Below are 121896 nucleotides of genomic sequence, written 5' to 3'. Positions count from 1 at the left end.
TAGAAAGCCTTGCCTACTCTCTAACCTAATAGGTCAGGACCAGGTTTCTAAACCTTTTATTATTTTGGTTGCTCTCTGCTGGACCCTCTTCAAACATTCACATCTTTCTCAAAGTGTGGCCCCCCAAAACTTCATGCAATGCTGCAGCTGAGGCCTCAACAGTGCTGAGCAGTGCAGGACAATTACCTGCTGTGTCTTAGATACAACACTCCCATTAGCCTTTTATTCCCATGACATCATATTGTTGGCTCATATTCAATCTGTGATCCACTAGAACCCCCAGATCCTTTTTGGCAGTACTACCTCCCAGCCAGTTATTCCCCATTTGTTATTTGTGCATTTGATTTATCCTTCCTAGGTATAGTACTTTGCACTTGTCTATTGAATTTCATCTTGTTGATTTCAGACCAATTATCCAATTTGCCACAGTTATTTTGAATTCTAATCCTGTCCTCCAAAGTTCTTGCAATGCCTCCCAGCTTGGTGCTATCTGTATGTTTTATAAGCGTACTCTCCAACCCCTTATCCAAGTCATTAGCAAAAATATTGAATAGTACCACAGGACAGACCCTTGTGAGACCCCCACTAGATACATCTCACAGTTTGACAGCAAACCATTGGCAACTTCTTCTTTCCCAATCAGCAAACTGACCAGCTCAGTCTGGGTTTTTTAATGTTTTCCTCTACTTACCATCTCCCTTTACCTCTCCTAGAGTTGGGGGAGAGGAGGGGAGATGAATGGGTAGTCAGTAATCCAGGTGTTGGCTTTAGGACTAAGTATTATGGAAGTGGAACTGATGAGGCATTTACTCTGAGAAAGTTAAAAAGGACCAGCTGGAAGCTACCCCTTGAAACATTTGTTGGCTCAGACAACAGGCTACTGTGAGGAAATGATATGAAAACCTTAGAGGTGAAATATTGACTTATTCTTGTCTTTTCTTTAGTTCTTTTGCATGAAGGAATTGTGCTCTCTAGGAGAGGATTTCTGTCCTGGGGTAGTATGATGTTGGGAGAGATTTAATAAGCAACAGGAAAGCCATAAAGAAAAGGCTTTGTAAGGGGAAAAGCTACTGCTGTAATATTTTTTTTGCTACCAAAGGGGGCAGGCATAGCATCCTTCTGTAAACTCTGACTTGGGAGATGGCTGTCTCTCTCTAGCATGAGTTTATGCTCTTAGCATGGGTCTGCTGGGTCAGATAGAACTGCACTTTGACACTAGTGACTCAGTATAGGTGTAGTCTATGTAATGGTGAGTATGTATGGTGGCTGGAGAGATTGCACCATGCTCTTGCTAACGGAACAGCTACCTTGAACTGAGTCTGCATTTCAGACTTATGCTCTTGTGTTGAGTGCCTAAATAAGTGGCCTGGCTCCTTCCTTCCTTCCTTCCTTTTTCACCTTCCGTTAACTCTCTTTGGACTCAGTGAGCTCTATGCATGCAATGCTTCTAATAGTCTGTAATTCTGGGTGCTTCTTATGATTGCTCAGAGTGAGCTGCTAAATCTATACAAATCTGAAATTTTCACCTTGGTTCATAGTGGGCATGCTCCATGGCTTAATATAGGCCTTCACAGAGTCTGTCCCTGCCCCCCCACAATTGTTTCCCACCTTTATTCTATAACTAGTTCTCTATGTACTAGGGGTCTCCATGTTGCTACAACAGATGTCATATCAAGAAGGCCCTGGGGGCTTTCAAATTCCAAGGTGTAGGGTGAGACCATGGTTTTTAATATTCAGTCTTATGGTGCCCCCTCAACCGGTGTTATGCTGATTAGTAGCTCCTAATGTCGCGCTCTCTGGCAAAGTGAGAGCCCCAAACAGGTCTGGAGCTCTGCTTCAAAGCAGTGTAATGAGTGGCACCCCCAGGTGTCACAAATAAGCCTTGGTGTGGTTCCACCTTGGTCATTGCTGGGTGCAGGACCTGAACCCCCTGAAGTATCTGCCTCTTTCCCATGGCAAAAATAGCTACTGGAAAAAGAAAGACCAAAGGGGCAGGGGAACCTCTTCTCAGTCCATCTGCTGTAATAGAAAAGCTCTCCTTTCACAGATGGGTCAGCAAAAAGCACTGGAAGGCCCAGTCTACAACTATCCAAGAGCTATGTGTGTGTCTGAACGAGACTTAAATATGGCGTGTCTAGCTAGTATGGATATGGGATGGAGAGGAATGTAGGTTCTTGGTTTGTGGGGGAGGGAGGAAAAACAGAGAAAATCTACAGGAAGAGCTTAACTCCTCAGCTTTCCGAGCAGACTTTTCCACCCCTGTGGCTTTGTTGTCCCTACTGATAGTCTGTTTGTTCAGCCATGTGGGAAACTGTCTCCAGCAAACCCCTTCAAGGTATGAACTTCACAACCTAGCTGGGCTCCTCTACAGGATAGTGGTGCAGTAGGTGTTCAGAGAAGCTATGAAAAAGTAGGGTTGGGGCAGATAAACTAGTTTTCCCCTGTAAAGGACACAGACCAGAAGAGCAATACCTGTTCCTTCACATACTGGACACTAGCTGGCATCCAGACTTGGACACCAGAACTTCTCTAATGAAAGCTACTGCCCAGGACCCTTACCCTTTAACTTCCTGTGCCACTGACCTAGGCTCTCACTTATTGCACAGGCTATGAGTTGTGACTAACAAGTCCTATGGTTTACAACATCCTGCCTGCTTCCAAGGTGAAGAGTAATAGTAATTGTGCTGCTACATTGTCCTCTGCTAACCATTTCACCATGTTTAGAGTGTTGGAATGTTGATTTGTTCCTACTGGGGCTTCTATCTAGTTTAACACGTGCTCCCAAGTTTCCTGTCTCCTGTGCCAATGCAGCACTGGGTGACAGTTCACTCTTTCTTCTAGCCTATTGACAGAATGTCTGGGCATGGCAAGAGGAAGGCAAAGCCCTGGTCTTCAAGATCCCAGTCAAAGAGGGCTGGTTTGCAATTCCCCGTGAGCCGTATCCACCGATACCTGAAGAAGGGGCACTATGCCGTGAGAATAAGCCCCAGTGCTGCAGTCTACCTGGCCTCTGTGCTACAGTACCTGAGTGCCGAAGTGCTGGAGGCAGCAGGTTACGTGACCCAAGCAAAGGGGTACCACCGCATCATGCCAAGGCACATCCTGTTGGGCATTAAGTGTGATGACGAACTGCATAAACTGTTCAACCATGTGACTATTCCACAAGGAGGTGTCCCACCCAGAATTGAGAAGCCACTTCTGACCAAGAAAACCAACAAAAAGTCTGTGCATAGAAAGAGAGCTGCCCCCTGCTAGCTCCTCTCCAACTGCAGCTGAGCCTTGAAATGAGGGGTGGGATTTCTGTGCCACAGGCTTCATTTAGTGCACTTGGTTTGTGTGTTTGCTGCTAAAGAATATTTATTCAGATGGGTGATTTGTATAATCTTTGATGTATGAAATACAGGTTTATTAGACTATCTGGCTCTTGTGATTCCTATTTATGCAGTAGATTGTAACAAAGAATCCAGCTCTGGTCTGTATGATTTAGAGAAAAATGGCAGTGTGTCCTGGTCTAGTACCTTAGCCACAGGAGAGCTGGTTTCAGTCCTGATTCTGAGACAGGCAGAGCTCTCCCTTGGGTACAGCAAACTGGGGCAACTGCTCTGTGCTCTGGAGGGGCCCTGCAGCCCACCAGTGTGATTGGCTGGTGCCGAGTGCAGGTGGTCCCAGATGTGACAGATTGTCACTTCCACACTGGGCCCCATACCCTCCACAGGGATGGCCCTGGATACAGGCTTTATTGTGCTCTCTTGAATGAGTTATTTAGGCCCAGATCCTCAAAGGTATTTAGGCACCTCCCTCCTTTGAGGATCTGAGCCTTAATCTCTGTCTTGGTTCCTCCCCTATAAAATAGGGATAATTCTTTCTTGTCTACTTAGAGAAGTGCCTTGTACAATGGGACCCTAATCTCAATTGGGGCCTTCAGATGTTCCCATAATACAACCAGTACTAGGATCTGGAGGAAGGGAGGTAGGGTGACCAGATGTCCTGATTTTTATAGGGACAGTCCTGACTTTTGGGTCTTTTTCTTATATAAGCTCCTATTTTCCCCCCCCCCCCACCCCCTGTCCTGATTTTTCACACTTGCTGTCTGGTCACCCTAAAGGGAGGCCCTTGCAGAAAACCGGCATTTTCACAATCCTACACAGGGGAGTGGGGAGAAGGGCCATCCTGATACAAGGCCTCTCTGCCTGCCTTGTAAGAGGCATTGTGGTGGTCTTGCCCCCTCAGCTAATGACACTAATGTGCTGTGAGCAAGTCTACCCCAAACCTAGGTGAGAATGTTCAATTGTCCCAGAACGAGGCACAACTCTTCAGTCACCAGTGTAGAGACTGAACCACATGGTTACTGCCAGAGGGGAGTCTGGTGTGAGACTAGGTTGACTCCTCCCTTGGTCTTGTCCTAAGCATGTACAGAGGGTGTATTATCACTACCTGCTCAATCTGCTGTGTCCAAGTATCATGGTTACCTTCAAACAGGACAGTATCTGACCTTACCCAGGCACTGAAATATCTGTGTGCTCCTCTTTTTCCAGTTGGATCTAGTGTAGCCATTTTTTATTTCCCCCATTCTTCCCTTTCTTCATTTCATCACTTCTGCTCTGGCTCCAGACTCGAACCTCCTCCCACAGTGCTGTCTGCTTGATCTCCACACTCTTTTCCCTGCCCTCCTGTTCCTCCTCCTTCTCTTTCCTCCTTCCATCTAGCACTGATCTGAAAGAAGTCGAGGACGGTTCTTTTCCTCCTGCTACATACACAGTGATTTAAATAGGTTGGACAGGAAGGGGACTCTCCCTAAATCAGGAAAGGAGGTGGAGGAACCTGGCTCTCCCAAGCTCTGCACCCCTCCACAATCTCATTACAGTGTGTGGTCCACCCCCTTACTTTGACACATGCATGCACTTAAAATCTGCCTCTTCCTTCCTAGTCATCACTTCTTCCTTACATTTTACTACCCCTTTGATCTGTGGATGGAGAAGGCTCCCTCTTCTTTCTCTCCTGTGGACCAATAAGACCCTACTGTGCAAGGCTCCCACCAAGGGCTGGTCTAGTGTCTGGCTGGAAGCTAGTCCTCCAGATAAATATCATCCCATGGAGATACTATGTTGAAGAATGAATAGTGATGAAGCAAACTAACTGGATTTATTATTTTACAAATCTAGGTAGGCCTTGATAAGCTAGCTCACTTGACCTGAGTATGTTCAACATTCTTCACTGAGTATGTTGTCAAGGCTGATTCCCCACTCTGGTACTTCAAGCGCTGAAGGTGGGGGAGCCACAAGGATTTTAAAAATTAATACTGGCCACTCCAGGCTTGTATTAAACTCCCAAGGTTACAGCTTCTCTCTGACCTTGGTTTGGTAAATACTGCCACCACCCAAATGCAAAACCCCTTTCAGATCCCAGGAAGGCGCACTTGGGAATTCCTGTGGGGTACCCTCAAGCCCTTTTATACACACCCACACCCCAAGGAAGAGCTGAGAAAGAAAACAAAGGAAATTAGCTGTTGCCACCAGCTAATTTAGCAACATGCACAAACCAATTAGGACACCTAAAATCCAATCCTGTTCTTAAAGGTAAATTGTATTAAAAACAAAACGAAAGAAAATACATCTGGAATTTAGGCTTCTGCTAGATTTTAAAAGAGCAATTCCAAAAATTAAGCACCCAAAATAGCTTGCTTGGGAGTTCATCTTAAAGGTTACAAGCATACAAAAACATCTGGGATTAGCACAGAGGAGTCCGCAAGCCTTACAGAAAATAAAAGAAATAAACCTAATCGCGTCTGTCTAAACATTCCCTGTCCCAATGAATCCTTCTAGGTATGGACAATGAATGTTCATACCTGGTCCAAACTTTGCCCAGCATTCCAGCTGCCCCTGTCTCTTCAGCCCAGAGAGACAAAGGGGAAAGCTTTCTTCCCATTTTAAAAGCTTTCTTCCCATTTTAAATAGCCTTCCCATTGGCTCTTTTGCTCAGGTGCCCACTCCCTTTTCTTTATCTGGGGGACTTTTTAACCCTTTACAGGTAAAGCAAGCAGCCACCAAGAGGGACTTTATAGCTGGCTGGCTGGGTGTCCATAAAAGGGAACTACCCCCACCCCTTCATTTATCACATATGAATTTTATTATTCTGCTCCTTGCTAGAAGGAGGGATAACTCTATTCTGACCCAGAGGTGAAGATCCAGTTCTGAGGTGACCATCCAATAGATATAGCTGCAAATGAATTTCCCTCTTCTCTCCCCCCGAAGTTTGCAAATAAAAGAATATCAGACTTCACACTGTGGTGTACCTAGGCCCCTCGCTTACCAGGGTATCCTAAGGAAGGAAAGAAGATTGGACAAGGGTCTCTCTTTGTTCCAGTTCCTTGTATGGAGGCATGTCCTAACGCTGAGGTATTTAGGCTAAAAGCTTATGGGAAATAATGGAAGGATAAGGCAATCTGCCAGTCTGACATGATTTCTAGGCTTCACTGTAGAAACCTCCTTAGCAAGTGTCTTTTAAACAAGTATACTTGCAGCTGGAACCTCTAGAAGGGCACAGCCTTTGTCTAGACCCTATTAATTTTGCTGATATGACGCAAAGGGGGACGGTGCTGTAACTTGTATGTATGAAAGCAATGCCTGTACAGTATTGGCAACCCCAAGCATTCCAAAATCATGCCTTAGGCCCCCCAAAAATCATGCATGCCTTTTAAAAAATTATGAAACTGTGTTTTGCTTGCTTGATTGTTCTGATTTTTAGCCTGTAGGGGGTACTTGAGTAACCCCTTCAATCTTTTGTGTGTAACTGAGAGGGCTAGAATCTTACCTTTGTTTTAAATGAAAGATGAGATTCTCATGGAATCCCATGAGTCCAGGACCTGGGGCTTTAAGAAAAGCACCAAATAGCATGAGACTCACAATAAAATACAGGAAGTTGGTAGCCACTAGCCTGGGAAGGGAGAGAATGGGGGCAATTACAGTGGGGGGTTGGTGAAGATCCCTTGGAGAAGCAGAGCTACACTGAAGGATGGGGATAGCCAGCATTGATGTGGGGGTTGGTGGGGTGAATAAGTCTTGGGGTGAGGGGGACAGGCAGAGGTGGGGTGCAGAATTAACTGGAATCTTGGGACTTGGGTAGAAGTGAGGAGTCCTACAGGCACACAGGGAGAGCTCCTGTAGGGTGAGTGGGTGTGCAAAAATTGTTACTCTGTAAACTTTGAGTTGGCAATGCTGTTCTTGCCATGCCCACTGTGTGTGTGTGTGTGTGTGTGTGTGATCATTGAACAGACCCAAAACCACAATCTCTCTCTTTAAAAACAACAAAAACACCCCTCAATTTTGGGGGCTTGACTCATGACATATGAGTTTCTGCAGTTGAGTATGTTGCACAGGGGACCGTGTAGGTTATCAGGTTCTTACAGGGTTCAGAAACTTTTCTGAAGTGCTGAATGCTGGTGGCTCCCAATGGGCACCCACAACTGCCATCAATGTGTGTCAAAAATCACAGGCTAAGCATTTTCCTCCCTCTCTTCTTTATCTTCTCCTGCCACCTCCCTGCTCCAGTTGTTTGGAGGGTTAAGTCTGATCCTCAAAGTGCACTGGCCACTTAGGAATGTAGCAGAAAAGTGTGTGTGGGTACACATATGTACCCACACACACACACAAAACCCAGAACAAATGTTTTGTTGTACAGCTGACTTTTCTTGAGGTTTAAGTATCTGGTAACTTTCAATGACCAGTTTGCCTGTGCCTTTTGAATAATTATAAAGTTTAAATTAGAACAGAAAGAGGGGTGTGTCTTATTCTCTGACTAGGGATTCACTGTCTCCTGCTGAGTGCAGTGTTGTTGTAGCTATATGAGTCCCAGGCTATTAGAGGGACAAGGTGGGTGAGGTTATCGCTTTTATTGGCTCAAATTCCGTGGGTGAGAGAGAGAAGTTCTCAACCTGATACAGGCCTGCTCTGCCTCCAGAGCACACTAGGCAATTCTAGTCCCGCTGCCCACTAGAGGTCTCTGGGTTGTGGGAGAGAAGGATCAGAGTTTATTCAAACAGTTAAGCATTGGAGCAGCTGCGGGGACTGGGAGGGGTTTGCAGCAGCGGCTGCAAAGCAGGGCTCGCGCTGCCTGTTTTCACTGCCGCAGCGGCTGCGCCGGAGAGAAGGTGGGACTCGCTCTCCTGTCCCCGTGGGTCGGGACTCCGCTCGCCAGGAAAAGGTAAAGGGGGGGCTCGCCTGAGCCCCTTTGTCTGCAGGGGAGAAGCGCACAATGGCCAAAGCAAGAAGCTGCTGGCGGGGGGAGCGCACCTGAAACAACAGCAGCAGCAACAAAGGAAGCCCTATTTCCCCCCCCCCCCCGCGCTTTCCAGGGCTAGCAGGGGAGGATCGGAGCCCGGGTTTGTTGGGCTTAGTCCGAGATAGGCACGTGAAAGGCTCTCCGGGGATTTCCCCAAGGGAGGGGGCCGTGGTACAGCACCTTCCCGGGTGCGTTTCCTTGCCACCCAGGGCGCGTTTTGTTTACACGGGGGCGGCCGAACTCTTCCCCGGCCCCTCGCCTCGCAGGGGGGCTCTCGCCTCCCGCGCTGGAAAAGGCTGTTTGGGAAGAGCCGAGCTCTCCCTGCTGCACGGCACTTTGCACTGGCGCTTCCAACTGGAACAAACTCGGCGAGGTGCAGAAATTACAAGTTTGTGGGTTTTCCCGCCCCTTTAACCACGTCGTGAACCAAGGGGCTGGCTCAGGCAGTGACTCGAGAGCGTTCCCGGCGCCCTGCTGGGGCAGTGCCCCGCTGGTCCCTTGGAGGCCGCGCATTTCCATGCAGCCTCGGAGCTGCCTCATGAGAAATCCGGGCTTTTCCCTCTTAATTTCTCCAGAGCCCCAGGGCGCACGTCGGTGATCTCCTGTGGCCGGCTCTAGGGCTTTAACCACCAGACCATTTTCCTCCCTATTGAGAGGCGAGTTGCTATGTTGTGGTTGCCTCTCTTCGTTGTTTGTTTGTTTGTTTTAACATGACTTCCTCTATCGCTAGCAAATCCTTTTGGGTTCTCTTGCTACAGGGGTTCGGTGTAGTCTCTTGACTTGGTTGCATAGAGCTTCTCTCTCTTCACTTCTGGTTTGTTTAAGGCTCCCCTTCTGTATAAATAAGATTTGGCCTTCAGGTTGAAATCCTGGTGAAATCCGGGGAAGGGGGGGATATTTACCAGGGAATCCAATCAATTGTTATGCTCCACATGCTGCTTATGTGTTCTCCCTGTCTCCCATTTTGAAACTGGCAGGAGCTGTGCTGGCTGTGTGTCACTTTAGCACCATCCTGTTGCTTGACATGCAGAGCATTCCCCAGCAGGCTTTGCTTCATGGCATCTGGTGGAAAAGATAGACAGCAGTCAGGATGTCTTGATCATAGAAGCCCTTGATAATGAATCCATCCCATTGCAGCAGCTTGTTGGGATTGGGGAGGAGTATAGTTAACTGAGAAACCTCTGGATGCCCCATTAAAAACGCTGTAACTTATTTCTGTCCTCTTCTCTCCTCCTCTCCCCCCCCCCCCTTGCTCTGGGGTTTCACAAGATGCTAAAGATCAGCCCTTCCCACGGATCAAGGGTTTAATTAAAGGTTACAGAGGTGATGCATAGTGGCAGCCATTTTGCTAAAGTTATGCTATACAAGATAACAATTGGGATCCCAGTGTCAGAAAACTGGCTTCTACAGTCAATGATGTTTTAACAGTGGCTTAGGTTCTGAGGGAAGCTTCTAGTGTGACAGATATAATCTAGTTAACATGCAGACCAAAGGTGCTCTCAATTGTTTAAATCAACATGAAGACCGAGCAGAAAGGTCTGCCCCATCCCTGCCCCTGGACTTTGGCAGTCTCTAAAAATGGTTGCTGCCAATGGAGGAGACTCAGAAAAGCCCTTTCTGAGTTAAAACCTCCGCCTCAGGGTATTAGTTTGCAGTGAAGGTAGGAAGACAACCCCTTATAGCATCTAGCACATAGTTTGCCTTTAGGCCTGTGGGTTATCATAATGCTCCTGTTAACGTGCCTCTTGCCATAGGCTAGGGAAAGTGGAGTTCAGGGCAAATTGGGTGCAGCCTTTGTATGCTGTGACTGATCTGCAACTCTATTTGATCTAACAAACTGGATAAGATTTCATAGACTTTGATCACAGTGGTGCCTTTTTTACTTTAATCTATGCTGACCTCTTTGTATAACATAGGCTGTCAAATGTCACATCTACTACTGTGTTTTTACGTTGCTAACCCAATGGGTCTGCATTCTTGGGTGGCACTTTTAGGCACTATTGTAAATCAACATGATTAACAAACCCAGTGCCTCCAGCAGTAAAGAGAATTGTTCTTTTCTGTTAGAGAAGTGAAGGCTACTGAGCTCAGCAGCTCCCTGTGGTAACAGACTACCACGCTGTGACCAGAAGAGCTAAGTTGTTTTTTGAGATCTGTAGCTTCTGACCCACAAAGCCCCCCTCATACCATGGCCTTTTCCCTCCATAGTTTCAATATTCTTCACTGCCTGACCTGAAATTGTTGTGTATCATTTGCAGAAGCTTGCAAAACAGCTTCTGAGTGTGTTCTAGCTGGCTGCTTTACCGTGCCAGATCAATTAGTCCATGTCTCCCTGTGTTTGGTGTCTTGAAAGGCAATAGAGAAGTCCAAAAGAGCCTATTTAGTTCAGTCTCCCAGAGTCACCACAAGACTTTCCACTCCCACAGCTTGGTACAAAGGCCTTGCAGCCCTGCTGTAGTTTTGAGATAAGTTACTAGGCTCCTCCTTTGATTTCTTCTTGCCATTCTGCATTCACTCATTCCTGCTCTGCTCAGTTCAGCTGCACCCCTCATGCTCTCAATTCCTACCCCACGCCCTCTTTGCCAGAGTGGGTGAGCAGCAAAGTCTCCCTTCCCCTTGGTGTTGAGCTTCCTCAGAGGCCAGGTGTGTTTCAGAAATATTTGTTCTAATGGTTTCATCTCTGTGCAGCCAGTATAGAGGGAACAGAGCACTGATTAGCATGAACGAATAGCAAAATTGGCCAGATTGCACCCTGCTCTGGGGGCTGTTAGGGTTAAAGGAACCACTTTGTGGGCATCCTGTACTGAGCATTTGTATGGCACTTGCCATCTTCAAAACACTTAAGCCTGCTGACGTGCCTGCAAGGTAGGTAAGTATTGTTGCAATTTTCTGGGTAAGGAAACTCAGGCAGACAAATTAAGTAACTTGCCTAAAGCTGCTGCTGCAAAGTCAGCGTTGCAGCTAAGATGAGAACAACCGAGTTCCTGGCTTCTAGAGTTGTGCTCAGAGCACATCTCTGAGATGACATTATCCTGTAAAATGTGTGGCAACAGCACTCATGGTCACATGCATCCTTGCAGTGCGGTGGCCGGGGGAGGGTGATATTGTATTGCTCTCATGAAACCAGTGGTTTTTGTAATCAAAGTGCAGTGTGAGACTGTGGGTGTCTCACCTTTGGCAGGCCCAGATCTCCCTGCACAGCACTGTCTGCTCTTGCTGATCAAATACAGTAACTGTGGTGATGACCTTTGCTAGCACAGACTGTCTCTCTCTCTCTCTCCCCCTTGCCTAGATGCAGCCTGGGCTGTTTCTCTGAGTTTATTTCTTCCCCACCCGGCCCCATCTCCTCAGGCTGGAAATGATTTACAGACCCTGCCTGAGTGCAGGCATGCTCCCACTCAGCCTTGTGCTATGCCGACACACTTAACGTCGCCTCTCCTGAAGCATAATAAAGTGCTTACTGTCTGAATCCTGGCTCCACAAGGAACATTTCCAGTGTGGCCTCCCTAGGCTTAAACAAGAGATTCTTTAGGAGGGGATGGAGAGAAGCTGCCACCTTTCTTTGTAGAGGAAAACAGTATTTCTGACTTGGGTGGCTGATGCCGGGCTAATATGGTCCTCTTGTGGGGCTTTCAAGATGCAGATTGGATTATACAAAGCTAATAATAATTGTAGCTCAATTGCTGTAGCTGCTCACTCTGTGAGAACGTTACACAGTCTGCAACTACGTATTTGCTCGCCCTCAGAAAACTCATCCCCTTTATGTGGTTCCAAGCTAGGTGGCCAAAAATCAGGGTACCTAAAAATCTCTAATTAGTTCTGAAAATTTTGGCCCTTTCTTCCCTGAATTCTCCTCCACTTGATGCAGTGAGCTACTTCCTTCTGCCTCTGGCTAAATATGCATGTGTTATATTAAATGTGAGTGTTACTTTAAAACTCCCCTCAGCGAGAGTTTTTTGGGAAGAAAAACAGCTGGCTGGATATCTCCACCCTCCGTGCGCCCCACTGCTCTTTTACCAATATTAGTGGGACGCAAACTGTCCTGTCAGATCTCTCCATGCATCTCATTGTAGCTTCCTCACCTGGCTTCCAGCTGTGGTGCTGTCCCCACTGCTCTTTCACCCCTATGGCATGTTAGTTTATAGCAGGTAGAGTCCAGCGCATGTAATACAGTGCGGCACTTCCCATAGGTAGCACACACAAGCTGAAGAAAGAGTGGGATCAGAAAGGAAAAAAAGCTGCATTTACATATTTCCTTTCTTGCTCCATGCCCTGCAAGCCCCTGTCGGCATTCCTGCCATTCTCTCTCCGTTTTTTCTCCTCCTATCTCACCCTCAGAAACTCCCAGTTCAAGAGCCTTCTGCTGTCTACCTACTTCTAGTCTCAATGGCCAGTTACCTCCAGGGGCTGCTGCTGCATCTGGGCTGTGTGTCCCAAACAAGTTTAGGTTAGAGGACTGGTGTCAGCCAGAATGAAGCAGGATGGCTCCACCAATATGTCAGGCCCCTCCCTACCATAGCAGTCCCAGTGGGCTCCCACCAAGACCAAGAAATTGTTAGTCTTGACAGTTTCAAAACTTCAGGAGCCTGAGGGTTGAGGTTAGATCTCCCTGCATCTCTCACATTCCCCTTTTCCCCCCTATGTCCTCTCAGCTGTTGCGACCCACCTATACTTCTTAATTTCTTACACCCCATGTGTTCCTTTCCCTGCTGCACCTTCTGACTGCAGCCAAACCTAATAAATGAAGCAAATCCTACTTTGCAACATGGCCATGGTGTCCCTTCCTCCCCCATATGGGCCCTTTTGGGAGCCTGGTGACTGTGTGTACGTAGCCATCCTGGGTGGGGGTTTGCAAACTTCTCTATTTGGGGAAACGCTTCCACCCATCATGGTGCCCTGAGTTGGGGTTCACTCACATACTGGGTGGGACGAGGCCTGGAGGGGATGGGGAACTGCAGATTGAGAATGAGGTTCCTTGGCAGAAGTGCAGGTAGAGTCTTAGCTTCATATGGAATGAAGACCTAAGGGAATTTGCACCCAGCCCCTGTTTAGAAGTGTCAGAGCTCTGTTATGCGTGTAAGTGACCGTATGTTCTCATTTCCTGCTCCATCCTGGTGCCTAAGCCTGTGCCAGTAACCTGCTCATACCAGCATGTTGGATTGTTCTGTTCATGATCTCAGCAGCTTGACATGCAGAGAAAGCTACTTCAGTCAGTCATGTTAACCCTGTGCCCCGGCTACTGTGTAATAAACTACTGCACAGCAAAGGAAAGGCAGCAGGACTATGTTTATTAAAGACCCTGTGGTACTTTATGCAAGAATCAAGGCCTTCACTTTGGTGTCAAAGCCACATTGCAACTTGATTAGCTCCATCCTCGTTTCCACCTTAAATTCCCCTTGCAGGTCTAGGTGATGGGATTCTTCTCTTTCTGTAAACTGTTGTGATGTTGCTGCTCTGTTCTACTCTAGCAATGGCTACATTTCAGCGATTGGTGAAATAATCCCTGTGGGTGACTGAAAGTACTTTTTGAGTCTCCGAGGCATATAATAAAATGTAGCTGTCATCTTCTGCTTCAGGGCTCATGCCAACCGCTACCCACACGAGTTAAGGTTATTCCATTCTTGCATCTTCCTCAGATACAGCTGGTACCATCCAGCATAGGCTCCAACTCCGGGGGTGCTCTGGGGCACCCATGGGGGAAAAAAATAGTGCGTGAGCAGGGGTGGGAAGGGGCGGGGCCAGGACCTTGGGGTAAGACTGGGGTGGAGCATCCCCGGAAAAGTAAAAAGTCAGCACCTACGCTGTCCAGCATTGGAGACAGGATACTGGACAGGATGGGCCATCAATCTGATCTGGCAGGGCAATTCTGGCATAGGATAGTACGTACTATGGAGTCTAATAACAAAGTTGCCCCTTTTGCCCAGTAGAGTTGAGTCACCCACTCGTGCTACTGTCAGTTGTGTGTTGCACCTAGGCCACTGGGGAAAAAGGAATGAGAAATACAGTAAGTACAGGACCAGAGGGAGTGTCAGCCAGACTTGTGGGTTGGTCTTGGCAACAGTATCTGATCTGTAGGAACAAATAGAGCTGAAAGCTGTGAACAAAGTAGTTTCTTGGCATTAGATGCTGAGGGGGAGGATAATCTGGTGCTGGAGCCTAATATTAAAGGTGCAAAGTCTGCTCCCTGCCCCCCGATGCATATGATATTCAGTGCACTTTTCTCATGTCCTCTCAGGGGGCAGATAAACTGTATAAGCCTGAGCGTACAGAGCGTGTATTGAAGGGAGGAAGGGCATTGGAAGAGATGTTAGCCTGTGTGTGTCCGTTTGTGCACTGACGCTGCTCCTAGCATGCAGCGTGAAAGACTCGTGTTCTCAGAAAAGGTGCCAGTGTATGCAGTTGAAATTTCAACTGCAGCGCGTGCGCGCGCATACACCCAGCCACCCACCCACCCACCCAGGTGAGTGGGGGAGCAGAGTGGGCAGGGAAGAAGAGAAGAACTTTGAGAGACTTTGTTGCTAATGTATTTGAAATCTGAATCTGACAAATGAGCAAGGTGAATGTGGCTTATGTCAGCCAACTGTGTTACAGAGCTCTGCCACATCACAGTGCCACGTTCCTTGTCTGTATCTGAAGCCCGGTTTGGGCTGCAGTGAATGATACTGAGCCATAGAAAGCTGGGAGGAGTGGGGGTCCTTATGTGTGAGATGAGGAGCGTTCTCCCTGGCAGAATTTCAGAGCCATTAACAGACTGATCAGCATCTTCTCTGAAAATAATTAGCTGCTGTTAAAGGTTTTTAATAAAAGTGGGAATCTGTAAGCTGTGGAGTAAATGTAAGGACTTAAGCTGCTGTGAGATGCAATCAGAACAGTTTCCTGGGCCTCTTTGCTCCTCAGTTACCAAAGCACTATCGCTGTACTAAATCCCCTTCAATGTACAACGTATAAACCTGCTGAAGAGGATGTGGTTAGATGTTTGGCTGTGTGTGTGTGTGTGTGTGTGTGTCTCCTCTCTGTGTGCTGTCCCAGCTCTGTGAGACAACTGTCACAGCAGACCTCGAGCGAACTGATCAATGACCACAAGATCCATTAAGGTACGAAGGCATACAACCCAGGTTTATTGCCAACAAAGCATGGTCCTAGCTCTGGGTTCAATTTCTGTCTCTGCCACAGACTTCTTGTGTCACCTTGGGTGAATCACTTAATCACTCTGTGCTTCAGTTCCCTGTCTGGAAAATGAGGATAACAACACTTCCTTTGTCTGTCTTGTCTATTCGTATCAAAAGCTCTCCAGGGCAGGGACCGTCTCTTGCTCTGCGTACACACAGTGCCAAGCACAATGGCACTGTGAGCTCAGATACCATATACAAATGATAATAGACTACTTATGTCAGTTTAGCACATTTCATCCACATAGAATGCAGTGAAAATAGTGGGACAGGACGAACTGGAGGCAGGAATTTCTGGTGACATTTTAAAATGTGTGTGCTGTGGATCTTTCTTTTTTAAAGTGGCTGATTAGTGACCCCTAAACTCTAAAAGCAGATGTAGCCTTTGGTGTGTGCAGAGCTGTGTTTCAAAGGTGCTTTGGTCTCCAATGAAGGTAACACAAGAGCGGAAGAAATACAGTGGAAGAAAGACTTCAGCAGAATCTCCATGCTGCGTAGAACCAAGCATTTTGGACATGCTGTCCGGCCAGCAGCATAGTTGAGGTGCCAGGAGCAGTGGGAGTGAGTCATGGGTTGTGAATCACTCTTGGTATCTTGCATTGGCCTCCGTGGAATCTGTAAGGGAAGAATTAACATCCATCTCCCCTGACAACTGCGCCTTGCTTTTTAATTGTTCACTTTCTTTCTTGAGGGCTGCACCCTGAACTCCCCTGGATGTCCTGGGGAGCTGTGCATGCAGTCGCAGAGCAGCGTCTGGGGCTCTTAGGACACAAGCACAAACTAAGTGCCACCTCTGAGCAGGAGGTGCTTTAGATCAGGGGTCTCAAACATGCGGCCTGTGGGCCACATGTGGCCCGCCATGCTCTCCTGCCCCCCCCCCATTCCCCCTGGAGTTATTTTCTGTGGCCTGCCAAGCTCCCCTCCAGCATGCTGGGTCCTTGCTCCTCCGCCTGACTCCCAGTGCTTTCCCACCACCAAACAGCTGTTTGGCGGTGCTTAGGACTTTCCGGGGTGCAGGGGGAGCAGGGACACAGCGTGCTCAGGGGAGGAGGTGGAAAAGAGGCAGGGCTGGGGCAGGGATTTGGTGAAGGGGTTGGAATAGGGGCAGGGAGGGGGTAGAGTTGGGGCAGGGACTTTGGGGAAGGGGTTGGAATGGGGGCGGGAAAGGGGTGGGAAGAGGTGGGGCAGGGACGGGGCCTGTCCACATGTGGCCCTTGTGGTGATGTGAGTTTGAGATCCCTGCTTTAGATAGAACTGATCACATAGTGGGTTGAGGTGCCACAAACACTCTGAGCAGTGTTGTCTTTATTAAAAAAAACAAACCCAAGACCCTGTTTGGATTCCCACTCTCTTCTCCCTGTTTGGTTCTCTGTCTTTTAATTAAATAACTGCATAACTACAGGAAAACATTTGGCTTTGTGTTTGCAGATTCCTCTGCAGTGGCAGTAAATCAAGCACTGGAGTGGGAAGGGATGAACTCAAAGGTGTATTGAAATGCAGCCCAATAAGAGGCAGAGCTGCCCTCTAGACTTAAGCTGCATTTTGGGTTTGTAGCCCCACTGACACCAGTCACCTTGTAATCCCAGGAAGCCCACACAGTGGTATGCAAGGGAGTTTAGGAACTTCTCCTCCTTAAGTGGGGCACATCACTTTGAGTCGTCTCCCACCCTTGGCCTTGTCTATGCCGGGGACTTGCCACTGAGCCAACTCAGTGCCAACCACTGAGCCAGCTGCACCAGTGCAAACCACCAGCTTCCCATGTCTACTGTAGCTGCTCTGATGCTGAAATAAGGACAAATCCACACCGTAGACAAGATCTTTCTCTGTGTTTGGGGAGGAGAAACCATTAGGCTGCTTTCCCTTGAGCCTGTGGCTGCTGTGTGAGCCAGGAGGTTGGGTTATCAGTATTGTAGGAAACCTGCTGCTGTAGTGGCTGGAGAAGGGTGCGGTGCTCCCTGGGCCTGGGCCTCAGATGCAAGCCGTGGGATGTGTAGCAAACACTGCCCCTCTTCACCATCCACTCCCGAGGGATTGTCCGCACCAGGAGTTACGCTAGTGTAACTCTATCAGTGTAACTATACTGGTATAATTATTCCTGTATAACGGGTGAAACTGTCCCATAGACAAGCCTTGAGAGTGTTAAATATCTGTCGTCAAGGGGAGGGGAGCCAGCACACAGCCCATGGCCATTAATATCACAGCAAGGTTGTATTTCATCCCCTACCCTGCTTGGGCCAGCCTGTACTTGTGTTCCTTGTATCTCCCTGTTCAGATTCTTTCCTTCTCTGTGTCTGTGCTGAGATAATTAGAGTCCAGGTTAATTGTAGGGGCCTTCTAGACAGATGGTGTTTTGTAACTTGTGTGAGGCTGATGTGAGGAGTTGGTTCAGTTGCACTAGTATGGCTCTGATCCTGCTGCCATTGCAATCAGTAGCAACACACCCATCCACTCATTTCAGCAGGAATAGGATTAGATCCTATGTGAGGTTGTCATGGCTATTTCCAGCATGAAGTTTTAGATTTAAATTTACCTTTGCAGAAGTGACTAGTGGTTTGGGGTTGTTTTTTTTGTTTTTGTTTTATGAGCCTCATTTTTCAGTTGCTCAATTTGAGAGGTTTTAAAAGGGCCTGACTTTCAGAAAGTGCTGAGCTCCTGCCCTCTTTAAAAAATAGGCCCCTTCAGATTATCACCATGTTGGGCACCCAAAAATGGAGGGGCCTAAAAATCACTGGTCACGTCTGAACACTTTGGCTGTAGCTTTCCTGAAAATTCTCACTATTTTTGTCAAAAACTGAGGACTGGAAAGATCCCATTCTTAATGCTGAGATCTTAAAGGCCGAATTTAAACACTGCAGCTCTGGTTGTTCCCCCAGCCCCACTGATGCCATGGGGACATGCTGGGAAGTGGACAGTGAGCCTGCGTTACCTTGGACAGTTGTCACATTGGCAGAGTTCCCTTTGAACTCTGCTAGTATTTAATGAGCTTAAAGAATCAGGCAGAGCCATCTGCAAGAGCAGAACCATTGGAACAAACTACCAGGCATGTGGTGGATTCTCCATCTCTTCATGCCTTCAGAAAGGCATCCAGTCTTGACTTGGAAGATTATGCTTTAGTCAAATCAGTTATTGGGCTCAATAGAGGGTTTCTAGGTGAGATCATCTGGCCTGTGTTATGCAAGAGATCAGACTAGATCAGTGGTTTTCAACCCATGGTCCACGGACCCATGCGGGTCCACAGACTGTCTAAGATTTTCAAAGGGATCTGCACCTCCATTTGAAATTTGTTTTAGGGGTCTGCAAATGAAAAATGGTTGAAAACCACTGGACTAGATGGTCTAAAACTGTATGGGGAGAAAATAGAGGGAGTGAACCCAAAACTGCTTTTATACTTCATCTATGATGAAGCTACCTCCTTCCTGGGCCGGCTCCAGACCCCAGCGCGCCAAGCGCGCGCTTGGGGTGGCATGCCGTGGGGGGCGCTCTGCCTGTCGCTGGGAGGGTGGCAGGCGGCTCCGGTGGACCTCCCTGCAGGCACGCCTGCGGAGGGTCCGCTGGTCCCGGGGCTCCGGTGGACCTCCCTGCAGGCACGCCTGCGGAGGGTCCGCTGGTCCCGGGGCTCCGGTGGACCTCCCTGCAGGCACGCCTGCGGAGGGTCCGCTGGTCCCGGGGCTCCGGTGGACCTCCCTGCAGGCACGCCTGCGGAGGGTCCGCTGGTCCCGGGGCTCCGGTGGACCTCCTGCAGGCACGCCTGCAAGAGGTCCACCGGAGCCGCGGGACCAGCGACCGCCAGAGCGCTCCCTGCGGCGTGCCGCCGTTCTTGGGGCGGCGAAATTCCTAGAGCCGCCCCTGCCTCCTTCCTTCTGGGGCAGGGGCGGCTCTAGGAATTTCGCCGCCCCAAGCACGCCAGTCCCGCGGCTCCGGGGGACCTCTTGCAGACTTGCCTGCGGAGGGTCCACTGCTGCCACGGCTCTGGTGGAGCAGAGGTCCACCGGAGCCGCGGCAGCAGCGGACCCTCCGCAGGCACGTCTGCGGGAGATCCACCGGAGCTGCGGGACGAGCGGACCCTCCGCAGTCATGCCTGCGGCAGGTCCACCTGTCCCGTGGCTCCGGTGGACCTCCCGCAGGCATGACTGCGGAAGGTCCACCGGAGCCGCCTGCCGGCAAAATGCCGCCCCAAGCGCGCGCTTGGCGTGCTGGGGTCTGGAGCCGGCCCTGTTCTGGGGTAACCAGAGAGATGGAAGGATGGAGCATGTCGGCTAGCTGCAGAAATCCAGTCCAGGATTTCCCAGCCATAAGCAGAGTGCTAACAGACTGCACTGGAATGCAGTGGATCTCTTTTCTCAACTACAGATCAGTGGGGAAAAAAACAAAAACAAAACAGGAGTACTTGTGGCACCTTAAAGACTAACAAATTTATTTAAGCTCACGAAAGCTCATGCTTAAATAAATTTGTTAGTCTTTAAGGTGCCACAAGTACTCCTGTTTTTTTTTTTTTTTGCGGATACAGACTAACACGGCTGCTACTCTGAAACCTGTCATTATACAGATCAGTGGTGTGTTAATTCTCAATAAGGACAGTGATTCGCTGAGATGAATTCAGAGTCTACTTTGCACCAAAGTATACTTCTTAAAACTGCATCCGCTCTGCGAGGCGTGGCACCGCCTTAACTGTACCGGTATAGTTAAAGCAGCACAAAGTTGTGTGTTGACAGTTCCTTGGTGACAGAGCATTCACTGGCTCCTGTAGGGATAGTGGAATACGGATGGGGGCAGAGAGGGAGTATGGCATCTTTCAGAGGACCTTGAGTTACAGCTTGTTTGAGCGTGCTGTTTGTTTCCCCACCCTCCTAACATTGGCACTCAGCCAGCCTGTAATTGCCTTTAAACAGCCCATGCCTTCTCCTTGTTTATTCACATGCTGATGCTTCCCTGTGATGTTTGCAGGCTGCTTTACAAACAGCTGAGTAAATGGTTTTGTGGAGCCATTGAAGTTTGCTGCAAAAGAGAGGGGGAGGGAGGGATGGAAGGGACTTTTATTTCTAGCAATGGGGTGTTAATTTTGGTTCTAATGAGGATTATTTTAGAGGCAGCTCAGTACTGAGTTTGCTGTACATAACAGGTTGCTGTTGCTACAGCAGCAGAGAGAGAGGCTCCTACTGCTTCAGGAAATGAACTATCATTTAATTTGCCTTTGAACAGGCTCAGTATTTGATCTGTCTTTTTAGTAAATGATCTCAACTGTGGAAAAGAGGGAGAGAGCTACTCAAAGCCTTAATAATAGCCAGAGATACTCAGGCTTCAAAAAACTGAACCCTCAGGTATCAGAGGGGTAGCCGTGTTAGTCTGGTTCTGTAGAAGCAGCAAAGAATCTCTGCTTCTCTGAACCCTCAGAGAAATGGAAACCAGAGAAATATAGAAATGATAGACGGAGAAGACCTCCTAGCCCATGAAGGTTCTAGCTACGCTATCATTTTTAGAAGAGCTTGTCACCAGTTAGGGACATAGTTGATTCTAAACATGTCCGGGCTCCCATGCCACGTGGCTAAATACTGAAATAGTAACCATGTGCCATCCTTGTCGGTAGCTGTGGCTGTCAATGGCTGTCATCCTGTAATCCCAATCATGGCACTGTTAACTCTGTAAAGGTGATTGTGACGGGTTCGGTCACAGAGACCCCCTTGGGACTGTCACCTGATGTGCTGATACTACCTCTGAGCCCATTTTCCCTGCCAGCTTGGGACTTCAGAACCTTCTCTTGATGAGCCAGATACGCTAATGTGCAACACAGACCCAGGGTCTGAACCACGCCCCCGCAAAGCTGCAGACTTAACTGAAAACAGCTTAGCAAGTACTCCTGTCTCCAGCACCCAGACACACCCAGTTCCCAATGGGATCCAAACCCCAAATAAATCAGTTTTACTCTCTATAAAGCTTATACAGGGTAAACTCATAAATTGTCCGCCCTCTATAACACCAATAGAGAGAGATGCACAGCTGTTCGCTCCCCCAGGTATTAATCACTTACTTTGGGTCAATTAATAAACAAAGTGAGTTTATTAAGTATAAAAAGTAGGATTTAAGTGGTTTCAAGTAATTTACCAAGCAAAATAAAACAAAACATGCAAGTCTAAACCTAATACATTAAGAAACTGATTACAGATGAAATCTCACCCTCAGAGATGTTCCAATAAGTTTCTTTCACAGACTGGACTTCTTCCTAGTCTGGGCCGAATCCTTTCCCTGGTACAATCCTTGTTAGTTCCAGCTCGGGTGGTAACTAGGGGATTTCTTCATGACTGGCAGCCCCCTTTGTTCTGTTCCACCTCCTTTTATATCTTTGGCACAAGGTGGGAATCCTTTGTCTCTCTCTGGGTTCCCACCCCCTCCTAAATGGAAAAGCACCAGATTAAGATGGATTCCAGTTCAAGTGACATGATCATATGTCACTGTAAGACCCCAGCCTTCATTCTTCCAGCGCTGGTCTGCATTTACCCACAAAGTTTTGCAAGTAAACAGCCATTCACAACCAATTGTCCTAGTTAATGGGAGCCATCAAGATTCCAAGCCACCATTAATGGCCCACGCTTTGCATAATTACAATAGGACTTCAGAGTAATACTTCATATTTCTAGTTTTAGATACAAGAATGATACATTCATACAAATAGGATGACCACGCTCAGTAGATTATAAGCTTTGTAATGATATCGTACAGAGACCTTTTGCATAAAGCATATTCCAGTTTAAATCATATTCACACTCATAAACATATTTTTATAAAGCATTATGGAGAGTAACGTCACAGTGATCTCCAAATTATCTGTGTAACCAGGTTGGCTGATCCTCCGTACCCCACTGCACTGACAGCAGGGAAAATCCCAGAGTGCATTGTCCTATGCGTGGGTGTTTTGCATGCAGAGTTTCCTGCTGATGTGCTATGAGCTAACGGCCCTGCTTTTTCCAGGGATGTATGCAGTGTTGTTGTAGCCAGGTCGGTCCAAAGATATTAGTGAGCAGTGGAACTGCAGGTTTTTGCCTAGAGCTGGAGCACAGCTCCAAAGCCCTGATCTTTATTTTATTTTTTATTTTTTTGACCAACTTCTGTTGGTGAGAGAGACAGGCTTTTGAGCCACACAGAGCTCTACAGGTCTGGGCTCTGTATGGCTTTAAAGCTTCTCTCTCTCACCAACAGAAGATGGTCCAATAAAATATATTCCCTCACCCACCTTTTCAAATGATGCACACTCAGTGGAGTTAATTGGCACCAGGACTGGATTACTTGGCACCAGGTGTTTGAAGTTATGAAATTTGACACCCTAGTATCATTTATCAAATCTCTTCTCCATTGCTTCATAAACACTGCCCCACTGTGCAGAACTGAATACTGGGGCTGGCAGCAAGTGGAGGGATCCATGCTATGCATTCAGAGGTGTGAGCCAAGATTTTCACGTCACACATTCTTGCTGCAGAGAGAGTGAAATAATAGTAAGGACTCTGCCATGGCAGAAGAAACTTAAAAGTAAACTCAGAATCAACGGGCTGGCTGCATTCTAAGCAGCTGTGTGCTCCCTACTGCGTTGCCTGTAATCACGTGTGCTCACATGGTCACTGTATAGGAGAAGTCTACATGAGGGAGCTTGACTTAATTAGTTCTCCCTTCCTTTAAAGAGGAAGGACCGTCTAGCGATTGAGGAATTAGCTTGTGACTCCAGGTTGAATTCCCTGCTTTCCCATTGTCCTGTGTAATATTGGACAAGTCACTTAGGCTTTGTCTATACTACCAAGCTTTGTCGACAAAGGTGATGTCGACACTCAGAAATTGGCATAATAAAAATTGGAATCACATGTTCACACTCACTCCCTCTGTCAGCAGAGCACATCCACAGTTGGGGCACTGTCATTGACAGTGTGAGCAATGCACCTTCTATCACTAGGTGTTGAGGGAAGGCGAAGCAGGTCATGGTACATCTTGGGACTGGGCTCTATGTCCCATGATGCATTGCTTTCTGTCCCAGCACTCCATGGACTTCCAGCTTTCTTTCATGGCATTTTTCAATGGCCCTTCTTTGCTATGCACCCCAGCATCTTTGTGAGAAGGAATGGATCTCGCAGTGCTCTCCTATGCTCTGTTAACTGTCATGAAGACATCGCAGATGGCAGTGCAGTTCATTGTGAAGTTTCTAACTAAAGAAGACTCCCAGGCGCCTGACATGCTGTGTGATATGGATAGGAGCAATTTAGATTGCTTTTGGCATTCACAGAACAGCTGCATAGGGTAGACTGTCGCTTTTGGGCTTGGGAAACAAGCACTGAATGGTGGGATCGTATCGTCATGCAGGTGTGAGATGATGAGTAGTGGCTACAGAACTATCGGATGCGGAAAGCCACCTTCCTGGAACTGTGTGCAGAGCTCGCCCCTGCATTGTGGCGCAAGGACAACAAAATGAGAGCCGGCCTATCAGTAGAGAAGCGTGTGGCAATTGCTGTGTGAAAGCTGGCGACTCTAGACTGCTACTGGTTGGTTGCGAACCAATCTGGAGTGGGGAAGTTGACTGCTGGTGCTGCGTTAATGCAAGTGTGCAGGGCAATAAATCACATCCTGTGACGAAGGACCTTGACTCTGGGAAATGTACATGAAATAGTGAATGGGTTTGCATAAATGGGTTTCCCTAACTGAGGAGGAGCGATAGATAGCGCACACATCCCAATTTTGCCACCAGACCACCTTGCGACTGAGTACATCAATAGGAAGGGGTACTTCTCCATGGTGTTACAGGCGTTTGTGGATCACCATGGGCATTTCACTGACATCAATGCAGTGTGGTCTGGGAAGGTGCATGACATATGCATCTTCAGGAACACCAACCTGTACAGAAAACTGCAAGTGGGGACTTTCTTTCCAAACCAGAAAGAAATGGTTAAATGTTGAAATGCCCATAGTGGGAAATGTTGAAATGCCCATAGTGATCCTGGGAGACTTGGCGTACCCCTTACAGCCATGGCTCATGAAACCTTACACGGGACACCTGGACAGCAGTAAGGAGTGGTTCAGCAACAGGCTGAGTAGTACCGGATGACAGTTGAATGTGCCTTTGGCAGATTAAAGGCATGCTGGTGATGCCTTTATGGCAGTTTAGACCGTAATGAGGACAATATTCCCATGGTCATAGCTGCCTGCTGTACGTTGCATACTTTTTGTGAAGCTAAGGGTGAAAGATTTGCTCAGGGGTGGAGTGCTGAGGCAGACCTCTTGGCTGCTGATTTTAAGCAGCCAGATACCAGGGCTATCAGAGGAGCCCAGATGGGGCAATTTGAATCAGGGAGGCTTTGAGGCAACACTTTGAAAATGAGAACCGGTAATGTATATATCTGTGAGTGGTGCTTCAATGTTACACTACATGTAGTTTTCCTAGGAAGCAAAGGTGATATTTGAGGCCTTACATTCCAATAAGCCAATGATTAAACTGTCTGTATGTGTATTGGTAGTGCCTGCTATCTCAATTTCTAGGAAACAAATAAAGACAAGTTACCATTTGAAAACTTTGCTTTTATTGCAAAAGAAACAGCGCGCGCACGCACACACACACGCCTGCTGGGAAAGGAGGAACCAGGAAAGGGCAGATTTTCACAGCTGTGCGTAGGTGCAGCCATCATTGTGAAAGTTATCTGAGGGGGTGGAGTGAAGGGGAAACTGAGAAGTCCGGGGCAGTGGAAAGGAAAGTGTGGGTGGAGTTGGGGGGGGGGGCATAGAAAAGAGTTCTGAATGTGCTGCGGGGAGGGGGAGCACCAATCTGCTGAGTCTGCAGCATTATTAAGGACTTTAGCATCTGTGTTTGCTCCTCCATTACTTTTAATCATCTGCTCAGTTGCATCTTTAACAAACTCCTGATTCTCTTTTCTGTCCTGCCGTTCAGTTTCCCAGCACTCCTTGTGTTCCCTTTTCTCTGCATTGGAGCAGAGCAGTTCCTCCCGGAACATGTCGTCTTTGCTCTGTCTTGGGTGCTTTTTTATCTGGCAGGGACGTTCGGCCAGGGTCCATGGGTTGTTCCTGAAGGCCGCATCTGCCGAAGCACAAGGGACAATGCAGAGAAGTGGGATTGTTAAATTCACACACAGCATTGAAATATTTCAGTTAAATACACCTTTTGCAACATTCACACTGACCCTTGGCAAGCACACATCTCTGCGGGGTGGGGGGGGGGGGAATGGTGCTGCACATGGGGGGGGAAAAAGCACACACACTGCAAGGGTCATGGTGCAGCCAACTAGGGAAAAAATTCTAAAATTCCCCACGCTTTTCCACAGGCGGGGGTCCTTCTATCAGACATCTCACTGCTAAAGGTAAACAGGGAAACGAGGGCACATCTACTCCATGCTTGTGGCTTCCGCCATGCTCCCTAGGCTGTTCACCTGTGTGCCACTTTGGTCCCCGCACAAGTGATTGCCAAATGGCGTGGGAAAGTGTTCTACAATGGGGGAAGGAACAAAGCTGCTCTCCCATGGGACCTTCAGCAGAGGATTGCCAATTACCTCCAGAGAACTTTCCTGGAGATCTCTCTGGAGGATTCCCGTGAGAGCTCGGCATGCATCAACACCCCGTTCCGCTGTACCAATTAGCTGCACAGGGAAATGTCCAACTCACAGAAACACAGCCAGCCTTCCACATTTCTATACCCTGAACTCACCTCCACACCACGCAAACCACAGCCACTTCCCGAGCATCGCCTCTCCTGCTTCTTGCTCGCCAGAGAGCAACTGCTGAGACTAGCTAGACACCTCTGGAGTGGAGAACAGTTCCTGGCTGCCTGCCCTGCTGGGAGCTCCATATTGTCGTCTAACTCCACCTCTTCATCAATAACTTCATCCTCCAGGTTAGGTCCTCTTTCCACCGCCGCCAGGCCTACTGAAGTATCCATGGGGCTCTTGGTGGTGAAGGTGGGGTCACCACTGAGGATAGCGTCCAGCTCCTTACAGAACCGGCAGTTCTTAGGTGAAGCACCGAAGCAACGGTTTGCCTCCTTTACCTTATGGTACGCCTGCCTCAGCTCCTTTATCTTCACTCTGCACTGCAGCATGTCCCAATCATAGCCCTTTTCACACAAGCCTCGAGAAATGTGCTCCTAGGTATTCCAATTCCTACGGCTCAAGCACAGCTGTGACTGCACAGCCTCCTCTGTCCATATACTGATCAGATCATCCCATAGCTGCACAGTGGTCCAAGCAGGAGAGCATTTGCTGCGATAACCTGCTATGGTCACCTGGGAAGATGCGATGAGACCTCTCGGAATTTCAAAAATTCCTGGGGCTTCTAATGGGGAGGAGTAGATGGTTGTTTACATGGCTGCAGGGCAGTGGAGTTCAAACTGCTGACCATGATGGACATTGTGGGACACCTCAGGGAGGCCAATTAAAGCAATGAAATCAAGCGTGGTGTCTACACTGGCACTTTGACAAAAATGTAGAGGAAAAAGATTTATGTCTCTCATCGGGGTGGATGTATTTTGTTGCATCACTTTGTGTACAATTGACCGTTTTGGTAGTGTAGACAAGGCCTTAGTCTGCCTGCACCTTAGGCCTGGTCTACACTAAGAAGGGGGTTCGAATTAGGGTACGCAAATTCAGCTACGTGAATAGCGTAGCTGAATTCGAAGTACCCTAATTTGAACAACTCACCCGTCCACACGCGGCGGGGTCGAACTCCGCGGCTCCCCCGTCGACTCCGCCAACTCCTTCTGCCGAGGTGGAGTACCGGAGTCGACCGCGGCGCTTCCGGAGTTCGAACTATCGCGTCTAGATCAGACGCGATAGTTCGAACTCCAAAAAGTCGAACTCTCCGCGTCGAACCGGCAGGTAAGTGTAGACGTACCCTCAGTTCCCTATCTGTTAAATGGGGACAGTGCTGCTCTACCTCACAGGATTGTTGTGAGGATAAATACACTAATGGCGCTGAGGTGCCCTGCCCAGTTGCTATGACGACTCTGGGGGCTATAGAAGCACCTTAGCAGCTATCTCCTCTTCCAGTGGTTCCTGAAAATATTTTGTATTGCTGTGGTTCAAAGTCCAGTAACTGACTGTGTGAATATTGCTGTGTGATAGCTAACTGCCGGCACTGGGGCACACCTAACACTGCATGTAGCTTCAAAATTTGCTGATAACTGGCGTGGGGAGTGGGATGATGTTGAGAGATCTGTGAATAATAAATAGAAAGCACCTTCTATAAGAGCTCTGTGGACTCAGTTCAGCTAATGGTGTTTACCTGCTGAGCTTAAAAGTTACAACACAGTTTGGCTAGCTAGTGTGCATGAGGTGAAACTGGCTTGTAAAAAGAGCTTGATGTACACTAGAGAAATTCAACTGGTTAAGGCCCTTAGAATATTTGTTAAGCATTGCACCCACACAGAAATTCCCCTCACTGTCTACAGGTGGGTTACAAACGGTCTAACCAGTTGAATCTGAACTAATTTAGTGACATCATGGACTCAGAAGCTGAAAGGATTCAACTAGTCCTACCACAGTGCACTGGGGACCTTGGAGAATCGCCCAGATGCACCAACTGTGGGAATTGAGTGGGAATGATTAGGGAATTGATCAAGACATTAGTCTGTATGAAGAGGGGCGTAACTTACATGGATTTAGCATGGTGAATGCAGATGCACTAAATAGCTTGTGATTAAACTGGCATAATGCACTGGATTCGGTTCTCTAGTGTAGGCGAGAGCCCTGCTTTTTACATAAGGGCTTTGAGTAGAGTTGGATAGCATGGCGTTAAAAACACCAGAGGCTGGCCTACCTGAGCGCTCCCTGTCCAGGCTACCACTGCCACCATGGCCGAGCTACACCAGTAGTAACAATGGGGAACTTTAGAGGGAAAAGGTAGTGTAGTCACAGCACGTTTGTTTTGTCTGTTAGCTGAGACTGACCTAACTCATCCGCTGTTCCTCAGATCGCAAGGAGCTCTTTGCAAACACACAGTCGACCCTGAGCTCTGGCACTTCTAGTGAAGAGTGAAAAGCCTTTTATTATCCCTCTTTTCAGCTCAGTGGCTGGTGAAGTGGTTCCTGTGTATAAATAGTATAAAGTGCTCTGGGATCCTTCGGGATGAAAGGAGCTTTATTTCAGACACAATGATGAGGTTTGCACAGAAGAGCTTTCATTAATCCACGCATGGAGCGCCCATCTCCAAACCTGCTCTGTCTGCAGCCCTGTATTTTGCATGGTGTACCACCTTCAGCTGTTTTGGAATCTGTTTTGAGGGACCTGTTGCTTTCCAGAGGATCAGGTTCTGGGGGCTGTGGCCTGTAGCCTCCTGGCCTAGGGTTGCCAATCCTCCAGGATTGCCCTGGAGTCTTCACAAATTAAAGATGAATCTTTAACTAAAGGTTATGTCATGTGATGAAATATCCAGGAATACGTCCTGCCACAGCAGCCCCCGAGCTGGGGCTGGGAAGGAGGGGAGTCTCTCCCTGGCAGCTGCAGCCAGGGAAAGTCACCTCTTTCTCTGGCCACCGCAGCCCTGCATGTCCCAAATTCCCCTCATTCCCTCTCCTTACCCCACTGCCCCCACTCACCTACCCTCTATTCTCACCAAGACCACCACCTCACCTTACATGTGCGTCTTCTCAGGGTCCAGGAACCTAATTAGTGGAGCCACACCTGTGTGGCTCCACTAATTAGGTGGGTGGCCCTTCATTCTGTCATGTGCGGCCGCGCAGGTGCGCACCTTAGAGGGAACTATCCGCGGACCAGCTGAATGGAGCTTGTGGACCAGTGGTGGTCCATGGACCACAGTTTGAGAACCTCTGCACTAGATCATACTTCCATTTAAAAAAAACAAAGGGGAATCAGAAGGGAGGAGTGGGGAGGAATTCAGTCCATGTCCATTCCATATGTCTGCCCCTTGAGTAGCTTCCTTGTCTCATATAGTTTAAGGATTTGATCACACTCATGCTTTTCACAGCCCTAGAGGCATTGGTGGCTGGACTTTCAAGCGTGTTCTAACTGGTTGAAATGAAAAATGCATTTTTGCATCCTGGAGACGATTGTCCTCTTGCGGGGAAAGGGCACGGGGGCAGCCTCATACTGAGCTTCAACAAAGGGTAGAACACAGCTGAAGTTCCTGAAGATATCAGGCCCAGCATGTCATGAGGGGGCAGGACTGGACATTTGGCTCATGAGTTGCTGCACTGTCTGAGCCTTAGTAAGAGTCCGTGAGCTATTGGAGCTAGTGAGTGCAGACAGCCAGGGGGAAGATCTGGTGGAGACCTGTATATACATGTAATGACTCTGAATCTAGCTGAGCTAGACTGAAAGGCTGGTCCTAGCAAATCAGAGCCCTTGTCTGGAGTGCTGTGCATTGAGGACTGCAGCTTTACATCAGGGAGGAGGAGAAAGCTGGCAGTGGTGCTATGTCACTCAGTGTCAGGGCTTGGCTACACTTGCAAGTTGCAGCGCTGGAAAGCCTCTACCAGCGCTGCAATTAGTAACCGTCCACACCTGCAAGGCACATCCAGCGCTGCAACTCCCTGGCTGCAGCGCTGGCTGTACACCTGGCCAGGTTGGGGTGTAGCGATTGCAGCGCTGGTGATCCAGCGCTGCTCATCAAGTGTGGACACACACCAGCGCTTTTATTGGCCTCCAGGGAATAAGGAGATATCCCAGAATGCTTTTAACTAAATTACTCTCTTTGTTTTGTTATGCAGCCTCTTTGTTTTGTTGTGAACTCCGATCGGAGCTCCGTTGAACTGCTTATCTAAAAAACAAACGCTGATCACAGCAAACAGGAGCTATCTGTACCTGACTGTGAACGATCAAATGAGAGGCAAGCAGTTTGCTTGACAGAGAAACAGCGTTGGACGCAGGCTGTTTGCAATTAAGACTAAGGGCTCGCGAACATTTTGTGATTTTTCAATCCAGGAAGCAACACACAGTGTTGGCTCCAAAAATCCACTCTCTCTATCTTCCCCGCTCCCTGTCACAGTACACCACCCTCCACCCCCCTCTTTTGAAAAGCACGTTGTTGCCACTTGAATGCTGGGATAGCTGCCCATAATGCAGCACTCCCAACAGCGCTGCAAATGCTGCAAATGTGGCCACACACCAGCGCTGGTAGCTGTGAGTGTGGCCACACACCAGCGCTGGCCCTGCACAGCTGCACGACCAGCGCTGTAACTCCCAGCGCTGCAACTTTCAAGTGTAGCCAAGCCCTCAGTCTGCTGGTGTAGAGAGCGTCTGGAGAAGAGTTTGGCAACCTTTCATTGTTATTTTTTAACATTGGTAACGTTGCCCATTTGTTTTTAAATGGCTCTCCTAGGAATACAGACAGAAGAGTTAGGAAGGTCCCTCCTAGCTCACCCAGCCCAGTCCCTGACAATGCAGGATTATTTTCTAGCTTCGTTTATATTCCAGTACTTTTTCCAGGTGACTTGCGAGTGTCTCAAATGTTGGGGCTGCTCCCACTTCTCTTGGGAGACTGTTCCATGATCTAAGACTTTGTCTATATTACCGATTACTTGGGTAGAACTCATGTTGCTCTTCACACCCCCTGAGCAACACAAGTTATACCGACCTAAGCACTGGTGTGGATAGTGCCAGGTTGGTGGGAAAGCTTCTCCCGCCGATATAGCTACCACCTCTTGCAGAGGCAGCAGTTACTAAGCCGACGGGTCTCCCATCAGCTTAGGTTGCCCTGCTGTAGCGCTTGTGGTAGAGACAGCTGGGCCGCTGTACATGCTGTAATGTAGATGTGGTCTAATAGACTCTTCGCTGCCAGGAACTTAGCTCTGCCCTTCCAGGGTTTGGGTTGTTTTTTTTTTTTTTGGCGGGGAGTGGGAGGAAGAAGAAGGGATGTTGGAGGTACATGAGATTTTTATCCCTTGTATTTCCTGCGGACCAGTTTATCCCTTGTACTTCCTGTGGGTCCTATTCAAACTCCTAATAACTTCAAGGGGCATCTGCCTGAGTAAAAACTGGGTGAGAACCTGGGGTTTTGGCCTTTTGGTCATACTTAACCCTTTTCTTCCAGGTGTGTAGCAAACACCAATCCTTATAACATCTGAGCAAGGCAGGTTAGTCAGTATTAGTGAAAACCAAGAGGTGAAGTGACTTCCTACAAAGTGAGTTAATGTCACAGCTGGGAGTAGAATGTTGGGGGTCCTGATCCTGTGCTCAAACTGCTGGCTCACACCACCTTTGCAGGGGATAAATCAGTGCCAAAGCCCCATCCTCACCCCCAGCAGCATTGCCAGCAGGGGCAGAGATTTCAGGAGAGAGTGAAAAACTCCTGTGTGTGGAATCCTCAGTGTTTCTGCGTTGCCCAGCATTTTGAGAAAAATCTGACTCACTTGTCTCCTGTTGTTCTGAAGCTAGGAGAGTGACTTTAAAGACAACAGAAGTAAAAGGTGTTCTATTCTGGGGTGGGGAAGGAAAGCAGTGGGAGTAGAGACAAGTCAGCTCAGCCGTTAACACTATACTTCTGCTCTCCTTTAACTCCCTGAACCCCAGGCAGTATTTTTGTTTGAGGGGGATTTGTGCCAACTGCTTACAAGTAGGAATTCCAGTTCCCCAACTGTATCTCCATAAGCAGCTAAAGGGCAAAGCAGGGCATGGGGTGGGGTGGAGTGGGGGGGAAGAAACTCTCACTGGGAGGATACATTAATATTAGCTTTTGAGAGAGGGAGACTGATGGTGGGAGGATGGGGATTTTTTTATTCTGTTTTGTACGGTGTCTAGCACGGTGGGGTCCTGGTCTGCAATATAAATAAGTGGCTTTAGGTGAATTCCTGCCTCCTGCTCGCCTTTCATGGCCTGCGGTTTGTGACTCAGGATTCCCAAGCCTTGCCAAACGCAGCTTATCGAGAGCCTCGGGGCTGCACCTGATTTGGGCTGTAATTAACTGTAGCCATTCTTAGTCTTTCTGTAAAGATGCAGCCCATGGAGACTTCAAGTCCCCACATGCAGTGCTCTTTCTGGAGAACAGGCAAGTTGTTAAACTCCTCCTCATTTTCTCCCCTTCCAAAGAAAAAAAAGAAAGAGAAAGAAAAGTTGGAGCTGGCTGCCCATTTGACTTCACAGCAAAAGTTCTGTAGGGTTTCATAGCGAAGACTCCAGGAGAGGTCTACAGAAATGTAATAGCGTTGTAGAGAAATTTATTCTCAAAAGCCTGTAATATTTAATGGAGAATGAGATCCTTTCTGGAGAGCCGGTCAGTTCACAACTGGGGGAAGAGGCCTTAGGCAGGGTGGGGAGGCAGTGGCTGGTAAATCACAGTGGTGAGCTATGTCCAGGCAGTACAGCTTGGGCTTATGTCAGGAATGAGAGCAGGGACGGCTCTAGGATTTGCGCCGCCCCAAGCAGGGCGGCGCGCCGCGAGGGGCGCTCTGGTGGTCGCCGGTCCCGCGGCTCCGGTGGACCTCCCGCAGACGTGCCTGCGGAGGGTCCGCCGGTCCCACGGCTCCGGTGGACCTCCCGTGGCACGCCGCCCCAAGCGCGCGCTGGGGTCTGGAGCCGGCCCTGATTGAGAGGCCTTTTCAGCTGAGAGAGACACCGTGGTGCTGAGCCTGATATAAAAACCTAGACAGGCAGGGGAAGTCCGACCAGAGCCAGACCTGGATCAGCAGTTCTACTGGGCTGCCATTAGCCTGCTAATAAGATCACTCATTGATAACTAGCGCTTGGACAGAGACTTGCTTGGCACATAGGCCCCAATTCTTGGTCCCTCAACTCCTGTGCTTGGGACAGAGCTGGGGCTGAGAAAAGGTGACTTTAAACCATTGTTGTGCTCCGCATGTTTTGGAGCAGCCAGGGGCCCTTCCTGGCTCCAGGTGTCCGCCTCAGAACTGTTCTATCTGTGTTGCTTTCTGGAGCTCCTTATGAGCTCTGGCAATTGGTGAATAACTGTAGAGCTGTGTGCTCTGGCCATGTGCCCCATTCCCACCCCTGCTTGCCCACTTCCGCCCACTCCATACCCCTGGCCCAATCCTGATGTGCCCTCTATGCCAGGGGCTGGGAGCAGAGTCCTTATGCCAGCTCTACACTGGCTGGGGTGTCTTCCTGTGCAGGGCATATTCTCCATGGGCTTTCTCAGGGAGCCATTTCCACCCCCTTTTAGGCTCCTTTGTGTTGCCAGAGTGCACCTGTGTTATGGTTTAGGCAGCCTTGGCCAAAACAATAGCTAGGTTTACGTAATGTTACAGACATGTGAATATAAACCCAATGACTGGCTGCCCCTTTCTGGCAGCTTCCAGCAGTAGAGGCCTACCATCATATCTCCCAGAGCTGCAACAGGGGCCTCCCTCTTTTCCTTCTCCCAACACACACGCGTGTAGCATGCTTTGTGAGCAGACGCTCTGATGTTACAGAATGAAGGTCTGCTGGACAGACAAGCTATTAGCTTTTTAATATAGGGAAAGGGAATAATTTTTTGCTGAAGTCTGTCTTCCTTCTTTTTCAGTTGTTCTCTTTCCTGTATCCCATTGAAGACCAGAGCAGGAGAAAGAGGAAGCCGTGTCTGTGGAAAACTAAAAGGTCTCATTTGTGCTCCAACTTTTACTCACCCTGAGAGGTCAGTGGTAGCCATGTTTGTTCCCCCTTGAACGTCTGCTTTAGACAGATCATAGCATTTATGCATTGCAGAGCACTTCACAAGCAGCTGGCGGGAAGGCTGTATTTAATGGTTCAGAGCTGTTTTCTGTGCCATAAGACACCCAAGGGCAGAGGTGATAAGCAGCAGGATGCATTTTTAAAAATAAATCCTAGCTGGTAGATCAGGAAGTGCTAGTGAGATTTTCATTTGGCACAGAGAGGTTAAGGGCTGGATTTTCAGAAGTGCTGAACACCTGTAATTGCCCTTCAGCCTCTCGGAAAATTAGGCCTTAAGTGATTTATCCAAGCACAGCAAGTGGCTGGCAAAACCAGAACTAGAACTTAGTCTCACCTGAGGACTAGACACTCCTATCTTGTGCATTATGTATGTGGGTGAAGATGGGCTATGAAGTCCACTATGGACCTTACAGTACAGCTGCACTGCATCTGTCCAGCACTTAGCTACTGTGGCCATCGGTGCCACCAAAAGGTTAAACAGCTACATACTCTTATTTTCTGTCTGACTTGTATAAACTGGGGAGACAATAAAGACACATCATTGGGCACACCCTGGACACTAATATCCCCCAGTTGCTATTCATTAAGTGTTGCCTTTTATGGCCTGGGAGTTACTTAATTTACTTAGGTTAAGAAACAGTGCCTTAACTTCCCATCCATTAGACATAGCTTCAGGGCAGGTTATGCAGAAATGTCTTCAGAACTGGCTTGCTTTCTTTGCTGTCTAATTGACTCCTGTTACTGGGCAAGTAGAGGCAGATGCATGGAGCCACTTTGTGTGTGTGACTAAACAAGTGCCTATAACCTACTTGAATGTGGGTGCATGTGTTTTCATAGCCTTGGCCTGTGCACATATATAGATCAGCCAACAAAATCCAGTGGGCTGAGGTGGGACCCCATAACCAGACCTTGAGATGCAGATGCCTCAGCGTAGGGTAATGGATGCTACAGTACTATGTTTAGGGCTGGATTTTCAAGTGCCACAGTTGGGGTTATTTTCAAAAGTGCTCCGCTCCCACTCTGTTACTTACGGGCATATTGTTGGAGGAGCTCAGCACCCAGCATGCCGAGCTCTATTGAAAACCAGGCCCCAAAGGATCATTTTAATGCTCCACATTGCTCCAGGGCTTTCCCAGCGGTGATGCACTTAAACATCATGGAAAGCATGGATGCTCACCGCTGCTCAGGATCAGCTTCTTAACTGCTTGGGCAAGAGGTTCAATTCAGATCTATCTTTCCTTTATCTATTCCCCTGAAGATGGGTATTGCTCCCTACAGGGCAGCCTGGAATAGCCTCTTGCAGAGAGCTAGTCTACTCTGTGGGATACAAGGAAAATAAAATGCATTACACACGAAAGGGAGGGTCCAGAAACAACCACGTGTTTCCATGAATAGTTTCCTTGACTAGTCACTAAGCATGCAGGAGCAGCCTGTACTGGCTAGGAGGGATAGATCAAAGGAAAGACAGCAGTGATTGCTCTGTGATTCATTGGCTACCACCCTTCCATGAATCATTGTGCTGCATAAACCTGCAGCTGTTCTCTGCCTGTGCTTTGAAAATAAACAGAGAGGAGGACCTTTTGTGTGCTTTTACTGCTCCTCTTGTCAGAACAGTTGAGATTAGTTCTGCGAGATCCTCTGAAAAGTCCTTAGCTGAGGCTTGATAAAAACGTGTGAGAGAGAGAGGGAAATTCACAGTTTTTGGTGTAGAGAGTATGTAGTGACTCTGCCTCACCCAGGGTTGATTTAGAGCCTTAAGTTGAATGTCCACTTCCCCCTGCCCCCCCTCAAACACACAACAAGATTCTGGCAAGTCTGACATCTCCCACTTTAAATACATGGGACCCCTTGGGAGGTGTCAATCAGCAGGGGATCTGCCCCAGGGCAGGGAGAGTGAAATACTAAAAAGGCAACCCAGCAATAGTAACAGGCTGTACCTTTTGCGGTTTGGCAGTGAAGATGCCATCAAAGAGCCCCTATTTTTTTTATTATTATTATTTTTTTGATGGAAAAGTGTGGTCATCTAGTTAGATTAGGTGAAGTGAAAATCTGATCCCATGGAGCTCAGGGGACGTGGGCACATTTTTCGAGATACACGGCAGATCCTCAGCAGGTGCCAATCAGCCAAGGGAGCTATACTGATTTACACCTGCTGAGGACCTGGCTCACAGTGATAACTTGCCAGAATTCAATAATGACAAAAATCAAAGTCTCCTATTCAGATCTCCTTATTAATTATTGGTGTTAGAGTAACACCTAGAGGCCCCAGTGAAACTCAGGGCCCCATTGTGTGTATGAGTGTATACTAAGCCTAGCACAGAGTAAGAGTTTACAATCTCAATAGACAAGACAGGCAAACGCTGAGAGGGGAAACGGAGATATTGAGCATGACTTGCCCAAGGTGTCACAGCAGGACCGTGGCAAAACCAGGAATAGAACCATGGTCTCCTGATTCCCAGTCCAGTGCAATAGCTACTAAACCTCAACACCCCTCTTCAAATGATGCCCTCCACCAGGCAGCCCAGAACCATAATTCACTGTGTTACTCCTCTGCCTTAGCCAGGGTGTGCTTTGTGGGGGATTAGACTGTCAGCTCCCTGCCACACCAGTCTGTCCTCTTCACCCGCAAGCTCCTTGAGACTCTGCCAGTCTTAACCTCGCTTTGCAGATAACAGTCAGTGCACCCCAGTAACTGAGTTCCTCAGAGACTTCTCTCTGTAATTTCCAGTCCCTCTCACTAGATACTCAGAAATTATTACATTTGCTGCCCTGAAAGAGACGATGTACACACCAGTCTGCTAGGTTAGCTAAGGAGTCTCTCTATATTTAATATAACAGCACTAAGATATCTTAGAGTAAAACTAAGAATAAGTTTATTAATAAAGAACAGAGATTTAATTGATAGCATAAAAGAGAGGAAAAAAGGGTTACAAAAATAACCTCTTTTCTAGAGCCTAAAATGTAATTCCTTAAAAGTTATACCTTTGCTTAAAATGGTTTGTCACTTACAGCAAGTTATCAGCAGTTCCTGCTCTTCAGGCCAAGAAGATCCACCATTCACAGGCTCAGAGGTTGCTGTTCCCCTAGTGATGGATAACTAGAATGTCTTTTTGTTCCCTTTACATTTTCTGTTGTTCATTGTCTTTGTCTCAAGAGCCAGGAAGACTTCCTGGACATGCAGACTTTGCTCACTAAACTGTTTCCTCCTCCTCTACTTGATTGCTTTGTTTACCTTCTATGTAAATGTACGTTCATTGTTCTCTGACTGTAATCAAGCCAGTCAGTGAAATCCCCATTCCTTTGGCTAGGGCAGACTTGCTGTATACACTGCCTCCAAAACACATTTGAAAATGTTGTGTTTCTAACACACCCACACCTAATTCTTTATATACAACCTCTGCGTACATCACACAGTGATTTTTGGGACCAGTGTGTTACCGGTTTATATGTGATACCTTACACAGACACCTTTTAATATTATATCATCACAGGGTATTGGGGGTAATGTGTCAGGCCTGAGATGATTTATGTTATAGTGGGGCCTTTGCCAGTGAGCATTGAGGGGCTCTTAGGGTCACACCCAGTCTCCTACTCAAGCTTATCTCTTCCAGTGATACCCCATCCTGGGGCATCAGATTGATTCTTGGGAAGGGAGGGGAAAGGCTTGCCTCCCCCCCTTCTCTTTATTAGTTGCTGTACGTACGTTATAAGGATACACCGTAAAATGCTGTATGGGGTGAGGACACCCTCCTGCGCCTCTCAGGAATCTCTTGCTCCCGATATGTGGCAAGCAGAAGAGCAATTCCCTGGTACCGTTTCCATTGAGTGTTCAGCATAGGCCTTGGCTTCAGAGGGAATTGAGAGAGAGAGACACCCCCCCCCCGCCACCCCCCCACGCACACATACCTTCCTGGAGGCACCTCACTGGGGGTAGGATGCTGATGAGGCCAAAGAAACAAAAGGCTCCTCCTCGCTACATGTTGTTGTCATAGCAGCGTGGATTTTGGGGGGAGTGTAGGGGAAATGTAGTGCTGGTGGAAGTAAATCACTGGTAGCTTGATCCAAGAATAGCTGGGATAATTGCTCAGCAAGCTTCTCTCTCTCTCTCTCTCTCTCTCGCGCGTGCGCACTATTTCATTCCCCTTACGCAGCTCGGTCAGTTCACCTCAGCTTTGATTCCTCTTCATCTCTTACTTTTACTATTTCTAGTTTCTCGTCCTCTCCTCCCCCCCGGCTATTACATTTCAATCCCAAAGCCTGCTGCTGCTCCTCCTGTTTTTGGTTTGGATCTTCTCCTGGGGGAAAATAGCCACTTGTGTTGCCTCATCCAACTGTTGGGTGGATTCACGATGTGAATAAATATCTACTAGGGACTAAGATGTATTTCCATCACTGATTTTAATGTACACTTACATCCAGGTTGCTGTATGTGAAAGACCAATACACCAACTTACCGTGGTTGCTCTTTCTAACTAAAGCTGATGCAGTGTCAGGTGACTGCATCGCGTGGTTCTTTGTGGGGGAAAGAAAATGTTGTGGGGGGCATCTGTATCCTGGGATCCTATGAGGGAAGGAACGGGCTCCAGAGTTGGGTGCTGGATGGCTCAGGGGATTAGCAATGGTCTATTGTAGACCTTTCACATCTAGGTTGCTAGTTCAAATGTTACACACCTTGGCATCAACTGTTACAATTTCCTGGCTATTCAGTGAAATGCGTTTGTTGATCTCAGGAGGGTTCACATCTCCATGGCCCCCTTCCTGGCAGTCTTGGGGAATAGGCCAAGGACAGCATGGGCCCTAGAGACTGAATTACCTAGAGATTATCTAGGTAGGTGTAGGCTGAGGCACACGGATAGCACAGTGTGTGAAACTAGCCTTGCTGCTGCTGCTGTAAGTGTTCTGTGGCTAAACAAAGATTTTGGGACTTAAAATCTTTCACCTTCCAGGAATCTGAAATTCATAGGAACAGTGTTTAAAAGGAGGGGAAAAACCCTCTGATATTACAAGGCTATTCAGAGCGGATGATGGCACTACCATCCACTCCCCTGTGCTTTCGTTCAGCCATGTGGTAATTAATCTTCTCTAAGGGCATGTCTACACTGGCCGAGTTACAGCACCGGGAGTTACAGCGCCACTCAGAGAGCGCTGAAGGGAAACTGCTGTTGTGTGATCACACTGTCAGCTGCCTGTGAAATAGCGTGTTCACATTTGCGGCACTTGCAGCGGTATTCCGAGCGGTGCATTCTGGGCAGCTATCCCTCTTTCTCTTCTGCCGCTAAGAATTGTGGGAAGGTGGAGGGGGCTCACAGGGCATCCTGGATCCTGTCCCAGTGCCCCCGATGCATTGCTTCACATCCCAGCAAACTCTGTGCTTCCGTCTGCATTTGGCGCCATCTTTCACCGGTGTCTGTATTGCGTGCCCTACCTCTTCGGGCTGCAGGAATGGATCCCAAACTGTTGACCCGTATGCTGCTTGCTCTAACCAACACATCATGAGTGGCAGTGAAGTTATTCTTTAAACTACAAAGGCAAGAGGAGTGCAACATTGATCTCATCACATGTAGTAGCTAGAACACAAGATTGTTTGTGGCATTCACGGAGGTGCTGACCATAGTGGAACGCCACTTTTGGGCTTGGGAAACAAGCACTCTGTGATGGGATCACATCATCATGCACATTTGGGATGATGAGCAGTGGCTGCAGAACTTTCGGATGAGGAAAGCCACATTAATGGGACTGTGATGAGCTTGCCCCAGCCCTGCAGTGCAAGGACACGAGAATGAGAGCTGCCCTGTCACTGGAGAAGGGTGTGGTGATTGCACTGTGGAAGCTGGCTACTCCAGACTGCTACTGATCGGTCGCTAATCAGTTCAGAGTGGAAAAGTCTATCGTTGGACTCATGTTGACAGAAGTCTGCAAGGCCTTTAATCGCATCCTGCTCTGAAAGACCGTGACTCTGGGCACCGTGCGTGACATTGTAGATGGTTTTGCACAAATGGACTTCCCTAACTGTGGAGGGGCAATAGATGGCAGGCATATTCCAATTTTGGCACCAGGCCACCAAGTACATTAATCGGAATAGGTATTTCTCCATGGTTCTCCAGGTGCTTGTGGATCACCGTGGGCATTTCACAGACATTAATGCAGCCTGGTCTGGAAAGGTGCATGATGCACACATCTTTCAGAACACTGGCCTGTTCAGGAAGCTGCAAGCAGGGACTTTCTTCCCGGACCAGAAGATCACCATAGGGGAAGTCGAAATGCCCATTGCGATCCTGGGAGACCCCACCTATCCCTTAATGCCGTGACTTATGAAGCCATATGGGGAGCAACTTGACAGCGGCAAGGAGCGGTTCAACAACAGGCTGAGCAAGTGCAGAATGACTGTGGAGTGTGCTTTTGGCCGTTTAAAAGCCTGCTGGCGCTGCCTGTATGGGAATCTGGACCTGGCTGATGACAGTATTCCTATGCTTAATAGCCATGTGCTGTACGCTCCATAATTGTGAAGGGAAGGGTGAAAGCTTCACTCAGGGCTGGACCACAGAGGCTCAGCGCCTGGAGGCTGAGTTTGAACAGCCAGAGACCAGGGCTATTAGAGGGGCACAGCACGGGGCCATAAGGATCAGGGATGCCTTAAGGCAGCAATTTGAAGCTGAAAGCCACTAATATTTGTTGCTATGCTCGGGCTTGCAGTGCTTGTAATGTTAGGAGGTGATTGGAGCACATGATGCAATAAGGGGGTTTAACATAATTGTATGTTGCTTTGCAGGGCTCTTTATTCTATTAATTGAAAGCAAAAAGATTGTTTTCAAACCAACACAATTCTTTTATTAAAAAACAACAACCGGAGGAGAGAGTCAAACCAAAAAAAAAATGAGCAGTGAGGGACATGGGGGAAGGGAAGGTCCCAAGTGGAGGTGGGGCCCCGGGATGGCTAAAGGTGTGTGTGTGTCCAGGGGTCATATCCAGCCTTCTCCTTTGGAGTACAATGCAGCAGGTACTGTGCTTCAGCAGGGCCAAACTGCAGAGGGATGGGTGTTGAGTGCAGTGGATAGTGGGAGTCCGCAGTGTTGTCCTGTGACGGGGGAGGAGTGGAATGCTGCGGGTATAGACTGGAGCCAGAAGGTTGATAAGAGTGTGTTAGTGGTATCTGGGGAGGCGCATGGGAAAGAGATTTGCTCTAGCGGCTGCAGGAGAGGGAGGGCGTGGAGCTGCTTGGTTTGCAGTGCTAGTAGCACCTGGAGCGTGTCTGCTTGACGCTCCATAACCTTTAAGAGCCCCTCCGTGGCTTCATTCTGGCATGCCGCGTTCTCCTTTTGGTCCCTTTTCTCGCTGTCCCACCGCTCCTTCAATTCCTGTTTCTTGGTGGCGGAGTGCATCATAACATCATGCAGAAAGTCCTCCTTAGTTCTTGGCCACGTTCTAATTCTTCACAGCCGTTCGGCCGCCAATAACAAAGAGGGAGGCTGGGCTCCCAAGGTCATCTCTGTGAAGTTTAAACACAACATTTTACAGAAGCAGTATTGTTCACAACACTGAGAACACTGATTCAGGGATTTAAAACACAGTCAGTTCTCACACCCCTGTCACTAACTGGCTGACCCCAGGCAAGCACACATGAGCCACAAGCCCCCCAAAATGGTGAGTAGCTGCAGGGGCAGGGGAAATCTTCCTGGACTCTGCTGTACACTGGGCACGTGGCTCTTGGGGAGAACCAGCCCTGTATGGGGGGGCCTGATAATCATTCCTGTCCCCGCACTTTCCACAGGATGTGATCATTATGGAAGATATCTCACTGCTGAGGGTGAGCAGGGAATCAAGGGAGGGTCTTCTCCAAGATTGTGGCGTCTACCCTGGCCCTTATGTGGTTTGCCTGTGTGCAGCAATTGTTCCCACCCCCTTGTGACGGCACAGTGGTGCGGGAAAGTTACCGTTAATGGGGCAAGAAACAAAGCAGCTCTGCTGGAGAACCTGCGGCAGTGGATTGCCCAGTATCTCTATGAGAGTTTCCTGGAGATCTCTGAGGCAGATTCCTGTGCAGGGAGGGAGTCAATCAACAGCCTGTTCTGCTGCTCAGACTAGGCGTGTGATGGGAGACAAGCCTGCTTTCTGCAACCCTCCTTCTCCCAACAAATCGCTTCAGCAATTCCCAAAATCAAATCCCTTACCAGGGGCCTCCTCTCCTGTTTGTGCTTCGCCAACATCTGACAGCTGTGACTGGCTAGCCTCTGGGGTAGAGAAGAGCTCCTGACTGCATGCATCTCTGACCTCTGAGTCATCCTCTGCCTCTGGGTCCCCTCTCCTTCCCCACATCCTTGTCCAAGATTTCCTCCTCCTGGCTTGGTCCACTTTCGACTGGCACGCGAGCCACCGAAGTATCCACAGTGGTCTTCACAGTGGAGGTGGGGTCGCCACCGAGTATCGCCTCCAGCTCTTTGTAGAACTGGCAGCTCGTGAGCACAGCACCGGAGTGGCAGTTTGCCTCCCGCACCTTGTGGTAGGCATTCTGCAGCTCCTTCATTTTGACCCTGCACTGCAGTGTGTCCCGGTCATGGCCCCTTTCTGTCATGCATTGTGAAATCTGTCCATAGGTATCAATTCCTATGGCTGGAGCACAGCTGGGACTCCACAGCCTCCTGTCCCCAAATGCTCATGAGGTCTAGCAGCTCGGCATTGCTCCAAGCGGGGAATTGCCTGGTGCATGGAACAGACATGGCCACCTGGAAAGATGCGCTGAGACCACTGCACGCATCACCGAGCAAACAGGAAGGGGACTTTCAAAATTCCAAAGGAATTTACAGGATGGGGATGATGGTTGGTCACCTGAGAGGAAGGCAGTAGAGTTCAAACCGATGACCAGAGAGGTGAGATCAGGCATTGTGGGACACCTCCCGGGGGCCAGTCGCAGTGCTATAATTGACCAGGGTGTCTACACTGGCACTGCAGCGCTGTAGCCCTGGTGCAGACAGCTCTACGCCTTTCGTCGGGGTGGTTTTTTTACAGCACTACAACTGTGTCGTTTCTGCACACTAAATGGCTTGGCAGTGTGTACACCTCGGGAGTTACAGCGCAGAAAGCTGCTTTACTGCGCAGAAACTTGCCAGTGTAGACAGTGGAGATGGCCAGAGGCCAGGAGAAAAGAACCTGGTGGTTATTCTCCCTGATAAATACCTTAAACTCAGAGCCACTCCCCTCCCATATGAAGTGACTTTCTCTTGCCAACTATGGTGTCAGATCCTCTTCTAGGGGAAAATGTTTTCTTGTGAAATCAGGACAGGCAGGTGCAGATCAGCTTTGGGGATGGGCGCATTCCCATTACTGCATTCCTATGGGTCTGATTTGCTGGCTCCTAAAGCATTGGCCTATCCTGGATGTTTGCTGACCAGAGAAAAACAAAGGGAAATTTCTCCCTGCAGTGGGCTGGCCTGCCTTTCCTAAGGGCTTGTCTACATGTACAGCACAAGAGCTGTAGCGCTTTAGTGAACACACAATTGTGCTGATCGGAGAGCTTCTTCCATTAGCATAGTCAATCCACCGCCATGAGAGGCAGGAGAAACCCTCCTGTCGACACAGCACTGTCTACACCAAGGGTTAGGTCAATATAACTGTGTTGCTCGGGACGGGGGTGCAATGACCAGCAGAGCATATGAAACCAATTTGCATGTGCTTGTCCCTCCTAGTACTTGTTAAAATTGACCTTGGGAGCCAGAGCTAGCTTTTGGAAAGGGCTTAGGGCCTTCATCATCTGTAGGAGAAGTAGGCTGGCCCAGAGATGGAAAGGGATAACATAGCCTTATTAATTGTATGGTTTTAGTCATGGGTATTTTTAGTAAAACTCATGGACAGGACACGGGCAGTTTAAAAAATAAATAAAATTCATGGTCCATGACTTGTACTATACCCCTGACTAAATCTTGTGCCCTCTCGGGGGCGGGGAGGCAGCCCAGAAGCACCATGGGCACTCATGCGGGCAGGGCAACCCGTGACACCTGCTGGTGCTGGGGGGTGGCAGTTGGCAGGGCTCACAGGCTCCCTACCTGGCTCTGCGCAGCTCTCCGGAAGCAGGGACATGTCCCTCGTCTCCTAAGCACGGGCAGTCAGGGGGTTCCATGCACTACCCCTGCCCTGAGCGCCGGCTCTGCAGCTCCCATTGGCTGCGGTTGTGGGTGGAAGCAGTGCACAGAGCCCTCGGTCCCTCCACCTAGGAGTCCAGGGACATGTCGCCGCTTCCGGCAGCCCCCCGAGGTAAGCACCACCCGGAGCCCTCACCCCCTCCTGTGCCCCAACCCCCTGCCCCAGCCCTGAGCCCTCTCCCGCACCCAAACTCTTGCTGCTGTTGGGGAGGAAGGGCAAGACTGCCCCGAGCTGCTCAGGCGGCCCCTGGCCAGCTGCACCGGCCACTGCAGAAGTGTCAGAGGTTTGGGAAAGTCACAGAATCGGTGACCTCCATGACAGGCTCACAGCCTTAACAGTTAGCCATTGGAACCCATTGCAACAGGATATCTCTTGGGCCAAATGCTTCGCAGGATTCCAAAAAAGGATTCGATATTTGTTTGGCTAACAAGTCCAGAGTTATAATAGGCAGGAGTTCAGAAGGGTTATACATTTTCCTGCTTAAAGGTTTACGGCAACCTGTATTAAATTACAGAGTTTAGGAGGGAACTTTTTCTAGGGGGCAGATATCCCATAATTGCGAACTACAGGATTTCTTGCTCCTTCCTCTGAAGCAGCTGGTGCTGCCTACTGTTGGAGAAAGGATACTGGACTGTATCGGCCAGGGGTCTGATCCAGTCTGGTGATCCCTAAGAGAAGTGTTGACATAAAGGATTTAGGCTCAGGCAAGGGGAAGTGGTTGGTACAATAGTTCCTGCTGGAGATGGTTGTTAAATGTAAGGAAGAATTCCCAGGAAGGGACTGAGTCATCTGGCCACTGTCTAGGATGAGAGGATTCTTATCCTGAGGGTGAATCACACTTGTATAGCGCTTACTCCTTCATGTCCACGAAACTCCTCTCCGTTCCCTGACATTCTTATGGAGTGATTCCTGTTCCATCTGGCTAGAGGGTGTGGTTTTGAACAGGCATGGGACTTACATTTCCTTTGTTCAAATAGGGAAAAAAATGAAAAGTGGGGAGGAGCATGTGTCCATTTTCTTCCTGAGATGTTTCCTTAGTGATGTTTGGGGTTGCTATTACAGTAGGCAATACAGTGCCCCAGTCAGGATTGGAGTCCCATTGTGCTAGGCGCTGTCAAACGTGGGTTGCCTGGTCCCTACCCCAAAGACCGTGCGGTCCAATTGCAGATGAGCCATAAGAAATGTGCCTAACAAGCATAAAGAGGAGTGGATGGGGGATAACACAATAAGATGAGAGGATTACACAGCCTCTCTCCGATTCTGTCAGGAGGGATCGAATGCAATCAGGATGCAGGAGTTTTCATTTTACAGCTCTTTCTGGAGTCTTATCGGTCACCATGCTGGGGTTCCTCGGTTGGGCACCTCAGCACAGGCTTTGAGGAGCGGTTGCTGCTTGCAAGAGGAGAGCAGTGATGCCTCCTTGGGGGAGACGGGAAAACTAACAGGCTTTTCTTCTTGTATCACGTTTCAGAGATCTGCTGAGCCGGGAAGATGCGTGAGTACACGGAGAAGAAGGAGACGTGCGGCACTATCTGCCTCAAATACCTGCTCTTCATCTTTAACTTCTTCTTCTGGGTAATGTGCCAGCTCCCCCACCGCATTTGTGTGCTTCACCGCATCCCTCGTTGAGGGCTACACCTGTTTCAGTGGCCAGGGGGGTGGGATGGATAGCATGGGTGAAATCCTGGCCCCACTGAAGACAATGGCAAAAATGTTCCTTGACTTCAGTGAGTCCCGGATTTCACCCCAGGTATCTAACTAGACCCAAGCTTCCAGCACTGGGCGGAAGGACTATAACCTGACTGACCAGGAGTAGGCCCTGAAATGATCATGTATCGACAGCAGTGGGTAGCCTGGAAAGGTGCTGTTTTGCCCATTTCAGAGGAGGGTGACCCAGGGCACAATTAAGGCATCAGATACTCCAGGGCAGCCCATAGTCAAAGGACATCCTTCAGTTCCTCTCTCGTTCTGCCCCGTGGCATAGCACAGGCTGGCAGTGGAATGAAGATGGCTAGGCTGGGATTATGAGGGTAGTCGCTGCGGTTATGTCTACACCAGAGTTTTTTACCTCAAGTTAATTGCTGGCCAAGGGACCAGCCTATTGTCAGCCACAGACATCCGTGGGCTAGGAGAAATGATTGGGGAGGGTCCAGACTAGCCTTTACAGAGGAATGAATTATGAACTGCCTCAGTGAATTGGCAACCAGGTAAAAACCTCTAGGGAACACAAGGCCCATAAAGAGGAAGGGGAGCCTGAAGGAGAGAAGTTAGCTCATCCAACGTGCCCCGACTGCGAAGGTATTCCTGTGCTAATGTTCATTCTCACTGGAGTTTAGCTAACCAGGGTTCCCACCTTTTATAGCCTTGCCCCCCAGTGGTTCTGTCCCGGAGGCAGGTAGACACGGCTGTTGTTTCGAAGCAGTCAGTATCACTCCTGGATCAGCCAGCAAGGGTGTAAAGCAAAGCATCCCCTCCCTCTCCTCTTCTCCATTCCCTGGCATCTAGGCAGAACTCGAGCAATCATGAGAGCCAAAGAGCCCGATTAAGATTGGAAACTTAGAACTCCAGTTACAAAGTTCCCCGCCTGGCATGGGCAAACCCCCAGCCAGCTGTCATCCCCTTCCAGCTGGAATACTGTGCCTTGACTCCCTGGAACCTCCCAGGGCCCTTGAGAGACTGGGGAGAGAAGAAGAATCGGCTTCATTTAAAGCCTGATCAGAGCCCACTGAAATCAGTGGGAATCTTTCCCTTGAATAGGTTTTGGATCAGGCCCTCTGTCAGCGAGCTGAAAACTGATCCCTGTGGCCGAGCAGGGGATGCCACTCCTGAAAAGGAGGAAGTGCCCACCTCAGATGCATCTGACTTGCTTGCTTCTCTCTTTATTAAGCTGGCAGGTGGGGCGGTGATGGCGGTGGGTATCTGGACTCTGGCCGAGAAGAGCGACTATATCAGTCTCCTGTCCTCCAACACATACATGGCGACTGCATACATCCTGGTGGTGGCGGGGATCGTCGTCATGATTACTGGCATCCTCGGGTGCTGCGCCACTTTCAAAGAGCGGCGGAATCTGCTGAGAGTGGTAGGTTTCCTGTTTGCCTTAGGACCGCGCTGGGCACCAAACGTCTTGTGTGTATGGGGAGAGAGCTGCATCTCTGTTCCTCTGGACCTGGAGAGACGTACCGGTGACTCCCTGACTGGCCCACTCTCCCTGTTTTGGGATGGATGGTCTCTGTTACAGAGGAGACTTTCCTTTCTTTCTGTCCCACCCAGAGAATGTATTGGTTTCTGTGTGTTTCAGAAGGTGCTAAATAATAAATATACAGTACTTTTCATCTGAGCATGTCAAAACATTTCCAAGCAAAGGAAATGTTCAGGCTGGTAGGAAAAAAAATTAGAATAAGTTTGGAGGAGAAGGCAGAGTGGGACATTTAAAACCAAAAAATAAGTAGTTATGATTCCACTTGATTCAAAGCAAAACAGTTGTTTTGATTGGTTTGTTGAGCATTGCAAAATTTCAAACAGTACAAAAATTTTCACACACACACACACTTTATTTATTTATTTTTGGTCAGACAAACAAAAAAATCACTTGACATTTTTGACCAGCCATAATAAATCTCAGGTCTGGGCTACACTGCAGACCTATATTTGTGTAACTACGTTGCTCAAGGGTGTGAAAAATCCACACCCCAGTGACATAGTTATACTGACCAAACCCTCCATGTAGACAGCGCTACGTTGCCAGGAGAGCTTCTCCTGTCGACATAGCTACTGCCTATAATGGGAGGTGGATTAGACGGGAAAGCGCTCTCTCCCATTGGTGTAGAGCAGAGGTGGGCAAACTACAGCCGGCCCGCAGGGCTGTCCTGCCTGGCCCCATAGCTCCTGGGCGGGGAGGCTAGCCCCTGGCTCCTCCCCTGCTGTCTCCCCTCCCCCGCAGCTACGGCACACTGCGCCACCCCGCCGCTCCTGCTGGGCGGGGTGGCTGCGAGCTCCTGCTGCTCTGAGCAGCATGATAAGGGGGCCAGGGCCAGGGTCGGGGGTTGGATAAGGGGCAGGAGGTCCCAGGGGGCAGTCAGGGAGCAGGGGGCGGTTGGATGGGGCGGAGGTTCTTGGCAGGGGGCGGTGAGGGGATGGGGAATGGGGGGGGGTTGGATAGGTGTGGGAATCCGGGGAGGGACTGTCGGGGGGCAGGGGTGTGGATAGGGTAGGGTGACCAGAGGGCAAGTGTGAAAAATCGGGATGGGGATGGGAGGTAATAGGTGCCTATATAAGAAAAAGCCCCCAAAATCAGGACTGTCCCTATAAAATCAGGACATCCGGTCACACTAGGATAGGGGTTGGGGCAGTCAGGGAACAGGGAGCAGGGGGAGTTGGATAGGGGGTGTGGTCCCAGGGGGCAGTTTGGGGCGGGGGTGTGGATAGGGTCAGGGCAGTCAGGGAACAAGGAGCAGGGGGAGTTGGATAGGGGGTGTGGTCCCAGGGGGCAGTTTGGGGCGGGGGTGTGGATAGGGTCAGGGAACAAGGAGCAGGGGGAGTTTGATAGGGGGTGTGGTCTCAGGGGGCAGTTTGGGGCGGGGGTGTGGATAGGGGTCGGGGCAGTCAGGAAACAGGGAGCAGGGGGCGTTGGATAGGGGGTGGGGTCCCGGGGGGGGGCCGTTAGGGGCAGGGGGTTCCGGAAGGGGCGATCAGGGGACAAGGAGCAGGGGAAGGGTTGGATGGGGCGGGAGTTCTGAGGGGGGCAGTCAGGGGGCAGGAAGTGGGAGGAGGCGGATAAGGGGTGGTGGCCAGGCTGTTTGTGGGGCACAGCCTTCCCTACCCTTTAGTTAGACAAAAGTTAAAAGGTACAGTGACTAAAGTGAAATCCCTGCAAGTTGCGTGGGCCCTTTTTAAAGACACCATAATAGAGGCCCAACTTCAATGTATACCCCAAATTAAGAAAAACAGTAAGAGAACTAAAAAAGAGCCACCGTGGCTTAACAACCATGTAAAAGAAGCAATGAGAGATAAAAAGACTTCCTTTAAAAAGTGGAAGTCAAATCCTAGTGAGGCAAATAGAAAGGAGCACAAACACTGCCAACTTAAGTGCAAGAGTGTAATAAGAAAAGCCAAAGAGGAGTTTGAAGAACGGCTAGCCAAAAACTCCAAAGGTAATAACAAAATGTTTTTTAAGTACATCAGAAGCAGGAAGCCTGCTAAACAACCAGTGGGGCCCCTTGATGATCAAAATTCAAAAGGAGCGCTTAAAGATGATAAAGTCATTGCGGAGAAACTAAATGGATTCTTTGTTTCAGTCTTCACGGCTGAGGATGTTAGGGAGATTCCCAAACCTGAGCTGGCTTTTGTAGGTGACAAATCTGAGGAACTGTCACAGATTGAAGTGTCACTAGAGGAGATTTTGGAATTAATTGATAAACTCAACATTAACAAGTCACCGGGACCAGATGGCATTCACCCAAGAGTTCTGAAAGAACTCAAATGTGAAGTTGCGGAACTATTAACTAAGGTTTGTAACCTGTCCTTTAAATCGGCTTCGGTACCCAATGACTGGAAGTTAGCTAATGTAACGCCAATATTTAAAAAGGGCTCTAGGGGTGATCCCGGCAATTACAGACCGGTAAGTCTAACGTCGGTACCGGGCAAATTAGTTGAAACAATAGTAAAGAATAAAATTGTCAGACACATAGAAAAACATAAACTCTTGAGCAATAGTCAACATGGTTTCTGTAAAGGGAAATCGTGTCTTACTAATCTATTAGAGTTCTTTGAAGGGGTCAACAAACATGTGGACAAGGGGGATCCGGTGGACATAGTGTACTTAGATTTCCAGAAAGCCTTTGACAAGGTCCCTCACCAAAGGCTCTTACGTAAATTAAGCTGTCATGGGATAAAAGGAAAGGTCCTTTCATGGATTGAGAACTGGTTAATGGACAGGGAACAAAGGATAGGAATTAATGGTAAATTCTCAGAATGGAGACGGGTAACTAGTGGTGTTCCCCAAGGGTCAGTCCTAGGACCAATCCTATTCAATTTATTCATAAATGATCTGGAGAAAGGGGTAAACAGTGAGGTGGCAAAGTTTGCAGATGATACTAAACTACTCAAGATAGTTAAGACCAAAGCAGATTGTGAAGAACTTCAAAAAGATCTCACAAAACTAAGTGATTGGGCAACAAAATGGCAAATGAAATTTAATGTGGATAAATGTAAAGTAATGCACATTGGAAAAAATAACCCCAACTATACATACAACATGATGGGGGCTAATTTAGCTACAACGAGTCAGGAAAAAGATCTTGGAGTTATCGTGGATAGTTCTCTGAAGATGTCCACGCAGTGTGCAGAGGCGGTCAAAAAAGCAAACAGGATGTTAGGAATCATTAAAAAGGGGATAGAGAATAAGACTGAGAATATATTATTGCCCTTATATAAATCCATGGTACGCCCACATCTCGAATACTGTGTACAGATGTGGTCTCCTCACCTCAAAAAAGATATTCTAGCACTAGAAAAGGTTCAGAAAAGAGCAACTAAAATGATTAGGGGTTTAGAGAGGGTCCCATATGAGGAAAGATTAAAGAGGCTAGGACTCTTCAGTTTGGAAAAGAGAAGACTAAGGGGGGACATGATAGAGGTATATAAAATCATGAGTGATGTTGAGAAAGTGGATAAGGAAAAGTTATTTACTTATTCCCATAATACAAGAACTAGGGGTCACCAAATGAAATTAATAGGCAGCAGGTTTAAAACAAATAAAAGGAAGTTCTTCTTCACGCAGTGCACAGTCAACTTGTGGAACTCCTTACCTGAGGAGGTTGTGAAGGCTAGGACTATAACAATGTTTAAAAGGGGACTGGATAAATTCATGGTGGCTAAGTCCATAAATGGCTATTAGCCAGGATGGGTAAAAATGGTGTCCCTAGCCTCTGTTCGTCAGAGGATGGAGATGGATGGCAGGAGAGAGATCACTTGATCGTTGCCTTTTAGGTTCACTCCCTCAGGGGCACCTGGCATTGGCCACTGTCGGTAGACAGATACTGGGCTAGATGGACCTTTGGTCTGACCCGGTACGGCCTTTCTTATGTTCTTATGTTACCCGGCCCTCCATACAGTTTCGCAACACGGATGTGGCCCTTAGGCCAAAAAGTTTGCCCACTCCCAGCGTAGAGCGTCTTCAGTAAAGCACTACAGCAGCCCAGCTGGGCCAATGCAGTGTTTTAAGTAGACGTACCCTAATTCTCACCCGCTCTCTCTCAAATCTCCTTTACGGTCCAGAGGGTGGCAGTGGTTCATCAAGCAGCCCATCTGCAGTGGTGAGTGTAGTGACTGAAAGCAAAGGGCCATTAATTGTCATTTCATAGTAACAAAAGGGGACACTTCCACTCAGGCCTTAACCGTTCCTTCAGTTTTGCAAACTGCTGCTGGCCTGAATGTCCCATCCCCTTTGTCCGAGTGGAGTGGAGACTGGGGTGGGGATAGGGAAAGGAGCCACGATGAACAATACCGACCAGACGTACCCTCTGTGATCCCACTTTGTGGGGTGGGGGTGTAAACTGAAAATACAAGATGGTGGAAAATGCCCCTAAAAGGCCTATGACGAGCTCTCAGGGTCTCTTGTTAGTGGCTCATTCATTTGGTTCTTGAGGGGTGGCATTTGGCCCCTGGCCCTCAGCAGTTCGTTTTGGCCCTAGCACAATTATTCACTGTCCTAAAGAGCTCTATTCATTTCCCTTTGTGTGTGTGTCCTTCCCCGCCCCAAAGTTACAGATGAAAATCTGGTGGGTTTTCTTTGTTGTTCTGACACAGAAAACTAATAATTGTCTCATGGAAACAAAAGGTTGTTCTCTGTCTTTTCTTTCCCGCTCTGAGTGGCTGCCTGTGACAGATCTATTGTCTCTCCTCTCCGCTGGCTTAGTTGATACTAAGTAAACCACAAAAGAAATATTTTGTGCTGGGCAGGGCTGGGTTGGTCTGGCTGGAGGTTCCTGCCAGCTCTGAGCTCAGCCAGTAATCCCAACATCTTCACAACAAAGACAAAGGCATCTGTGCCAGTCTGTCCCAATTTCTGTCTGTACCAAAGGGCCATGTATATAGCGAGGAACGCTGCGATGGGGAGTGTCCTGTAATTTTCCGAATCCAGTGGCTCTTTAAAGCAAGTTGCAAGAATAATTTCAGATGGGGGGTGGGGATATATGTGGGTGGGGGGATTGATCCCGGAAGCTATATTCTAGCTGCTTTTATAGCCACTGGTGAGTTTTCACTCCCAGTTCAAGGCTTTCCTCTGTGTTTTGTTTCTCATTGCTGATTACCAGGATATTTGTGTCTAGAGCATTTTTCTCTTTCGCAGACAGCCAGATTCACTCAGGGATGCCACAGTGATCCAAGCACTTGTGACGCCACAGTTCCTTCTGTGGGTTCCAGGCCTGCAGCCTGTTGCCATCAGTGAGAGACGCTCCCGTGAGCAAGAGCTGCAGGATCAGGCCCACAGTGATGAGCTGTGACGTCACAAAATCTGGCTTGTTATAGTTCACCCTGACTCTGAGTTTCAGGTCCTCTTCTCCCTCCCCTCCCACCCCCCAATGGTGCAGCAGGCCAAGGAATCATCTGGTCCCTAGCATAGGCTAGAGCAATCCCGAGGCCTGCTCTAACTGGAGCTCAGATTCTGTAGCCATTCTAACAGTCAGTCAGGGCACAGGGATGTTCAGGTTACACACCCTGAGATGTCCCTATCGTATAGACTGCAAAGGTGTAGGGTTGCCACCTAGGATTCCCCCTTTACCAAGGAAATGGCCGTTGAGCCAACTTTCATTATGTTTTACACTGCTGGGATAGCATAAAGCAGGGAGAAACGTAACTGAGAATCAGGAACATAATGTATGTGTCACTATTGGTGTACACAGCTCATTACAAGCAGGTTGGGTGATCATGGGTCTTAACAATCATGTGGAGACAAACATAGTGCACATGATAAAAGCAGGAGCCCATCAGGGGTCACCAAATGAAATTAAGAGGCAGCAGGTTTAAAACAAACAGAAATATTTCTTCACACAATGCACAGTCAATCTGTGGAACTCTTTGCCAGAGGATGTTGTGAAGGCCAAGACTATAACAGGGTTCAAAAAAACTAGATAAATTCATGGACGATAGGTCCATCAATGGCTATTAGCCAGGATGGGCAGGGACAGTGTCACTAGCTTCTATTTGCCAGAAGCTGGGAATGGGTGACAGGGGATGGATCACTTGATGATTACCTGTTCTGTTCATTCCCTCTGGGGCACCTGGCATTGGCCACTGTCAGAAGACAGGATACTGGGCTAGATGGACCTCTGGTCTGACCCAATATGGCCGCTCTTATGTAGGATAGAAGAACTGAATATGAAAGATATATAGCCCTTGTTTTTCCCACATATATATGCCTCTCTAGAATATTTACATACATTGGAAAAGAAAATTGGTGGAAAGCATTTTGCTATTATTATTTAGATTACAGCTGTGTCCAGAGGCTACAGCTAGGCTGGTGCCTCGTTGTACAAGGTGCTGTACGTAGAGTAAGAGACAGTTCCTGCCCCAGAGAACATAATCTAAATAGATAAGATGTAACAGGTAAATGAAACAACCAGGCAGGGCTAACAATAACAACAAGATGTTTTAGCGCCGGCTAGCTGAGTGCACAGGTGGTAGCTGTAGTAACCTTCACTCTATATAGGCTTTGATAAAACCTGTTTGCTAAAAAGTGGGAGGGCTCTTTAAGATAATATGGTGAGCTGAGGGCTTGTGATACATACCAGCTGCACTGGAATGCCTTTGACATCAGTGCAGAAAATACCCCGTATGAAGGAAAGAGAAACTTTCCAGTTAATTGGTTGTTTTCTTTCCCCTAATGCAGCAGCCTGACAGCACCATGATGTCAGAGGTATTACATAACCGGGCTCCCACAAAAGAAAGAAACCTTTTGTTTAGGAGTGTTCCTCTCCTTTTCTGTCCCTTTCAGCCTCCCATTAGTGTGGCGCCCAGCCTTTGGTTATCCAGCACTCCATCGGGTGACTCATTCCCATGGTATGAATGGGTACCTTGTACAAGCATGTGCAGACACTTGCAATGTTCAGCTGAGAGCCAGTGGGGGAGTTTAGGGCTGGGAGTGAATGCCTGAGATTGTACACTCCTATTAAAGCCCAGCCTGCGGATAAAACCCAGTTGTCCCTCCCATGCAGCTGCTGAATCCCAGCAGAGGGTGAAAGAGGAAATCTGACCCAATGGACAAGGATTCTGAGTTGGCATAATCTCACTGGGGCAAGGCGTTTTGATTACCTGTGTCTTCTGACAAAGGGGGGGGGGGAGCGCAGTGAGAAACGGAGGGGTCACTCAGCAAAGACAAGCTGTGATGCAAAGGCAAATGTGTTGCCTCCAGTTCTTTGCTTTTCCTAGCAGGGTTTTGTGGTGGTCTGCTTTTTGTAACATATAGATGCATTTATTTGATGCTAACCAGGGATTTTTGGGGCCAAGGGTGTAATAATGCATGGTGTGCTGTAATTCAGGACTGAGGGACAGCTGGGGCCCAAAGACTGGAATTCCAGGGAATCCCACAAAACAGAGATAAGATGCATTGGCAGAGGGGGCTGGCTGTTTGGGGGGTTGCAGGTGCTTGATGGGACTTCGCTGGTACAGCTAGATATCAAATCCGATAGTGAGTGTGTTCCCCATGCAGAACCACATGAGGCTGCAAGGAGAACAGCCATCGGGGTGGGGCAAACATGAGACTTTCCAGCATGAGTTCTTTCTGTGAAATAAGCTAGTGCGCACGGGGCAGTGTCTCTGTCTGGTTCCTAGTGGAGTAAATCACCATCAGAACTGACACTACCTGACAATGGTAGCAAAGGGCTGCAGTTAGAATGAGTATGTGACAGTCCCTAGAAGAGTCTCTCCAGCTCTGGGCAAAGTTCTCTGGTGGGGCCGTGTGTGTGTCTGTTGCTGGGCAGTCCACACTGCTTCAGAGAATGATGAAAGAGCCCCTAGAGAATAGACAATTATGAATTAACTTGCTCACACTGATAGTTTCCTCCTAACACCTTTGAGATATGCCCTGAAATATGAAAATGTAGTTCTCTTATACATTTTTTTTTTAATCCCACCTAATGTGACTGGGGATGTTCTTATCCAGTCAGTGTCCTGTCTCTTTTGGAATCATGCTGAACTCTTGCCTTCATGATACATTGTAGCAGAGAGTTCCTCACCCTAAGCCTGCATCATGTAAAAAGAGAACTCCTTATATCAATAGATGTTACTTTTCAATTTCATTGGATACCCCCATGTTCTTGAAGTAGGAAAAAGGGTAAATAGGAGCCTGTCTCCTCCAGTTCAGCTGTAATTTCTGTCTTGCCCTTTATTAGATACACTTATATCACTACTACCCTCATCTTTCCTTCCTCCTTTACTTCCTACTCTTTGATAAACCCTCTTGTTGCTGCCTGTCTTAAATTACATTATAACCTTTTCCATGCCCAGCACCCAATACAACAAGCCCCTAACACAGATCAAGTCCTTTGGGAGCTGCTGTAATACAAAGAATAATACTGATAGATTTAACCCTTTTTCCTGATCATCTAAATTTAACTTCCAGGACTTCTCTCCCACCCTTCCTGATGACTCTCTTTTAACATATACAATTTTACCATTGTTTTGCAGTACTTCATATTGCTACTGTGTATTTTCCTGCTTGAGATCATTGCTGGAATCCTGGCCTATATCTACTACCAACAGGTAAGTGGATGTCGAACTAAGAGGATCAATCCAGAGAGAGCAGGAGCAGCTACTTATCACCCAATTTCTGTTTAGAGATTGGGCCTAAACCAACATTTCAAGGGCTTTGAATCCGTGGTTTGGTTTGGCCCCATCTATTCCTCACCCCAGCTTGATTCCCTCCTTACTCACGTCCCCCAATATACAAAATGCATCAGGTTATAAACCATATTTGACAAGGCCTTAGTCTGTTACGTGTGTATTTGGGAGTCAGATGAAGTTCAGCTCCTTCCTACACATCATCTTTTCTCCCCCCTCCCTCTGTGAAGAGAGCTGTCGGAGTGAATTGTCTTGTTTCTAGTACAGAGGATCAGCCTGAGGATTTTTCTGATGTCCAGAAAGGTAACACAGGCAATTGTAATTACAGTTGTGCCATCTAGTATGTCCATGAAGCAGAACACAAGAATGGCCCATCTAGCCTAGTATCCTGTCTTCTGACAGCAGTCGTCAATGGCAGATGCTTCAAAGGGAATGAACAGAACAGAGCAATCATCAAATGATCCACCCCTGTTGATCAGTTCCAGCATCTGGTAGTCAGAGGCTTAGGGATGCCCAGAATATGGGGTTGCGTCCCTGAACGTCTTTGCTAATAGCCAAGCAGAAACGCTCCCTGCTAAACCCAGGAAGCTCATGGATGGGAAATGGTCCAGCTGGGGATAGAGCAACACCGCCACAACTCAAAATATCCCCGAGGGTCTGCTGCAGTCGTAGACAACTGAGCTTGAGATCCCCACGAGGGAGCGATGGCTTCAGGTTATCATGCTGGATATGGCCGACGAGAGGCATACCGCTTGGGAGGCTCCCTCAGACGAGGCTTCTCTTCCCCCCCACCCTTTGAGGGAGGCTGGGTGTCTGAAGAGGGCAGACTGTTGGAGATGTCTGAGGAGGCGTCTTGCAGGGAAGTGTACATTGCAGAGCGTTACAGGCATTTTCAGTGTGCTCACATACTGTAGGCTTCCCTGGATTACACCCTTAAGCTGGGAACTTTCATCCTGCTTCAGGGCCCCCAGACTTTGCCCCCCACCTCCTACAAAGGTGGCATTAGCAGGTTGCCTGTAGCCAAAGAGCTACGCCTCATTTGTATCAAGTGGAATACATTCCAGCTGCCTGTCTTTAATATGAAGGATCGGCCCCATGGAGGCTATTGGACCCAGAAAGCCATGCTCCATCTGGGACTGAGCAAAGACTAAAGTAACACATGGCATGGATGAAATGGAGGAAACTTCTTGGATCAAGGTGAAGCGTGGCATACTGGGATTGTAGTCTCTCTGGCAGAGCCGCAGGCTGCTTTGTAGATCACCCACTGGCATTTGGCTTACTAGCTGCACTCATCTCTTCCCCCCCCCTCCCCTCCCCCCCCCACCTTTTATGTAAAAGTCCTTCATTCCCTGGGCTCCATCTGTTTTCTCTCTGTGCAGCTGGTTTTCTTTCTCCCCTTCCCTTGCTGTTGTGTCCAGTGCGTGCGTATAAACTGTGTGTTTCTTTTGCTGTCTTTGTTCCATGCTGCAGTTCTTCCCCGTGAGCCTGCAGGTAACTGCTTTTATCTTGAGTAATATTTCCGCTAGTGAACTCTGTCTCTTTGTTTGCCGTTGGTGCTCATGAGCTGCCAAACTTTTCTTCTTGTCTTTGCTGCTCTAAATATTTTGCACTTCTAAAGAGCCCAAGATCTCAAAGCAGTTTGCAAACGTTAATGAACGAAGTCTCGCATCACCTCTGGGAGGTAGGTGTTACCCCCATTTGACAGAAGAGGGATGAAGAACCACTACTACATTCAGCTGATTTGAAGTAGGAGGGAAAAGCTCAGGCCATATTCCCCCAACTCGGTGTAACCGAAACATTTTTTTCCTGCATTCCACCCCACAATGATTGCTTGTTACTAAGAAATACATGTACATAGAGAAGCTTTTTCCCTATCTGGCCATCTGGCCTTTCCTCCTGTTTGGTTTATTCAGCGATGCCATCTACACGCGTGATGACATTGTTCAGGAGCATGGGAGAATTGTGATTTCACAGCCACTGGATTATGGCATTGTTACTGAATGGACCAGGCAGGAGGAGGCTGATTAGAAAGGAGGCAGATTTTAGCTATATTTTGTCTATCCGCAAGGATGGGCATGAAAATACCAGAAAAGGACATGGAAGTCTGGTGGAGCATCAGCCAGCTAGACAGAGAGAAGTTTGTGGATACATTAGTGTGTGTGTGTCTGTCTGTCTGTCTCACTGCAAAGGACACTTTCATGCCTGGCATGCTCCAAATATCAGACCCTCTTTCTGAGCAATGTCATTCTGGCTTTCTGAACCTATCTCTAGTATCACAAGGGCTGCTGCAGTCTGAGAGGCAGGAGTCTTAAGATCCTTCCTCAATCTCCTTGTGCGACATCCCTTTCAATCCCTGATATAAAAGGTATTTAGACTGCACAACTTCAGCCCAGCAGGCCCAGGGCTCTGAATTCCTAATACTCCTAGCCAGATCCTTTTGGATTTAGTTCTCTGGCAGCCCTGTTTCCAGCCCTTTTGATCCTAGATCCCTTTCAATGTAGAGGCAGGCCCACGCTGGGCTTGCGGGGGAGAATGATGTTTAAAGAGTCAGGAGAGGCAGAAATAAGTGCTTGTGCTTTCTTGGAACCGATAGGGTCTACACTGGAGGTGGGGTTATAGCTTCCACAAAGTTCTCTGCTGTTCTCCAGGAGTGAAGATGATAAAAAAATATAAAGGGGTGATGATAAGGAAGGTGTCTGCCTCATGATTTCACCTCCACTACCCCTTTTGTTTAGCTGAGTATGGAGCTGAAGCAAAACCTGAAGGAGACTATGACCCAGAAGTATCGGAAGGAGGGAGAGGAGGGCGTGACCAGCGCGGTGGACAAATTGCAGCAGGAGGTAGGTCTCAAAGACACAGGGAGAATTAAACCTATGATAGAGCTAAAAATTATACCATCCTTAGATCATTGGCTCCTTATCATTTAAAGAGATAATGGTGTTCCCCATGTCATGCTGTCTGGAGTGGTCAATGACCGTGAGCGCCAGCCTCAGGGCAGACTGTCAAAAAGCAGGGCAGAGACCCCAAACTTGTGGTATGTTCTATAATTGGATTTCACCAAAGCAGTAACAGATGTGAACTCCCGGATCACTGTACTAGTCTTACCATGAAGTGACAGATAGTCGCCTTGGGCATTCCGGTCTATCTTGCCACCCAGGCAAGCCAGACTTAGTGACAAAAGGTCACTTACACCAAAAATCACTAAATATTAGGTTGCTTCCAGTCCCAAGAGAATGCTTTTGTTTCCTAGGTCCAGCCCTTGCGAGAATCCAAACCGCAAAGATATAACCATTTTTTCTTGTGAGCATCTTTATATGCCCTTCCCCCAGAGTTCAAACTGATAGGATGAGTGTTCCTCACGTAACTTCTTCATGGGTGGATGGGGTGACCAACAAAGTTTTTGTCCTATGTTGGCCCATTTAGTCTTGATAGTCCTTCCTGATGGGTGGGGGAACCACGTTTATTGCCTAGGTTCACCAGATCAGAGCAGGCAATTTTACAATTATAAAGCAAAACTTTCATATTACCTTATAGCATGGGATACGGGCATTACAAATAAGATTAATGCATGCAGCAACTTACAAGCATTCCATTGAGTCCAAACATTAAACACATCTGTACAAATCTAGAGCCTACCTTGAACAATATTCACATACAAGGTGCTTGGGTCTGGTTTCCACTGTGAATTTGTCAGTGCTCAGCTGACACCTCCGGCCTTGGCAAGAGTGGCACCTGGCTTACCAGCATCACACCCCACTGTCCCCCAACTCAGACAGGATGGATATGATGTTGTGTCTGCTGTCACAGAGACTGGGACTCCTGCTCTCTGAGTAGTGTGATTGCTTGAAAGGGGATGATATTCACATCACTTGCTGAATGAACTAGGGCTGGCCAGTTCAGTATTGATAGCTGCTTCCAACAGGTTGTCTACAGGATGGAAGTGGAGGAGTTTGGAGGGAATTGCTAATGTTAATTAAGCTTCCCAATACCCCGAAGAGTGAAGTATAATGACTGAAGTGCCCTGTTGCTCCTGGCACTGCCAGAAAGTTGGGGGACTGAGTGATCGGAATGGCTGAATAGTCTTGATAACTTCATAATCCAGTACCTCTCAACCCCTCCCCAGGAGACATGCCCCTTGCTATAGACTTGAATTTACCTCCAACCCACACCAGCCTGACTCTCACTTCTGTTATGATACACGTCCATGAGACATGCAGGCTCACTGACTTGAGGTTCTCGGGAGGGTTGTACAGGCTTCAGAACAGACTCCCACGTCGCCGGGGTGGCCTGCCGTAGCGCTTTCTCACATTCCCCATTCTGGTCTGTTTTCTCATGCCTCATGTTAAGGTGTTGAGCGGCTCGGTGTGTATTCTAGTGCTTGGTGTCTCCTGATTCCATTCTCGAGGTATGGAATCCATGGAGCTGAGGGCTTGGGGCCCGTTCAGGTCACAAGTAGAGAGAGGTCCAGTCTTCAGCAGTCAAAGCACTGCTGTTTGTCAATGAATAATACTACCCGGCAGTGCTGTAGTGCCTCCTGTCTGAGGACCCCAGAGCAATGCACAAACGTTAATCCAGGCCTTGCTGCTGTCGGGTGAGTATTTTACAGGTGAGGAAGCAGAGGCAAAGTGGGACTAAGTAACTCACTCAGTGCCCTCTGTGATGGACGTAGGAATTGAGCTGTCCTCTCCTGATTCTCAGTCCTTGGCCACAAGCCTGCCTTCCCCCTCATCATTGCCATCAGGGTGTGAGTGCACTGAGGGGCACATGGATGCAGCCCTTTATGGTCTGAGGACATGAGTTGTTCCCATAAGTGGGATGAGAGACAGACAGCTGTGTGGGGACCCACACAGGGAACAAGCTCATTCTGCTGACTACAGCTACCCCCTAGGCTGTGGGTGTGCCGAACAGCAGAGTTGCCTGCAGTCACCTGTCATTTGATTCAACGCAAGCATGATTGGTGCTGTTCACTGTCAAGACCAGAAGGAGCTGCAGACGAGGCCCATTTCTGTACAGAGAAGTAAGTGGCTAAAAGACAGTCATTGCGGATATTTAAGGGACATTTTTAGGAACCTTAGACACAAAGGTCATTCATAATTATAGCAGCTCATAAAAACACAGGCAGACATAAGCAGCTGGACTGGCCGATTGACGATGTAACTAGGAGCTTGGTGAGGATGGATGTAGGGGATGGTGCTGTGCTTTCTGGTGACAAACTGCAGACTCATCCTGTGCTTTTGTGCGCATACAGTTCAAGTGCTGCGGCAGCAATAATGCTACAGACTGGAGTGAGAGCATCTGGATCAAATCCGCGGAGGCCGGAGGGCGGAAATTCCCAGACAGCTGTTGTAAGACGATAACAGAAGGGTGTGGCCGGAGAGACCATCCTTCCAACATCTACAAGGAGGTAAAGAACAGGCTGACATCAACATTCCCAGGATCACACTGTGGGGGACCGGCTGGGCAGACTGGTTTGGTGCTTGCTTAGGGCTGAATGCAAAGTCTACTGAAGTCAGGGGGTGGGCAGGGACTTTCCATTGAAGACTTTAGTTTGCTAACTTTGTTCCCCACCCCCAATCCCAAATGCACCCATCCGGGGAGGAGAGGGAAAGGATACTATTCACCTTTAAGCACCAGGAATCAGGGTGTCTTCTCTCTAGCCACAAGAGCATTATGACAAGTGCTGTACTAATCACAGATGTCATGGGTGTGGGATCAGAGCTGACGTCCCGAGTAAGCGTGGTACAAGTTACCTAGGTAGCACTTTGCCGATGGGAGTGTGGATTGGGCAAGTAGTTCATTTAAAATCAGTGCAGAAATTGCCTTCAGGCATTAAAAAGCTCAAGGAGCATGTTAAAGAATCCTGTGCAGCAGACAGCGCTAGCAACTCACAGCACAACTAGCAGGGAACTTGGTTATGGGTGGGGAACATGATGCTGACAAGAACTGCACCCCAGGAAATGGGGAACGGAAGAGTAGAAAGCATGTTGCTGATGGGGAAAAGTCAGGCTGGCCTAGTGCTTCTCCTCTTCAGTTCCGGGCAGGAAACCTGGGTTTGGGGTCCCACGATGCATGTGGCATCTCAGCAGCTTTGGCTTTGGTAGGCTTTGAATGGAGTCCCATCCAGTCCTCATCTGGAAGGGTGCTTGGTGCTAGGATGATAGGGTGGATGGATTGGCCTCCAGCATGAAGGAAAGAGGTCAGAAGAGGAGGGAAAGGGGGTGTCGTAGGGTCAAATTAGTAGAGTTCCTGTTGGCTAGAGCTGAGCTAGGCTGGGCTAGGGAAACTCCTCTTTACTCTGCTCGCTTGTTGATTATTTTGTTTGTCAGAGCACACAAATGGGTAGCTAAGGACTCATACCTCACTCGTGGAGGGGTGAGGTCTTGCAGGGGGAATTGATTCGGGCACCCACAGTATTGTTGCCCCTTTTTGACCTGAGTGGCTAGTCAAATTTTGGGGCCCTGAGGATGTTCCAGTTAGAAGTGGGAAGTGATGGAGTCCGGTATTCTCTTTAATGCAATCATGTTTATTTACAAGGAGCGCACCAAGTCCTGCTTCTCTTAACACAGGAGGAACTGGGAACAAAAGGAGCCGTTTTTTAGTTAACCACCCCAAGAGAGACCCCAAAGCTCTCTCTAGCTTTCCCCGAGGTCACACAGGCTACTCCTTGCTTTTGGCTTCTGCCTCCCTCTCCATTCTTGTCTGTTCTCAGTACCGAGTGGAACCCTGCTCCCACATGGGGCAAGCTTCTGGGCCGGCTCTAATAGGCCTTGTTTTAGATGTGTCCCCGTAGCTGTCTCTTGCAGCTATTGTTCACACATAGGTTGAACGAGGTTTTAACTAAGCCTATAGCAAAGTTTCACCTGGCTCATAACAGTATAAATACATTTGCCTCAACCTAGGGACTGTTCACTGGCTTTCTAGCCTGATTTTCCCAGCAGCATAGCCAGCGTCCTAACCTGTGGAGTCAGCACCGTGGCTGGCTGCCTTGAGACAGGAAATTAGAGGTCCAACCATGGACCAAGCAAGGCCTGTGCCTCTCCATCCCCACCCCCTCTGCCTGTATGTTACACTCCTGGCCCCTCCTTCCATCTCTCTCTGTAGGTTGTAAGCTCTCTGGGGCAGGAGCCTTGTTACCTTCTGTTTGGAAGCTGCCCTGCCCCGCCCCACAGAAGATCTGCCTCACTAGATTAACCCACTTAATCATTTAAAGACCTTTGGATCAATATTCAGCCAACCCTGTTGCTGCTTCTGTGTCAGCAATGACTTGGCAGGGCTGGGAGGGGAGCAGGCTGCCAGCCAAGGACACAATGACAAGATGGAGGTTTCAGAGCAGCAGCCGTATTAGTCTGTATCCACAAAAAGAACAGGAGTACTTGTGGCACCTTAGAGACTAACACATGTATTTGAGCATAAGCTTTCGTGGGCTAAAACCCACTTCATCGGATGCATAGACTGGCACATACAGCAAGAAGATATTTATACATACAGAGAACATGAAAAGGTGGAAGTAGCCATATCAACTGTAAGAGGCCAGTCAATTGAGATGAGCTTTTTGGGCCCACGCTGCCCCATCTCATCACTCTTAGAAACAATCCTACGTGGAATTCTCCTTTAAAGGGCGGCTGCTGTTTCAGGAGACCTTGTGACTGGTACCAACTGCAGTTCCTGGAGACCTGGCAAGGGCTTCTTTGCCCTTTGTCAGGTCAAAGCCATTACAGTCGTAGGGTGGCGCCTTTGGGGTCACTGGGTATTGATGCAGTATCCCCTGCAGGCAGGCTCTGGCAAGGATGAGGCCTTCCAAATAGCTTGGGGAAAGATTTCCCCTCTGCCACCAGAACTTAACTCAGCCCCAGGCGTATGGGAGGTCACGGCCTCACCCACCTCTGGCTGCAGGGCTGATATTGGTCTCTGTGATGTTGGTCTCTTGCCTCCCCATCGCCTGTGCCCTGCTGGGCTGCTCTCTCAGCCTAAACTCTGCAGTCACTGCCTTGCTCACTTACCATTTGTAAGGCTGTTGCCTGGACCTATTGAAGCCTGCTAGCCATTTCTGCCAGGCTCCCTGCTGTAACAGTGGTTACTGTCCATGCTGCACTGTTACATTCTGTATCTGTAACAAGGGTGGAAGTGTAGATTATGAAGTCTCTGTATGCTGCCTGTACAGCACCTAACACGACGGGACATTGATGCCTGACTGGGGTTCCTGGATGCCACCATAACACAGATAAGAATAAATTGAATTAAGGAATCCATCCTGTTAGTTTTCACTCCCATTCATTCACCCACCTTCCAGGGTTGCAAACGTTGTAATGCATGAGGGGGCAAGGGATTAAACCAAAACTAACTCCTGTCTATTCTTCCTGTCCCCCCCCACAGGGTGGCTGCATCACTAAGTTGGAAAACTTCATCCAGGAACACCTGAAAATTATTGGAGCGGTGGGGATTGGCATTGCTTGTGTTCAGGTAAAGGGACTGACTGCTTGACCCATGTTAGAAGGACCCTAGGACAGTGAAGCAGCATCTGCTGAGCCCAGAGCATGGCTAGGAAGTTATAGCACTGATTCATTGGAAGTTTGGTGTGTGGGTCTCCACAAACTGCTAATCTAAACTTGTGGGATCCAAGGTACAGATGCCCTGAGCTAGTTTCCTTTCATTGTGTCTATAGAAACAGATGATTTAACTATGCTTCCGAGAGAGAAATTCCGAGGCTAAAACCCAGTGCAGTGGGCTGGGGAGAGCTGAGCTCCGGGTTTGCTCCGAAATGCGGACACGACCTGGGTCCTGCTGTTATCTATTGCAGAGTGAGGGAGACCTCTAGTGGGGACCCCCCACAATTACCAGCATAGATGTTGCCGAACCAGAGTAGTTTTGTGCCTTTTTTTTTTTTTTCCTTTGCTTTGTCACCAGAGGTGAATGGTGCTGTTGTCTTGATACCACTGTGAGGATAATGTGAAAAGGGGACACACATTCCAGGGCCGGTACATTATCCTTTTAGCCTGCCTGTGTCTTAGAGGAAAGGTGCAGGGTATTCTCTCTGGTTAAAGATTCAGGCTTTCCCAGGGGAGCAACAGTGGGATATGATCTCAGTTCCCCTTTTTCTGGCTAGTAACCGAACTGCACCAGTTGCATGTCTGTGGCTGGTTGTAGGGAGAGATGCCCTGCTTTGCTCATTGTCTCCTGCTGTTTTATTGAAACACTGAGCTTGGGTTTCCCAAATGCTCATCTCATCCACTGAGCACCCATTGCAATCAAGGTCCAATAGGAACGTTATGAGCTGCTTTCTCCTCATCCTATCTACATTCAGAATGACCCTTCCCTTGCAGGGTTCCTGGAAGTACAGTCAATTCTCAGATGCTTTAAATCCTATGGAGCCTGATTTTCCAGAGGTGCTGAATACATGCAGTTCCCAGTGACTTCAGCTGGAGTTGTGGGTGCTCAGCACTTCTGAAGATCAAGTCCTGTGTCAGACAGAGGAGTTAAACTGGCCTCTGTGAGAAGACCCAACTGGCTGATAGCTATTAACCCGTTAGGGTACATAGACCCATCTTTACACAGCTGCCCCTAAGCACACATCATGTTTCTCCATCTCTTATCTCCTCACCCTTTAGATCTTTGGAATGATCTTCACCTGCTGCTTGTACAAGAGTTTAAAGTCAGAACCATACTAGGAGCACCAGGAAATCCATCAGCTCCCCTTCTACCACCACCCTCAATGTCTGTCAACTCCACCAGCTTCTACCCAGCAGCAAAGAAACATCAGTAACTCGAGGACTTGCCTTCCTTATGAGGTGACTCTTGGATCATCCAGCACCTACCCTGCCTCTGCCAGAGAAGGCCACCCTCCTTGAGGTGGCACAGGACGGCCAGGAGTGCAGGAGTTCCCTGTGTGTTCTAGAGCAATTGAACTGCAGATTCCATTCTGCTAGAAGCTTTAACAAACCAGGCCCATGTTGCAACCTCAAAGAGAAATCATCCAAGCCCATTGGGGCCCAGCCGTTGAGGAATTGGGATTCCACACAAGAACAATGGTTTGCTCTGGCTGATAGACCACTCAGCAGTCTGTGCACCGACCATGAGGACGGATGATGTCTCTGTGCTGGGTGGGAGCCTACATCAATTCTCACATCCAGGAAGTTCCCCTTGGGCTATGCCCATGCCCTAACAGAGCTATATTCCATCTGTACCTGCTGTTGTCAGTTGCTGCCGTCACCTCTCTCCATCTCCCCAGCAGGAGGATGACCTGCCAGAACTCTCATCTTGCCTGAGGCGTAGCCGGCGGGGATTACCTTGCCCCTTCTTCCTCAAAGCCTCCATCCCACGTAGAGTCCATTGGGGTAACAGGGGCTCTTTGCCTTCAGTGACTGGAGAGGGAGTGTTCCATCATTTTCTGATTCTCTGCGATTTATATTTTATTTAGTGGCTTCCAGTGTAAATAGGAAAAATTAACTTGTCCCCTCTTGTGCTCCCTGTCTGACAGGCCTTACAGTGGGCCATGGGGGGAATGTGTTGTACCTTGCCGCATATGGGTGTTTAAATCCTTTGCCCTTTCAGTTGCCGGAATGGCCTACTGAAACACCACTCCCCAGAGAAACCCTCTTCTGTGACGAGATACTCCCCAGCCGTATGGATTAATTTCTGCCCAAGAGAGACGGGTGTGGACGCTGCGAAGGAAATGCACTAAGGGTTTTGTACAGGCCTCTCTGGATCTCATTAATCAGTTAGGCTCTAATTAAATCTGTAACCCTGCTTTCTCATTCCTCTCACTCAATAGCCTGCAGGATCAGCTTCATCTGACTGCAAAACAGACTTGGTAAATTGGTAGCACCAGGGGATGCTAGTTAACTGTCTGATTAGTGTAAATGTATCATGACTTCACTAGAATCCATGGCACTTTTCAGGGGAAAAGATGTCTGTTGCCAACATAGTCTCTCCCTATGGCTGTGAACCATGATGCCAGCTGGGTGCTAGCTTGAATTCCTGGCAGCTGCTGTGCTGCCCAGGGATATTACTTTGAATCGCCGGTGTTCCATCGGTGCTTTCAAAGGATAGACCCGGCACCCGGGCACCTGGCAGGCTTTGCACACACAAGTCAGTGCAGCTGTGAAATTTACATAGCGCCTTTAGAGACGCATGGGTGAAAATTGGGTCCTCGAATGCCCAAACTGGTAATTAGCTCTGAAGTGAAACTAAATCAGGATTGGATGCCTTTCTAAAAAAAAAAATGCGCTCAAGCTCAACCATCAGCGATAGGTTTGATGCAGGAGTGCTTCCCATCATAAGCACGCTCAGTAACCCCCTTCCATCCCAGGAATTCACTATATGAACCCAGCACAGCATCCTGTGCATGGTGACCCCTGCTCTAAAGGATTTACTATGCCCCCCCAGCACAGCAACAGATTCACTGCATTCCCTGGAGCTGGATCCTAGATGCTCTGAATAAGTTTTGTTTCACAGAGATCTCTGTGGTCCTGGTGCTAGAGGGGAGAAATCACAAGCTACTGAGGCATGTAATTTATCCCTGATGATCAGCAACTGCAAATCCCATCCCCCAAACTGGTTATTCCCCTCTCAGTCCCTTCAGAAGTTGGCCAGGAACAGCAGGTCCAGGGTGAAGTGAAGAAAGGGTGAAGTGATGAAGTGAAGTGAAAGCACATGTGGGGTTGTGCAGAAAAGTGAATAACAGGGCTGTGTGGGTTGGCCTGCTTGAAAGTCCCAGCCTAAGAGTGTCCGTGGATCCTTGGAGCCCCTTCCTCTGTCAGTAAGAGTGAACAAAGGTGGAGCGTGGGTTGGGAAAGTGCATTCACTGCAGGAGACAGTATAAACTGAGTGTCTTATTCCCTTCCTTGGCCTTTTGTTATGGAGTTTGTTGTGACTCTAGGCACATACTGAGCCCCGCAGCCAGACAGTTAACAGTTGTGGAATCCCCTACAGGGCCTGCTTTGCTCCATATACAAGAAGCCTCCTGGTAAGAGGTTTAAAAGGTGTGGGGGAAAAAAAAAATCAGGGCAGGTGCAACTGGGAATCCCCAATGCAGCAGCAACATGAAATAATTCTAGATGCTAACAGAGAGCACGGGGGAGGGGTATTTTTGCCCCCTGGGGTGGTGGAAGGGGGAAAGAGAACCTAAATTATTACAAACACTCTAAATGATAAAACTCTAAATTATTGCTCGTTTTACATTTCGGTTCCTGAGAAGTTGACTATTAACAAAAAGGAAAATACTGAGCACATTGCTTGAAGCAATAGTTCTAGTTACTTAAGTGTGTATTGCTAGTTGTCTATACCCACTCCCTGGAAGGCATACTGTCCAGAGGGAGGGAGTGACCAGGCCTTTGTCCGCTGAGCTGTTTTATATTCCCCTATGTAATATTAATGGGTTTTTTTTTAACTCAGTTTAAGTTGCTGGTCACTAGACAATAAAGCTAAAGCCTCTCTACTTATCCTTTGTAACAATACCAAAGAGATAACATGCAGTAGTGGTTATCCCAGCAGGGCTGCAGGGTCTACAGTGACAGGAAGTGTCTCGGAGAAAACAGGCCAAAGCTGGAAGCAGAGGTTCTAAGTCTGGGGGTTCACGCTCCTCAAAGGGGTTGCAAACAAATGTGAGGAAATCACAACAACCCCCCTCCTTCCCATATTGTTGAGTGGGGGTCTCCATCTGGAAAAGCGCTGATCTACAGGAGCTGGTTTTCAGAGTGCTGAGCACCCGCGGGTCCTGGGAGCTGTTGATGCTCAGCGCTCCTGGATATCTGATCCTGCACGGTGCGGAGAGCCACTAACCCCCATTGAAGCCAATACAAGTTTAGGGCACTTGGCACCTCCTGTTTCCCAACAAGAGGCCTGATCAGAGCTCATAGAAGTCTATGGGAAAACTCCCATTGGCTTCACTGGGCTTTGGCTCAGGCCCACGCTGAAGCATGTGTCTCGGGGTACGAGTGCGCATAGTATACAGTACACTCTGTAAATAACAAGGGCTGAATAAATAGTGAGCATGGGACAGGATAAAAAAAACCTGCTGGACCCAGCTGGTCCTTCAACCTGACCAAGTTGATCTGGGAGAATAGAGTGGGAAGCAGGAGACAAATTAGTTCCATGACGCTGTTTAGCCAGCTTGATAGGGGTCCAGTCCTGCAAGGTGCAGAGCAACCACAGCTCCTAAGGTAGCTGAGGACCCAGCAGCTCATGGAGTCAGGCCCTGAGTGAGCGCACACAGTGTGCCGCATGCTCCGCTTCACAGTCATTGCCCTCATGGGAACGGCCCTGCTGTCCATGACACATGCAAAGACTGACAGCTGAGGCAGCTCCTATCCAGCCCAGCGGCTAGTGCTGCTGGCTCTGGCCTGCCAGGGGCTGTGTTCAAGTCCTGGCAGCAGTAACAGGCACGATGTGCATGAGCAGTGAGTCCAACCCCTGCCAGAGAGCCCTGTTCCATGGTTAATTCTGCTCGACCGTCTGACCACCATTGCACCCACCCATGCACACTACACTTAACTGAAGTCCTCCACGTCTGGTACAGGGGCTTGCACTGGCTACTGCAGGTCAGTGGAATGCAGCACCATTGTGGTGCCATACAATGAGCTCTGCTTCTGCCTTGGGGCCTGTGCCACAGGGATGCATTCCTGTGTCTGTGGCCTGGGCACATCCGTGCCCTTGGCGTAGGTCACAGCTGTCTAGCCTCAGCCCTGGATGTGTGCACGGAGAGTGCAGGAGCAGACAAGTCTGGCAGCCTCTTTGCAGCCTAGCTTTGAGCTCACCCTGCATTTGCCTTAGGAATTGAAAATGACAACCATAAACCACAAGTGTCCCCCTTATTAGCCCTGTGCCAATGTGATAGGAGCAAAAGCCTGGAGAAATGTCCTCCTGCCATTAACATGTCTGACCACAGAGTGGCACTGTGCATCCCACATAGAGTGTCTCGCATGAAGCATTGCTGCATCCCAGCTAACTGAGCTGGGCCTAATGCAAATGGTGTAGCTTTTAGGGGGTGCACCTGCCAGGCGCCTCGCCAGACCTGAAGAGAGCATATTGCACGTAACTCCAGAAGAGTGGAAGTGGAGAGGCCTCTGCTTCTCTCCTCTGATGGAAGGAAGTTAGTCGCAGCTCTAGAAAAATGTGCATTTTCACATCACATGGTAGATTCTGTTATCGCAGACTGCGCTGAGGTTGGCCTGGGGCTTGGGGAAATGTTGCAACGTACTCAGGCCTAAAAGGGGGGACGTGAGAGCAAAAGCTTGTTCAAACCACCTTATGTAATAAATACAGCTCTTGGTTCACCCTCTGCCTGTCCTTCCCTCATGTTCCTAACTTTGTTTCCTCCCTGGGCAGTTCACATGCATTGGAACTGGCCCAGCCAGAAGTATCACACAGCACTTCCTCCACTGAGCCCCATCGGCTTGGGGTGAGCTCATTCACTTGCGCTTCCTGAGCTCAGGGTGGGCCAGTTACACTTTATTGTTACGCCTATCATGGTTCTAATTGGCTTAGCTCTTGGAGCCCAATGGGCACACAACAAAATCTCTGGTCCTTTTGGGAGTGTTGGAAAACACACCACTCTTCCTGGGATAGTCCTCATCTTCACACCTCAGGATAACCCCGCTGTCCTTCCCCATTGCCGTATGCTTCACGCTGACCCAACTGCCCCTTCCCCAGCCCCATTGTCCTCTCCTCAGTGCCATCTGCCCATACTAACCCAACTACCCCCTCCGCATTGCTATAGGCCTCACGCTAACCCAACTGCCCCCTCCGCATTGCCGTCTGCCTCACACTAACCCAGCTGCCCCCTCCGCATTGCCGTAGGCCTCACGCTAACCCAGCTGCCCCCTCCGCATTGCCGTAGGCCTCACGCTAACCCAGCTACCCCCTCCGCATTGCTGTAGGCCTCACGCTAACCCAATTGCCTTCTCACCATCTCCCAGGAGACGCCAGGCCAGGAACATGTATTGGGATCTCTGCAGAGACCCCCACTCCTCCCATGTCTCCTACTTAATCTGGAGGGTTTCCCAAGAGACCTTGTAAAGCTTGTTTCTTTTGCAGCCTATGAATTCCCTCCTTGGCATGGTTCTTGGCTGCTGCTTTCCTTGGCGCCTGTGCACAGACACTAGACCCCCCCTCCCATCTCCATCCCCACTTACTCCCTCTCTTTGACCATGGAGCTGCCCATAATATCGTTCATCCCCTCAATCAAACAGGAATTATTTTGTGGCAGTTCAAGGGCCCGTGTTATACAGGTCCGATGAGATGATCACAGTGCTCCCTTCTGGCCTTCGAATCTATGAATCTGCCTCATGCTGCTCTGTGCTTCTCTGAGTGCTCTGAGTGGGTTCAGCAAGGCACACTGCTTCATGGAGAACATGATATTGCAAGCTCTTTAGGGTATGGCTACACTTACAAATCTGCAGCGCTGGTAGTTGCAGCGCTGGTCGTCCAGCTAGTTGTAGAACGGTGCTTTTAGCCATGCCTGATGTTTTGTATAACTGTTTTTGTACTAATGTGGATGGCGGCTGACCCTGACATCGGGATTTGCGAGATATTAGCCCCTTACCAGGGCACCTGTTAGCGTTTCACGGCCAGCCGCCTGTCTTTGGTTCGCGGTGCACTGGTTAGCACAGCTGGCGCAGGGACCGAGGCGCTGCATTGGTTAGCATTGGCCAGGTGTGTGCCTGTGAGGTGCATGTGTTGCTCACTGCACCGCTGGCTAACATTGCTCACACGCGGCCCTGGGAGCTGCTATAAGATGCTAATATGGCAATTGGGCTTTTACTGTTCTGCTATTTGTAACCTGGCCTATTTCCGTGCTATTAAAGTGCAGCTGTTATAACCTCCAACTGTGTCACTTTCCTCTTTGGAGAGAGGTTACTGCAGGAAAAACTAGCTAATAAAGCTGCTCTGTTTAAAAGCCGCATCATGACTAGGGGCTGTGGCTGTGTTGGTGATATCTCCTGGCTTGCTGGGAGGCGAAGAGGAATAGACAACAGAAGATCTATGCAGAGTCCCTAGAAAAAGTACATTTTGGGGAGGTTTTATTCACTCAAACAAGCTATAGTCATATGAACAGCAGGGATGGCTGGTGCCCAACGAATGTATTCAATGAATCATTGTTCAACCATTAGGCATACAGGGGTTTTAAAATCTTCTTACTCACTGTAAAAGAAGCCTGTTCCCTGGCATCGTAACTACTGCCTACATTAAGGGAAAGAAATTCACTCACTGAGCACATTAATATCAGTTGCTTTCTCTCTTTCTAATCACTACTCCGTGGTACAGACAATAGCTTGTCAGTGCTGGGCATTTCCAGCACTCCTTGCTAGCAGCAGGCGCTATTATTCGCACTGAAGGAGAGATTCCTGCATGGCCCGGAGAGTGAGCTATGTTCCCGCATGAAATCCTGGTTCTTCTCAAGTGCTAACACTCTTGCAAACATACCCCGGGGCAGGATTTCCCAAAGCTGAGCCACCATCAGGAAAACAAATCCACTAGCATCCCCTTTCAGTTCAGCCATGTGCTGCAAAAGGCCTACCCAAAATAAGGGCTCACTCAGATTGTGTAGGTCTTCACAATATATGTCCTCTCTATTGTCACACGTTTTGGAGAGCAGAGATATAGTTAACAATGGTGGTATGTATAGTACCATCATTAGCTTCTGAATTAGCACGCATAAGAACATAAGAACAGCTGTACTGGGTCAGACCAAAGGTCCATCTAGCCCAGTATCCTGTCTACCGACAATGGCCAATGCCAGGTGCCCCAGAGGGAGTAAACCTAACAGGTAATGATCAAGTGATCTCTCTCCTGCCATCCATCTCCACCCTCTGACAAACAGAGGCTAGGGACACCATTCCTTACCCATCCTGGCTAATAGCCATTAATGGACTTAACTGGATAAATTCATGGAGGTTCTCTTTTAAACGATGTTATAGTCCTAGCCTTCACAACCTCCTCAGGCAAGGAGTTCCACAAGTTGACTGTGCGCTGTGTGAAGAAGAACTTTTATTTGTTTTAAACCTGCTGCCTATTAATTTAATTTGGTGACCCCCTAGTTCTTGTATTATGGGAATAAGTAAATAACTTTTCCTTATCTACTTTCTCCACATCACTCATGATTTTATATACCTCTATCATATCCCCCCTTAGTCTCCTCTTCCAAGCTGAAAAGTCCTAGCCTCTTTAATCTCTCCTCATATGGGACTTGTTCCAAACCCCTAATCATTTTAGTTGCCCTTCTCTGAACCTTTTCTAGTGCCAGTATAGTCACTCAATGAGGTGAAGAGAACAGCTTGGGCTTCAGCACTATTGTTTCAGGCTCTCTGCAGATTCAGGCAGACATTGCGGCATTAAGAACAGGAGTACTTGTGGCACCTTAAAGACTAACAAATTTATTGAAGCATGAGCTTTCGTGAGCTACAGCTCACTTCTTCGGATGCATAGAATGGAACACACAGACAGGAGATATTTATACATACAGAGAACATGAAAAGGTGGAAGTATGCATAACAACAGGCAGAGTCTAATCAATTGAGATGAGCTATCGTCAGCAGGAGGAAAAAAACTGTTTGAAGTGATAATTAAGATGGCCCATAGAAGGTGTGAGGAGAACTTAACATAGGGAAATAGATTCAATTAATGTAATGACCCAACCATTCCCAGTCTTTGTTTAGACCACAGGTAATTGTGTCTAGTTTGCATATTAATTCGAGTTCAGCAGTTTCTCTTTGGAGTCTGTTTTTGAAGTTTTTTTGTTGCAAAATTGCCACCTTCAAGTCTGTCACTGAGTGGTTAGAGAGGTTGAAGTGTTCTCCCACTGGTTTTTGAATGTTATGATTCCTGATGTCAGATTTGTGTCCATTTATTCTTTTGCGTAGAGACTGTCCAGTTTGGCCAATGTACATGGCAGAGGGGCATTGCTGGCACATGATGGCATATATCACGTTGGTAGATGTGCAGGTGTACGAGCCCCTGATGGCGTGCCTGATGTGATTAGGTCCTATGATGGTGTCACTGGAATGGATATGTGGACAGAGCTGGCATCGGGCTTTGTTGCAAGGATAGGTTCCTGGGTTAGTGTTTATGTTGTATGGTGTGCGGTTGCTGGTGAGTATTTGCTTCAGGTTGGGAGGCTGTCTATAAGCGAGGACTGGCCTGTCTCCCAAGATCTGTGAGAGTGAGGGATCATCTTTAAGGATAGGTTGTAAATCCTTGATGATGCGCTGGAGAGGTTTTAGTTGGGGGCTGTAGGTGATGGCTAGTGGCGTTCTGTTATTTTCTTTTTTAGGCCTTTTGCGGCATTAGTTACACTTAGGTTACGTGTTGAAGGTTTTCTTTGCAATTGTAACAGCTCGAGATGAACTCGCTAAAATGCAAGCTGAGACTCTGGAGAACACTTGGGAAGCCTGGCTCACCTGTTGGCTCACCCTATGTGCCCTCCAGGGCGGGAGTGCCCTTAATGCCATGCTGGGGCATTTACTCAGTACTGACTAAGAGGGAAGACTGCCCTGGACTGATTCGCAAGCATTATTTCTTACAGCACATGGGTGTTCTTGAAGGTCTCCATCCAAGCACTGACCTCCCTTGACCCTGCTTAGACAAGGAGCTGCACAAATAAGATATGCAATGTGCAGCCTATTTCCTTCAAACTGTTCCCCCAAAATGCTTTACAGAGTTAACTACTGTAATGAATTGGCTGGCCTATGCTGTCCTCATTCAGAACTGCTCAGCTGTGTGTCCTAGGCTATATACTGCTAGCAGCTGTGACAGATTAGATCACAGAAACCCCCTTGGGAGCTGCCACCTGATGTGCCAAGACTACTTGTTCCCTGCCAGCTCAGGACTGCAGCACCCTGTCTTGCTGAGCCAGACACTCCCGTCTGCTCCAGCACAGACCCAGGGTCTGAATTACTTGCCCCAAAGCTGCAGGTTTACTTTAAAGCAGCTCACAGAAGCGTGCTTGTCTTTAACACTCAGATGCCCAACTCCCAATGGGGTCTAAACCTAAATAAATCCGCTTTACCCTGTATAAAGCTTATGCAGGGTAAACACATAAATTGTTTGCCCTCTATAACACTGATAGAGAGACATGCATGGCTGTTTGCTCCCCCAGGTATTAACACATACTCTGAGTCAATTAATAAGTAAAAAGTGATTTTATTAAATACAGGCAGTAGGATTTAAGTGGTTCCAAGTAGTAACAGACAGAACAAAGTAAGTCACCAAGCAAAATAAAATGAAATGCGCAAATCTGTCTAATCAAACTGAATACAGATAATCTCACCCTCAGAGATGCTTCAGTAAGTTTTTACCTCAGCCTGGACACCTTCCAGGCCTGGGCACTATTCTTTCCCCTGGTACAGCTCTTGTTAGGGATTCTTCATGATGGCTCCTACCCTCCCTTTGTTCTGTTCCACCCCTTTATATATCTTTTGCATAAGGTGGGTATCCTTTGTCCCTCTGAGTTTCCACTCCCCACCAGGAACAACGAGATGGGGGGAAGCTGGTACAAATTACATGGGCCCAGTGGTCCGTGAGGGGGCCCGGCTTCATTGGCCCTGTTTAGCCTGCCTGCCCTTGCTGGGGGGGCCGGAAAATTTTTTTTCATCAGGGCCTGAACCTGCTCTCGGCAGCCCTGTCCCTGGTCACTAGAAAAGCCCCAGATTAAAGATGGATTCCAGTTCATGTAACATGATCACATGTCATTGTAAGACCCCAGACTTCATTCCTCCCAGCCTGACTCACAGGAAGGCTTGCCTGCAAACAGAGCCATCCAGTCAATTGTCCTGGTTGATGGGAGCCATTAAGATTCCAAACCACCATTAATGGCCCACACTTTGCATAATTACAATAGGCCCTCAGAGTTATATTTCATATTTCTAGTTTTAGATACAAGAGCGATACATTTATACAAATAGGATGACCACACTCAGTAGACAATAAGCTTTGTAATGATACCTTACAAGAGACCTTTTGCATGAAGCATATTCCAGTTACATTATATTCACTCATTATCAACTTTTTATAAAATCACATAGACTGCACTGTCACAGCAGCTAATGGAGATTCTTTTTCAAAACAGGGAACACAGTCCTGTGCTTTGAAAACAGGAGAAGGAGCTGGGTGAAATCCCTGCTGCTGTTGTGAAATGCTTGGGGCCACGGTGTACAGTGTAGTGACGACCACCATGTCCCAGGCAGCTGCAGATTTGTTACAATATAGTAGCAGAGGCAAGAGGGGAAAGCGAGGTTTTCAGATCAGTTCTCCTCACACATGAAATGACTCCGGCTCTCCCGCCATCCAGACCAATTTTCCATTATTCTGGCTGCCCAATCAGCAGAGGCAACACATACCTGCTGTGCTGTTGTGTGGGGGGAGGGAAAGGAGTTTGCGGTGGAAGCAGCAGAGCAACTTGTTTCCTAATTTGCTCAGAATGCAGGTTCCCACTAAAATGGCTCCCCACTAAGCGGTCACCATAGAAACCTGCTCAGGTTCTCAAAGAAGCACGGCTCCCTGCAGGGAGAGGGCCTCACTTCTACTTGAGTTCCCCTGGAGTTTTAGCTGACCTGTTCTCACACACTGGCAGCGACAAAGCACCAGCTGCTCCCCTACCTGAGGGATGTCTAGGCCGGCTGCCTCTCCCAGGAATATCCAAGCTCATCGGCAGGTCATCCCCAGCACACACATTGCTTTCTCTCCAACCTGACATGCCCAGTTTAATTTTCAAGCCAGGGCTCTGGCCACTCTGAAGCACTATATATAATCCTGCCCTATATCTTTATATTAAAAGCTTTCACACTGGTAATGGAAACATTATCCTAGCTGCTTCCCAAGGCCCTTTCATTGAAGGGAATCTCATAATCATTTATTAAGGCTCACAGCACCCATGTGAGGTATTATCTCCATTTTACCGATGGGGAAACCAAGGCACAGAGTGGCCAAATCTTGTCCAAGACCACACAGCAAGTCAGAAGCAAAGCAGGCAATGGAATCCAGAGGTCCTGAATCACAGTCATATGTGTGGATTTTCTGTAGGATCCAGTATTATAAAATGCTGTACTGTAATCGTTGGACCACATGCCCTCAGAGATACTGAGCTATTGCTTAGCTTTGATATGTCTCTCCTTTTCCTCCAAGATCTGCCTATTTAATCCACATTTAGGCCTCTCTCCACAGTTCAGATCTTCTAAACTTTTAAACCCCTTGCTTTGGATTTTCTAAGCTGTTGATGCCTGTTTTGTAATGTGAGGCACCAAAATGTAGACTGAGTGGAGTGACAGTCTTATGGGTAAGACTGGGCTGGGACTCAGGAGATCAGGATCAGTTCCTGGCTCTGCCACAGACTCCTCTTTCTTCCTTTTGCCTGTCTTGTCTATTTAGAGTTCTAGTGTCTAGCTGTATGAGTACGTGCAGCACCCGACACACTAAGGCCGCTAGGCTCTATTGCAGTACAAATAATAAATCCTATCTAAGTCAAGGTTGTAAAAAGAGCCATCCTTACCCCTCTATTCCTACAGGTACCAACCCTGGTTATATACCGCTGAAGGGCATTTTTATCTTTTTTTCCATCAGTGTCACATTGCAGACTAGCCCCACCCCTGCATTCATTTTCCACATTGCTCCTCTTGAGACAGCACTCTCCTGTTATATGTGCCTACGCTTGTGCATCACATAGTATTGTACATTTAGCTGACTCAGACCTCATCACATTTCGACTTGCCCATCTCTCTTTGTCACACTGTAATTTCCATTCAGCCTCCTCTGTTTTTCAGTCCCTTCCAGTTTTGTCTGATCCGCAAATGTGATCAATAGTGTAATTTATTCCCTCCCCCCCCCCCGGGGCCATTCTTTAAATAATATCCAGCCCAAGACTGATCTGGTGCGTCTTTGCTTCATACCTCATGCTATGTTGATGGGGTTCGGCTCAGGGTTGATTTATTTATGGTCTGTCATGTCTATAGCCATGTGACAATCGTCTCAAAAGGAATATTTCAATGATTTATCCAGATTTCAGACTCATACACCCCCTGAATCAAATAGAATGGAGCTGGATTTTTAAAATACAAACCTCCTGCAATAAAACTTTTTATTTAACTGTGGCTAAAGCCCTGGACAGGGAGTCAGGAGATTTGAGTTCATTTGCCAGCTCTGCCACAGATTTGGCCAAGTCAAAAGAGTTCTGTGCCTGTTTATGCACCTAGAAGAAGGGGACTGATTGTCATACGTGCTCAGCACCTGCCAGCTTCCTTTGCTCTTTATGGAGCTGAGGAGGGGTCAGCACCTTAGGCATCTAAACCCAGATTTTCCCAAATGGGAGCTGAGCTCACCTGAAAATCTGGCCCCACTCGTAGATGCAGCTGGGCCCTTTTGAAAAATCTGGGCATTAGTCTTTCTGTGCCTCTGTTTCCCATTTGTACAGACAGGTCTACGGGTATTTCCTTTGTCTTGTCCCTTTAGCTTGTCAGGTTTCTCTTACCATGTGCATGCACAAGGTCTAGCCCAACTCTTATCTGTCAGGGGACCTGAAAGTGCTCCTCTAATAGAAATAATAATAATAAAAATTATTGCATCGAAGCAGTTATGTAGCCATGAAAATGCTGAATGTCAACAGCATTTCTATTACATTGATTTCAATCGGGAAAACAAATCTAGTTTCAGCAAGTATTTCAATTTTTGTTCGGTGGCAAATATCGTTTTGCTTTGAGTTAATTCAGTTCTGTTTGTTTTATAGGCAGAACGTTTCTGGAATTTGTATATGAACAGAGATAAACTGTATTCTCCACACACCCTTGGAAAGTGCTTCTCTTTCTATTGCACTAGCACTAGTCCTCAGCTGAGATGGGGTCCCATTGCGCTAGGGGCTGTGCGCACACATTGTAGCACAGTGTCAGCTTGTGGGCCCTGCAGGTATCTAGCAGGAAGTAGGCTAGAGATAGAGTGGCAACAGTTTAGAATTTTTCTGAGGAAGATACTGAATCCATCATCATCCATTATGTTGCAGATGCAATTGTTAAAGAAAAGATGCACTGACATCTGAGACTCATTGCTTCTCAGGAACTCTGCCAGTAGAATAAATGACAGTCCATACCCCAGTAACTTACAGTCCAAGTCAACGCCTCTGAACTGCTTTCCGGTTATCTACAGGTGTGAGGGGAAAGGAGAGATCTCCCTGTTCATCTGCTTGAAAACAGCTAAGGAGAATATTCCAGGTGTGGCACATTCAGGTGATTAGCTTGTCTTCGGTAGCCTCCCTAACAGGAAGTTTCTCCTAGCAAGGTGTCCATATGCTCTAATGAGCTCCATGCTGGGGCAGGGAGGTTGTTGAGCTTATTGCCAAGATAAGGCCTTGGTCTGGGGGAAGAATAGAGCAAAGAAGCATTGTGGAGTGTATGTGCTTGATAATCAACTGACACCTTATTTCTGTGTGTGTGAAAGGAGCACTGAGGAGGCAGGAGAGAGAAGAAGAGGGGATGTAGGAAAGGGTGAGTAGGAACGGGAAGTGGATCTTTCCAGTGTCTCCTTAAACATCTCTTGTATAAGGTAAGTGCCATTAAGTCCGTCTTTGTGGGTGGGGAGATATAGAAACTTTCCTCCCAAGTTCGGCTATTTCCCAGGATTGTGGCTGACTCTATGTGATGACTTTGCAGCCAGGCTCTCCCATGGAAGTGCTGAAACTTGTACTTGGATCTTCTTAGCAACTTGTTTATTTATATGACTATTTCTCTCTACAGCACTGGATAACAGGAAACTCTCCGATGTCTTCTAATCAGAAGACAACTCATCCCAATCTGCTATTTTTCCACAAGAGACTCTGCCTAAAGCCTGTCTTCATCTAGCTATATTAAATTCTCTTTATTCCCTTTGTCAGCTAAATTTGCAATTTTGTCAAAGGAGGCAATCAGGTTTGTCTGGTAGGATCTGTTCTTTATGAACCTGTGTTGCTTATCGCTCATCGTGTTGTTCTCTCATAAGGGACTGACATATTGATTCCCTTACTATATTAGCTTGACTTGAAAATGCACTTGCTTGCAACAAGTGAGTGAAACTGACAAGTGGGTGTGCAGACCTTGCCAGACATCGGTGACCCCTGCTGGAAGCACCGTTGGCAGAGTGAGGAGAGGGCTGTTCGTGTATCAGGGGAAACTCTGACTTTCTCTTTATTAGTGAGCACTTCTAAGGGCCTGATCCAAAGGCCAAGGAAAGATTCCTACTGACCTCAGTGAGCTTTAAATCAGGCCCTAAATCCCCTAGTGCCTCACTTCTTAACTATTTAAAACAGGGAATTTGTTCTCTCATCAGTTGCAAGTCTTGCCCTCTTGTTTCTCATGTATGTTAGTCGGTAGATATCCTGGTAATTAACAAACCACCTGTGGTTTATAGGATGCCAACAATTAATTCTCTTTCCTTTTTCTCTGTTCCTGCTCCACAGAGCTTCACATCTGACTCCACTGCTGTTCTCAATCTGTATTCCACTGCCAGAGTCAATATTTCTCTTATATGAGGCCCATGTGCAGGCTATTGCTGTATACAATGAGAAACTTAAAGTGAGGCAACTGCATTATTGGGGGAGGGATAGCTCAGTGGTTTGAGCATTGGCCTGCTAAACCCTGGGTTGTGAGTTCAATCCTTGAGGGGGCCGCTTAGGGATCTGGGGCAAAAATTGGTCCTGCTAGTGAAGGCAGGGGGCTGGACTCAATGACCTTTCAAGGTCCCTTCCAGTTCTAGGAGATTGGTATATCTCCAATTTTTATTATTATTTTATTATTATTATTATTATTTATTATTTTATTATTATTATATTATTAAGCAGTTCTTAGACCTTCTGCTGTGCGTAATCCACTAACTTTTATTAGTAATATCTTAGCATGTGCAGTGCTTCAGAACACAATGGGCCCACTTTTTGCAAGGGCAAAGCACATTGCGGGCTGTGCTTTCTTGACAGTCTGGCCATGAGCATCACAATGGGAGCTCCTGGGCACTGAGTGCTATTGAATACCTGGCCCTGATTTATGTGCCTAAACGGGAGCTGAGATCTCTTGAATGTCAGGCCCTAACTGTGGGAGGTGAGCCCTTGGAAATCTGTCCCCCTGCAAACACTGAATAACAAATCTCCCAACATCTCAGGAGAGAGAGGTAAATGGATTTATTCTCTCCATAGATTGGGAGAGCTAGGTAAAGTGACATGCCCGAGGCAACATTATGAATCAGTGACAGAGACAGATTTAGAATGCAGGCGTTCCTTAAATTCTGAGTCTTTTTTTATGATTTCTTTCCCATTACTACAGTCCCCCTCTGCACTCCACCCTTCCCTAGTCAGCAGCTGTCAGAAGCTGGGGAACCCAGCTGTTTTCTTGTCATCTGGTCCATGGGATTAAATTCACTCTGTACAGCATTTGTCTACAAGTGTCTTGGGGACCCAGGGCTCAGTCACTGCCTGAAGTAGCGTCTCCTGGTGCTGGTGTAATTTGGTCACTGACATGACTTTAATACAACCCTTAAGTATGCATTTGTTTCCAGTAAGCCCTTGAGTACAGCCAAGTCCTTTTTATATTGAAATCCAGGATCCTCCATAACATTTTATTATGAGGTTTGCTATTTTTGGAGCTGCAGTTACCCTGTTATGAGCAAGGCACATAACATCTTTTGATATGAAATCATTAAGGGCCCAGCAGAGTTCATTACAGGGGCATTTCACTGTATTAAGAACAAATCAATACCACATACTAATATAGCAACATGATACCTGGCTTCAGTTATGAATAGTACAGCTAGAAATGGAGACAATATTCTCTTGGCCTCAGTGTGCTCCTCTTCCAATATATTACCTGTTGTGTTTTCCCTAGTTGTTGTGGTGGATTTATATTTGGACATGATCCAATGGCTATTTTTTGAGATATCTGAACACTATATTTTTAAGGCATAGGAGAAAGATATCGCCAATGTAACTTCCTGATCAAGGAAGGATGCAGGTAGACCCCCATTGATTTCAACTGAGCTCCATGGGGGTCCTTCCAGAGAGAGATCATTGGAGGATTGGGGCCCAAAGCACCATCTTTTCATGCTTGGCTCATGCACATTTCCCTAAGTAATAAATAACTATGGAGCAAGCATTAGAAACTTCAGCCTACGAGAGGATTTTGAAGGGAGGGAAGAGGGGAAGTTATAAAACATTTTAAGCAGAAGGGGGGGCACTGCTGGCAGCGAATTCTCTGGAAGGGTCACTTTCCTTTGGAATGATCTGCCCTGGCTCAAGATCTGAATTAGCTGTCCTTCTGGGCATGCTGTATAGCCTTTCTAGTTGAGTCGGCATTGGCGGAGGGCTGAGGTGGTACAGGGTGGTCTTTCTGTCTACTTGTAAGGTGTTTGTGGGGATGGGGCAAAGGGCATTCTAAACTGTATTATTAACATGACTAAATGGTGGGCAGAATTCTTTCCAAGGAAATCAACAGCAAGTCTATCCCATAAAAAGAATTGGAACTCTGGCCTCCCCCAGCCACCTGCCTTCCAGAATTTCTCCGTAACCATCAAGCCCTGCTCTTGTGCATCTTGAAACGTTCCCTTTTGTAGCTGACCCAGTGACTTGTTCCCCCCTCACCGCCATCACGTTTCTCGTGCCCATCACAGTGTCTGATGTTGATGTGAATCTCCTTCGGCTGTAATTTGGTTGGGGTAACTCAATAATCCCTAGAGGATGATGGGGTGGCTTTGTTTGGCAAACAATTACTCAACAGTGGATTTTAATTATTTTTTGCCTCTTGAAATTATGCTTAATGGAGAAGAACAGCCATTTGTCAAGGCCACACTTAACACTGACTGGAACCAAAGGGGGTTTTCTTAAAGCCACGCTGACAATAAAAAATCAAGTTAGCAGTGCTTGGTGCTGTAGGCTTTCTCCATAATGATCTGACACGCTCAAGCCATTATTAACTTAATGCTTTCATTTACTAGATCATTCCTGGAGGAAGCCCTCCTGGTCTAACGGCTATTGCTAGTTAGAAAAAAGTACAGTTAATAGCTTGGGCTGCACTGGGAAAGGCCTACAGCTCAAGACAAAGTTAATTCAGTTTCGTTTCGTTAAATTTCTAGCATGAACTTAAGCAAAGCCTTTTGTTCTACACTTCCAGCCCAGGTGTTCAGTTTTTCATTATTGTGAATTTATTTGTAAACTTAATTATAAAAGTACTGAACTTCCAATTTTTCAGGGCACTTTTAGCTTTAGGGCTTCTGTACATTAGAAAATGTTACTGTGTTTAAAGACAATTGGTAAGAGTCGTGTTAGCTGGCCTGGTACTAACTGGTCAGTGTAGACAAAGACAAGTTCTGTTTCAGCAACCCAGGTTTTAATCGTGAATAGCTGACGCAGTGCTGAACTATAGTTTGCCCTGTTTTGTGATGACTAGTCAGTTACATTTAGCGCCACTCATCTCGTCTCATTCATATCTGAACAAGGCTAACGCTAGTAATATAGACAGGCCTTAGTGAAAACCCCCGTAGCTTGTAGTAGTCACAGCAGTCTGTGAATAAATAAGTTGAGATCACTAGGCTATAACCTGATAGATTTTTAGACTAGCAAGGACTACTGTGATGATGATATAATCTGAAATCTTGCATAGACTTTCAAGCCCAACAACTATTCACTGAACTTGAGTATCTGAGATCCCATCTTGATTTAAAGACTCCACCTGTTGGAGAACTTATGAGGTTTTTCTCCTTTCCCACTAGCAGTTTTTAAACAGTTATTTAATAAGGGAAAGCAGGAAATATATCTAGAAAAGGATGGTTAAAGTGGTTAACCTACCTGTTGTGTTCTGCACTGTGTGTCTGCCAACCCAGGGGTAGGGTTTCTGTACACAATTAAATTCCCAGTAAAAGCTCCATCCAATATTGCAGGAGTGCACAGTACGGTGCCCAAGGGCTGAACACAACCCGTAGAGGAATAATAGAACCTAGTTCCTGACTGTGCTATAATTGCAGAATGAGTATGAGGCTGATCAACTTATTGCAAGTGAACTGCAGTCTTCAAAAAGCCACTTCTATTTATCAGTCTGGAAAGATACAAGTAGAAGCAAATGTTAGGACTATTATAACAGCTGGACTTTTCTGTGGTATTTGTCACAATGGTATCTGAAAGCCTCATAAACTAGCTAGCAGTCTCACGAGTGGGAGAAATTGAGGCACAGAGAAATTAGGTGACTCGTCTAAGCTCACGTGGGAAATCTGTCCTTCGCTCTGCTACTGCACTCAGATCTCTTGAGACCCAGCCCAGTACCTTAGCTATAAGCCTGTCCTTCCTTCCCCATAGCTGTACATATTTACTGCTTGCTTTTAAGTTATGCAAATGAGTGTGCTAATTAGCTGGGGTCGTTCTGCTCCTGGCAAGTAGTTAACATGGCCTTCATTGGGGCAGAGATATGGAAAACATCCCAGGTAAAGCAATGGGAATCCTGCCTGTCAAGGGAGGATCAGATTAGGCTGTTGGGCCACATTCGAAGCTCATTGAGGTCAGCATCCCAGATCAGGTCCCTAAAGAGAGGTATTGATGACGATTTTGTTTAATACACACAGCATATTTAAAGCATTGCGATACCATGGTATTAAGAAGAGCATAATATCGAGGTAGAATACATTCAAATCCAGGGGTTTAGTGCAGGCCCTTGTCTAGTTAATTTCAAGTAGACAGACATGGCACTGATACTGAGCAAAGTGTGGATCCTAACATTTTGGCTCAGGTCCTTCTTGTTTAAAACCAAAGGCCTAAATTTTTCAAAAGCAACTGGTGACTTTTGGGGTACCCAACTTAAGACACTTTGTAGAGGGGTCTGATATTCAGAAAGTCCTAAGCATCTGCCCCCTGAAACCCAGGTCCCTTCAAAATTATCTCATATTGGGCATGCAAAGTCACTAGTCACTTCTGGAAAACTTAGGCCATAGCCCATAACATTTGGCTTTTTAGGAGTGTTAACTATGTTTATTCCTTGCATGCCCAACAGCTGATATGTTTCCTTTGATCACCATTAGGCAGGGGCGGCTCTATAAATGAGGCTGCCCCAAGCAGCGCGGCGCGCTGCGCCGCCTTTCCCCAGTCCCGCGGCGGGTCCCCTCTTCCCGCGGCTCCGGTTGAGCCGGAGCCCGGGACGAGCGGACCTGCCGCAGGCATCACTGCGGCGGGTCCGCTTGTCCCGGGCTTTGCTTCAGCTGCCGCAGGCATGCCTGCGGGAGCTCAACTGGAGCCAAATGCCGCCCCCCCCCACCCCCCCCGGGAAAGGGCCACCCCACGCACCTGCTTGGCGCGCTGGGGTCTGGAGCCGGCCCTGCCATTAGGTCTGCCCCCAAAAGCAGAAAATAACCAACAGGTTTTATTAAAGCTCTTGCTCTTACATTTGGGAAGGATAAATAAAGGATTTTCCTGCATCTATTTCTGATTCAGCTCTTACAAGGCATTATGATTACATTCAGCACAGCACATGTAGAGTAGGTACCACAAAAAAGTGGGTCAGGCTATGGAAATCCTGTGCGCTGCATCTTGGTCAGGGCCGGCTCCAGACCCCAGCGCGCCAAGCAGGCGCGTGGGGCGGCCCTTTCCGGGGGGGGGGGGGTGGCATTTGGCTGCCTGCGGCAGCTCAAGCAGAGCCCGGGACGAGCGGACCCGCCGCAGTGATGCCTGCGGCAGGTCCGCTAGTCCCGGGCTCCGGCTCAACCGGAGCTGCGGGAAGAGGGGACCCGCCGCGGAACCGGGGAAAGGCGGCGCAGCGCACCGCGCTGCTTGGGGCGGCCTCATTTATAGAGCCGCCCCTGATCTTGGTTATAGTTATATAGAAGGGCATTATGAAAGGAGGTGTCTGACTGGCTCACTGAGGCTTTGACTGTGTGTATCGCTCTGTAAATAGGGTGCCAAAGCCACAGCAGGTGCAAACTTCTCTACAAAGTGCTGGTATGTAGAGTTCTTCCCAGGGCCGCCCAGAGGATTCAGGAGGCCTGGGGTCTTCGGCGGCAGGGGGAATTGCTGCCGAAGACCTGGCACTTCGGCGGCGGGTCCCGGGGCGGAAGGACCTCCCGCCATGGGTCTTCGGGGCACTTCGGCAGTGGGTCCCAGAGTGGAAGGACCCCCAATTGCTGACGAAGACCTGGAGCGGAAGCTCCGGGGGCCCGCGCCCCATGACAGTTTTCTGGAGCCCCCGGAGCGAGTGAAGGACCCTGCTCCAGGGCCCCCGAAAAACTCTTGTGGGGGCCCCTGTGGGGCCTGGGGCCTCAGGCAAATTGCCCCACTTGCCCCCCAGGCGGCCCTGGATCCTTCTAGGAATGCTCCCATGTTAATCTCGAGTGGAAGTGCAGATCTCTAGCATAAAGGGCTACGTTATATCTTCATTCATCAACAGTCTCAAAGTCCAGGTTGAATTTGCAGGACTGGCAGCTGGAAAATCACGTAAACTCAGGATACTTGATCTGGAGTCACTAACGAGACAGTAAAGTGGAACCCTCCAGTGAGATGCTTACAGGGTCACTTTTCAGGGTAGAACTGCCCTTGAAGATCTGAGGCCCAAGATTTTGTGTGCAGCTGCACTAAATGTAGTTCAGTTCATGTGCTGCATGAGAATATCTTTGTTAAAATTGCTGTTTCAAAGAACTATAAACAATGTTGCAATAATACTGATGCCCCATTGTGTCTTTGTAGAGGATCTAGCACAACCTCTACCCTGAAGAACTTCTAATAATTCTGATATGGAGATATACCTATCTCCTAGAACTGGAAGGGATCTTGAAAGGTCATCAAGTCCAGTCCCCTGCCTTCACAGCAGGACCAAGTATTGTCCCTGACAGATTTTTCGCCCCAGATCCCAAAATGGCCCCCTCAAGGATTGAACTATAACCCTGGGTTTAACAGGTCAATGTGCAAACCACTCAGCTATCCCTCCCCCTCTTAAATAGCTGTCTCTTATTGCTCACTCACCATTTTTGTTAGAGTCCTAAAAACCCAGTCAAAGATCAGGCCTCATTGTGCTAGGCACCAAACAGCCAATGACTCAGTCTATAATTCAGGTTGCTTTTAGTTGTTTAATTCTTTCTATTAATGTTTTTTTATTTTGTGTGTGTTCTAGTTTCAGGTTAATATAATCTCAGATGCATCCTTCCACCATAGAATTCCAAACTCCACTTGGAAAATAAAAATGATTATGAAGCAGGTAAGCGACTATACTGTGGTGAAATCTCTGAGATATCTACAGGTCCTCTAGCTGACAGATTTCTACATTTAATTTAGTGTTGCCCCAGTAGCACAATCTCTTTCTAGTGTTTCTGAGTAAACTAAGATGAAGTGAAAAGTTCTCCCTTTGTGAAGATTCTGGGCAGATCAAGTTTGCCTAGAAAAACAACCCCCTCCCCCATCTTAGCTTTCAAGGTTCAATATTGATTATTTCTGCTGTGCATCAGTTTGATTACTCTTTTCAAATAGACTTGGTGGCCTAGAAAGACGATCTGATGTGCTCATGTTAGACTCTAGCATTTATCCTTCACTTTTCTTATACAACATCTAAGTCATAGCTGTAGGAAGAGAACCACTCTCGGAGCATTCATAGTCAAAGGACCAGGGGTGAAATCCTGGCCACAATGAGGTCTATGGCAGAACTCTCATTGACTTCATTGGAGCTAGGATTTCAACTCTGGGCTCAATGTTAAGAGCAAATCGCCTACCAGATAGTCTTTTATGGGAGCAAGATGGAACACTAAGTATTCAGAAAAACTATTTGTGTAAGCATTTTCCAGAAATAGCCTTCCCGATACTATGCTCATATTTACAGACTCATGAGAGAAATGCAAATGCATCCTGTGATAGTTACACAGTTGTAATTAAAATATTATAATAGCCTTGGAACTCCCTGTAATAAAATGACTTAATTTTTTGGGGATTCAGAATTGTATTCATGAACTCAAGTGTCCTGTTTACACTTAAAGTCACTTCCGTGTAATGACAGCAGCCTAACACAAATGCTGACTATGTGCAACAATAATACAAAATGTGCAGGAGATTCAAGTTCTTGTAAACACATGACTACCTGCTAAAGCCCTGATTCTGCAAGGAGCACTATGTGGACACAGGGATCTGCCTGAATAGAGTTCCTTACAGGTTTGGGATCTTTATTCTTTAGTGCAGATATTAAATCATCTACTCAGCAGCACACAGAATCAGTGCCAAATTCTTCTCTACTACGTGGGTGCAACCCCAATGAAATCAATGGGGATGCACCCACTGGCTCAGAATAAGTACTTCCATTTAGTAGCCTGTAATGGGTTCTGCATTGAACATTTAAAGAGGGTTTTTCTAAAACCCACCTCTAAAATGGGAAAGACAACTGGACTTTCCCAATGTAAGCATTACTTTTTCCACACAGCTTAAATAGATAAGAATGGGGGTAGGAGTAGGGAGAGGGGGTGTTCTTGAGAAACCTGCACATTCTATTTTAGAAATAGAAACATGCCCTCAAATGTTTAGAACTCTAATTACTGTGTTGTTTTGATGACTGGAATGAACTGAAAGCACTCTATACACCTATTCCACACTCAAAAGATACAGACCGTGTTGGTTTTTCATCTCACCAGTGCGATGGAGGGTTTGATGACATTCTGTTTCTGAACTCCAAACACACACTACCTGACATCTTTCAGAACATGTCAGTCCCTACATAGGTACACAAGTGTTCATCATACAGTCTTGATCCAGCTCAGCTGATGTAAATTGGGATAGCTCCATAACCTGTCATGCCAGTTTCTACCAATTGAACAGCCAGCCTTTGGCCTTAATCCACATTTGCCAAAATCTAGGGTTTGGGGAGAGAGTGAGTATATGAGTAGCCTAGTGGTTAGGGCATCCACTTGGGAGGTGGGAGACTCAGGGTCCAGTCCCCCTGCTTCAATCACTTTCCAATTGTTTATCCCTAGCAGAACACCTTTGACAGAAGAGACAGAGGGAGCCCCACATCAGAAATCCCATAGTCAGTGGTTAAAGCACTAAAGAGGCTTTCTGGATCATGGTGTTGTTCCTGTTACTTCCCCTCTCCCGCAAGCCATCCCTAAAAGTTAGGCACAGGGCTGCTCAGTGTTGCACCACCCAAGTTGCTTTGGATCTATGGCACAACTTCACAAGCTGCTGCTGCATTCTCAGTCTTTTTGCTGCCTCACAGTCCTCTTATGTCTTGTCTCTTACATTTTTTTCATTTGGCTAGGTACAATACAACCTTAAATTTTCTTCCTAAAAAGCTTTGCTTCAAAGGGATAAAAGCATGTATTTTTGTCTGAGTACCTGGGAAAACACTATAGATGGCTCTCAGGCCACAGACTGTATTGTATCAGAAGAAAGTTGGAGAACTGTTTCCTTACTGCTTATGGCTTTAGTCATATTTCGTAAGGACTCTATGCTAGTTTCTTCATACCGATGAGATCAGCCTTTAGGTTTTCTAATTAGCTAACTAAATACAGATTCTTCCTTATCTGTAGTCCCAAAATTAGCAAAGTATAGGTTAAGAGATTGAGCTAAGACTTCAATTTTGAAGCTAAGTACTTCATGTACCTCTGTTGCATCTTCTAGTGTTTTTTGCTCATTCCTGCTCAGCACCTTCCACCTTCTTTATTCCTAAAGCTCCAGGGTTTGTGGTGTTGAGGCAAGCACTAGCCTGTTCCAGTACATTGACCATTTGTGTGATCTCATGACAGATCATTTTCTGTGCTGATATAAAATCTCAGGATGTTTGACAGATCCAGGGCCTTAGCTAGGACTATGGTGTGGACAGGTTGTCTGAGGTGCTGTATTTTTTTTTTCCAGTGCTTGTTTACTGACTTACCATTCCCACTTTTTTTTTTTTTTAAAGCAAAAGGTCCAGTCTTTGACTGCAAGAGACTCAATTTGGAGTCATAAGGTAGGAAAGTCCAAGATTTAAGCACAAACACAATGGGAGCCCAAGAGATATTCTAGCACTAGAAAAGGTTCAGAAAAGGGCAACTAAAATGATTAGGGGTTTAGAGAGGGTCCCATACGAGGAAAGATTAAAGAGGCTAGGACTTTTCAGCTTGGAAAAGAGAAGACTAAGGGGGGACATGATAGAGGTATATAAAATCATGAGTGATGTTGAGAAAGTGGATAAGGAAAAGTTATTTACTTATTCCCATAATACAAGAACTAGGGGTCACCAATGAAATTAATAGGCAGCAGGTTTAAAACAAATAAAAGGAAGTTCTTCTTCACGCAGCGCACAGTCAACTTGTGGAATTCCTTACCTGAGGAGGTTGTGAAGGCTAGGACTATAACAATGTTTAAAAGGGGACTGGATAAATTCATGGTGGCTAAGTCCATAAATGGCTATTAGCCAGGATGGGTAAGAATGGTGTCCCTAGCCTCTGTTCGTCAGAGGATGGAGATGGATGGCAGGAGAGAGATCACTTGATCATTGCCTATAAGGTTCACTCCCTCTGGGGCACCTGGCATTGGCCACTGGCAGTAGACAGATACTGGGCTAAATGGACCTTTGCTCTGACCCGGTACGGCCGTTCTTATGTTCTTAAGAGAAGCATGTCTGTTGAGCCCCCCTCCATGTCTTTTGAACTAGATCTGTGGTTTTAAGAAATGAATCACTACTTCCATTGTAGGACCTACACAAACAGAGTTCTAGAGCTACTGCCTCTATTATCACACTACATTGTGTTGCATCTGTTCTGAAAGAAAATAGACTTGTGTCCCCAAGATGACTTTTTTTAAAAAAGTGTGTAAAAACAGGGTATTTGCTTAATATCACAGGAATTACTAGAAATAAATCCATGTTAGCTCATTTAATCCAGCCTCTGCACACCAGTGTGCAGGATTGTTCTCCAATGGAAGAGTCTACTTTTGGAAAGGTACCTAATGTACACGACTGTGTCCCTTTAACCATGAAGCCTTAAACAGAATGTTTTTAATGTATTTTCCTAGATAATATGGCAGATGTGCAGAACATAAGCTATCCAACTGTGAAACACAAATGCCAAAACTAATCACTTAATGCCCTTTGCATTAGGATAAAGCATGTCTTTTAAAATAAACCGTCCACATTCAGCAGTTTTTCATTTGGAAAACTGTCAGTAATAAACTGAAAAGGAAGTTTAAACTATAAAGATTCCTGGGACTGATCAATATAGTTAGAACCTTGGTAACTTCTCTTTTATACAGAATTGTTAACGCCCAATGAAAAGTATTGTGGCAAAACTGGTCCATTGTATTGAGGCAGTTGTGCCCAGTAATAGTCCTAGTTATTAAATAGCACTCATCTAGAAACCAGATTTTGTTTAACCCAACTTTGCAGTTTTCTTTATGGGGAAAAAATCCAGTTACTTTTTACTCAGTAGCTGAGCTGTATGTGCCAAGAAAGTGAATGTTGCCAAGGAATATGGTCTCCAAGTTAGAGAATTATTGTATTATCTGCTCCAGTTTATCTTCTAGCAACCTAGTGTGGCTATGAATTATGTCTGACATTTGCATGTAGGCTGAAGCTGCATTCTCAAGGGGGAGAGTTCTGGGCATGCACACAATGCAGGACCTGTGCCTCTTACTCTTTGTGGGTGGTGAGGGGGGGAAATTGTTGAGGAAACTAAGTCTTTCAGCCAGAAGAGAGAGAGGTGCCACATGCTGAGAAGGGTGCAGTAAGTAGTATAGTCCTTCCTTTAGCTATGATACTAAATTGATGTCTCTTCTGACAGCATCCCAAGGTTAAGGAGTGACTATCCTCCAGACTTGTGGTGGAAAGACTTGCCTAACACTCACTCTTTCTTAAAGAGGTAACAGCCAAGATTTATGTGCATTACTGCTGAGGACCCAGTGTTTAGTCCTGCAAGCTGCTGAGCATTCTGGCCGATTCAGGAAAGCAGTTAAGTACATATGTTACATTAAGATGTGAATTGGCCCACTGACTTCAATAGGACTGCTCATGTATTCTTAAGTTGAGCACCCAACTACCTGCTTTGCTGAATCAGATGGAGGGTGCTCAGCACCTTGCAGGATCAAGGCCATAGACCTCTGTCCTGTCAATACTAATATGCATTCTCAACTTCACTTAAGTTGTTAATTGGCTTTAGAGGAACAACTCACAAGTTAAGCCTGTTAAGTGTGTGCAGGATCAGGGCTATAATCGTTGCTCCCTTTGCTTTTCCACAGTCAATGTTCTAAACTAACTGAAGCATAGGTGCTCCCAAACTTAGTTCTAGGGAAGGCCATCTGCCTCCTTCACAGGGGTAGGAAATACCCCCTATCACTGACAGTGAAGAGGAATGTCTGCTCTTACAAAATGACCTCTCTCTTCTTACACAGTACCTATTTTCCTTACTCTGTTGGAACTCAGAACTTCAGACCCAGCCTCTTCACTGACCACTAGTGTAGACAACTGCTCAAGAGAAGGAACAACTTCATCTCAGCATTGAGTGGTGTTTTAACTTTAACACAAGGAATTTCAAGTTTAGTGGACACTAAAACCCTAATCCAGAAACTGAAATTGGATTGGGGAGAGAAAGGGAATAACTAAATACAATTCTGTAATAATCACTAAACAACTTGGCTACATTTCATAAAAAATTTATTAAATACTGTTACTGGGTGAAAATTTCTTAAAAGGACTGAAGGAAAGGGAAACTGCCTACTTGACTGTCAAGCTGCTGCAAAAAACCTTCCATCCATACTTTAAACTCCAATGCTGGACTGTAAGTGGATTTCATCTTTCAAATGCTTCCTTGGAAGAGATTAGTGGCTGGAGAGTGAAATCCTTCACTGGCTGGTGTATGAATGGCTTGCATCTCTCTAATTCCTAAACAGTTCAGTTGGAGGCTTGCTAGTGGTGCTTTTTGGCCCATATGGCTGCAGTATGAAACCATCCACCCACTGCTTATTTCTCCAGAGGGGCATAATTCAAGAGCTTCTCAATCAGATCCACGTGGGCTAGCAGCATGCGACGGCAACAGTATCTCTTCAATCCTAGGGCGTCCAGGGCATCCCTGACAATGAACAAATGACACAGTGAAAAAGCATTCCTTAGAATAGTAGCATTGAAAGTGGCCCTAAGCGACATACTTAAATTTAAGAGTGACAACATACTTTAAACTAGAGTGACAAGAGAAACACAGGGGTAGTTAGCAGCTTTTAAGAGCTCCTGCTCAGTCCTGGACAGGTATCTTATTTCTGTTAATGTTCTTTTCCAGTGTTGTTGCTGAGCAGGATACATAGCTGAAGCCTGCTCTTCCTGTCAGATTAATTAAAGAAGGGGGTCCAACCCTTTCTGTGGAACTAAAGTTAAACACAGAGTCAAACTGACATTGATATTTCCACCTTGTTCTTACAGGTGGTAAATCTGACTGCCTAATTCCCATGGGGACACAATTAACTGCTTTTGGAAATCCAAACGCTCTGTCTAGTTCAGAAGGATTCTCTCCACTATGAAAGACCATGTCAAACTCAACCCATGACCAGTCTGCTGAATGCAAGTTTTTCCGGCTAGGAAACATCTTTTTAGACTTCATGGTTGTGAACATGACTTTTAAATAAGCCCATGCTTACAGTATAATAACTGAGTAAGGGGACTTGGTTTCACTATTGTTGCAATTGGTAGCATAGAGGGTGACCTACTCTGGTTTAAAAATCTGAATGACCAGAAACATTACCCTGGTAACAGGGATGCTGTTTAGAAACTTGTACTATAACAGCATCCCCACTACTGTGATAAAAGCCTTAAACTGTCTGGGATTTTAAGCCAGTTACTTGGATATGGTTTGGTCACATCTATACTAACTAGGAACCTGGCTAGTGTAGTCGTAGCCCAAGTTCTAGAGCCAGAAACCCTTCTTCTGATATTACAATGGTGTAACTCCACAAAGTTGAATTGCTCCTGATTTACACTAGTGAGATCAGAACCAGGTCCACAATATGTCAAAACAATCCTATCAAGTCTCAGACATACATTTCTGCCACATACAAATAGTTCATGATGGCTTTGGCATTCCTCTAAGTAGAGTTACTTAAATTAAAGACTGAAAAAACAAATACACTATCTTGGAACTGAATGGTAATTAGTAAGCTACCACTGAAAACAGCCATGATAAATAGCTATTAAAATGAGCATTACAAAAAAAATTCTTAGAAGCCTGCTCTGCATCGTTACTATAGGCTATAATTAACACAAATTGCCATAATTTCTTTCCTGGACCTGTAGTATCTGAGCTCAACAACATCCACTGGTGTGATCTTTCTGGAAGGGCACTTACAAGTATGCACTCCAGGATAGCAATGGGATTTAGGAAAAGTAGTGCCTGGCACATTCATCGAACACAACTGACAAATGAGAAATAAAATCTCAGTTGTGAGATAAGTCTTTTCTACAACCTTGGCAAGAAGCTCTGAAGAGGCTAAAGGGGTGGATTAGGAATCCCCATGTGTTTAACGGCTAGTCAAGGGAAGATTTTAGGTTTTAGTTGTTTTTTTTTTTTTTTTTTTAAACTAATCTCAGCTTCATAGTCTCTCTGGTAAAGCTGGGAGTCTTAAGCCCCAAACCTCACTGAAAGCTGGATTTGTTAGAAATTGTCTTAACGGGAAACAGACTATGCAGAATAAACACTGGAAGTAGTAATACATAATGAATTGTCAAATGCATAATGAATTATTTTTTCTGATCTGCCAATTGTACATAACAGTAAAAAATTACAAATGATTTGTGTGATTTACTTTTAAATGACTTATGAAAGGAAAGCTTATTTTCAGTGCACAGTGTTATGCTTCCTAATGTTGAAGCAGACACTTAGGATCTGTCTGGTACATAATTGAGATTTATAGCGTGACTTGAGAGAAGTCTCCTTCAAGTTACAGGATAATTTTAGTTCTTGGGCAGCTCCAAGTAGACTGTGTTAAATGTGGAGTAGCGTTATGGTTATCAACCAAATATTGAGAGAGAATTATGTGATTAATCATTTCATCTGAAGAATAGAACATACTCCCAAAAAACCCTCAGTCAGCTCTCAAAGATGACTAGCAAATTTGGGTGTCCAACTTGAGACACCTTAAAAAGGGCCTGACTTTCAGAAATTACATACTCCAGCACACAGCTCAAGTGGGTAGATACCCAAAATTACTAGTTACTATTGACAATCTTGGCCTCCACTTTTCATCCCCTCCTCTTTCCTGTATTTTCCAGTTGCAGTCCTGATGTAACAAACTGCTGGCAAAGTTGAATTCAGTTTATTTCCCCCCCCATACAGTATTCATCTAAGGGCATTGCTACACTAGAGAGTATACAGAGGCACTAGTAGCTGTAAATGTAGCTGCTCTACGCCAGTGATAGAGAGCTCTTCCACTGGCTTAACTACTCCTGCCCCTGTGAGCGGCAGTAGCATGTTGGCAGAAGAAACTCTCCTGCTGACATGGGGCCGTCCACACCAATGCTTATGTTGGTATAAATTATGTCACTCGGGGTGGTTTATTCACACCCTGAGTGATGTAAGTTATGCCAACATAAACTGTAGTGTAGACATAGCCTGAGATTGTTGGGTCTTTACTCAAGCCTCTGATCATCCCTTTGGCTAGGTGGCAGAAGGATTCACTAGGTGACATAACAGCTTTTTTCTGCCTGTATGGTTGAAGGAACAGTGGTGTGGCTTTGTGGTGAAGTCTCCATTATAGCTCCCCCTTCAGCTATTAGAAAAAGCGCTGGACAGAAAGGGTAGTTTTTCTAAGTTGCTGAACACTTACTGACTTCAATAAGAGATGTGAGTGCCAAGTATATCTGAAAAATCAAGTGGTGGGTGCCCTTGTTCATTTTACAGACAAGACATAGGGGGGCTGGTGAAAACTCCTATAACCCTGCTGGAAACTTAACAGGCAGGGAAAGCAGTCAAGTGGCAAACTAGGGCCTGTGAATATTTACACATATACTTTAGGCACTACCCCCAATGAAGTCAATGGATGAATACTGAGGGCCTGTCTACGCTACAAAATTAGGTCAACCTACAGCCACCGCAGCAATTAAATCAGCTGTTGGTGTCCATGCTACCATCCTTCTGCCAGTGGTTTACATCTTCACCAGGAGCACTTGCTCCAACTGCAGTGGGGCATTGTGGGGCACTGATAGCTGGAGCAAGGGGCACTGTGTGCCCAGGATGGGGATCAATTTTACAGCAGGAGCTTGCCAGAAGTGAATTGACATTCTTGTCAGTTTCACGGCTACTATTTCACATTTCCTCTCCAGCTCCCCTTGAGCCCAATGCCCTGCTGACAGTGCAGGGGGGAAGAGCTGTGAACCTGGTGGCTGACTGTCAGCGATGGGGCCGGTCTCCAGTGTCTACACGGACACTGCACCACCCTAGCTACATCGACCTAAGCTCCACATCTCTAGTGAAGGTGATGTTATTAAGTCAATGTAGTGGGCAATTTACATCAGCAGGAGCACCATTGTAATATAAGTCAACATAAGATGCCTTACGTCAATCTACCTCTGTAGCATAGACCAGGTCTGGCTAAGTCTTTGCAAGATCAGGGCCAAGGAGCATAAAGAAATACTTACCCTTCTGTGTACTCTGCTTGCAGAAGGCCAAGATATGCCTCCCACTTATTTCCAACTATTTTGCCGCAGGTGAAGCATCTGACTGGGATAATCATTTTCTTGCAGTAACTGTCAAAACATTAACCAAATAACGTGCTTACCACTTGTGTTTACATGTCAGAATGCATTTGATGCATCTATAAAATATCACCATGGAAGTTTTTCACATAGGGCAAAAGGGAGGTGGGAACTCCAGGACTGCACCACTGCTGGAAGGGTCAGCTCCACCACTCAAGTATAAACATTCTCGATTTGTTTATTTTAATGATACTACTGGATTGATTAACCTATTATTAGTATAGAGCAGCTGTATGCCAAGTTTCAGTCCACACGCAATTTTAACACAACCCCCTGAGGGTATGTATGTCTCAACTTACCACAGTGTGCAGAGTACAGGCACTACACACCTACTTCCACACTGCCGTGAAAGGCAGGCTGCATTCCCATTCCTCACTGTGGTACGTACACAGTGCAGTGAATGGCCCTGGCAGCTTCCCCACTGCTGGAGCCTTTCCCTATTGCGGGAGTGGAAAGGCTCCGGGAGCGGGATGGTAAATTTACTAAAAAGAGCCATGTAAAAGGCACTCGGGGGCACCTAAAGAGCCTGTGTAGGGCCCTTTAGAGTATATCTACACTGCCCACATTACAGAAAGGCCAAGGCAACGCTGTGAAATGGGCAGTATAGGTGATGTCTACACTACCCATGTTACCCTGCGGCCGCGGCAGTGCTGTGACATGGGCAGTGTATTATTGCTGGGCGAGAGCTCTCCCCAACAATAAAAAACCCCCACTCCTAACGAGCGGTGGTAGCTTCATCGCCGGGTGCGCTGTCTATACTGGTGCTTTTCAGCGCTAAAACTTTTGTCACTGGGGGAGGGGGGTGTGTTTTTTCATACCAACGAATGACTAGTTTTAGCGCTGAAAGTGGCAGTGTGGACACAGCCTCGCTGGTTTAAGCGGTTTACACGGGTGGTATGTGGTGTCCTGCGAGACATACCTTGGATTAGAAATAAAAAAAAAAGGGGGGGGGGCCGCCGGTGTCTGAGTGGATCAAGTGCCATGGAACAGGAGCTCCGCGCTACAGCGGTGCTAGAGCCAGGGCGGCAGCCAGCGGCTCCGGGCTGCTTTGTTTAGAGGAGAAACAAGGTTCACGGTGGGGGCCTGGCCCGCGGCGACTGGTTGCAGGTCCTTCCGCGGGACGCCGGGCCCTTCAACTCCGCGCCGCTTCCTAACACCCGCCCCACCGCCCGGGGCCGGGCCCCGCCCCGCCTTACACCCACCCACCCGGATGCGCCGGCCCAGGCCCATCTCCCCGTCCCGCCTGCGGGCGGAATAGGGGGGAGGGGACGCTCGGGGCTCCCCGGCCGAGCACTGTACCAAGCGCGCGCGAAGCCGGGGGGGTGGGTGGGTGGGGGGACCCCGGGGGGTGCCTGCCTGCAGGGAAGAGGCGCGGGCCGGTCCCAGGTGGATGGCTCCGGGCGGGGGAACCGCTCCCGGGAAGGGGGTGGTGACGGCGGGGCCCGCTCCGCCTCCCAGACCCCGGGGAAGGGGCCCGGAGACCAGGCAGGGGAAGCTGGCGCCTTCCCCGAGTTAGTGGGTCCAGTTACCTCAGCAGGGCCTGCACCGCGTCCGGTAGCTTCACCCCACGCGCCGCGGCTGCTCCTCCAACGGCAGTTGCCCCGCTGTGGGCGATACCACTATACCTGATTTGGCGGGGGGGGGGGTCAGTGACGAGGCACAATGCAACCGGGGATAATAGTGATCTACGGCATAGCGCACGTCTGTGTGGGGAGATAAACAACCCCCCCCGGCTTCAGGATGGTACATCCCAAATCGACGGCATCTCGGTTGGCTCAAGATAGCCTCGTTCAGGGAGGGTTCGCGATTCGCGTGCGCTGAGTGGCAGCTGGCGCTCTCGAAGCGTAGAGCACCCAGCAGCAGCTGGAGCAGCGGAGCACAGAGGCTGGAGGCAGCGGCGGCGCAGTGTCAGGTATCTCTCTTCGCTCCTAACGATTCCCATGCGCTCTCTGCAGACACTTGTTGCTTGGGCTTTAATAACGGGATGGAAAAGAAGTCAGATTTCTCCCCCTCCCATCTCCCAGCCCAGCTAGTGTTTGGGTTTGTGCATGAGTGGAAAGTGCAACTGGTGGCTGCAGCTTAGCACCAACAAGTTGTGCCTGCTTGCGGGGGGAGCAGGGAGGAGAGGTAGAGCTGAAGAGGGGCTTCTCTCGGTTGCTTCAGGGCATTCATCACCTGTTGTTGTTTCGGGGTGAAGTAGGGCAGGGCACGGGGTGTTTCTGTTCTGGACACCGCTAGTTGTAGATTCCCTTTTTGCAATGCAAGAAATGCCCCTAGGGTTCTGTCGTGGTTTGCAAGGACATGCCCCCAAGGCTGCTTGGAAGCCGTGATGACCAGCTGAGATTTAAAAACAAGCAAACGAACAAAAAAACCCCACAGAGTGCAAAATCCCTTATCCTAACGGGGAGAGACTTAAAAACACCCACACAAAATCTGCCCTTGGAAATTAATCCGACCTGATTTCACAATGCTGTCTAGTATTTTATTAATATGGTGCTTTTGATTCGAAAGGGAGTCTCTGTCCAAGTGAGTGACACTTCATAGATCTGATACTTGATGTCATACAAAAAACTTACTATGTACAAATACAAATCTCTCAAGCTGAAGTAACCATTCCAAAGGTCAATGGAGGTGTGCTTCAAGGCACCCTACGTTTGCAGGAAGGGAAATCTGATGTTCTGCTTTGTATTTTAATAATTTTTCTATTAAAAGTGAAGTTCCTGAATCTGGCAGCAATTGTGGAGGTATTTGCACAAAAAAAGTCACATACTCTGCCAAATTAAAAACAGACATCAATTATTGGTAGTATTGTTTATCTGTTACTAATAGCACACACAAGTTTTAAAAAATAAATAATTTTTAAAAATCCAAGTTCTTTGCCACTCTGTTTAGTTTTTACGCTTCTCTCAGCTTGTATGAAGAAAATCACTGTGGTTTCTTTTACTCTTGTTTATTGTCAGTTTCACTTCCATGTTCTTAGTGATGAATTTCTCATACAGCAGGGGGATGATTACTGGTTTAAAACAACGGTTTTCATTTAAATTAAAACAAAACGGGGAGTGTTCTAATTATTTTATGTTGGTAAGAGAGTTTATTTTTACATAATCTAAATGAGAGCCAAATTAAACTTGAAAATGGCCCTGTAAGGGACAAATGTTAATGTGGCTCATGTTGTTAATGTAAATTTAAAAGACAATGTGTGGCCAAAGTAAGAATGTTCCAATTTAACACTGGCACGCACCAGTCTTGGCTCATTTCCTTTGTGCTAAGGCAGTAGAGCTCCATCATGCACTGTTAGAAAGCTGCTGCAATATCTAGGGAGAAGAGCAGGGAAAGAAAGGGTCATGCCTCACTGAGGAGGAGTTGAGGGGTTGGTGTAGACAAGGTGACAAATCATCTCATTGTGTACCCCAAAAACTAAGAGACTTTTGGTAATGTGTAAAGATGCGTCTTAAATTGTTTTGTTTTGTTTGTTGGAGATATTTCATTAGACTAAGTTAAAAATGTGAGGAAGTGTATTAGTAGCAGAGTATATGTGCTTAAAAATGAAAACAGGTGTGGCTGCTGCCAGCATTAGGGGCACATCTTGTTGGTTTTTTTGGGGGGGTGAGGATTGTGAGATAGAGAATCAGTCTGACTCATGACAATTCTTACTGTCTGCTTGTTACAACGGTAACATTATGCTAATTTTCTTTATTTAAAATGGTAATTTTTTGAAGTTTCTGAGATTTGATACAATGCACAGTGTGGAGCCATTACTGCCCAGCATATAAATAATTGTCTTAATGCACAGTTTATGTTACTACATCTTACATGACTCTTATTTTGAAAACATAGATTATTGACCCAATACACAGAAACTCCAGACACAGTTTGAACTGTAGAAGAGCAAATACTTCCATTATAACAAATGAGGTTTGGGATTATAAAACCACTTATAAACAATTCTAAGCACCAGCGAAGCGACTATGATTTTTGCAGTCCCAGGAACAATAATTATCTTTAGCTGTGAACAGAATGAATTGACTTGGCATCAATGGCAGATGAACTGCTGAGAGCCGTAGATTCTGAGGCCAATGAGAACTGTGTGCGTGTTCATTATTTATTTTTCTCCTTTGATTTTTTTTTGTGTGTGTGAACTTAGAGATTGTGACTTGATACCTTTTCAGAACTGGGGCTCTACAGAAATTCTCTCGCTGAACTGCGAAGAGAAGTGTTTGTATTTGCAGGCAGAAAGTAGGAAGCGAGAGTGGGAAAGGTAGGTGCTCTTGCTGGTGGTTTGTGACAGAGTGGTAACCCTTCAGGTAGGTCAAGGCTTTACTGTTAAGTTGTGGAAATGTGTTTATTAATTTTAAGGAAGACAAAACTGAATTTTAACCTGACAGCAACTTTCGGACTTAAATTCTCAGACATTACTTCATTTGCATCTTCATCAAGAAAACATTACTATGCTCTAGACGTGGTATTAATTTTACCATCTGATCTGTACTGGGTGTACAGCCTACCCTGGCTGGGTGAGAGGCTTAATGATCTAATAGATTTTATGTCCTCCTTTGATCTTGTGAAACTTAAGGATTGTTATGTTCTGTGAACTGTAGAGATTTCTACATTTGAGAACATTTTATGCTGCACATTGTGTATCCTGTTATTCTGAGCATATTTGCCTGCCAAGCCACAACGGGCTGTTTAAAAGATTTGTGTGTTTTAAGAAGCAGAGTCAGTAATTTATGAATCTTGGCACATTCTTGTTAGGGTGATTCCTTGCTACTTCATTGGGTGGATGGCTGCATCCCATGGGATTTCCAGCTCCTCTACCCTTAAATGTTTTATATGTTCTAATACTAACCCATGCTCTTTGGCACTAAATCAAATTGGGTCTTACTTGTAAAATATATCCTTTTGCAAGTATTGGAGTTCTCTGTGCCCCTAGAAGTGTGTAGTTATATCTCACATGCCAAGACGTTTTCACACTATACCATTCCCCAGGCCTTCCACCACTTTCAGTAAGTGGCAGCCCCCTGATCTTTGTGTCTTTGAACTGTTGTCAAAGGTTGCAGGATGCTTCATATGGCTCAGAACTAATGACCCTATCAGAGTGCTCCTCAACAATGAGCATAAGAGGGTCGTCTAGACGTATAGAATTGGAACAGGTGGCGGATTGTGGACTAGTTTCATATTTTTGTTTGAATAAATTGCTTCTCTCTGAAGAGTAAAGATGTGTGACATGAGACCCTTTTCCCCCACCCCCAACACATTTTTGGAGGGGCATCTCTTAAAGCAAACTTTGCCATTTGTGCTGCTTTGTTATGAAATTACAGACATCTGTATAGCCCATTCTCTGATTAATGCACTAGACATTATATACGTATAGATTCTCTTTGATGCTGGCATAACTTTCGAAGGCTACTTGTACTTACCTTGGCGTGAACACTGTAGGGGTTGAACACATCTTGAGGACTTTGAATGGGTGGATGACTTTGTAAACCTGCAAAGTACAGCTAGGCGTAGGGTATAAAACACTCACAGCGATGAATACTTTTATTATACATGTTTGATACAAGGCAGATGCTCCTTCCTACTCTTTTTCATAAAGCACTTTCTGTGAAATACTGTAGTCTGTTGTTCCAGCAGCCACTCCATTGCCCTGGGGCACCTTTGCTTCTCAAGTGAGAGGGTTAAGAATATTCAGCCAATTAAGTGACCTGCCTGGCTGAACCATCCCTAAAGTGTTTTTATAATGTGTGAGGGCAAGTGACTTTCTGCATCTAGCCATGTTGAAAGGCTGCATCTCCCGTGACCTTCTCCTTTTGTAGTTTGTACTGCAGAATGGTGGCTTGATAGATGCCTGCTCCGCCTGCTGGTAAAGCTGAGAAACTAAAGCATGTGTTTGGAGGCTTCCTTTTATAATCCTCTGAGGAGGGAGGGAGGGTGTCTGTGTGAGAGAGAGAGATTGTACTCTCTTGCAGGTATAGGGTGACCAGATGTCCTGATTTTATAGGGACAGTCCTGATTTGGGGGGCTTTTTCTTATATAGGCACCTATTACCTCCCACTCCCATCCCAATTTTTTACACTTGTTATCTGGTCACTCTATACAGGTAGGAACTGATTCTCTGCTGCATTGTATGTTGTGTGAACATTTACACCTGTGCAGTGAGGGTGTATTTCTGAATGTACATTTATTTAACCTGGGGTAAATGACCACAAAAGGTGCTGAGTAGTGGCGAATGTGGCCTGTTGTGACCTGATTTTCCCAGGTGTGGGAAGCTCTGATTGTATCTCCATCGCAACCCACATTTGGTGAAAGTCAAAAGGATTCTTTTTTGTAAGTGTTCCTTTGAGATAGGTAAAATTTCAAACCTGTTAGTCTTGACCAGCACCCTTTTAAAAATCTGTGGACATTTGGCACTTTGTCTAATTAGAAACAGAAGGTCCACTTCCTGCTTTCTCCCTTGGTCATTCAGAGAAGAAATATCTTTATTGACATGTTTGGTCCATCTCAGGGAGAGTTGGTTCATCAGAAGTGTCAATCTGATGCCTTAAACATGGGTGGTATCCTCTCAGTGCCACGCTACTGACTCTTAAATGAATCAAGGAGAGTGAAAAATCTTAAAGGAAAAAAGTGTGTGAATTTTAGGGATCAGAGGTTGAGGGCAGGGGGTGGGGGAGAAAGGAATTGCTGGTTTCTTCTTTCACTCTCCCACCTACAAAGTGTCTACACTACAAAGTTAAGTCGACATAGAGACTCTGATTTAAGCAAGTTGATCTTGCGTGTCCACGCTACACTCATTGTGTTGGCGGAGCGCATCCTCACTAGCAGGACTTGCATTGATGCATGGAACACTGCACGGTGGGTAGCTATCTCACAGTGCACATAGCCAAGTAAAATTTTGGGTTGGGCTTGCAGTGCCTTATGGGACCAAAACATTGGTGCAGGTGGTTATGGGAACATGGTGTTAACCTCCCATGATGCACGTACCTCCCTCCTTCCCTGAAATCAACAGCAAACAAACCAGCCTTTTTCGTAAGCCTGGGTTACCTGTGCGGATGCCATAGCACGATAAACATGGACCCCGCTCAGCTGTACACTGCTGTTGTGAGCATTACAAACACCTCGCGGTATTTACACAGCTGATGCATGAGCTGCCGCACAGAACAATGTGATCCCACGCAAGCAGCCCTGCTGGAAGACATAGAGCAGAGCAGTTCGCAGTTGTTGGTGGCAGTCATGCATCACCTTGACATGGTTCAGCGCAGTTTCTGGGCCCGAGAAACAAGCATTGACTGGTGGGAGTGCATCTTTCTGCAGCTATGGGGTGACGAGCAGTGGCTGCAGAACTTCTGAATGTGTAAGGCCACTTTCCAGGAACTGTATAAAGAGCTTTCCCCAGCCCTGAAGCACAGCTATACTAAAATGAGAGCTGCTCTGACAGTGGAGAAGTGAGTGGCGATAGCTGTGTGGAAGCTTGCAACCTCAGACTGCTACCGGTCAGTGGTGCATCAGTTTGGAGTGAGTAAATCTACTGCGAGATCTGTTGTGATCCAAGTTTTCAGCGCCATTATCAGGCTTCTGCTAAGAAGGGTAAGAAACAGCAAAGAATCCTGTGGCACCTTATAGACTAACTAAACGTCTGTTAGTCTATAAGGTGCCACAGGATTCTTTGCTGCTTCTACAGAACCAGACTAACATGGCTACCCCTCTGATACTAAGAAGGGTAGTGACTTTGGGTAACGTGCAGGACATAGTGGATGGTTTTGGCGTGATGGGGTTCCCTAACGGCGGGAGGGCTATAGACGGAAGGCATATCCCTATCTTGGTAGACCACCTTCCCAAAGACTAAATAAACTGAAAGGGGTACTTCTCAATGGAGTTGTAAGCGCTGGTGGATCACAGTGGCCATTTCACTGACATCAATATGGGATGGTCGGGAAAGGTGCATGATGTGCACATCTTTAGGAACACAGGTCTGTTCAGAAAGCTGCAAGCAGGGATTTTCTTTCCAGACTGCAAAATAACCATTGGTGATGTTGAAATCCCAATTGTGATCCTGGGAGACCCAGCCTACCCCTTGCTTCCATGGCTCATGAAGCCGTACCACGGCAGCCTGGACAGCAGTAAGGACTGGTTCAACCATAGGCTGAGCAAGTGCAGAATGGTGGTGGAATGTGCCTTTGGATGTTTAAAAGGTTGCTGATGCTGTCTGCTTACTAGGTTAGACCTCAGTGAAAGCAATATCCCCATTGTTATTGCTGCCTGCTGTATGCTTAATAATATTAATGAATTATTAATTCATTAATATTATCAGTGAAACAAAGAAAGAAGTTTCTGCTGGGTTGGGGTATTGAGGCAGATTGTCTGGCAGCCAATTTTGAGCAGCCAGACACTAAGGCAATAAGAAGAACATATTGAGGTGCTCTGTGTTTCCATGAGGCTTTGAAAGCCGATTTCAGCAATGAGCCAGAGTAATGTGACACTTATCTGTGTTATTCCTTACCAAACTGTCCCCTCCACTGCATTTTGTCTCCTGTAAACTCCACTCCCACCAACCAAGCCTTTTCTCCTCAATCTGTTAAGTTTTACTATGCACACAAACACACCGAGACAGCAAAGAAAAGTAAGGTAACCTGGGGTAAAAGGGCTGATAACACTGTGAGGGGGAGAAACCAAGGAAAGCTTGCTTACAGGTGCACTGCAATAACAATCAAAGATATGGGAATGGGCACCTTCTGGTGCTTGTACCCTTGCCTGGTGTGGAGTGCAAGGGACACCGAACTTTCTGCCCCGCCTCATAGGACATTTGGGGGGAGAGGATGTAGAACTGGGCAAAGATGGCAGCAGGTTCAGCATAGGCTGCAGAGGGACTTTAGTGGACGAAATAAGGCAGCCCTTCCCAGAAACCTTCTGCAAAGGATTGCAGAGTACCTCCATGAAAGCTTCCTAGAGATCTCCCTGGAGGATCCCCGTGCACATAAATAGTCTTTTTCGGAGAACACCCTCTATGTAGCTGGAATGGCCACCAATACTCACTCCACCTACTTTTTTTTTTAGTCAGATTAAACATAAAAAATAATAGCATTAACCTCTGCAGTTTGATTGGAAATGTGTTCTCACCAGAGGTGCCTTCCCCGGCATCATGCTCCACCACCAACCGGTCCTGTGAAGGGATGGGCTCCAGGATTAAAAACAGTTTTTGGCTGTAGGGCAGAACAGATCTTCTGCTTGCCTGCCTCACATTATCCTCCTCATCGACAGTGTCCTCCTCGTTGTTGATTGAGGTTGCCCGGGGCTCCTGGGAGGTAGCCAGGGAGCTTTTTGGGGTAATACTGAGGCCAAGAATTGCATGCAGCTCCTCGTGAAAATGGCATGTCTGTGGTGCAGAACCAAAATGACTGTTTGCCTCCCTCGTCTTCTGGTATGCTTGCCGAAGCTCCTATATTTTCATGCGGCACTGCTGTGTGTCCCTGGGGTAGCCCTTCTCCCCCATCCTCCGTGGAATTGTGGCATAGATGTCAATGTTTCTTCTGCTGGATCGGAGCTCTGCCTGCACAGACTCTTCTCCCCACACAGCAATAAGATCCACCACCCCCTGTGTACTCCATGCTGGAGCATGTTTGCGGCCTTGAGTCTCCATGATCAACTGTGCTGGTGAGTTCTCCACACTGATCAAATAGGAAATGAAAATTCAAAAGTTTCTTGTGTACCTGGCTGACGTGCAGTGGAGTTGAAAGCACTTTCCAGAGTGGTCACAGTGGAGCACTGTGGGACACCTCCTGGAGGCCAATTTGTTCGAATTACACAATGCATTGTTGACACTATTCCCCACGTCGACCCGTGGATGTCGAATCAAGGGCTATGCCTCTCGCGGAGGTGGAGTACAGAAGTTGACTTTCCAGGCCACTTAGGTCAGCGGAAGGGACTCAGTAGTGTAGACACATACGTTACTAGATTTACTTAATGCGGCTTATGTCGACCCAAGTTTGAGGTGTAGACCAGTCTCTGCCTACAAAGGATTTACCTTCGGTTACCACTAGGCCTTGTGTATCACACGGTAGTGCCTCTCACTCACTGACATTCCGTCCAAGCAGAGATGAATGTGACTACTTCTGCAACTAGTCAACACTGCTTTGGAAGGGGCCAGAAAACTTGCTGCACAGTAACTCCTCCCCCCCCCTTCACTTAATTTCTCCCCCCGCCCCACATAAGACATGAGAGTATTGTTTTTTTTCCTCCTAAGCACTCCACCCTCTGCTGGTTAAGGGGGAAAGGGCAGAGCTGAAAGCTTAACTGGATGCCCTTTACACCAACGGCTGACTGGTGGGAAACATGCCCTTTTTGCCCTCACTTGATGTACCTTCTGCATCTGACAATGGAGTGGTGGCAGAAGGTCAGAACAAAAGGAAGGAACGATGATAGGAGGAATGAATGGTCTACTCTGCTGGGCTTCTCAATGCATTGCATTGTTTAACAGCTCCATCAGCCCCCATCCCCACCTCCAGTGTGCTGTTTAATAGCTGTCCGGGCCCCTGGATTTAGTGAAACGAATTCAGAAGCTGCTGAACCTGTAGAAATGAAGGGAAATATGACTATAAGCTAGGGAATGTAACTGCAGATTTCACAGTGATACAGAAAAGCCTGATACTGCTGATTTCATTAAAAGCAACATTTGCAGCTTCAAAGCAGGATTTAATACTTAGTGTATTTTTAAAAAATATGTTGACCTTATCTGGTAAGCCTGTAATGTTTGTTGCAATGAAGAGCAGCTGCTGAATAAATATGTATAATATCCATTGCCAATTCTGAAAGCTGTGCCGAGACCTTGACTTGTTTGAAGTGGGGCTGCTATTAAAGGCAGGTGGCAGGCTGTTTATTCTACACCTTGTTAATTGCATTTTTTTCCCCAGTGTAATTGGCTTCCTAATGGGGGCGGAATGAACTCAGTTTTGCACACATAAACTTCATTAGTGACGACCGATGGAAAGGATTCAAAGAGTTGCTTTCTATTATCGGCATAGCGTCCTTTTATATAAAAAATATATGTTGAGTAGCAGATATTTCTTAAAATCCCATTTTTAGAAAAATAAAACCCATGACAGTCCCACCAACACATCCCAAATGTATATATTTCACTGTAATGTTGTGTAAAACATTGTGCTGGATGTAAAGTTTGTTCTACGTTCATGTAAAGATTTATTTTATTTTTAGATTGTAATCTCTTTGGGACAGGGACTGTCTCTTTTTTTTTTTTTTTGGTCATGTTAGTACAGCACCTAGCACAATGGGGTCCTGGTCTATGACTGCAGTTTCTATGTGCTACTGCAATACAAATAATTAATACTAACTTTTTTAAAAGATCCCTTTGGAAAGTGGCAAGAATTACTGCATTTCTTGTCAATCTGTGGAGACAAGGGTTCTGATTTTGGGCAGGAACAGAGGTGGGGAACAAAATTGGCATTAAGCTGTGTTCTGTGGCAAGTTGTCGCCTCTGGTGTAAGTCCGAGCTGCCTGAGGGCTGCTGTAATTTGACTTGCTTCCCCAGGCCCATAGTGGGTCTTGGCCCTGAGAGTAGCTATAGAGCAGTATACTCTGCCCATGCCCCTCCCCAATATGTCCCCTATGCTGGGAGCAGAGCCCTTATGCCAGCTTTATTCTGCTTGGGAACATCTTTTGCACAGGGAGCATTCTCAGAGGGTACTTTCCACTCATTTTAGTAAGACTTTTTATTTTGACAGTGTTGTAAAGGGGCATTAGCATAACTGAGAATCAAGAGTTGTCCATTGGATGTCTGACATTATAAAGAAGTTTTTGTCACAGAAACTATTGTGAAAGGGCACTTGCAAAAAGTGCCACAGGTAGAGTGTGTGTGTGTGTGTAATATATATAATTCTAGATCTGCCTTTCCCTGCAATGGTCTGTGTCACTTCTCACAGAAGAAGTGAGATGGGAAAGGACACAAAGAGAACCCCATAAGGATCCCACCTGCACTCCTCAGTTTCCCCAGGTGCAGATGTTTAACCTGTTCAATGCTGCATTGATCTGATATGTTTGGTTTCAGCAAGGTTGTTTCAAGGCAAAACTATTTTTTGCCTTCCTTAGTCTTGTTTATGCAGTGAGGTGATTGACACGCCTTACGAGAGAAAAGTCTTGATGACACGACTAGCTAATTGACCATTTCATGTAAAAAACAAACAAACAAAAAAAAACTACAAACAAAAACTCCAAAACCTCAGTAATATCCCATGGCAACATTTTAATCAATAAGACTGCTCCAGCTGTCCATCAGCTCTGCCATTTCCTGCAAGTGTCCTCAGATGTCATAATAACTATTCTCCTTCTTGGGGTTACTTTGTTACATTTTGATAACACTTTTCCTTCCAAAGAACCCAAAAGTGATTAGCAACTCATGGTCTTGATTCTGCCAGGCATGAGTAAGCATTTGTAGGATTGGTCTCCAAGAGCTTGATCGTGTTCCTGGAAATCAGAAGCATATCCAATAGAAGCAGAAACATTCATACAGCACCATGGAATCATGGCCATCTTCTGAGTGGAAAGGTCCTCTCCACATTAATAACCAGTACGTACAGTACTAAGGCGAGAGAAACATTTTGGTTAAGGATACTACAGCAAAACACGGCTCTTCTAAACAGGTGCTCTGGTTTTCTGAGCTCATTAATGATTGCACAGAATATCAGAGCTTTGTTGGTTTCTTTCAAGATCTTATGAGAGAGACCCCCGATATGTGATAGTGAATGTGTGTCTTGGAATGATGAATTACTGAGTCCCTAATGGATTGAACCCTGTGGTTCCAGAGGATTTTTGTGGTTGCACTTCAAGCCTGATGTTAGGCCATCCTCTCTGCATATCTTCTATGAAGAATCCTTCTTGCCCCTTGCAAGACTGCATAGCAACATTAGGAGTGGGAACTCCAACTGTAAGAAGGAGTCAGTTGTGGCTGAATCCATGGATCTGAGGTTGGAGGAGGCTCATGGACCCTAATATTTGGATTCAAGCTCCCGGGACTAGGGAAGAAGTAGCATTGGTAGGGCAAGGAGCTAGGCAGGCAAATTCACCTTGTTAAATGTTCACATGCCGTGCTCAGATTGTGGTGCTGTATGGAAGTTAAACATTCTAAATCAGGCCAGAAGCTTCCCCTGCCAGTGTGCGAGAGGCCTGTCACATCTTGATGAGAGACGATCCTCTTTCTAAGCAGCCATCCTTGTTGGGAAGCAGAGCCTGAAGTCTTGTGGTGAAGTGGGATTCCAGCAATCGGCATGAAAAAAGGTGTAAACACAAAGGAAATAATATATCACTCGGATGAAATGGGCCATTGCACGTCCAGGATTGTTCCGTCCATAAGGAACGTTCCGTTTATTGAGTTGCTGCTTTGTTTTGTTTTTTAAATTAAAAAACAACCAAATGGTTCATAAAATATTAACAGGCGCTGCTTTGGCATCACTCATCAGATTAAGCATGTTACTTTGTGTGCCCTTAGGGTGATAAATCTGCTCAGCTTGGTGGTTCTGTCACCTTAAGGATGCATTAAGGCGACATGCTTGGTCTCACAAGAGGCGCTGAAGCTATTGCATTGCAGAAACAGTAACTGTAGGGGTCCAGCACTTAAAGTGCAGATATTAAATTGAAATTTAGCAGAGGGATAGTCCATTGAATCACTCTTGTTGTATTAATTTTTTTAATCAACTTTATGGTATTCAAGTGGTGGCTGCACATGCACAGTACCTACTCTGCAAAAGGGTTTTTATTGCACTTATTTATATGATGGGCCAGGAACTGTTATGTTCCAATGGGTAAAGAGGGAAAAAAAGCCATTTAAACCTTCCCACACCTTTATAAATATGGATTCTGAAGCTGGTTTGGTCTCTAGTGAATGTTTCTCTCCCTCCGCCCCTTTCAAAGTGCCACTAGCAGGATTTTGTTCACATTGTAATAGCAGCACTGGTGTAACAGGGGGCTGCAGGTCATGATATGAGATGCTCTGAGGGGGCTTGAGGGTGGTAGGAGAGGGGAGGCCCCAGAACTGTAATAGTACAGGGAGGGAATTTGACAGCGTACTGGTGAGATGCATTTGGGGCCTCAGGGGATGTTGCATTAGGGATTGAGATGCATTGGCAGAGCTGTTCAGGGGAAGCTTTCACAGAGCTTTCCAACAGCGTGATCAGCTCCACCCAGTGGTACAAGCCAGCCCCCTCTCCCCCTTTTTTTTGAAGTGTGTGGTGATATGGTAGGGAGAGGGAACTTGCTGAGTTATATACAGTACCTTGGGTAACTGTGTTGTATCATATCATTAATTCTAAAGGATCTCTTGCCTGGTAGAGTGAATTAAGGACTGAGAATCAACTTTGAATTTCCTGGCTGTCAGTGTGTGTGTCACCTCTTTAAACATTCTAAGTAGTAGTGTGGTATTTGTGGCATGTTCTAACTCTTGCATTCCCAGGGTGTGTGATTAAATCATACACCCGAGCACGTCAGGGAACAGTTATTCAAGAGTTTGTACTGAAGGGCAGTCTCTACTCCGTCTGATCTGATATGCTGCTGCAGCTACACTTGCCTGTGGTAAGTGGAAATAATAAAAGAGAGCCTTTAATCATATGCCCCGATCAGCGCATTGTCTGTAAAGATGGATAACCCCTTTCAGAACAGTAGACTGATAGTTGGTAGCCAGCTATGCTCAGGGGCTGAGTATTTTGCATTCATGTTTGGTCTGAATAAACATAACATTTGATCAAGGTTGCTGTTTTGTCTGTTAGCTGCCTTCCACTCCTGCCTAGCCAAAACTGAGGCAAGATCCCCTCCTTCTCACTTGCCCCTTCCAAAATTAAATATGAAAAGCCACTGAAATTTCTTTGGAGAGTATTTTCTTCATCTCCACCCAGGATATACCTGGCATTGTGAGTAACTCTGAACGTCTTTCATGTCTTAGCCCTGGTCTACGCCACGAGTTTAGGTCGAATTTAGCAGCGTTAGATCGATTTAACCCTGCACCCAGCCACACGACAAAGCCATTTTTGTCAACTTAAATGGCTCTTAAAATCGATTTCTGTAATCCTCCCCAACGAGGGGATTAGCGCTGAAATCGGCATTGCCGGGTTGAAGTTGGGGTAGTGTGGATGCAATTATACGGTATTGGCCTCCAGGAGCTATCCCAGAGTGCTCCATTGTGACCGCTCTGGACAGCACTTTCAACTCAGATGCACTAGCCAGGTACACAGCAAAAGTCCCGGGAACTTTTGAATTTCATTTCCTGTTTGGCCAGTGTGGCAAGCTCATCAGCACAAGTGACCATGCAGTCCCAGAATTGCAAAAGAACTCCAGCATGGACTGAATGGGAGGTACTGGATCTGATCGCTGTTTGGGGAGACGAATCCATGGTATCAGAACTCCATTCCAAAAGATGAAATGTCAAAATACTTGAAAAAATCTCCAAGTGAATGATGGACAGAGGCTACAACAGGCACCAGCAGCAGTGCTGCGTGAAAATGAAGGAGCTCAGGCAAGCCAACCAAAGAAGCAAATGGCCGCTCTGGGTCAGAGCCCCAGACATGCCGCTTCTATAATGAGCTGCATGCAATTCTAGGGGGGGCCCCTACCACTACCCCACCCCTGTCCATGGACACCTGCAAGGGGGGAGTCTCATGCAACAGGGATGTGGATTTTGGGGACGAGGAAGATGAGGAGGTGGAAGAGGATGAGGATAGCATACAGCACGCAGGTGGAGGAACCATTCTCCCCGACAGCCGGGAACTGTTTATCACCCTGGAGCCAATACCCTCCCAAGGTGGGCTCATGGACCATGAAGCCGGAGAAGGCACCTCTGGTGAGTGTACCTTTGTAAATATAATGCATGGTTTAAAAGCAAGCGTGTTTAATGATTAATTTGCCCTGAAGACTTGGGATGCATTCGTGGCCAGTACAGCCCCTCCTTTTAAATGGCCAACCCAACAGATGCTTGGTATGGGAAAGGAGGGCGCTGATGTTTGAAACCATTCCCACATGTTATGAAGGTGGAAGAAGCTGAAAGACTGTGGCTTACCATGGCTGCCTGCAAGCCGAATTCTGTTGCCCGGCCCTGCATGTGTGATCACTCACACCAAACTGTCAGGCCCTCAATATAAGAGGCAAAATGCGACCTTGTACTGAAAGCACATGTGCTATGTAATGTTAACAGCTTGGTTCACTGTCTACCCATTGTTCTCTAAAATGTCTTTAAATACTACTCTCCCTTTTTTCCTCTCACAGCTTCAAATGTTTGAACGCTTCCCCCTATCATCTCCGTCCCAGAGGCTAGCGCAGATAAGAAGGTGAAAAAAACGCACTCGCGATGAAATGTTCTCTGAGCTCATGCAGTCCCCCTGCAATGAAAGAGCTCAGCAGAATGTGTGGAGGCAAACAATGTCAGAGTCCAGGACAGCAGAAAATGAATGCGAGGACATGAGGGACTAACGAGAAGAGAGGTGGCGGCATCGCGATGAAAGGAGGCAGGAAAAAATGCTGAGGCCACTAGGGGATCAAACTGATATGCTCCGGCGGCAGGAAAGGCAGCAGGAGCACAGACTGCCACTGCTGCCTCTGTGTAACTGCTTGCCCACCTTCCTAAATTCCATAGCCTCCTCACCCAGACGCCCAAGAACGTGGAGCGGGGAGGGGATGTTTCCGGGCATCCAACCACTCCACCCCAGAGGACTGCCCAAGCAACAGAAGGCTGGCATTTAATAAGTTTTGAAGTGAAGTGTGGCCTTGTCTTTCCCTCCTCCCCTCATCCACCACCCCACCCGGTGCTTCCCTCCTCCCTCACCCCTCCCGGGCTACCTTGGCAGTTATCCCCCTATTCGTGTGATGAATGAATAAAGAATGCATGATTTTGAAACAGTAATGACTTTATTGCCTCTGCAAGTGGTGATTGAAGGGGGGAGGGCGGTTGGCTTACAGGGAAGTAGAGTGAACCCAGGGGGAGGGTTTTCATCAAGGAGAAACAAACAGAACTGTCGCACTGTAGCCTGGCCAGTCATGAAACTGGTTTTCAACGCTTCTATGATGCACAGCGCACCCTGTTGTGCTCTTCTAATTGCCCTGGTGTCTGGCTGCGCGTAATCAGCGGCCAGGTGATTTGCCCCAACCTCCCACCCCGCCATAAATGTCTCCCCCTTACTCTCACAGGTATTGTGGAATACACAGCAAGTGGCAATAACAATTGGAATATTGGTTTCGCTTAGATCTAATCAAGTCAGTAAACTGCGTCAGCGCACTTTTAAATGTCCAAAAGCACATTCTACTACCATTCTGCACTTGCTCAGCCTATAGTTGAACAACTCCTTACTACGGTCCAGGGTGCCTATGTATGGCTTCATGAGCCATGGCATTAAGGGGTAGGCTGGGTCCCCAAGGATAACTATAGGCATTTCAACGTCCCCAACAGTTATTTTCTGGTCTGGAAAGTAAATCCCTTCCTGCAGCTGTTCAAACAGACCAGAGTTCCTAAAAATGCGAGTGTCATGTATCTTTCCCAGCCATCCCACGCTGATGTCGGTGAAATGTCCCTTGTGATCCTCCAGTGCTTGCAGCACCATTGAAAAGTACCCTCTGCGGTTTATGTACTGGCTGCCAAGGTGGTCTGGTCTCAAGATAAGGATATGTGTTTTGTCCATTGCCCCACCACAGTTAGGGAATCTCATTGCAGCAAAGCCATCCGCTATGACCTGCACATTGCCCAGAGTCACTACTCTTGATAGCAGCAGCTCAGTGACAGCGTTGGTTACTTGGATCACAGCAACCCCCACCGTAGATTTACCCACTCCAAATTGATTCCTGACTGACCAGTAGCTGTCTGGCATTGCAAGCTTCCAGAGGGCTATCGCCACTCGCTTCTCAACTGTGAGGGATGCTCTCATCTTGGTATTCTTGCGCTTCAGGGCAGGGGAAAGCAAGTCACAAAGTTCCACGAAAGTGCCCTAACCCATGCGAAAGTTTCACAGCCACTGGGAATCATCACAGACCTGCAACACTATGCAGTCCCACCAGTCTGTGCTTGTTTCCTGAGCCCAGAATCGGCATTCCATGGCATGAACCTGCCCCATTACCACCATGATGTCCAAATTGCCAGGGCCCGTGCTTTGAGAGAAGTCTGTGTCCATGTCCTCATCAATATCATGATCACGCTGTCGTCGCCTACTCGCTTGCTTTTGCATGTTCTGGTTCTGCACATACTCCAGGATAATTTGTGAGGTGTTTACAATGTTCACAACAGCAGCAGTGAGCTGAGTGGGCTCCATGCTTGCCATGGTATGGTGTCTTCAGGAGAGCGGAGTTGCAGCCGAAGTGGTGGATGATGATGGATGCCACGAGAATAGATATTTGTACCGAATGACGAGAGGACCTGCGAGGTGGATTCATGGCACTAGGAGAGCAGAGTTGCAGCAGAAGCGGTGGTTGGATGACGATGGTTACCAGTCCTCCTGCATCGTCTGCTGAAAGCAGTATGGCGTCTGCATGGAAAAAAGGCGTGAAACGATTATCTGCCTTTGCTTTCATGGATAGAGGGGTGACTGACGACAGCGGGTGATGGATAGCTCAGTGGTTTGAGCATTGGCTTGCTAAACCCAGGGTTGTGAGCTCAATCCTTGAGGGAGCCATCTGGGGCAAAAATCAGTACTTAGTCCTGCTAGTGAAGGCAGGGGGCTGGACTCAATGACCATTCAGAGTCCCTTCCAGCTCTATGAGATAGGTATATCTCCATACATAAGGGGGGAGGGATAGCTCAGTGGTTTGAGCATTGGCCCTTTTAGGTTGGATATTAGGAAAAACTTTTTCACTAGTAGGGTGGTGAAGAACTGGAATGGGTTACCTAGGGAGGTGGTGGAATCTCCTTCCTTAGAGGTTTTTAAGGTCAGGCTTGACAAAGCCCTGGCTGGGATGATTTAGTTGGGTTTGGTCCTGCTTTGAGCAGGGGGTTGGACTAGATGACCTCCTGAGGTCCCTTCCAACCCTGAGATTCTATGATTCTATGTACCCCAAACCACCTGCGACAATGTTTTTGCCCCATCAGGCATTGGGAGCTCAACCCACAATTCCAATGGGCAGGGGAGACTGCTGGAACTGTGGGATAGCTACGAAAGTCCGATGCTAGCCACGGTACTGTGGATGCACTTGGCCGACTTAATGCGGTTAGTGGGGACGCACACAATCGACTATAAAATCGACTTCTATAAATTCGACCTAATTTTGTAGTGTAGACATACCCTTAGTCAATTTATGCTAGACCAGTGATACTCAGACTATCGCTTTCAAGCCGCAAGTGGCTCTTTAATGTGTCCCCTGCGGCTCTTTGCAGTGCATGATATTAAAACTGTGTGATTTAATTATTAACTCAACAGGATGCTTTTACTCTTAACTAATTAAATTATCGACTTGTGCTAACTTATTAATTTATTTGCTGTCAGAATAATATATAGATATAAACTAAATATTTTCCCTGTCATTCACACTACTGTGGCTCTTTTGGGTAATGTTGATCACTAATTTGGCTGCTGAATCACTGAGATCTGAGTGTCACTGTGCTAGCTAGACTGTAACTCCAAGGCAACCTAGGTCAGTTTTTTTTAAACAGAGGCTGTGGGTATTCTAATGAATAGAGCCCTGGACTGGAAGGTGAGACCTCGGTTCTGTTCCTACCTCCGCCGCTCACCTGCTTGCTGTGTGACTTTGGGCAAGTCACTTCTACTTTCTGTGTCTTGGTTTCCCCAACTGTAAAAGGGAATAACATTTACCCTGTAAAATGCTTTGAGATCTAATATGCCTCCTCACAGCTGGAGGCCAGGAGCAATCTCCTCTACTGGGTTGGATTTAAAGCAGACTCAGGAAGGAAGGAAGAAACCAGTTCCCAAGGGGGCTCAGTTCAAGGCAGCGATTTTCAACATTTTGTTTGGTGGCCCACAAAATAAAAAACTTCCCATATCCCACAATCTTCTGTGGTTGCCGAAGAGTGTAGGATGTGGGTCACAGGATGATTTTTTTCAGCCATTTTGTTGGAGGCGCTTGCAGTGTAGGGGAGCTGGAGGTGATTCTCGAGTATTGGGCTGTATCAGGAGGCTGCAGAGCTGTCTCTAATGCCCCTTGGAGCATTGTTTCTCCCAGTCTAGTGCTAAACTGTATCTGAGGGAAACCTCACCCCAGGAGAAGGGGGCACTTGGATGACTGGGCATCTGAGAGCCAAAGCCACCTGGAGGGCAAGGTTAGCCTAACTCCAGCAGGAGGGGATGTCGTCTGGATAGCCACTTGGTCTCAGCTCAGGCTCTGGAGCACAGTTTTCCTCTCCTGAACACCATGTATGCTTTTGAAATCCCAGTGATTCTTGGAGTTCATCTGCAGACTCTTATTGTTCTGTTAGAATAGTTTTGTTTGATTTTAATGTTTTTAAAGGGCTGTTTTTGCAGCATCCTGCATTTTGAACTGTATTTAGGGCTGGGTGGTAGGGCTATGTTTCACTGGAAATTACATCTCCTATCCACCATTATGCTCTGCTACAGGGTTGAAGTTGCACTGCCTTCTGGGTATCCCACTCTCAGTCCCTGGCACAGCTCCTGGAAGCAATTGTTCTGTGAGGCTTCAAAAGGCCTTTGGGAATTCCTTGGGGAGCCCAAGGGAATTGTAGGAGAAGAGGTCAAACTCCCATAAATCCTTGGGAAAACTCTCATAAGCCCGGTGCATGATAGTGCCATATTACATCCAAGTCTTTTTCTTAAAATGGCAGCCAGGATGAGCTCTTAGTTATTGCTTCTTGGCAGTAGGGAAGGTTTCATGTTGTTGTTGTTTTGTATTGTGGTGGCACCAAGGATCCCCAGTCAGGGCCCGGGACCCTGTTGTGCTAGGTGCTGTACAAACAGAACAAACAGAGGTCCCTGCTCCAAAGAGCTTGCAATCTAAGGGCTTGGCTACACTTGTGAGTTAGAGTGCGTTAAAGCAGCCCCGGGCACCCTAACTCATGATGCGTCCACACCAGCAAGGCACATAGAGCGCCCGGACTCCACGGCTGGAGCGCTCCTGGTAATCCACCTCCACGAGGAGTGTAACGCTTGCTGTGCTCCGGCTGGAGCACCGCGGCGCCAGTGTGGACGCCCTGGTCTATTAATGCGTTCCGATCAGCCTCCAGAAATGTCCCACGATGTCTGTTCTAGCCACTCTGGTCATTACTTTGAACTGTACTGCCCTGCCCTCAGGTGACCAAGCATCAGACACGCCCTTTAAATTCTCTGGGAATTTTGAAAATCCCCTTCCCGTTTGCTCAGCAAGGTGTGGAGTGCTCTCAGCGAATCTTTCCAGGTGACCATGCCTCCATGTGCCAGGCGATCCCCAGTATGGAGCTATGACAAGGTGCTGGACGTCATCAGTGTTTTGGGGAAGCTGTCCAGTCCCAACTGTGCTCCAGCCACAGGAATTACGATACCTTTGGGCAGATATCATGATGGAAAGGGTTCATGACCGGGACACAGTGTGGGGTTAAAGTGAAGGAGCTGCGGAATGCATACCGCAAAGCACACGAGGCAAACTGCCGCTCCGGTGCTGCCCTCGTGACCTGCCGTTTCTACGAAGAGCTGGATGCAATACATGGCGACCCCACTTCCCACTCCGAAGACCACCATGGACACTAAAGAGCCCAGTTCAACAAGGGAGGAGGAAAGCAGGAGCGAGGGTGCTGAGGAGGATGGAGACACCCCGGCGTCCCTACATGCATGCAGCCAGGAGCTGTTTTCAAGCCAGGAGGAAGGTAGCCAGTCGCAGCTGATGTCACTTGGGGAAGAACAGACACCAGAGAAGGTGCCTGGTAAGCAGTTTTTATTTTGGGAAGAAAGTTGTTTGGTGCGGGCGCTTGGGGTGAGGAGGGTTAGGGCTGCATGCATGCCTAGATTTGGAATAGGGCGTTGATGTGCTCTCTCACATCGCAGTAATCAGCCTCAGTGATCTCTTCAGAGGTCTCATGCAGAAGCTGGGCAATCCGCTTGTGCAGGTTCCTTGGTATAGATACTGTGCTCCTTGTCCCAGTAAGGCTAACATGTCCGCACCATTGTGCCGTGACAGGTGGGGGGACCATTGCTGCACACAGGCAAGCTGCATATGGGCCAGGGCAGAAGCCACATTGTAGTAGAAGACCGTCCCTTGCTTCCCAGGTCACTCTCAGCAGCGAGATATCTTCCAGGATGAACTCATCCTGTGGAAAATGTGGGGACAGTGTTCAGTATAGTGGCCCCCTGCAGCTGCTGGCTCTCCCCAAGGCACAGAACCCCAGAGGACAGTACAGCTGTGAAACAATCAGTCCCCCTTGCCCCTGTGCTTACTCACCATTTTGGGGTCCTGTGGCTTATATGTGCTCGCTTCGGGATGTGCAAATTATGCTATTGTGTACACTGTGCGTGTCTTTAAGTACGGCCGAATCATTGCTCTGTCTGGTGTGAACAATGCTGCCTCTGTTAAGTGTTGCATTTTGGCTTTACAGATGCAACCTTGAGATCCCAGCCATTGTCCTTATCAATGGCTGAAAGACTCCAAAGAATCAGGAAGAGTCTGCAAAGAAGCAAAGAGAATATGCTGCATGAAGTAATGCAGCAGTCCCTTAATGAAAATCAAAAAGTACAGGAGTGGCGGGAGAGTGAAAGGAGGGTCCGCCAGCAGAATGCGGATCACTGGCACCAAAGCATGCTAAGCATCATGGAGCGCCAAGCGGACTCGATACAGGCACTCGTAGCAATGCAGGCGGAGCGCTTCCATGCCTGCCCCCCCTGCAGCCCTTGTCCCAAAACATAAGAACATATACATAAAAACGGCCATACTGGGTCAGACCAAAGGTCCATTCAGCCCAGTATCCTGTCCGCCAACAGTGGCGAATGCCAGGTGCCCCAGAGGGAGAGAACCTAACAGGTAATGAGCAAGTGATCTCTCTCCTGACATCCATTTCCATCCTCTGACAAACAAAGGCTAGGGACACCATTCCTTACTCATCATGGCTAATAACCATTAATGGACTTAACCTCCATGAATTTATCTAGTTCTCTTTTAAACCCTGTTATAGTCCTAGCCTTCACAACCTCCTCAGGCAAGGAGTTCCACAGGTTGACTGTGCGCTGTATGAAGAAGAACTTCCTTTTATTTGTTTTAAACCTGCTGCCCATTAATGTCATTTGGTGGCCCCTAGTTCTTATATTATGGAAACAAGTAAATAACTTTTCTTTATTCACTTTCTCGATGCCACACATGATTTTATATACCTCTATCATATCCCCCCTTAGTCTCCTCTTTTCCCTAGCCTCTTTAAACTCTCCTCATATGGGACCCGTTCCAAACCCCTAATCATTTTAGTTGCCCTTCTCTGAACTTTTTCTAATGCCAGTATATCTTTTTTGAGATGAGGAGACCACATCAGTACGCAATATTCGAGATGTGGGTGTACCAAGGATTTATATAAGAGCAATAAGATATTCTCCATCTTATTCTCTATCCTTTTTTTAATGATCCCTAACATCCTGTTTGCTTTTTTGACTGCTGCTGCACACTGCGTGGACGTCTTCAGAGAACTATCCACGATGACTCCAAGATCTCTTTCCTGATTAGTTGTAGCTAAATTAGCCCCCATCATATTGTATGTATAGTTGGGGTTATTTTTTCCAATGTGCATTACTTTACATTTATCCACATTAAATTTCATTTGCCATTTTGTTGCCCAGTCACTTAGTTTTGTGAGATCTTTTTGAAGTTCTTCGTAGTCCGCTTTGGTCTCAACTATCTTGAGCAGTTTAGTATCATCTGCAAACTTTGCCATCTCACTGTTTACCCCTTTCTCCAGATCATTTATGAATAAGTTGAATAGGATTGGTCCTAGGACTGACCCTTGAGGAACACCACTAGTTACCCCTCTCCATTCTGAAAATTTACCATTTATTCCTACCCTTTGTTCCCGGTCTCTTAACCAGTTCTCAGTCCATGAAAGGATCTTTCCTCTTATCCCATGACAACTTAATTTACATAAGAGCCTTTGGTGAGGGACCTTGTCAAAGGCTTTCTGGAAATTTAAGTACACTGTGTCCACTGGATCCCCCTTGTCCACATGTTTGTTGACCCCTTCAAAGAATCATAGACTCATAGAATCATAGACTATCAGGGTTGGAAGGGACCTCAGGAAATCATCTAGTCCAACCCCCTGCTCAAAGCAGGACCAATCCCCAGAAATCTAATGGATTAGTAAGACATGATTTCCCTGTACAGAAACCATGTTGACTTTTGCCCAACAAGTTACGTCGTTCTATGTGTCTGACGATTTTATTCTTTATTATTGTTTCAAGTAATTTGCCCGGTACTGACATTAGACTTACCGGTCTGTAATTGCCCTTTTTAAATATTGGCGTTACATTAGCTATCTTCCAGTCATTGTGTACAGAAGCTGATTTAAAGGACAGGTTACAAACCGTAGTTAATAGTTCCGCAACTTCACACTTGAGTTCTTTCAGAACTCTTGGGTGAATGCCATCTGGTCCTGGTGACTTGTTAATGTTAAGTTTATCAATTAATTCCAAAACCTCCTCTAGTGACACTTGAATCTGTGACAGTTCCTCAGATTTGTCACCTACAAAGGATGGCTCAGGTTTGGGAACCTCCCTAACATCCTCAGCCATGAAGACTGAAGCAAAGAATTCATTTAGTTTCTCTGCAATGCCTTTATTGTCTTTAAGTGCCCCTTTTTTATCTCGATCCTCCTGGGGCCCCACTGATTGTTTACCAGGCTTCCTGCTTCTGTTGTACTTAAAAAACATTTTATTACCTTTTTGAGTTTTTGGCTAGCCGTTCTTCAAACTCCTTTCTGGCATTTCTTATTACCTTTTTACACTTAATTTTGCTCTTTCCCTTGTGCCCCCATGTCACCGCCAACCCACTTTCCACAATATCTGGGTTCTTATCACCACCAGCTGCCTCCAACACCTGTAGCTTCACCACCCAGCTCTGCAAACTATGACCCTTACCCACTGCACTCAACCCCCATCACCATGCATTTTAGCCAGCCTGAAGTGCAGCACTCATTGCACGGCACTCCAGACAGGAAGACTGAGTCTGATAACAGGACATATGCAAATCTGTGATTGTCCCGTTCCCCACCCACCCCCTTCCCTCCTCCCAAACAGCACAGATGTGTCATGCCGTTTCTGTTTCCCAAGCAGTTGTGTTTCTTTTCAATAAGTGATTTTTTTG

At 47.2% G+C, this 121896-nt stretch overlaps 3 protein-coding genes and 1 long non-coding RNA gene across 6 annotated transcripts; 3 read left to right on the top strand and 1 right to left on the bottom strand.

The window, feature by feature from the left end:
- Nucleotides 1–754: 754 nt before the first annotated feature.
- On the top strand, nt 755–3398 carry LOC123369674 (late histone H2A.1-like). Its single transcript, XM_045015539.1, has 2 exons — nt 755–910; nt 2842–3398. Exons 1-2 carry the CDS (start codon nt 896–898, stop codon nt 3253–3255), a joined length of 429 nt encoding a protein of 142 aa, XP_044871474.1. The 5' UTR covers nt 755–895; the 3' UTR covers nt 3256–3398.
- Nucleotides 3399–8080: 4682 nt separating this feature from the next.
- Nucleotides 8081–71829, top strand: CD151 (CD151 molecule (Raph blood group)). 2 transcript variants are annotated; one of them, XM_045013494.1, is made up of 9 exons: nt 8081–8199; nt 33894–34004; nt 45648–45751; nt 47064–47255; nt 55859–55933; nt 58747–58851; nt 61260–61415; nt 64385–64471; nt 65617–71829. In XM_045013494.1, exons 3-9 carry the CDS (start codon nt 45668–45670, stop codon nt 65674–65676), a joined length of 759 nt encoding a protein of 252 aa, XP_044869429.1. In that variant the 5' UTR covers nt 8081–8199; nt 33894–34004; nt 45648–45667; the 3' UTR covers nt 65677–71829. The 2 variants fall into 2 exon arrangements, with proteins under 2 accessions (XP_044869429.1, XP_044869430.1); XM_045013495.1 differs by lacking the exon at nt 33894–34004 and having other exon boundaries at nt 8088–8199.
- A 7406-nt stretch (nt 71830–79235) lies between these two features.
- Nucleotides 79236–94166, top strand: LOC123370444. Its single transcript, XR_006579411.1, has 3 exons — nt 79236–79528; nt 87085–87168; nt 93334–94166. It is a non-coding gene; the product is annotated as an uncharacterized LOC123370444 (long non-coding RNA).
- On the bottom strand, nt 92558–98339 carry POLR2L (RNA polymerase II, I and III subunit L). Of its 2 annotated transcripts, none has more exons than XM_045017023.1 (3): nt 98187–98339; nt 96541–96648; nt 92558–92989 (listed from the first exon to the last, which is right to left on the bottom strand). In XM_045017023.1, the coding sequence occupies exons 2-3, from the start codon at nt 96633–96635 to the stop codon at nt 92881–92883; spliced, it is 204 nt and encodes a 67-aa protein (XP_044872958.1). In that variant the 5' UTR covers nt 96636–96648; nt 98187–98339; the 3' UTR covers nt 92558–92880. The 2 variants fall into 2 exon arrangements, with proteins under 2 accessions (XP_044872958.1, XP_044872959.1); XM_045017024.1 differs by lacking the exon at nt 98187–98339 and adding an exon at nt 98014–98148.
- Nucleotides 98340–121896: the final 23557 nt, after the last annotated feature.

The sequence above is a fragment of the Mauremys mutica genome, chromosome 4 (assembly GCF_020497125.1).
Source record: "Mauremys mutica isolate MM-2020 ecotype Southern chromosome 4, ASM2049712v1, whole genome shotgun sequence".
Lineage (NCBI taxonomy): Eukaryota > Metazoa > Chordata > Testudines > Geoemydidae > Mauremys > Mauremys mutica.
Note: the sequence above shows the minus strand (reverse complement) of the source record. Positions and strands in the feature narration are given on the sequence as shown.

Bases quoted from the DNA above. Each gene is read 5' to 3' on its own strand.
- POLR2L (XM_045017023.1), bottom strand. From the start codon at position 96,635: ATGATTATCCCAGTCAGATGCTTCACCTGCGGCAAAATAGTTGGAAAT. The intron at 92,990-96,540 runs GTAAGTATTTCT...GTTCATTGTCAG, and splicing joins CAAGCAGAGTACACAGAAGG to GGATGCCCTGGACGCCCTAG.
- CD151 (XM_045013494.1), top strand. From the start codon at position 45,668: ATGCGTGAGTACACGGAGAAGAAGGAGACGTGCGGCACTATCTGCCTC. The intron at 47,256-55,858 runs GTAGGTTTCCTG...ATTGTTTTGCAG, and splicing joins GGCGGAATCTGCTGAGAGTG to TACTTCATATTGCTACTGTG. The intron at 61,416-64,384 runs GTAAAGAACAGG...CCCCCCCCACAG, and splicing joins CTTCCAACATCTACAAGGAG to GGTGGCTGCATCACTAAGTT.